Source organism: Equus przewalskii, chromosome 22, assembly GCF_037783145.1.
Source record: "Equus przewalskii isolate Varuska chromosome 22, EquPr2, whole genome shotgun sequence".
In the NCBI taxonomy this organism is placed as follows: Eukaryota; Metazoa; Chordata; class Mammalia; order Perissodactyla; family Equidae; genus Equus; species Equus przewalskii.
Genome location: NC_091852.1, coordinates 4,027,243 through 4,154,788, shown reverse-complemented (window position 1 = coordinate 4,154,788; position 127,546 = coordinate 4,027,243). Strand labels below are relative to the sequence as shown.

General features: G+C 38.2%; 1 protein-coding gene across 4 annotated transcripts; it reads left to right on the top strand.

Moving 5' to 3' along the window:
• Window positions 1-27,281: 27,281 nt before the first annotated feature.
• NAA35 (N-alpha-acetyltransferase 35, NatC auxiliary subunit) lies at window positions 27,282-123,968 on the top strand. 4 transcript variants are annotated; one of them, XM_070590380.1, is made up of 23 exons: window positions 27,282-27,683; window positions 28,362-28,490; window positions 38,246-38,279; window positions 41,981-42,095; window positions 43,233-43,307; window positions 45,220-45,387; window positions 67,595-67,661; window positions 67,742-67,785; window positions 69,187-69,237; window positions 69,882-69,965; window positions 70,826-70,940; window positions 92,073-92,251; window positions 98,049-98,108; window positions 102,454-102,560; window positions 111,563-111,629; window positions 112,989-113,087; window positions 113,755-113,933; window positions 116,944-117,080; window positions 117,936-118,003; window positions 119,155-119,295; window positions 119,703-119,825; window positions 122,608-122,688; window positions 123,565-123,968. In XM_070590380.1, the coding sequence occupies exons 2-23, from the start codon at window positions 28,367-28,369 to the stop codon at window positions 123,622-123,624; spliced, it is 2,178 nt and encodes a 725-aa protein (XP_070446481.1). In that variant the 5' UTR covers window positions 27,282-27,683; window positions 28,362-28,366; the 3' UTR covers window positions 123,625-123,968. The 4 variants fall into 4 exon arrangements, with proteins under 4 accessions (XP_070446481.1, XP_070446479.1, XP_070446482.1 ...); XM_070590378.1 differs by having other exon boundaries at window positions 27,288-27,552; XM_070590381.1 differs by having other exon boundaries at window positions 27,303-27,548.
• Window positions 123,969-127,546: the final 3,578 nt, after the last annotated feature.

Sequence of the window (127,546 nt, the reverse complement as noted above, 5' to 3'; positions counted from 1 at the left end):
ATATCTGCTCCACATTGACCCCTTTATATTCAATCTATTTGAGGTTCTTTGGGCTTCTTGGATGCAGATGTCTATTTCCTTCCCCAGTTTTGGGAAGTTTTCAGGCATTATTTCTTTAAATAAGCTCTCTGTCCCCTTTTCCCTCCCTCTCTTCTACTTCTGGGACTCCCATAATGTATATATTGCTTTGTTTGATGGTGTCCCTATATCCTGTAGGTTTTCTTCACTCTTTTTCATTGCTTTTCCTTTTTCTTCTCAAACTGGATAATTTCAAATGGCTTATCTTTGAGTTTGCTTATTCCTTTTTCTGCTTGATGGAGTCTGTTGTTGAAGCTCTCTGTTGCATTTTTCCTTTCATTCATTGTATTCTTTAGCTCCCAAATTTCTATTTGGTTCTTTTTTTTTGTGATTTCAATCTCTTTGTTAAACTTCTTGTTGTTGTTTTGTTCATATATTGTTTTCCTGATTTTGTTGAGTTGTCTATCTGTGTTCTCTTGTAGCTCACTGAACTTCTCTAAAACAATTATTTTTAAATTCTCTGTCAGGTAATTCATAGATCTCCATTTCTTTGGGGTCAGTTACTGAAAATTTGCTGTGTTCCTTTGTGTCATGTTTCACTGACTTTTTGCATTCCTTGTAGCCTTGTGTTTCTGTCTGCACACTTGAAGAAGCAGCCACCTCTTCCAGACTTTATAGACTGGTGTCAGTAAGAAAAGACCTTCAGCTGTGGGTGAGCACAAGGGTGCCAGCTGGGTGGGGTGTGTGGTGGTGCTGCAACTAGTGCCACATCTGGGGACATGCAGTGATGCCCATTCTGGGGATATGTTCTGAGTTCCAGTGGGTTCATGGTGCCACTGGGTCTGGTGGTTGTGTGGCAGTTCCAGATCTGGAGTGAGCGAGTGTACCTGTGGTGGCAACAGGGCTGTAGGGAGGGCACAATGGGGCCACTTTGGGGGGCAGGGTTCATTGGCATGGGCTCCTGGCAGCTCCAGCAGCTAAGATCTCCATTGGCTAAGACTGTGGAGGTCCTCAGTAGTGAAAGTTGTGGGGATCCAAAGTGGCAGTGTGGGCTGCTGGGGTCCTTTTGCTCGCCTTTTACCCTTTGGAGGAACTCACAGTGTAGGGGATTCCTCTTGGCACTGAGCTGTGCTGGCCTAGAAATTGGGGGGAATGATGCAGGTAAAATGATTCCTACCTTTTCTGTGTGGCCATCCTTGGTTTTGTGTTCAACTGGGTTGCTATAGCTTCTTAATTGTAATCGGGAGCTTTCCCACAGCTATTTTCCTCCATGGATAGTTGTTAAATTGTTTCTTGTTTTTTTTTTGGCAGGGGGACAAGGGCTGGGACCTCCTAGTATGCCATTTTGCTGACATCACTCTCTTTCTTTCTTGACATCCACTCTCTCTTTAAATGTATTCAGAGGGCAGGTGCTTTCCTTGCTTCTACTTGAAAATGTAGGCATTCTCATGAAATTTCTCTTACTTTTAGGAAACAAAAAGATGAAAGATATAAGTAAAAAGATAAAATAGAAGGATGAAACCTTCCAAGATCAGCTGTTTTTATTAGCCTGTTTCCTTTTGAGTGAACGCAGACCTGGTAGGCCAGCTCTTTGCTAAGCTGCTGAAAGAGTGGAGAGAATGAGCTTCTAGGGCATGCAAATTTGCATCTTCTGAGCAATCTGCTTAGGGATCCTTTGTCCTGACAAACCGGAAGTGCAGGCCCATCCCAAAGCAGTTTACCTCTCCTTGCCTCTTAGCATTGGAGCAGTTAGTAAATTTCTTCCTGCCTTTAAACTTTTCCACTGGTCAGACACCAAGCCACTGTGTCTCCCTGGCTATGTCAGATGATATAAAACTCTCTAAGCAGTCCTGCTGAAGCCCCCCCTCTATTTTTTTTTTAAGACTTTATTTTTTTCCTTTTTTTCCCCAAAGCCCCCCGGTACATAGTTGTATATTCTTCGTTGTGGGTCCTTCTAGTTGTGGCATGTGGGACGCCGCCTCAGCATGGTTTGATGAGCAGTGCCATGTCCACGCCCAGGATTCGAACCAACGAAACACTGGGCTGCCTGCAGCAGAGTGTGTGAACCTAACCGCTCAGCCACGGGGCCAGCCCCTGAAGCCCCCCTCTCTTAACTAAGGGGAAGAAGGAGGCATTCCCTACACCTACATTCTGGGGATAGGAGTTACAGAATAACTCTCCCCAAAGAAACTTTCCTAACAAACTTTCTTTTGACCTTTTATAGCATTAATTATTTTTGACACCTATTTAGAAATTCTTACATAGTGGAGTCTTTGAATTTTTTTTTCTTCATAGCAGCTGAGCCTGGAAGAGTCATGAAGACTTTAACAGTGGTTCTCAATGTTGGCTGGACATTAGAATCACTAGAGAAGACTTTAAACATCCCTGTGCCCTGGCTACACCCTGACCAATTAAATCAGAATCTCTGGAGGCGAGATCTAATCATCAGTAGTTTTTCAGGCTCTCTAGGTGATTCCAATGTGCAGTCAAGGCTGAGAATTGCTTCTGTAGAAATAAAGGCTTTGAAAGGGAAAACAGAATTGCTTTTGGTGATTAAACATAATTTCCACCAGCTTCCACTCTTGATCATGGATTTACTCAGTTCATCTAGTGCCTAACTTTTAATAGCAGACAATCCGACTCCATTTCATGTTGCAGTTGCTGCATGAGAGTAGGCTGCAGTCAGTGGGGTTTCTGGGAGTTGCCCAGAGTACATATTTTGCTTTCTTTCAATCATTTCTGTTTCCTTTTGTCTGCTAAGTTTTGTCTCTGAATTTTCAAGATGTGCTTTCCACCTCTTGGTTTGGGGAAACTTTATACTCCTATCTGAAACAGTGCTTTGGTTTCCTCATCCACTGCCTGTTGTGGGTATCAGTGAGCGCACCACAGCCGCATGTGAGTGACTCCTGGTCCTATTGCTTGACTGATTCTTGAGAATCCCACCAATGACTGTGAGCTCTCGCTTACCCTTTCCCATACCCCACCTCAAGGGCCAAGATTTCAACATCTACTATGTGCCAGGCATTGTTCAAAATAAATTCTTTATATTCCATGGCTTCCCTATATGATCTTATTTAATCTTCTCAATCATGCTATGAAGTGGGTACTATTATTATCATCTTTGCATTATGATGAGAATTTTCTCCATAATAAATTTCAAGTTGATAAGAGATGAAAAAAGTTCTGTAGGTATCTTTTTTGCTCCTGCAAGACAATGAGCTTGTTGAAAACAGATTATGTTCCTTCTTCTCTAAGTAGCTACTGTAGGGTGTTGAACATACTGGGCGCTTATTAAAGGTGTAACTGCTTGAGGCATAGATCCTGCTGTTTAGTGCAGCGCTGAGGTGTGGTATGAAGACCAGTAACAAAGTATTACCTGGGCGCTTGTTAGAAATGCAAAATCATGGGCCTCACCCTAGACCTACTGAGTCAGGATCTGGGGAAGAAGGGGCAGGACTGTGCATGTTAACAAGCTCCCCCAGGTAATTCTGATAGACTTTCAGATTTGAAAAGCTCTGCTTCAGTGGCTCTCAGTCCAGTAGACTAATGTGGAAAAACTCACTTAAAAACAAATGTTCACAGTTTAATCGGCCAAAAGTCATAGTAATATCTCATTAGAATAAAAGAGGTGCTAGTTCATCTTACACTGTTGACTTTCTTGTTCTTTCCTGCCCCGCGCTTCATCATCCTTTCCTTCTTTTCACTTGTGTGCTGTTCAGAAATCCAAGTAGGAGTCAATTGATGTTTTGTTTGTTTGTGTGAGACTAAGAGAGCCCACAGATGGGGATAGGAAACTGATCCTCCTGCCTAATGAGCTGGACGAGAAGCGAACATTGGTTTGAGTGGCTGTCTGTCAGGATAGCTCCATTGAAGCAGAGTATGCTTTATCAGTAGGAAGCTCCCCCAAGATTGGCATCAGCCTCACTGGGAAGGCTTGTTAAAACAGATTGCTGAGCCCCATCCCCAGTGTTTAATTGAGTAGGTCAGGGGTGGGGCCTGAGAACCTGTGTTTCTAACAAGTTTCCAGGTGAGGCTGTGGCTCCTTATCTAAGGACTACACTTTGAGGACCACTGACTACACAAAGTAATAGATAATAGAGGCAGGAGCTTGGACTGGAGAGCTGGAGAGAGCACCCCCAAAGGAGAAATGCTTAAACTTACAAATATTTACAGCAATTGCTTTTCTTCTGGGTTTGTGTTTTATTATACCACACGGGTGTTTTTTTCCTGATAGCTTCTGCCCCCGGCCTCCTGTAAATCTATTTCTGATCCCTACTTTAGAAAGTAATCAGACTTCGGCTGACTGTGGCTTACTCTGAAAAGAACTGAGCTTCTAAAAGAGTGGGTATCATTTCCAGATAGTAGGAGTTTGAGAAAAGTGAGCATGCAGAGAGAAGCTTCTATTTAACAAGTGGAGCTTAACATTTACAGTCAAACAGGTAAGTTCCAATGACACAGATGGATGATGTAGAGAGGGAAAAAACATACACAAAACTGTAAGAACTAAAGCAAAGTAGAAAAAAGAATCATTATCTAGGAATGAGGTGGAATAATGGTGAAGATTCTTAAGTAGGCCTAATGTTTTCAGTAAATAGAATATTTAAGACTATGGTAACTCAGTAATATTGAAGTAGAAATGTCGAGTGAACATTCTGTAGGCCAGAGGGAGAACTCCTTTCTTGTCCTACCTATTGCTGTTTTCCCCCATTTTAATGACTCAGGTGCTTGGGGGGGAAACAGAACTGGTTGTAGCAGCTCTTGAAGCCATTACTATAAATGACTTAGAAACACGCAGTTATGGAAGTCAGTAACACAGCAATTTGTGAACTTCTCATTCCTTCTCAAGTGCCAAGAAACTAAGCTGTGGACAACCAGACAGCTGTCCCAAAGTCTCCTTATCCCCACTCCCGAGTGCCCTTTTGTGCTTCCTGCAGAAGCAGCAGATGCGGCTTCTTAAGATCAAACAGCACCATGATGGTTAACTTGATGTGTCAGCTTGGCCACAGGTTGCCCAGACATTCGGTCAAACGTTCCGTCTGTGTTGGTGAGGGTGTTTCTGGATAACATTAACATCTGAATCGGTAGACTGAGTAAAGCAGATTGCCTTCCCAAAGGTGGGTGGGCCTCATCCAATCAGTTGAAGGCCTGAATGGATCAAAAAGGCTGACCCTCTGAGTAAGGGGAAACTCCTCCTGCCTGCCTGCCTGCCTTCTAGCTGGAATATCAGTTTTCTCCTGCCTTCAGACTCTAACTAAAATATCGGCTCTTCCTGAATCTCAAGCCTGCTGGAACTACGCCATTGGCTCTCCTGGGTCTCCAGCTTGCCAGTTGCAGATGTCAGGACTGTTAGCCTCTACAATGGCACGAGCCATTTCCTTACAACTAACATACATGTAACACACACACATCCCTACACCTACATCCTGCTGGTTCTGTTTCTCTGGAGAACCTGACTAGTACAACCACAGATAGTCCCAACCACAGCATAGACTGGCCATAGAAGGCTTTTCTGGAGGCACCTGGTGTGGAGACCAGCAAGAAGAAGGGGCTTTGAGCCCAGTGATTCCTGAGGATGAACTGGGCTTGGCACAAAAAGCTGAGGCTTGTCATCAGTATATTAATGCTCATCTAGCTCAATCCCCACTTTGGGCTGGACCTAGTCTAGATCAGCTAAGTTTATAGCAGAGTTCAATGGTTTGGTTCCTCTCCTTGCATTTTTGCCAGTTTTCTCTAGAGCAGTGGGTCTCAAGCGTGGCTGCAGATTAGAATCACCCGGAGGGTTCCTGGAACTCTCATTACCCTGACCATACTGCACACCAAGAAAAACAGAATCCCTCAAGGGGAAGCTTGGATATCAATATTTAAAGCCCGCTGGGTGATTCCAGTGTGCAGGCAAGGTTGAACCCCTGAGTTCAGAACATCCCTAATTTTCCAGACCTCAAATATTATCTAAATTACAGTTGTGAGTCCCAATATTCCTTTGGTTGTGGGCTACGTACCTACCTGACAAACTGCGTTCAGAAAAGCAGTAAATGTTTAATAACTGATTCTTCTCCATGACGGACAGCTGTGTCAATCTGTAAGTTAAAGCTTACAGACATCTTGATGATGCCTCACTAAATTCTCAACTTAAATCGGAAAGATAGGTCGTATTTTATGACCCCCTCCAAGATGGTAAAACTGAGGCCTGGGGATGTTGTAACTTACTGAAGTTCATAGAGCTAGTAAATGGTGAATCCAGAATTAGAATGTGGGTGATGGTGGATCCAAATTCCTCCATCTTTTTGTATCGTTAGATCTTTCCGTCTTTTCCTGCTTATTCTGAAGCCTTTCCTGGGAGTGGGGGAGATGATCTCACTTATTCTTGTGGCTTCAGGGACCTAGAAAGAATGACCTCATTTCACATTTGATCAACCTAAAAAGTAGATGGTTTTGCAGATGATGAACTTGAGGTTTAGCCAGGAAAAGGAACTTTACTACTTAGATATTTAGCTAGTAAGTGGCAGAGCAAGAAGTCAAGCCCAGCTTCATATAGCCCTAATGACCATGCCATCTCTACCCTCACCCTGTGGATGACCCAAAATCTACATTTCTGGCTCTCCTGACTTTTCCCTGGAGATCCTAATCTCTTAAGGACTCGCCTCTAGACCGCCTGAGAGCGTCAGCCCACACAGACTAATAACCTGGTGGGCTGTCCTAGCACATAACCCTTCGACTTAATTTCTGTGTTGATCTTTCTTTGTTTTCTACAGCCAGGTTTGGTACTAATCTTAGATGAGGTGCCCTATAGTGGGCCACATTAGCTTGGTTTCTGCAGATGGTAGCTCTATCCTAAGACCATGGCTGACGTACACGGAATTGCATCCACGTGCTACTTGAAGAGTTTGGTGGGACCCCTCTGGAGTTAGTTGTTGTGAATACCAAAGTAGGTAGCTAAGCTATAGTGACCCGTGTTATGAGTTTGACCAGAAAGTAGATCCCTGTCTTTACCTGCTCGGTGGCCTTATAAGAATCCTGATGTACCCGACTGGCAGAGAAACCAGCTAATCGGAAGACGCTCTCTGACCGCTGTCCGAGGTCAGACATGCCTCTCTGGGTCATAGTGCAGTCTGCTTGCATTGGTGGCTAGTCATATGGATATGCTCTAGCCTGCCAGGATGGGAGGGAGCAGAGGCGCTAGCTAGGGGCAACTCTACTTCTCTAACTATTTTCTCTCTAACTGTCTAACAACTCTGCACTCTGACTTCTCCAGGAGTTGTATAGATGAACACCCTCCTCCCTACTTATGTGACCTATGACATTCTCTGGGGGTATTACACCATTTCATCTACCAAGAGCCAATCCAGGGGCTCAGATAGTAACTCCAGGGTGAGAAGTCATAATGGGTGATTATGCTCTGCTGGGAAGCCCAGTCCGCAGGAGTTCTGTGCTCTGGGGGTTCAGGTGGAGTCATGAAGAAATGCTCATCTTCCGAAGTTGCCCATTCTTCACCACCTAATCAGTTTAAAGTCAACATATAGCTAATTTGCTGGAATTTGTGAGATACTATTTCTAGCAGCTCTGCCTCTGGGCCTTGTGGGTGGCCAGAAATCTCTCCAGCGGTACCAGGCTGACCAAAAAATAATGCTGTCTTCCAGGAAGCATGGCTTCTACTTCGCGGAGAATGACTATTCCAGGAATTTGAGCTCTGACCTAGAATATTTCTTGCCTCTCTGAGCTGGAATCTCAAGTCCTCTGAGAGTTTACTTAAAACAAAAAGTTTTATTAATATGTACTTGACATACTATAAATTTCACTCATTTTAAGAGTATACTTTGATGATTTTTAGAAAACTTAAGTGATGGAATCACCACCATAATCCAATTTTAGAACATTCTCACCACCCTTAAAAAGTCTCTTGTGACCATTTGCAGTCACTCGCCATTCCCACTCCCAACAACCCCAAACTCTTTTTAAAAAACAGCTTTATTGAGCGATAACTCACGTACCATAAAATTCACTCATTTAAAGTGTATAGTTCAATAGGTCTTAGTATATTCAGAGCAACCATCACCACAGCCAATTTTAGAACATTTCATTACCTCAGAAAGAAACCTGGTACCCCTTAGCCATCACCCGCCGACCCTCTATCTCCCCCAGCCCTAGGCAGCCACCAATCTACTTCTTGTCTCTGTAGATTTGTCTATTCTGGATATTTAATTTAAATGAAACTATACAATATGTGGTCCTTCGTGCCTGGCTTCCTTCGCTCGGCCTATTTGTGTTGCAGCAGGCTCCGTACTTCGTTTCTCTTTACTGCCGAGTAATATTTCACTGTGTGGATATACCACTTTGTATTTATCCCTTCATCAACTCATGGACATTTGGGTTGTTTCTACTTTTCGGCTATTATGAATAACGCTGCTATAAATACTCGTGTTCACATTTTTGTGTGGACATGTTTTCATTTCTCTTAGGTACGTTCCTAGGAATGGAATAGCTGAGTCACATGGTCACTCTATGTTGAGCCTTTTGAGGAAGTGCTAGACTGTTCCCAGAGCAGATGCACCACTTTTCCTCCCCATCAGCAATGTGTGAGGGTTCCGATTCCTCCAGAACCTCGTCAACGCTTGTTATTATCAATCTCTTTTATTGGCACGAAGTGGTATTTCGCTGTGGTTTTGATTTGCATTTTCCTGATGGCTAATGATGTTGAGTATCTTTTCACGTGCTCATTGGCCATTTGTGTTTCTTATTTGAAGAACTGTCTGTCCAGATCCTTTACCCATTTTTAAATTGAATTGTCTTTTTATTATTGAGTTGTAATAGTTTTTCATATGCAAGTCCTATTTCGGATATATGACTGACAAAATTTTTCTTCCCTTCTTCGGGTCACCTTTTTCCTTTCCTCGACGCTTCCCCCGCTGTGGTGGCCCTTTCCTTGACTCTGGCTCATGTTGTAGTTAGTTGTTAACATGTGACTCTTCCCCTTGAACTCAGAAGCTAATTAAGGACCACACCGTACTTCAGTACACCCTCAGACACCTACATTATTCTTTGCACGTATATGGTATATTTGGGATTTGAGGCCTAAATTCTAGGTCCTATTACCTGAAATATTTCAAATAACATCACTGAAGCCAGAGATTTTGTTTTCCAAGTAAAGACAACCCAGCTGCTTCGTATCTGGATAAAATAAATAAGCGAACACAGGTAAGTCTATCCATTGACAATTGTTCCCTTTAACAAGGAAAAGTAGCATTTCTATATCAGTCAACAATTTATAAATAAAAAGTCAAAGTTCGCAAAATTCATTTGTATGGCAGTTATTTGTACTGCTGGACATATTTTCGCCTAGTACCGACATGATAACAGTGGTTCAGTTTACTATTCTGGGACCCAAAGCCAATTGAATTTTTGAAGAAGCTTAATGCCAAGAGTATGCTAAGTACATCACAGGCCAAAAAAGCCCCTCATAATCTGGACTGGCCTGGGATTTGAAGCATTGTTCATGATGTTACTTCTGTGGGAAAGTGTGTCATAGCATTGGACAGCAGGATAAACTCACATCTCCTTTCTGTGTAAATCCTATATTATAGACCCAGTGACCTCTGGTCAGCAAGCCTGAAGTTAAAAGAGGACTTGGGGGTATAAGGAGCATTTCTCACAAACCCCAGTGGAGACTAGTTATTCCTAAAGATGGAATACGTGAACTTGAGTTTGGGATCTTATCCAAACGCCAGTCTGGGAAACGGTGACCATTTGAATGTTATAGACAATCGAAATGATGGTCATGACGATTATGCAGTTACATGGGCACATGTTTATAGTAGAAAAATGTAGGATCCAGTGTGTTAAACAGTACCCTCTCACACACACATGCCCAACAAAGGAAAACAACAAAACTTCTGGCAGAAGGAAAAAACTAGAAACAAAGAGACCAAAATGCTAACAATAATTGTGTTTGGATGGAATTAGTTTTTCCTGCTTTTCTTTCTTCTCGATTACCTCCAATTCGCTTAGATTTATTTTTAGAATAAAACACAAGAATAATTTATCTTACTGAGTTGTAATTTCTGTGAGAGCAAGGATCTTATTTGTCTTGTACACTGAGATATCGCCGCTGCATAGAACAGTACCTAGTACAAAAAAAGATGCTTAGTAAATATTTGTTGAGTTATGTAAGTAATCAATAAAAAAAGGGTTGGAACTGAAAAACAGGCTTTGGAAGGCAGCAATGGACTTGATAATAAAAGAGGCAACTTTTCTTCTTTATGATTTTCTCATATGGAATAAAGAGAGGCCAGCAGCATGTAAAGATTCAAAGAATCATGTAGCTTTTAGAGGTCTATGTCATAGAGAAAGAGTCCATAAAATGAATGCAGTCTACCATTAACAGAACAAGGATGTGCAGAAATGAAAGTTCTATACAAAAATCCTTGGAATAGGCATTTCATATCTTGCCCAGTCTACTTTAATTTCTAGAAAGGATTGGGGTGGCCCAGTGGTATAGTGGTTAAGTTCACGATGCTCTGCTTCGGTGCCCTGGGGTTCATGGGTTCGGATCCCAGGCGTGGACCTATGGCACCACTCAACAAGCCATGTTATGGTGGCATCCCATATACAAAATAGAGGAAGGTTGGCACAGATGTTAGCTCAGAGCCAAGCTTACTCACCAAAAAAATAAAAAATAATTTCCGGAAAGGATGGCAAATGATGAAAGAAGAGTGATGCTGCAGATACCTTGCAGACCATTTGTAACTTTCTCCGTTTCATTGTAACGTGTGTGTGTAGAAGGATGTATCTCATAGCTTGGATTCTTGTAGAACCTGGAAGTTATGATCCATCTTCAAATTCTGTAGATATCCCAACACTCACGTACTAACATTACCTTATAATGTTAGCTCTGAATTTCGTGTACTGGTATATCTGAAGCAACCCTCATTCCTGAATGTCCCTAAGGAGAAAAAGGCTAGAGCAGCACTGGAAAAGTCACTAATCATAGTCTGTAACAGACGATCTTTTTTCCCCTACACACTCGCCAGTATATTTTATCTGGATTACTTTCAAATTATTTTGGTAATCATTCTGTGAGAAAGAGTGTTAGAATAGATCTCATTTTGCATTCTTTTTTAGCTATGGCATTCCAGTTTTGAATGAATCATAGTCTTAACTTCACGTTATATATCCCCACTTAATAACACCAATGAACACAAATCCCGTTTGTTTGTACTCAAACATTTAAAAATAACTGACATAGAAAGATGAAATATACCATTCTATAAATAACAAAATTCTCTTCATGATTTTTTACATTTCTTTGAGTTGCCTGAACTTTTCCTTAACTTTGACAGAGTTCTCTGAGGACTTCAGATATTTAGGGACTATGCAAGTTAAAGCAGCATTTCATGTTACTTTTCTAAGAGGTAAACATGATCATTTATAGCATCTAAAAAGTCACGTCTAAAGGATAAAGAGAGAAATTTATAAGATCATGTCTCATGCAAGCATCTATAGTTTTGGTTCAATTTAGTTTAGCAAAAAAGTGGTTTTACATCTTATCTCAGAGCTGAGAATCAAAAGAGCCTTGAAACAAATCATCAAATATCTGAAAGGCTGCTTTTTAGGCAACTGAAATGATTTTTTTCATCTTCGCTGAGTACTTGTAGAGAAGCTGAAGCATGAGTGCCTTAATAGTTTTATAAAGTCAAGTCACTGAAACGGATTTTCGAAGAGATGGGAGAATAAAATCAAGACCTTTTTCCTTAAAGATGTTTAAAAATGGGATAAGCAGCCATGAATCTGAGTATGACAAAAGCGAATACTCGAACTTCACTTTCAATACTAAATAGCCTCCTAGACCATGTAGTCAAGTGGTACTGAATAACCAAAATATCAGAAAATTGGGGAAAAAGAACTATGATACATAATTTTACAATTCACTTATCTCTCTGATTCTCCTAACGCTGTAAGTGAAGTAAAGTCATTGTTGTATGAATGAGGACACTGGAATTTAGCACATTAGGGAGACTTGCTCAAGATCCCTTAGCCAGCCTTCCTGTTTGATATGGAGGACAAGACAAAGGCATTAATGTCCACAAAACGAAAGTGAAAAGGCACACACTCACAGGGGCTAAAGGAACAGGTGAAGAAAAGCAAACTATCTTTGAAGATAAGAAGCACACGCATGGCGGCACTGACTGAGCAGACCCAAGAAAGTTGGATCATGAGCCAGTGGAGGGGAAAGCCGAGAAACCACCCATTTGTACCACAGAAATACCCAGAAGGCCCAGAAACTGACAGAACCAGCTACCTCCAGAGGTGCAGGTTAGACTGAGGCTAAAGATGGGAATGTGTTTCAAAAGCACCGGGACCTGACATCTCCTCCCCAGTGCCATATGGCTGTGACTGCCTCTTCTCAATCCCTGCAGAAGATTGGAAGGGACAAGGGAGAGATTCTCTGGTGAGGGGCTAGCGTGGGGTAGGGAAGCGATGCTGGAACAGCTGAGAGATGGGGGTACCTTATGAAAAAGGGAGATTAAGTGGAAATGTTATAAAGGATGTTGAGATTCTCTCTCCCCCACCTCCCAGCCTTCTTCCTACGCTCCAAATGGCTGTTCAGCTGGCAGATTTTCGAAGCAAAGCTGCTAAGTTGCACAACTCTGGGGGAGCCTTTCATACATACAGTTTATGTGAATGACACCCCTGGAGTTGTGCAGTGCCCAGCTTGCATAGCCATACAGGAAGGCCCTATATCAGAAGCACCTTCTCTAAGAAATCAGACCAGCCCAAGACACAAGACCCAAAGGTAAAGATGTCAGAGATTCATCAGCTGAATGGCCCAGCTAAGTGAAGCCAACACTTGACAAGCCTCTATGGGGAGCACAGAGCAGATCTATTCTTTGAAATCTGATGCTTCAATATGAGCTTCTAGCCGGAATCACCAGACTGGAGAAGTCTCTAGTATGAAAGACACAGACTGAAATAATTAGAAAAAAAACTTAGAGGAAATAAAGTATGCAGGGAAAAGAGAAAATTAACATTAATGTTATCAGAGATATGAGAACATGATGCATACGCGTATTCTGTTACAGTGAGAAACATTCCAAGAAGAAAAAAGACTTCTTGGAAATTAAAGATTGTGATAGCAAAAAATGAAAACTTGATAGAAAGTTTGGAGGAGAAAGCTGAAAAACCCTCTCAGTAAATAAAGCAAAAACTTTAAATAAAGAAAATAATTTTTTTTTTAAATTAAAGGACCAGTTCAGGAAATCTGACACCTGAATAGTATTATTTCTAGAAGTTGAGGATAGAGGAAAAAGGGGAGGATACAATGAAATACAATTTAAGGAAATTCCCTACAACTGAAAGATGTGTATTTTCCCATTCAAAGGGTTCACTTAACGCCCAGCAAAAACAGAAGAAAATAGGCTATGCTTTAGCACATCAGCGTGAAATTTCAGTGTTGTAGGATCTTATCTGATTACTAGCCAATAAAGTTAAAAAAAATAATAAATTGATGACCCCTCAACATTTTAAACACTCTGAAATAAACTTGGATCAAGGAGGCATTTAAAAGAGATGAAGTCCAGAAATCAATGGAAAAAGGAATATGCTATAAACAAAACCTACAGGAGGAAATTTTATCGGCGGCACTGACTGAGCAGACCCAAGAAAGTTGGATCATGAGCCAGTGGTGGGGAAAGCCGAGAAACCACCCATTTGTACCACAGAAATACCCAGAATTATTCTCAATGTCCTGATTATTAAAGACAATCAATGAAAATTAAAGGAACCAACTACTCATCTCATGAAATTAGGAAAGGACTACCAAAAGACCCTGAGAAGGCATTAATGAGGATAAAATAAGAAATTAATTAGAAAACAAACAAGAAAGACACAAAAAAAGCTGGTTTTAGGGGGAAAAAAACAGAAATGGAAGAAATTGCATAAGTTAGACAAACTTCTTACAAGCCTGATAATGCAAAAAATTGACAAGATCAGAAATCACAAAGGAGAAATAACCACAGAGATGAGCGAGATTTAAAAGAATCCTGAGTGGAAAAATGCTTGTGTGTCTGAGTGTTCTACAATAATTTTTATTAATGTCAAAGATATTCATAATCCATTTTTAAATTAAAAAATAAAATACAAAACTATGTAGAGTGAGAACCCACTTTTAATAAACAAAAGAAAATAAAAGCATATACATGGATGGAAAAATGAATGAACAGTATGAACAAAGGTCATCTCTCAGCCTGGGATTATGGGTGATTTTTATATTTTGTCTTACATGCATGGGTAATTTTTTATATTGGTTTTACAACAAGAAACATACCTAGTGATTATTGTAGTAATATTTTGATAAACACCTAAAAAGAATTTAGGTCACTGAACAGTAACTCTTTAGTGTAACATTTAAAGAAAGACAATTTAAAATCCCCAATTTACTTTGCAGTTTCCACACCAACGTGTTTTATTTTGTAGCAACATACTCTTTGCAATGTTTCTTCTTACTCATATTTCTGGGACTACGGTAATACAGCAGAATAAAAATCATTTTTTCCTTCAATCAGATAAAGCCATTAGGGACAGACACTTGGCCCTTTCTTTCTTTCTTTCCTTCCTTCCTTCCTTCCTTCTTTCTTTCTTTCCCTGCTTTTTTCTCCCCAAATCCCCCCACTACATAGTTGTATATTTTAGCTGTGGTCCCTCTAGCTGTGGCATATGGGATGCCGCCTCAATGTGGCCTAATGAGTGGTGCCATGTCGGCGCCCAGGATCCAAACCAGCGAAACCCTGGGCCGCCGAAGTGGAGCACGTGAACTTAACCACTCGGCCACGGGGCCAGCCCTTAAATTCTTTCTTAAAGAAAACTTTTATTATGAAAAAATTAAACATATACAGAAGTAGAGAGAATAGTATATTGAACTCTTATATCCATCACCATCTTAGGCGATTATCTACCTCTATACACTTACGCCCAACCCCACTGGATGATTTTGAAGGAAATATCAGGCATCATATCTTTCCACTTACAAATATTTCAGTATTAATCTCTTAAAAAAAATGAAGATTATTGTTTTTTAAAAAATATTACTACAGGGGCCGGCCCAGTGGCATGGTGGTTAGATTCACATGCTCTGCTTCAGGGGTCCGGGGTTTGCTGGTTTGGATCCCAGATGGACCTATGCACCACTTATCAAGCCATGCTGTGGCAGGCATCCCACGTAAAAAATAGAGGAAGATGGGGCCTGATTCCAAGATGGCGCCGTGAGTAGTCCTCTTTGTCTCTCGCCCTTCGAGTCTACAATTATTTGGACACTTATCGCTTGACAAAGGATATCCAGACAGCATCTCAGGACGTCTGAGACACCCACGCGACTATACATCGGAAGGCGGACGGACTTTCCTCCGGGAGGATGTGGAAATAGGTGAAAACTCTCCGACCCCGACGGGCAGCCTAGTACCCGCAAGCGGCTTTCTTCCAACGGACGCCCCCAGAGGATCCACACACATCTAGGGCAGGAGCGAGAACACAACAGAGGAGCGACGGTGGAAACAGGTGACCAGAACCCTACTTAAACCCCCCGCAATTACTCCTAAACGCAGAGGGAAACTTTGGAGTTGCACACCTGAGCCCGCGGGGAGAGTCTCTCCCCGCCATTGGCGGGGAGACCCGGCCTGGTGCTCGGGGCGCCCGGAGGGTCCCAGAGAGACGCCCGCCCCGGGGGACTAGGGATTGCCGGAGATCTCGGAGAGGACCGGGGCGGGGGAACTTTCAAAGGCGGGTCCGGCGACCCGGTGGGGAAGCGCCGGAGCTCCGCCAGGCAGCAGACAAAACTCTCTGTCTGCCGGTAGCAGAGGGGCCACGCTGAGCACTCAGGGCTCCCAGCAGAGGCCCGGAGAGAAGCCCAGAGGGCGGGGCGACCCCCAGCTGCCGTTGCCCGCCCCGGGGGACTAGGGATTGCCGGAGATCTCGGAGAGGACCGGGGCGGGGGAACTTTCAAAGGCCGGATCGGCGACCCGGAGGGGAAGCGCCGGAGCTCCGCCAGGCAGCAGACAAAACTCTCTGTCTGCCGGTAGCAGAGGGGCCACGCTGAGCACTCAGGGCTCCCGGCAGAGGCCCGGAGAGAAGCCCAGAGGGCGGGGCGACCCCCAGCTGCCGTTGCCCGCCCCGTGGGACTAGGGATTGTCGGAGATCTTGGAGAGGACCGGGGCGGGGGAACTTTCAAAGGCGGGTCCGGCGACCCGGTGGAGAAGCGCCGGAGCTCCGCCCGGGCAGCAGACAAAACTCTCTGTCTGCCATTAGCAGAGGGGCCACGCCCAGCATTCAGGGCTCCCGGCAGAGGCTCGGACAGAAGCCCAGAGGGCGGGGCGTCCCCCAGCTGCCGTTGCCCGCCCCGTGGGACTAGGGATTGCCGGAGATCTCGGAGAGGACCGGGGCGGGGGAACTTTCAAAGGCGGGTCCGGCGACCCGGAGGGGAAGCGCCGGAGCTCCGCCAGGCAGCAGACAAAACTCTCTGTCTGCCGGTAGCAGAGGGGCCACGCTGAGCATTCAGAGCTCCCGGCAGAGGCCCGGAGAGAAGCCCAGAGGGCGGGGCGACCCCCAGCTGCCGTTGCCCACCCGGTGAGGCTAGGGATTGCCGGAGATCTCGGAGAGGACTGGGGCTGGAGAGAGTTCCAGAGACCCAGCTTAGTAGCCTAGGGGGAAACCCTACAGGCTCACAGAAGCCTTAGGGAAAGCCTCTGCACAGCATCAGTAGAAGGCACCCAGCCGCCAGCCACAAGGCTGGAAGACCCCAGGGCAAAAGCAGCATAGCTAGGTGTACTAACCACAGACTGTAGAAGATGCCAATAGCTCTCCTGCGACCCATAGAGGACAAGTGAGATTTGGTGGGTGCCGACAGCAACCGAGCGACAAATAAAAGTGATCCCACCCCTGGCCACTGGAAAAGCCCATAACACCGTTGCAGACCCCAAGGAGAGAGCGCATCTAGGTGGGCAACAACAGTAGGCACCTGCAGCCTGAAGCCCCCCGTGACGGCCCCCACGGCAGAGGAGGGAATCCAAAGGGCCACTGTGGCTACGAAGAGGGGCCCAGGCCCAGTTAGCAACTACGGACAGGGTTCCTGGTTGGTGAAGTATAACAGCTGCTCCCCCCACCGCAGCAGCTGAAACAAGTGAAAGGAGCAACTAAACTCTATCTCCATGCGGAGGCACAAATCAACATCATCAAGCAATATGAAAAAATACATTAAATCTCCAGAACAGAAAGAAAGTAACAAATACACAGAAATCAATCCCAAAGAAAATGAGATATATAACCTAAATGATGATGACTTCAAAACAGCCATCATTAAAATACTCACTGAGTTAAGAGAGAATTCTGACCGACAACTCAACGAGTTCAGGAGCTATGTCACAAAAGAGTTTGATACGATAAAGAAGAACCAAACAGAAATACTGGAAATGAAGAACACAATAGAGGAGATTAAGAAAAATCTAGATGCTCTGAACAGTAGGGCCGATAATATGGAGGAAAGAATTAGCAATTTGGAAGATGGCAATATAGAATTGTTGCAGGCAGAGGAGGAGAGAGAAGCAAGACTTAAAAGAAATGAAGAAACTCTCCGAGAATTATCAGACACAATTAGGAGATGCAACGTAAGGATTATAGGTATACCAGAGGGAGAAGAGAAGGAGAAAGGGGCAGAAAACCTATTCAAAGAAATAATGGCTGAGAACTTCCCAAATCTGGTGAGGGAGATGGATCTTCAGGTGACAGAAGCCAATAGATCTCCAAACTTTATCAATGCAAGAAGACCAACTCCACGGCATATAGTAGTGAAGCTAGCAAAAGTCAACGACAAGGAGAAAATATTAAGGACAGCCAGGCAAAAGAAACTAACCTACAAAGGAACCCCCATCAGGCTATCAGCAGATTTCTCAGCAGAAACTTTACAGGCTAGAAGAGAGTGGAATGATATATTCAAAAATCTGAAGGACAAAAACCTACAGCCGAGAATTCTCTACCCAGCGAAAATAACCTTCAAATACGATGGAGAAATAAAAACTTTCCCAGATAAACAAAAATTAAGGGAGTTCATTGCCACAAAACCTCCTCTTCAGGAAATCCTCAGGAAAACCCTCATTCCTGAAAAATCCAAAAAAGGAAAGGGGCTACAAAACCAAGAGCAGAGGAGATAAGTAGAAGGACAACAACAGAGAGTAGCAGCTCTACATCAGAACAGATTAAACCATGGGACGAGAAACAAAGGAAACTGAAGAAAACCGGAAAACAAGACACAAAATGGTAGTGGTAGGCCCCCACGTCTCAATAATCACTCTAAATGTAAACGGATTGAACTCCCCAATCAAAAGACACAGAGTGGCAGGATGGATCAAAGAACAAGATCCAACAATATGCTGCCTCCAGGAAACACACCTCAGCCCCAAAGACAAACACAGACTCAGAGTGAAGGGATGGAGAACAATACTCCAAGCTAATAATGAACAAAAGAAAGCAGGTGTCGCTATACTAATATCAGACAAGGTAGATTTCAAAGCAAAACAGATAAAGAAAGACAAAGAGGGACAGTATATAATGATAAAAGGGACTCTCCACCAAGAAGACATAACACTTATAAATATATACGCACCCAACACAGGAGCACCAAAATTTGTAAAGCAACTCTTAATAGAACTAAAAGAAGACATCAACAACAATACAATAATAGTAGGGGACCTCAACACACCATTAACACCAATGGACAGAACATCCAGACAGAAAATCAACAAGGAAATAATAGAATTAAATGAAAAATTAGACCAGATGGACTTAATAGATATATATAGAACACTTCATCCAAAAACAGCAGGTTACACATTCTTCTCAAGTGCACATGGAACATTCTCAAGGATTGACCATATTTTGGGAACCAAAGCAAACATCAATAAATACAAGAGAGTTGAAATAATATCAAGCATCTTTTCTGATCATAACGCTATTAAACTAGAAATCAACTACAAGAAAAAAGCAGAGAAAGGTGCAAAAATGTGGAGACTAAACAACACGCTTCTCAACAAACAATGGATCATTGAAGAAATTAAAGAAGAAATCAAATATTATCTGGAGACAAATGAAAATGAGAACACGACATACCAAATCATTTGGGATGCAGCAAAAGCAGTCCTAAGAGGGAAATTCATCGCAATACAGGCTCACCTCACTAAACAAGAAAAAGCTCACGTAAGCAACCTCAAACGACACCTAACAGAACTAGAAAAAGAAGAACAAACAAGGCCCAGAGTCAGTAGAAGGAGGGAAATAATAAAAATAAGAGCAGAAATAAACGATATTGAAACAAAAAAGACAATAGAAAGGATCAATGAAACAAAGAGTTGGTTCTTCGAAAGAATTAACAAAATTGACAAACCCCTAGCCAGACTCACCAAGAAAAGAAGAGAGAAATCGCAAATTAATAAAATCAGGAATGACAGAGGAGAAATCACAACAGATACCAATGAAATACAAGAGATCATAAGAGAATACTATGAAAAACTATATGCCAACAAATTGAACAACCTGGAAGAAATGGACAAATTCCTAGACTCCTACAATCTCCCCAAACTGAATCAGGAAGAAATGGAGAATCTGAATAGACCAATCACAAGTAAGGAAATAGAAACGGTAATCAAAAACCTCCCCAAAAACAAGAGTCCAGGACCAGACGGCTTCTCTGGAGAATTCTACCAAACATTCAAAGAAGACTTAATACCTATTCTCCTCAAACTGTTCCAGAAAATTGAGAAAGATGGAGAACTCCCTAACACATTCTATGAAGCCAACATCACTCTGATCCCCAAACCTGACAAGGACAACACAAAGAAGGAGAACTACAGGCCGATATCACTGATGAACATAGATGCAAAAATCCTCAACAAAATTTTGGCAAACCGATTACAGCAATACATCAAAAAGATTATACACCATGATCAAGTGGGATTTATACCAGGGACACAGGGATGGTTCAACATCCGCAAGTCAATCAACGTGATACACTACATTAACAAAATGAAAACCAAAAACCACATGATCATCTCAATAGATGCAGAGAAAGCATTCGACAAGATCCAACACCCATTTATGATAAAAACCCTCAGTAAAATGGGTATAGAAGGAAAGTACCTCAACATAATAAAGGCCATATATGATAGACCCACAGCCAACATCATACTCAATGGACAAAAGCTGAAAGCCATCCCTCTGAGGACAGGAACAAGACAAGGGTGCCCACTTTCACCACTCCTATTCAACATAGTTCTGGAGGTGCTGGCCAGAGCAATTCGGCAGGAAAAAGAAATAAAAGGAATCCAAATAGGTAACGAAGAAGTAAAACTCTCGTTGTTTGCAGACGACATGATCTTATACATAGAAAACCCCAAAGAATCCACAGAAAAACTATTAGAAATAATCAACAACTACAGCAAAGTAGCAGGGTATAAAATTAACGTGCATAAATCAGTAGCATTTCTATACACTAACAATAAACTAACAGAAAAAGAACTCAAGAACTCTATCCCATTCACAATCGCAACGAAAAGAATAAAATACCTTGGGATAAACTTAACCAAGGAAGTGAAGGATCTATACAATGAAAACTACAAGACTTTCTTGAAAGAAATAGGCGATGACATAAAGAGATGGAAAGACATCCCTTGCACATGGATTGGAAGAATAAACATAGTTAAAATGTCCATACTACCTAAAGCAATATACAGATTCAATGCTATCCCAATCAGAATCCCAAGAACATTTTTCACAGAAATTGAACAAACAATCCTAAAATTCATATGGGGCAACAAAAGACCGCGAATTGCTAAAGCAATCCTGAGCAAGAAAAACAAAGCCGGCGGAATCACAATCCCCGATTTCAAAACATACTACAAAGCTACAGTGATCAAAACAGCATGGTACTGGTACAAAAACAGGTCCACAGATCAATGGAACAGAATTGAAAGCCCAGAGATAAAACCACACATCTATGGACAGCTAATCTTCGACAAAGGAGCAGAGGGCCTACAATGGAGAAAAGAAAGTCTCTTCAACAAATGGTGCTGGGAAAACTGGACAGCCACATGCAAAAGATTGAAAATTGACCATTCTTTTTCACCACACACCAAAATAAACTCAAAATGGATCAAAGACCTAAAGATTAGGCCTGAGACAATAAGTCTTTTGGAAGAGAATATAGGCAGTACACTCTTTGACATCAGTTTCAAAAGAATCTTTTCGGACACTGCAACTCCTCAGTTGAGGGAAACAATAGAAAGAATAAACAAATGGGACTTCATCAGACTAAAGAGCTTCTTCAAGGCAAGGGAAAACAGGATTGAAACAAAAAAACAGCTCACTAATTGGGAAAAAATATTTTCAAGCCACTTATCCGACAAAGGGTTAATCTCCATAATATACAAAGAACTCACACTGCTTAACAACAAAAAAACAAACAACCCGATCAAAAAATGGGCAGAGGACATGAACAGACATTTCTCAAAAGAAGATATGAATATGGCCAATAGACACATGAAAAGATGTTCATCATCGCTAATCATCAGGGAAATGCAAATCAAAACTACACTAAGATATCACCTTACCCCCGTTAGATTGGCAAAAACATCCAAAACCAAGAACGACAAATGTTGGAGAGGTTGTGGAGAAAGAGGAACCCTCATACACTGTTGGTGGGAATGCAAACTGGTACAGCCACTATGGAAAACAGTATGGAGATTTCTCAAAAAGTTAAAAATAGAAATACCCTATGACCCAGCCATCCCATTACTGGGTATCTATCCTAAGAACCTGATATCAGATATCTCAAGAGTCCGTTGCACCCCTATGTTCATTGCAGCATTATTTACAATAGCCAAGACGTGGAACCAGCCTACATGCCCAGAAACTAATGATTGGATAAAGAAGATGTGGTATATATACACAATGGAATACTACTCAGCCATAAAAAAAGACGAAATTGGCCCATTCACAACAATGTGGATGGACCTCGAGGGTATTATGTTAAGCGAAATAAGTCAGTCAGAGAAAGACGAACTCTACATGACTCCACTCATAGGTGGAAATTAGTATATTGAGAAGGAGATCTGATTGGTGGTTACCAGGGAAAAGGGGGGGTGGGGGGAGGGTACGGAGGGGGAAGTGGTGTACCCACAACATGACTAACAAAAATGTACAACTGAAATCTCACAAGGTTGTAATCTATCATAACATTAATAAAAAAAAAAAAAAATAGAGGAAGATGGGTATGGATGTTACCTCAGAGCCAACCTTCTCAGCAAAAAGAGGAGGATTGGTGGCAGATGTTAGCTCAGTGCTAAACTTCTCCCCCCAAAAACATTACTACAATAGCATTGTATTACGTAAAAAATGTAATTTCTTCAAAAAAATATTTTTTTTAAAGATTGGCCCTGAGCTAACAACTGTTGCCAAACTTTTTTTCCCTTCTTCTTTTCCCCAAAGCCCCCCAGTCCATAGTTGTATATTCTACTTGTAGGTCTCTCTGGTTCTGCTATGTGGGACATCACCACAGCGTGGCTTGATGAGCAGTGCTAGGTCCACACCCAGGATCCGAACCAGTGAAACTCTGGGCTGCTGAAGCAGAGTGAGTGAACTTAACCACTTGGCCATGGGCCGGCCTCTAAAAAATTTAATTTCTTAAGCTAGACTGAGAAAGACAAACACCAGATGATTTCACTCATATGTGGAACATAAACAAACACCCGGACAAAGAAAATAGCTCACTGGTTACCAGGGGAAGGGGGTTGGGGGTGGGCACAGAAGGTGAAGGGGAGCACTTGTGTGGTGACAGTCAAGAAATAATGTACAACTGAAATCTCACAATGATGTGAACTATTATGAACTCAATTAAAAAATTTAATTTCTTAGTATCAAATATCCAGTCTTTTGTATTTTGAGGCAAATACGCTAAATAGTTTCAAATTGTTTACAGTGTATTTAAATTAGGATCTAAAGTTTATCTAATTCATAAGTTTTTACAGTATTTCTTTATTCTTTCAATTTGTTTTCCAATTTATTAATTTCATATTTTATCTGAATTGGTTGATACATCTGCTACACTCACTTCCCTTTTGACAGAAGTTTAAGAGTTTCAATATCTATGCATTAGACAACTCACTAATGGAACCTAAGAAATCTACCTATGTAGTTAATATTATTTTAGTAAAAAATTTCTTTGATAGGTCCCAGGAAACTATTTAAAAATCATTTGGAAAGAGGAATTTTGAAAAGACTTTTGTGTATGTGTGTGAGGAAGATTGGCCCTGAGCTAACATCGGTTGCCAATGTTCCTCTTTTTGCTTGAGGAAGATTGTTGCTGAGCTAACATCTGTGCCACTCTTCCTCTACTTCATATGGGATGCCATCACAGTGTGGCTTGATGAGCAGCGCTAGGTCCTTGCCAGGGATCCAAGCCAGTGAACCCCAGGTCTCCGAAGCAGAGCTCGTGAACTTAACCACTACACCACCAGACTGGCCCCAAGGAATTTTGAAAAGACTTTTTACAAAGAAAATAAGAATATTGAAAGTTATGTATGAGTGTTATTAAAGGGACAATTGGGAGTGAACATCTGAATCTCTCAGATTCAGTGAACCACTCTCCTGGTTTTTCTCCTGCTTCGGTCTTTATTCTCAGAGTCCTTTACTGGGTCCTCTTCCTCTACCTGATCTCTAAATATTGGGGTTCCTCAGGACTCAACTTTGAGCCCACTTCCCTCTTGACACCACCTTCTTATGAGATATCAATAATTCCCATGGCTCTAAATGACATCTTGTTGATAAGTTTACCAAAAACTTCTTTCACATAGCAAATACAAAAGCAACCAAAAACGAAGTAAAAAGACAATGACACTCTGGCTTAAAAAACTGCAACTTTAATCACAAAGAGTTAAAACTTAGAGTTTCTTAAAAGTAGAAGAGAAAATAACCAATAATCCTACAGAAAAATGGGCTAGAGATGAAAGCGGACAGCTCATAGAGAAAAGATGGAAATTGCCCTTAAAAATATGAAAAGATTTTCTACCTCACTCATGATAATAGAATGCAAATTAAAACTACACTGAGATACCTTTGTTCTCACTTAGCAGTTGGGCAAAATTCCGAAGTTTGACCACGGACTGTACTGATGAGTCTGCGGGGAAGTAAGCATTCTCATTGGTTGCTGGTGGAAATAACAAACAGAACGAACTTGATAGATGGGAATTTGGCAATACCGAAATTGCACATGCATGTATAGTTAGACCCTAAATTCTGCTTAGAGGAATTTAGCCCAAAGATAAACTGGCAAAATTATGAAAAAGCATATGCACACAGCTATGCATGATAGATAGCATTATCTCAAATAGTAAAACCCTGGAAACAACTGAAACTTCCATCAACGGAGTAAATTATGGTACATTCATTCACTCAGTGACGTAGGGTGACTATCTTTTTAGAGAGTCAATCCAGGACACAACCATATTAGGAAAAAAAGACAATAAATATACATATGTGTTAGTACTTTAACATAAAATTATGAAAATAGATGTTTGAAATTACCCATTCTGTCTTTAATTTTGTTACTTAAGTGCTATTATTTAAACAAAGCAATAGGACTAGTTAGCAATGGCAATTAGCAGTTTGATAGTAGGAACAACTAAATATGTGGGGAAAATGTAACAATATATTTACAATGTTGATACATTATAAACATACAGAGGATACTTATACATTATCCTCTAATGCAGAAGTTTAACATTTTTATAAGTCTTTATTGGATTACTATGCTCTTAAACTACATAATGTAAGACTTTTAAAAAGGAGGAACTAAATACAATAGGACTAACTCAACTGATATTACCTATACTTAAGAAAAAATAACCCCACCATGTTTCTTTCTGTCACATGACATTGTAGGATATTTTCACTCTATCTCCTTTTCTGAAGGCATTTCTGTGAACTGCCTGAAGCTTTAGGACATCCTTAATTTCTTTGATGTAGTGGTAAAATTGAATACAGTCAAATGTAAAATTCACTTTGGCTGGCAGCTCTGCTTTTGTCAAACCCATGTTACACTGGTTCCTGGTGTGAGTACAATATGATGACATCAAGCTAACTTTCCTCTCAACACAAGTGTTTAAGCATGGAAAACTTAGAATTTTAGGAGTCAAGACTTAAACTCATTGGAATTGGTTTCTGGCTCTCCAAAAACACCCATCTACTCTGTGTCTATAGGCATGTTTAGGTAGACCAATTATTTGTCAGTTATTTCCTTTGCATTCGTTTATTCGTCACGTAGTCTATCTAATGTCTAAAATGTCCATCACTTTGCAGAACTATGAAGCATATAGGATGCCATCATAAATTAAACCTCTCTTTCTCAGGGAAAATGGTTTTTAATTTAAAGTAGAGAAGTAATTAGAACTTGTGAAAGTGAATTTGAATTTCAAATAAATTACAATTTTAAGAAAGAAATTACGAAAATCCTGTTTCACTTGGCTGCCTTGTTCTGGTGTTTTTTTTGATTCCGAAGTAGTCATTTCAAAAATTGGTGTTTTGTGTGTGTGTGTCTGTGTGTTTGCTGTATCAGTTTCTGTCACAATCTACACGTAATACTGCATAACTCAGATGCAGTCAATTAATCTTTTTTCTAGATTTCTTAATGGCCTCTGCAAATATCATTAAATGGTTTTGGAGAAACAATATAAATTTGTTTTACTGTAATTCTTTTGTACATTCTCATTTTCGATGTATTTAGTCAGTACCTACTATACGCCAACCACTGCTCTAAATGCTGGGGATACAGCTTTGATCAAAATAGGAAAAGATCCTGCCCTTAGGAAACATTATTCTGTAAAAGACATAAAGATTTATTTTTTAAAAATCAACTTTATTGAGATTTGATTTGCAGAAAAGAAAATGCACACGTTGTAAGCATATATTTCAACGGATTTTTACAAATGTATTCATCCATTTAACTACTACCACCAATCAAGATACAGCACATTCCCATCACCTCAAACCACCCAGCCCCGTGCCACTTAATCCTTCCTTGACCCAGGGGAAGTCACTGCTCTGTTTTCTGTCACTGTAGATGAGTCTACTTTTAGAGTTTCATAGAAATGGAATCATACTCTTTTGCCTCTGATTTCCTTTGCTCAACATAATGTTTTTGAGATCCATATTTCTGTAGTCAAGTAGTTCATCCCTGTTTGTTGATAATTCCTATCCATTACATTGTGTGGACACACCACGAGTGGTTCATCCATTCACCAGTTGATGAGCCTTTGGGTTGTGACCAGTTTTTGATTATTAAAAATAAAGCTATGACGGGGACTGGCTCAGTGGCATAACGGTTCAGTTCACTTTCAGCGGCCAGGTGCGCAGGCCCAGTCTGGGGTGGACCTAAGACGCTTGTCAAGCCAGGCTGTGGCTACGACCCACATAAAATAGAGGAAGACGGGCACAGATGTTGGCTCAGGGACAATCTTCCTCAAGCAAAAGGAGGAACACTGGTACAGATGTTAGCTCAGGGATAATCTCACAAAATAAATAAAGCTATGAAAATGAATTTACAAGCTTTTGTATGGATACGTATTTTCATTCCTAGGCAAATACCCAGGAGTGGAATTGCTGGATCATATAGGTATATGACTAACTTTCTAAGAAAAAAATTGTTTACCAAAGTGGTGCACCACCAGCAACCTAGGAGAGGTCCTGTGGCTCCACATCCTCAACACTCGGTATGGCCTTCGGCATTTTGGCCATCTGAGTACGTAGTGGTAAAGACGCATCTCTTACCCGGGCCCATCTATTTACGCAACGCCGCTTTAAAAGTGATCATTTTATTAAGTTTTAAGGAAAATCTAAAACATGTCACAGTATGAAAGAAAATGGATGGCTTGACGCTGCAGATATTTTGTCTGTTTTCCCTCGCGAAGCCCCCGGGCGCCGTCTAGGAAACATACACCCGGCGTCAGCTGGGCAGCGCGAGCTCGGCGGGGCGCTGAGCCGGGCTCCTCATTCCCGGCGGTACCGGCGGGGCTACGCGCACGCCCAGCGCTTCCTTCCGCCTGCGCGTCACCTTTCCAAGAATCTCCCAGAGAGCCGCGCGGGGCGGGGCGGGCTCTGCGGCCCCCGGCCCCGCCCCTTACCGGGACCAGCCCATCAGCCGGGACTGGGCCGGCGGCCGAGAGACTGAGGTAGCTTCCGGTCTCGCGATTGGCTCTAATCCCGCGAGGAGAGAAGGCGGCCGCCGTCGGCCAAACGGCTGCGGTGGCGAGGGAGGGGGTGTGGCCGGGGGGGGCGCAAAGTCCCCTGGAGTGAGGGCGAGGGGGCGGGGTCGCGCGCATCGGGTTTACGCATGCGCGCACGCGGCCGGTCGGGCAGGGCTGAGAGGGGAGGGGGCGGCGGCGGCTGAGGCGGCGTCGTTATTTCCGCGGCCGGGACGGTGCGTGTCGGCGCGGGTGGCCACGGGAGAAGTAGGTAGGGACGGCCCGTGCGGAGCCATTGAGCCTCCCTCCCTCTGGTGTCCGAGAGCCGCAGCCTCCCGCGCGCGTGGCGGACCTGGGGACGCCAGGTCACCCTGCGGCCCCGGCCCTCCCGCCGCGCCTCAGGTATTCGCTGTGGGCTCCCGGTGCCCGCCGCCCGCCGAGGCCCCGGCCTGCCCGGTGTCAGCGCGGCGGCGACGCGGCGCCGGCTTGCCCGCCCGCCGGCCCGCGCGGCGGCAGCCCTGTCCTTGCGAACGCGCCCTGCGGGGCCAAGCCGGGCCGGGCTGAGCCGGGTGGGGCGGGCGCGGGGCAGGGCCCCGCCTCAGGTGCTCCCCCGGCCCGGTCCCCGCCGGCGAGGCTTGCCGGGGTCCTGCTGGCCCCGGAGGGGTCGGCCCCGCGAGCTCCCGGCAGGCGAGGGACCGCCCGGCCTGGAGCGGTGGCCGCACGGGGTCCTGGGCCCCGAGAGGGCCCTGCACAGTGGCTTGGGCATTTGTGGCCGGTGCTGAAAGTTGGAACCCCTGGAGTGGGTTGGGTTTGGGCCGGTGTGGGATGGCTTGTGAGTTTTCTGGTTAGATAGTCGGAAGGCAAACTCTGAGCGCTGGCTATCCGTAAAGGAGCAGCAGTCGTGCTAGTTAGTGCGAGATTTAATTAGGGTGATTTTTCCCAGTCCCGGCCTCAAACTCAGAAGAGCTCTCCTTAAACAGCTTCGGAAGACTTTCATCTGCTGCTTAAACCCACACACATGGTTTGCGAATGCTCGTGCCCTGAGAGCTACATCCTTTTACACCAATGTTAATTTTATAGGCATAATGGTTATGAAAGCTTCTGTAGAAGATGATGATTCGGGATGGGAGCTCAGTATACCAGAGAAAATGGAAAAAGGCAGTACAAGCTGGGTGGACATAACCCAAGATTTTGAAGAAGCTTGTCGAGGTGAGTTTGAATTTTTGGATTAGAAGTTCAGAATCTGGGAAAGAGTAAAGTAAACTCTCGAGTATGATTTCTAAACTATGTCAATAAATGAAAAGAAATAAACAGGTAAGTGTGGTTTGTTAACCGCGCTTACTCATTCTCTACCCTCTAATTTTAACTTTCATTTAAAGCCAGTATATGTTTGATATAGCATTAAATACAGATGTTGAGGCAGTTTCTTCTGTTAAAATTTTCTAACTTCAAGGAACAGGTTAGAGAGTACAAAGCAATAATTTCAAACTGTGGAGACATGGATTCTGTCGCCCTAAAGAAGGTAGTAGTACAGTCGAGTTGAGGTTTGAAAATGATCAGATCAGGGTCATTCCCTGCTTAAGATCCTCGGGTGGCTGCCTGTTGCCTGTAGAATAAAATCCAGACTCCTGCCCCATGACCTGCATGGCCTGGTGCTTGCCTACCACTTAGACTTCCTTCTGGTACCACTGCCCCCCGAGGCTCACTGTGAGTCACAGGGTCCTTCTTGTCTCGTTAAACACACTGAGGAGCTTCCCCTCTGGGCCTTTGCATGTTTTGTTTTCTCAGTCTTAAATTGCTTTGCTCCCAGGTCTTCACATAGCTGGCTCTTTCCTGACCACTTAAATATTACCTCCCCAGTGAGGACTTCTCAAAGCAGCCGGTCTAAGCAGGTTGACCCCTCATTCTCTTCTATCCAACTCCACTTCAGTTGAATCACCCTGTTTTATTTTCTTTGTAGCACTTATCTCTCAGAAGCCGTCATTTTCAATTACTTCTTGTTTATTGTCAGTCTCACCCACTGGAATGTAAGCTCAGTGAGTGCAGAGATCTTGTCTGTAACCCTAGCACACAGAACATTGCCTGACACATAGTTCAAGAAATGATTGGAGAAATGCACGTTTGTTGTTTGAGGGGAAATAGCCTTAGAGAGGGAGAGATTGAAGATAAAGAGAAAGGAACAAATGATAGAGCCTGAACTTTAAGAGATGATGAGATTAAAAACATGATAGAGAAGTTAACTTGGGGAAAAAGAATACCCACATACTGAGACCGGAGGAACTGAGGTTAGGGTGGTGAAGATACAGATGTATTTCGTTCCTTTCCTTTTTTTTTTTTTTTTAACTGGTGTATTTCTAAGTGGATGGGGAGAAATGGTGGAGGGATTCACACCTTGATGGCTTCTATTTTCTTGGTGTACAAGAAGGTTAGGACTTAATGATGGTGAGGTTGGATTGTTTAGAATAGTGCTCTTAAGGAGAGGAATAAAGACTTGGAACAGCTGCAGGTGGAAAGGGAGCCAGCTGAGTATAAGCAAAATGATAAATCATGTGCCTACCCTTTGTTCTGAAAATGTCCAGTTATAGTATGCCTAAGTGAGATAGTGGAAAGAACATTAGACTGGAAGTTGGGTGACTGCCTGTATATGTCTGTCTAAGGGAGAGAGAAAGAAGTGTAAGTTACAGTGTAGTTTTTGTGCTCAGAGATCTTAGACTGTTAAGTGGATCATACCTAGCATCTTGCACTGATTTAAGTGACCTATGTTAGAGGGTTGTCATGAACCTAAGTGGGAAAGGTTTTAGGATGTATATATGGCTCGAGTTGGGCCTTAAAGGAGTAGTTGAGTTTCTAGAAGTGAGTGTGAGGGCATTATTCTGGACTAAGATGAACCATTAGAGCCACAATTTAGTGAGAGTTTTATGTTTGAGGAACAATGAGTAATTCTGCTACTTCATGGAAAGAACCTTGAATACAAGAAATGGTTTTAATCTCTGCTTCAGTGTGGATTGAGAGGGAGTGGCATTCATTTTGTTGCCAACATCAAACTGTCCTATTAACTCTTCCATAATTAGGTCTTGCACCATCTCACGTGGCACAAATGTAAGGTATACTTCTTGAAACTAAAAAGTTGATATAGAATTAATCTTCCTTTACATGTAGGTTTAAGTCTAAAGGCTATTGGCAGCTCTTGAGCTTGTGGTATTAATAATTTGTCTTCCCTTCTTGAAATAATCAGATTCGTAACCTTAATTATAGTTTAGACTTCTGTCCCAGCAGTTTTCTGAAAACTAAATTTAAAACAGATATTATTACATTCTTGTCTATGTTGCAGTGGTTTCTTCTCTTTGATAACAGTGTGACGGCATTTGGCTAGACTTCGGTGATTTTTTTTTTTTTTGGTATCTTGAAACAGTCTGCATACTGCTGACAGTGTTCTTCACGTACATTTCTACTTAGACTTTTAGCGACTCTTCAAAGTCCTCTGGATCAAATTCTAATTTTCATCATTTCTTTCCTGTTAGACAGATGGCACACATTTCCTATAACCAACATTGAGGCTTTTGTTTTTTTTCTTTTCTAAATTATTTTCTAGGGCAGTGGTGTTCATCACTGTTATTTTGCCTGGTAGGTAATATATCATTTTTCTAAGTAGGACTTCTGAATGTCACTTCTCTAGGAAACTTTGCCTAATTTAAACCATCTCATTTTGCTGCCTGTAAAAAGTCTCAGATCTTCATACTCCATTTGGTTGTGTATATTGAGGTGCTTTCTGAATTACAAACCCACAACTTAGAAATTTCGCTTAAACATAAATGATCATAAAATATACACTGCTCCTTCTTCTGTCTACCAGATTCCCTGCTTCCACACACTGCATAGCCAGTAACCTCTCCTGCGGTGATGACATCATCATGTCTATAGTGCAGAGGTAATCCAAGGTTGGTTCTTGTTACTTCCATTCTTTTTAAGCTCTAGTCTAGGAGGATATGGGCCCATCCTCTCATCCCATTTTCTTCTCTCTTTGTTGGCTTAGTTTATTCTTTCTTGGTTAGTCTTTATCACAGTTACCTTGTTTAAGGCCCCCTTATCCATCCAGTTTCTTCAGCTCTTGCCCAGTACTTTTGGGGAACTCCTTTTATTGCTTTCTCTTCTCTTTTTTAAAATCTGGGATGCTTAAGCTTCTTGTTTTTCTTCCTTTCTCTTTTATCTTATCTCACCCAGAACATTTATAGGTGCTGAATATATACTTGTTTTAACGATAAATGAATATTCTAAAGGTGTGTTTTTATTTATTTTTATTTTATTTTGTTACTGAGGAAGATTAGCCCTTATTCAACATCTCTTGCCAATCTTTCTCTTTTTTGCTTGAGGAAGATTAGCTCTGAGCTAACATCTGTGCCAGACTTTCTCCACTTTATATGTGCTTCGCCGCCACAGCATGGCATAGGTGCGCCTCTGGTATCTGACCCTGTGAACCCGAGCTGCCGGAGTGGAGTGCGCCGAACTTAACCATCACACCGTGGGGCTGGCCGCTAAGGCTGTGTTTTTAAAAACTAGGGAATATCTGGATCTTAGACTGCGGAAGTTTAGAGAGCCACTACATTATATTAAATGTTGTCATTTTGGGTGATTGTTAGGAACAAGTGTAATTATGAACATAAGCTTGAGCACTGAAATTGTGGCAATACTTGATTATAATGTTATCTGTCATCCAGTTGGTCTGGAATATGTTTCTGTAATCTTTTTAAAAGATTATCTTTGAACTGATTACACCGCATTTAGCAATTGGCTATAGAAGATGTATAGATTCTTGATAAAATGTTCATGATCTTACCTCTCCTCCCCCGAATCCACAAACCCCAGTTCGAGAATCGTTGTTCTAGGAATTTGCTGTTTATTAGCACTTTATTCTAAGAGGAAAAAGATTGACAGAAATTGTCCTGGTGAAAGATCTGGGCAACCTGTAAAACATCTTTTTAATTGATTTTGGTTTTGGAAACAAAAGTTATATTTTCCTTCTTCCATAGTGTCAATATTTTCAATGGTGGGGCATGGATGGAGTAGGCTGTACTGGTAACTGTGGATCATTTTAATCTGGTTCTCCATCAGGAGTGATTTTGCCCCTCGAGGAACATTTGCCAATGTCTTGAGACATGTTTGGTTGTTGCTGTGCAAATGGGAGGTCAGAGTGCTACTGCCTTCTGATGGGTACCCATCAAGGATGCTGTTAACTGTTCTGTGTACAGGGTAGTACCCCCACACGAAAATAGTTATTCTGCCCAAAATGTGAGTAATGCTGCTTAGTTCACTCCATTTAGATTACTTTCGAGAATGTTCAGCTATCATTTAACTTCTCTGACCCTGGATTCTTCAGGAAAGGAACATAGGGATATTGGATTTCTTAACACTTGTGGCAACTAGTATTAACACAGAGCAAGCAGTGGGAAGGGAATGGGACCTTTGATGCACTTTGAGGGCTCTTGCATTGTTGAATGCATCTTATCAGATTTTCCCCTTAATCTTGCATTGTGTATCCTGCTTTGTGTTAGGAGCTTTGGTCATTAGAGAAGGTGTCCTCAGAAGTCACCACTTTCCCCCTTTTAGCTGGTTATTTTGGTATTCATGATTCTAGATAGCATGCTTTTATCGTTACTTCTTGATTCTCCCCACTCCCAATTTTGGCATTATGTAACTATGGATGTCTTTCCCATGTAGTTGTATCTGCACTATGGATATGCAGATATTATTCATAGCTTAGCCAAAGAGTAACACTGTTTTTACTTTTCCCTTCCTCCACAGTTCTTCTGCTTTATGCAAAAAATTTTTACCCGAAATCTGTATACAGTCCTGTCTCTCTTAACAATGGGTATACATTCTGAGAAGCGTGTCGATAGGCAATTTTGTTGCTGTGCAAACATTATAGCATGTCTTTGCACAAACCTAGATGGTATAGCTTACTGCACACCTAGGTTCTATGGTACTAATCTTATGGGACCACTGTCGTATTTGGGTCTGTTGTTGACTGAAATGTCGTTGTGCAGTACATGAGTGTACTTTAATTCTACCCTAGACTCTTCACCAGTTGTCTAAATCTCCTTAAGACATTCAGACACATCAGACATTCTGTTTTCATCTCTGAAGAAATTTCTTCTCGAGTGTCTTACTTTGCTCCAGTCTGGACTTCTTGCCTTTTGTACCTCATATGATCCTGAGATTTTCCTTCATTATCAGCCTGGGGGTTCTTACTTTTTCCCCTTGTTTTGATGGGGCATCTTTATTCTATTCCTGAGTAAAGTGCATGGGAGATGTAATTTTTTGAGGCTCTGGATGTCTGAAAATGTTTTTATTCTATCCCCCTACTTAATTGATAGTATGTCTGGATACCTTTGAGAATTTTGAGGGCATTGCCTGTTGATTTGTTGCTCTGATACTGCTATTGAGAGGTCTGGTGACATTCTGATTCCTGAGCTTTCACATGTAACTTTTTAGGATCTTCTGTTTGTCCTGTATCCAGAACTTTCACCATGGTTTGCCTTGTTGACAACTCCGAAGCCCTTCACTTTGTCGTCTTCACTTCTGGGAAACTTTCTTGAATTACTCTATTTCTTCTTTGTTTTTTCTGTACTCTGCTATGGAGTATCTCCTTTTTGAATCTTGAACCTCTTAGGCTGATCCTCTAGTTTTTCTCTTATCTTTTCTTGCCTGTTCTCTATTTCTTTGTCTTTTTCTCAGTGCTCTGGACTGAATGTTGGTGTCCCCTAAAATCATTTATTGAAACCTGATGCCCAATGTGATGGTATTAAGAGCTGGTGCCTTTGGGAGGTGCTTAGGCTGTGAGAGTGGAGCCCACATGAATGGGTTTAGTGCTCCTATAAAAGAGACCCCGCCGAGCTCCCTAGTGCCTTCCACCATGTGAAGTCACAGCAAAAAGATGAGCATCTAGGAAGTGGGGCCTCACCAGACACCTAATTTGCTGGTGCCTTGATCTTGGACTTTCTAGTCTCCAAAACTGAGAAATAAGTTTGTTGTTTATAGGCCACCCAGCTTAGGGTATTTTGTTATGGCAGCCCAAATAGACTCAGACTCTCGACTTTATCTTCCTCACTTTCTCCTGAATTTTTCTTTTCTGCTGTAATGTTTTTAATTTTTCAATTTTTTTCACTGATTGTTCATTTTTTTTTCTTCCATAAAGTGTCCTGTTTTTTTTTTTTTTTTTTGAAGATTTTATTTTTCCTTTTTCTCCCCAAAGCCCCCTGGTACATAGTTGTATACTTTTAGTTGTGGGTCCTTCTAGTTGTGGCATGTGGGATGCCGCTTCAGCGTGGCCTGACGAGCTGTGCCATGTCCACACCCAGGATCTGAACTGGAGAAACCCTGGGCCGCCGAAGCGGAGTGCAAACTTAACCTATTTTATAAGGATAATAATAGTTCTTTTGAATTTTTGTTTCCCTACATAATGTCTTTGCTCCAACTTGCTTTTGTAGTTTGTTTCCTTTGCTTTCTGTCTTTCATATTGGGGAATTACTTCAGATAGCTAAGAATCCTTTGTTGTCTAAGGGTGGGAGACCAATAAGCCAATTGGAAGCTCTGAACTTTTGAGTGGGACTCACGGTCGTGTGATTTTACTTGGCTTTTGTATTGGGGAACCTCAGATGTCAGTTATTTAGCTCTTAGCTCTTTCTGTAGAGAAAATTGGTCTAACCTCCTTCCTTGAGGTTGAAGATCTGACTTGACTGCCTGTGATTTAACAGTTAAGTGGGGGAAGAGGTCAGAGGGTCTCACATACTCACTTAATACCCCCTCTTTCCAGTACTCCAGCCTTCAAATAACCTTATGTCCCTGGAAACTTTGTTTTGCCCTCTTCAAAGAAAGTCTTCAGTATTTTCCAGGGTGAAGGAGGGGCAGTTACCCTGGTCTGTAAATTAGAGCAGGGCTCTGGGCTGACTGACCGCTCAGTCCTCCGTTTTAGCTCTGCTTTATCCTCACTTTCAGTGGTAAGTGATAAATCAGGTTGATTTTTGCCTTTCTCCACTGCTGGCTTTAGGATTCAGTTTTCTTGGGTTTGCTAGCAAACTACTTGTCTTTCTGTTTCCAAGTTTTCCCAGCTTTGTTGTATTATCTCTGTGCTAATTTTTCCTTTTCTTTGGGGTTTATACCTTTCTTTAAAAAAAAATTTCTCTAGTTGTTTCAGGGAGATTTCAGGAAGGAATTAAAAGTAGTTGCAGTGTTCGATTGGCCACTTTTACCCAGGAGTAAATTTTAATGAATCAGTTTAAGTATGACTATTACAATGATACTAGATTTTGGCTATATTGTAGATTCAGTAGGGCTGTAAAAGCTGGGGAATGTAACCATCATTTGCAATATTTGTAGAAATCTGTTCAAAGATCTGTAACACCAGTTTACAAATGATCTCATTTATAAGATGGTAAAATCTCTTTGCATTGCTGCATAGTTCTGTGTTTTCCTCTGTGCAGTTGGATTACATTGCTTCAGGAGAACGATCATATCCTTCAAGTGCTTACCTAAACCCCAGCCACAAGTTATGATTCATTGTTTATTTCCAAGGCAAAAGGAAGGATGTCCTGAGTAAGATATCATGAAATTCTGTAACTCATAAAATTAAGTTAAATTCTTTCTCACAGCAGATCTGTTCATGCTTTATATGAGAATGAGGATAAAATTAAAAGATGGTGTAGTGTCAAGATCGTCACAGAAATATTGAATCATCAACTTTTCCTCTTATCTGTTTTTTCACTTTGCTATATACTATTGCATCTACTTAAGCGTTAACTTAAAAGCAGAAGTAACTTTATCATTATGTTAACTTAGTTCAGTGGTTTGGTGTTGTGATCCTTGGGATCCCTAAGATGATTGCACAGGTTATGTGAGGTCAAAACTTTTTCGTGGTGATATTAAGATGTTAACTTGCCTTTTTGATTCTCATTCTCTTATTAGTGTACAATGGAGTTTTCCAGAGACTACATGATGTGTAATGATGTCCGTGCTCTGACTGCTAATGATAAATGTAAAATATTATCCTTATTCATTGAATGTCCTGTGGATATTCTGCTTTGATACTATACTGAAACTTGACAGTTGGTAGTTTCTTAAAGATTAGTTGTAATGTGGAACCTGAAGCCATATTATGTTCTGTTACATTAAAATCCATTGTTCTGTCTTGAACTCTGAGTGGATCTTTTATTCTTGCCTAATATTGTAACATGCATTACCATTTGCAAGATATTGGTTTACTGAGTTAAGCAGATCTTCAAAATGTTGATAACACTTCATTATGCAATATTAAAAAGCACATTTTTAACATCACCACCAATATCATCAGAAAAGTCTTTTTTAAGTGTTAGGAAACTGTTACACTCACAGTAGAAGATAAATGTTTTCCAAAATTCTAATTTTTGCTTAAATGTTCAAATTTTATCATTGGCAGCAAGCATAGTCAGTTGTTTTTCTTAAAATGACAAACTCAGTTCCTTTTTGAGAAAATGCCATATTCTCAGATCTGAATAACTTTAGTTCGTCAATTGTTCTTTCAAGTAAAAATAATGTTCTGTGGTAACTGTGCAAGTGCTTTTCCTTGAGACAGCCTCCTACTTTGCTGTGCAATGGAAGTATTTATGTATACTTCCCATTTTGTCAAATAGAATATTAAAAAGATACATACTCAAAGGTTGAGATTTAATAACATTAATCAGGGCTGGCACTAGGGTGAAGTGAGTGAGGTACTGAACATGAGTACCTCATGAAATTTTGTACCATAGATGGCTCACTTGCTATATCCAGGTCCTGGCCCTGAGATTAATAATTTTTACCCCTTCATCAAAGACTTCTTACATGAAATTTAAAAAATATTTTTGTCTTTTTTAACTGCAAGTGCACGGAAGTGAAAAATACGCTATTTAGCTTGCCTCCACTGTCTTCATTGGTGCTGAAGCTACAGCAGTTTTGCCCACGATTGATTTTTTTCCATCTTTACACCATTGCTTTTGCATCATCAGTGCAAATGTCAACACAGTGAAAAAGACAAAGAACATTTTAATATTATTATGAAAGTAATTTTAACGTCACAGACTCCTGGGTTCCTAGACCGTCTTTGAGAATTGCTGTATGTTCTATTATGCTTTTCTGTGGTATTTTGATACATGCTTCTCATTGATTTTTCTGTTTTGGTACATGGAACTGTTAAAAATGTTATTTAGCATATTATTAACTAGTAAGATGGGTAAAATTCTGAAAACTTCTTACACCTTCCACTGGATTTGACCATCAATATTTAAGCTACTCAGATGTTACAGGAGTGGTTCCCGCCTTACCTGCACATTGAGTCACTTGGAGTGCTTTACAACCACAGCATAGCTCACACCCCTAGGGTTTAGGTGGTTTGGGGTACTGCTTGGATGTTGGGATTTTCAGAAGCTCCTCAGTTGATAGTAATATGCAGCCAAAGTGGAGGACTGCTTTATAGGGGGTGAACACTTTTTTGATTAGTTGTTTACTCAAGTGTTTTCTACATTATTTAAATAAAATGTAATTTTAAAAAGTGGTTTTGACACTGTTCCTGGGACAAAAAAGTTTAGATTATGATACCAAGTGGTTTAAAAACAACTTGAGAAAGAGCAATCAGTTCTATGAAAAAGTTTACTTAGGGGGAAACTTACTAGTGATTTTTTAAAAATCTGGTTGGTAATTCTGATTGGAATATTGTGGCCCATAATGGGTCACTTTTTAATTCTCAGAAGTTTAATTTATAGTTAGTATTTAAATGTTTACTGAGTAGAAGGCATTATATTAGTAATTGAGTAGAAATAATAAAACCATTTCTTAGAAAATGAATTCTAAAGTCATGCAAGCACATTTTTCAGGTACTAATGTTTTGTTTCATTTTTCTTAAAAGTTAAATAGAAATATGGTATTATTGAAAGGATTTTTCTCTTTGTTTCTTTTAGAATTAAAGTTGGGAGAACTGCTTCATGATAAGTTGTAAGTATTTGTGTCCTTTGAGATAATGTAATATTCGCTTCTGTTGCTTCTCATGTGCAGTAGTATTCCTTGAAGTCTGAGTAATTTTATATTTCAAAGCTATAAAAATAAAACTATAAATATATTTTTAACCTTAGTGAGCTGTATTAGGGCAGCTGACCCTGCTTGTAATAAGAAATGGTTGTATCTGGTGAAACTGTGAGTTACGGTCCTTTCCTTGAGAGTAGATGTACAGGATGTGGAATCTCTTAAAGAAAAGATGACAGTTGTGTGTCATATGTGATAGGCTGGTTGATGACCAGAGATAGTTGACTAAATGGCTGGGTGAAAGTAGATTGAGAATCTCTAGAAAGATTAAAATAAAGGGAAATGCTTGATTATATTTATATTTCCTTAGCGTCAATTCCCATACTTCTATGGCCAGGCTCAATTTTCAGGGTTAGAAATACGGAATTTTCAATTAGTAAGTGGACAAGATTGGACATTTGGGGAGGAGGGATAGACCCTGAAATTTAGTTCTTTTCAAACTCTAGTATATATCAGAATCATCTGAAGGACTTTTTAAAACACGCATTCCTGGGCCCCACCCCCAGAATTCCGTATTTCATATGTGTGGTGTGGGGCTGCTGAAGTTGTGTTTCTAGTAGGTTCCCAGGTGAGGTTGGTGCTGCTGATCCAGGGACCATACTTTGAGAACCACTCTAGGTCATCTTGATGACGCAGGCAGTTATAGGACGGATATAATGAAACCAAACCACAAGCAGCTAATGCAGGAAAGAACGTGGCTCCTGGCTATGGAACAAGAGATGAGAGAGGAACAACTAGAGAGACCTCAGCCTCTTCATTTCCCCAAGGTTTTAGGCTCTGCTGGGGAACATAATTGCCAGCAGCCTACCCTGACCATCTATTAAAATAGTATCTTTCCAATCCATATCTCCGTTAGCTGTCTTTGCTTTTCTCCCTAGCATGTACAATCGTCTAACATACTATATAATTTACTTATCTTTGTTGTTTGTCTGTTTTCTTCCACTAGAATGTAAGCTCCTTAGGCAGGCAAATTTGTTTTGCTCACTCATATACCTCAAGTGCCTAGAGTAGTGCCTAGCATGTAGTAGGCACAAAGTGTTGAATGAATGAAATAGCTCACTTAATACTACTATCGTTTCTGTAGCAGTTTTACTAATTAGGTAAATACCTCATTAGTTCAAGGTTTTGATTGTGTCGTTAAAAACTTCTTTTTAGTTGTTTAAGTAATACATGGATACTTTGTTTCTAACAAATTCAAACATCAGAGTTGAAGCAAAAACTTCCCATGACACCATCCTCTCTACACAATCCCTACTCTATGCCCAGAGATGATAACTGTTAGAAGTTATCATCAGATTGTTGCCATGTCCTTTTGGACCTATAAAAAAATACATTTACATACATCAATAAAATCTGTAAAAAGAGTTAATTGTAAATGGGAATATACAGTATGTGTTACTCTGCAAATCCCTTTCCCATTCACTATATCTTGGAGATCTTTCCATGTTACTATGTGTAGCTCTACGTTGGCCGTTTTAATGGTTGCTTTTATTTTAGAAAATGGCTGTACCATAATTTATTCTATGGTATCCCTGTTGATAGACATTTAGATTGCAACATTTTTTGGTACCATGGGAAAATTGAAGACGTTTAATTTATATAAGCCTGTTTGTACATATACACATGCAAATAATTTTTAAGATAGAAGCTTAGAAATCAAATGACTGGATTTTAATGGTTCAGCCAAATTTCCCTCAAAAAAAAGTCTGTATCAGTTTATATTCCCACTAGCAGTGTGTAAGAATACACTAAATATTTTTTAAAAAAATTTTTTTATGGCCGAAAAAACCCCTTGCATCATTTTGTGTTGTATCACCTGATTCCGTTTGAATTTGAGTCACTTTTCACTTTTTTATTAGTAGTTTCTATTTACTGTGCTGTGAATTGTCTATGTCCTTTGCCTGTTTTTCTTTGAATTATTTACCTTTTCTTATTTGTATGAGTTAGTTATATATTCTGGATATTAACTTTTTGAAAAAAATTACCCACGTTAAAAATATTTCCCCTAGATAATTATGAGTGTTTTACCTGACTGTGGTTTATCGTTGTATTAAATTTAAAATATTTACACAGTTGCATTTATCAGCTTTTTCCTTTATAGCTTTGTAAATTATTGCAGAGGTTTTTGTTTGCTTGTTTTAGGTTAAGAACTTAAATCTGCCTGGGGTTTATTTTTTAAAATTGTATGAGTCAAAAATTTTACTTTATCCAGATGGTTAGCCACTTGTCTCAACAGTATTTATTGATTAATCCACTGTTTCTCCACTACAGTAATGCGTCGCTTAACGATGGGGGTATGTTCTAAGAAATACATTGTTAGACGATGTTGTTGTTCAAACATCATAGCGTGTACTTAGACGAACCTCCATGGTGTGGCCTACTACACATCTAGGCTATATGGTACTAATCTTATGGGACCACCGTTGTATATGAGGTCTGTCATTGATTGAAACGTCATTATGTGGCTCATGCCTGTAATTTGAAATTTCACCTTTATTGTATGTAATTCCTACAGGAATATGGGTTTGGAGTGTTTTCTATTGGTCTGTATATTCTAGAATGCTTTTAATTATTACAGCTTCATAGTATCTTTGATATTTGCTGAATCTCTATTTTTATTGAAAAACTTCTCTTCCATTTTTGCGTATTTTCTCTCTTGGCTTGGCAAACTCTGAAAAATCCCGTTTGGGTTTTGGTTGGCGTTGTGTCAAATTTATGTATGAGAGTTGCCTTCAATAATGTCATCATATGATGGTATTGTCAGAGCATCTTGAATTCAACCGTTAAGAGATTTGAGGGATTACAGGGAAGAGTCTGTCTCCTTAAAGCTGCTTTTGATGTCTTGCTCCTACTTTTCTGAGAGAAATGATTTAGTATAACAAGATCTATGCCTTTATCTTCCTGGTAATCTAATGACTTAGACTAAGCAAAATATAAAATCAGTGGCTTGATGGCTCATCAGACTTTCTTTTTGGCTTTTCTTCTTCCTTTCCCATTTCTTGAGGCATATCTCAGTTAACGATACACTTACTAATCAGTCTACAGTGCATCATAACTATCTGCTTTTATGGCTAGTAAACCACAAATACCAGACGTGAATGTCAGGATTTCTGCATTATTTTTCGTTTTGTGATTGCCAGAACTTTGGGCACTGTAGACTGTAATGTGCCAGTTTATTGAACTTTCAAGATAAAAAGAAAATGAAAAAAATCTAAAAGTTACATTTGATAATGATTATTCCAAACATGACTTTCTAAATGTTAGTTAGAAAAAATTAAACAAGGCAAAGTGAAATCCATTAAGGATTAGTTGACCTTTTTCCCCAAAATTTCTAATGTGTAATCTTTTTGAAGGAAGCACAAAAAACATCTTTTCTTTTAATTCTTTTCTCCCCCACAGTCCATGTAAAATAATTTGAGTGACAAGTACATGGGAGAATTTTTATGTTAAAAGATTATTTAATTGAAATAGAAGTGCTAGCAAGTTGGGAAGACTAAATACATAGAATACTGTAGTTATTTAAAGTACTATAATAATTTTTATACCATTGTGGGAATCTGGGTATGCTTACTGGTTCAAAAACAATTTGTGGGGTCAAATTTTTTTATTTGCAGATTTGGTCTTTTTGAAGCCATGTCTGCCATTGAAATGATGGATCCAAAGATGGATGCTGGCATGATTGGAAACCAAGTTAATCGAAAAGTTCTCAATTTTGAACAAGCTATCAAGGTAGTCACCATTATTCTTTTTGTGTTTTCTTTTATTGTTTGTTATTTCGTGTGTTAAAACATTCTGATTCATAATGAAAATCAAACTTAGGGGGCTGGCCTGATGGTGTAGCGGTTAAGTTTGTACACTCAGTGGCCTGGGGTTCACCAGTTCGCATCCCAGGCACGGACCTACACACTAATTATCAAGTCATGCTGTGGCAGTCATCCCATGTATAAAATAAAGGAAGATGGGCACAGATATTAGCTCAGAGCCAGTCTTCCTCAGCAAAAAGAGGAGGATTGGCGGCAGATGTTAGCTCAGGGCTAATCTTCCTCAAAAAAAAAAACAAAAAAGAAGATCAAACTTAGTATATTAAAGTGTAATTTTCTTAAAAGCTTCTCAAGTATATAAACAAAAATTAGTTGTAACTTTTAATTATCTCTTTCTATTGAAATTTGGAAATTGTTTAAGGTCTTTATTAAAAGCTTGTTCTAAATTTGTGTGTGTATATTTTTTAAATTAATTTTTGAAAGCTTTTGAGTATTTATTCAAATACTAGGATAATTGGTTTAGGGATTAAATTTTTATGTATTAATATATTAAGTAAAATGCTTATGGCAATGAATTTGAAATTTACTCAATGAGAATTGATTTAGAAATTCCTTCATAGTGTCACAGAGTTTAATTTGGCATATTTTATGAAGAAAGATTTGCTAGATTAATGGATATTATAGACAAGATTTACAAGTAGTATAGTTAACCAACTTAAAATAAGTGTTTTTAAAAATGTTTAATTTTTCTTGGTAAGTAGTTTTGCTTCATTAAAATGATTCATATTTCTTAATGCTTAGACGTAATTTGAACTATGCTTTTGAAATACTTGTTGGTATAACTTTTCATTTCTTTATAAAGGCCTTTATTCTGTTTCTAATTAGAGAGGCTTTGATTTTTCTTATTGAAGACCTGTTTAAGTTATATTATTTTTAAGAAAACAGAGATAATTTGACATCTTAGTTTTATCAGATGATGAGGTACAGAGTTTTCTTAGAATTGCTATTCTTGAATATTTAATTTTTGAAAGCCAAAATGCTATTGTACATAATAACCATAAATTTTTAAAAACTTCTTATTTGTCATATTTCCCCTCCTTTTTAGGATGGCACCATTAAAATTAAAGACCTCACCTTGCCTGAATTGATAGGGATAATGGATACATGTTTTTGCTGTTTGGTAAGAGTTAAAATAACACTATTGATTAATTAAAAAACTATAACTTACCTGAATCTTTAAATTTAGAAGTATACCTACCCGTGTTGAGTATGTAATGCTTGGCCTACTAGTAAGCTGTGTACATAAGATTAGCAGGCCAAGTTATGCTTTAGGGAACAGCATTTTCTCTTCTCTTCTGGGTGATTTTAGGTTCTCATTTTCTGGGTGAAAGGGTATTTTCTTTTCAGTGAAGATAATAATGTAGCCATTACCCACAGTACTCTTTTTGTTCTCAAGGTTCTCAGGGAAACAAATCTGTAATTTGGAAGGTGCCTTAGATAAGCATGTAGTTGAAGCAAAGAGAATTTTGAATTGGCTACGGAGAGGTTCTTTTCCTAATCTAGGATAAATTGTAGGAAACTGGCCATCTTCTACTATGAGGAAAATTTTTTAGTGATTTATATATGCTGGATAGGTTGTCTTCGCTAGATAGCGTTGTTTAATTGTGGAAAAAATTCTCATTTGTACTGCCTTTTTTCTTTTGGGGGGAGAGGAGACTACTTTCTGTGCATCCCTTTCTTTTTATACTTGATGTTAAATCATCGTCTTTAGAAATATGTAAAATTTATTCATTTGTTCATCTAGTGAATATTGATTGTCAGTGTGTGAAGTACTTCTGTTAGGTGTTTTAAATATATATTTTTCACTTAGTTCTTGCATTAGTTCTATTAGATATCCGGTTTCATTTCATCTTATTTGACTAGGGTTACATTGCTAGGAAGGGGCATAGCCAGAATCCTAATCCTGATCCTCCTTCCTCCAAAGCAGTCCCTTTCCCTTGAAGATATCTTTATTACCCTCTAGCAGTCTACCATCCTAGTGGAATAGGATAAATGGAGGCAAGAGGGAGGAGTTTTGCCAAAGTTGAGGAACCATTCCTTGAGACTCTTGGGACTGTATCTAAGACTTTGGCCTTTGGTATAGGCAGATGTCTGGAAAGCCTCCCTTTTGCACACTGGTCATACAAAATACACAGCTTAATTATAGTAGTTTTTATGTGCATCTCTGATTTTATAATGCAGTAGCATGTCTCTTGATCTGTTGCAGAATTCTTGGACTTAGTGTAAAATATAACTATATAAACTTGGGCAAAATTATTTATACTTTCTGATTCTGTTTCTTTATATGTAAAAGGAGAAAAATACCACATTCCTCAAAGTCTTAGGAAAAAAATGAGATAAGATATGTGAAAATACCTAGCATAGCACTTGATATAATAGTTACTCAATTTTGACTGACGTTGGTATTTACAACATCTAGCACGTGGTACCTGGCCCATGGTAGCCACTCAGTAAAATAGTGTCGAATGATTATTTTTGTGTTTTAGAAAGAACCTCCTGGTTGGGAGTATTAAATTACAGATGGGGGAGGCAGGAAAACCATTGTATAGTTTCTTATAGTAATCTAGGTGAGATATGATGCTTTTGACTTGAGTTGGTAGTAGTGAGGATGAAAAAGAAGAGTTGAATGAGTGGCTAGGACCCAGTTATTTCTAAAATTGTGAATTCCCTAGTTTATGGGTTTTTATTGACTAAATGTTGAATTGATTGCTTTGGATGCAGTGTAAGGAGACACTCTAATTTCATTAGTCTCCAAATATATTGCAAACTGAATTATATATGAGAATGCTTCCCATATCTGTATCTTTCAGCTAATCATATTTATGGTATATGATTCTTGAAAGACTTTAGTCAATGAAAGTGAATTCTAACTCTTGTCATTTCTGACCTTCCCTTTAATCATCTTTTAAATCTTGTCATTAATCTTATTTTTGTTTGGGTCTGTGACACTGTGGCCTTTGACTGTTGGATCGATTTAGACTTTGCAGACTCTGTATCACCTTAAACATAATCATTCTTTTATTTCTTTGTAGATAACGTGGTTAGAAGGCCATTCCTTGGCACAGACGGTATTTACGTGCCTTTACATTCATAATCCAGACTTCATAGAAGATCCTGCCATGAAAGCTTTTGCTCTGGGAATCTTGAAAATCTGTGACATTGCAAGGGAAAAAGTAAATAAAGCTGCTGTTTTTGAAGAGGTAAGCTTTTGTAATAGAAGAATTCCTGAAGCTCGCTGACTACCTTATTGACTGTGATGTAACTAAATGGTTATGATACATATTTTTGTCAAGATGTATAGTTAAAACAGTTTTTAAAAGTGATGTTACTACTGTTTACAAATTTATTGGCAAAAGTAATCCAGTTCTCTCCAAGAAAGGGCTTTCATCTTAGTATGTGTTCTTTCTGTCAGTACCATCCCTTGAGTATCCGTTAGGTGCAGGGTAATTTGTTCTGGATATTGTGGGGATTCATAAAATAGAAGAGATAGTCTTTGCCCTCAAGTATCTTATGAATTATAACACAGAAATGCTTTACTCTCAGGCTTTTGATAAGAGAGAGCTAAGGAAAACAAAGATATGAAGAATATTTTAGGGTATAAACATTTTCCTGCAGTTAGTACTAAGTACCTCACCTGAGGAAGTGTTACAAGTTTTAGAAATAGAAGGATTTTTTTCTCTTCATAAAAAATAAAATTTCAAATGCTGATAATTTTAAGGGGAAATGTGACAGCATTTGAAGTTACTGATAAGTAATTATTTTTGTTTAATTCTTCCTTTTGTTGAAACTTAAGCTTTTTTTAACACTCTCGCTGATCCAAAATAAATGTCTTAGGTTCCAACAATGGTTCAGTGTATAGTTTGTAAAGTTTTTCTAAATTTATATTATATATCTGAGAATAATTAAATATATACCTAATATAGTTGTCTACAATTGTATGTATGTGAGTTTATGAAATACTGTCTAATAATTATACACGTTGTTTATTTAGCTATGTATTTGAATTGATATGAGTGTCATGGAAAATCTAGTCTATTTGGGTGTAATTTTTAAAAAGATTAGTTTGAGTTAATGAGAAGATAAATACAAATTGCTGAAAAATAAATTTTCAAAGTGTACTCAAAAGGACATCAGAAATTAGGCAAAGAAAGAATTAGTTTAACAGATAGCACTGGACCAGTTGGTTAGCATCCTTGAAAATTACTTTATCATCATTTTATATCTGCCTTGTTCTTTGGGCTGCTGTAACAGAATACCATAGATTGAGTACTTTATAAACAACAGAAATTTATTTTTCACACTTCTGGGGCCTAAGATATCCAAGATCAAGGCATTGGCAGCTTCGGTATCTGGTGAGGGCTGCTTTCTGGTTCATAGACAGCCGTCATGTCCTCACATGGCAGAAGGGGTGAGGGAGCTCTCTGGGGTCTCTTTTATAAGGGCACTAAGCTCATTTATACGGGCTCTGCCCTCATGACTTAACCCTCTCCCAAAAGCTCTGCCTCCAGATATCACATTGGGCGTTAAGACTTAACAGAGGAATTTTGGGGGGACACAAACATTCAGTCTATAACAACGTCAAAGTAAATTGCAGCTAGGTGAACTATTTTAAGTGTAAAAATGTTATTAAAAATCAGAAGATAGTTTACAGAAAATAAAATGGCCTTTAAACATAAGAAAAAATGCTTAACCTCACTTAGGAGAAATGCAGTTAAAACTGAGATACTATTTTCTACCCATTATTGGCAAAGATCAGAAATTTTTTGTAATACACCATGTTGGTGAGGGTAGGAAGCAGGCGCTCACATGCCGTGTATGTGTGTATGATGTGAACATTGTTTCCCTCTTTTTAATCTTTTTATTTGGAAATAATTTCAGATTAACAGCAGTTATAGTAACAGCACAAAGAACACCATATATCCCTCACCCAGATTCAGCTGTTGGGTGCCATTTGCTTTTTCACTTTCTCATGAATGTATGTGCATATATATGTATGTATGTATTTTTTTTCCTGAACCATTGTTGTATATTTTTTGACCTTCTCCCCACAGTCACCTCAGTGTGCGTCTCCCAAGAAAAGGGGCACTCGTACACAACTATAGCACAGTTATCAACTTCAGTAAATCTCTAATACCAGTCCACTATCCATGTTCCCTTTCTGTCAGATGGCCTTCTTAGCATTTTTTCCTCTACAGTATACGATCCAGTCTAGGAACATGTTTTGCATTTAGTTGCGTATGTCTTTAGTATCCTTTAATCTACAACGATTCCTCAGCCTTTTTTTGTCTCAATGATATTGCTGTTTTTGGAGAACACAGTCCTCTCCTGCTTTGCCTTTTTTAATGGAATATTTCTCACTTTGGGTTTGTTTTCTCTTTCCTCATGATTAGATTTAGATTATGCATTCCTGGCTGAAATATAACAGTGACGTTGTGTTATCCTGTGGTTTCACAACTGAGGCATACAGTGTCCCTGTATCTTGTCCCTCAATGGTGATGCTATTTTGATCAGTCTGTCAAGGTGTTTTCTGATTACTATATGGCTACTGTTTTTCCTTTGCATATAATAAGCAATCTGTAGGAAAACTCTTTAGAAATCATACATATATTCTGCTCATTAAAATCTTTACCTCTAGATTTAGCATCCATTGATATTGCTTGCTTGCACTAATCTTTACTATGGTGACTGCAAAACGATGGTTTTCTGACTGACTATAGCACTCCCTCCACATTTATTAGTCAGGATTCAGGGGTCCACTGTAAGCAAGACTCATACATTTTTATGGGATTGTAAATTCATACAGCTTTTTAAAAGAGCAATTTGGTAGTATCTGTCATAATTTAAAATGCTCATGTCCTTACCTCAGCAGTTTCACTTTTAGGAATTTATCCTACAAATTTATTTGTGTCTGTACACAAGGACTTTAATTGTAGTATTGTTTCTAGTAACTAAAGTCTGGAAACTACCTTAATGTCCATCAATAGAGACTTGTTAAATGATGCTACGTTCATACAGTCGAGTGTTGTGCACCCTTTACAAAGAAGGAGGTAGATTTATGTGTATGGATAAGATTAGTTCTTCAAAATAAAGTAAAATAAGTCAGGGGTAGAAAAGTATGTATAGCTTGCTACCATTGTTTTCTTTTTTTAAAAAGGGAAATAGGTAGTTAAATCTTGATACACAAGAAGATAACTCAGGTATTGAGGGTTGGGGTATATACCTCTTTGTACTGTTGAAATTTTTGTTATGTGCCTGTACTAGGTTGTTTTTAAATAAACTAAAATAATTTTTTATAATAGAAGTAATTATAATTGAAATTCTACATATTCTCTGGATGAAGGACTTATTAACAAATAGGAGAAATCCTAAAGGAAAGGACTAATAGGAAAAAGTTGATAGAAAAAATTTGGGGAAAATATAGATGACAAAGATAATCAATTTTTGTGTATTAAGCTCTCATTCAGGATAAAGAAAATATGTGTGTGCAGAGAGAGAGAGAGAATGGAGCCATAAAAAGAATGAAATCTTGCTATTTGCAACAACATGGTTGGACCTTAAGGGCATTGTATTAAGTGAAATAAGTCAGACAGAAAGCAAATACTGTATGATTTCACTTATGTGTGGAATCTAAAACAAAACAAAAACCAAGCTCATAGATAGAACAGATTTGTGGTTGTCAGAGTTGGGGGCTGGGGGTGGGCAGAATGGATGAAGGGAGTTAAAAATAGTTTAAAAACAGACTTTCAGTTATAAAATAAATAAGTCATGGGGATGTAATATACAGCATAATGACTAGTTAATAATACTATATTGCATATTTGGAAGTTGCTAAGAGAGTAAATTTTAGAAGTTCTCGTCATAAGAAAAAAATTCTGTAACTATGTATGGTGACAGGTGTTAACTAGACTTACTGTGGTGATCATTTTGCAATATATACCAATATCGAATCATTATATTATACACCAGAAACTAATATAATGTTTATCAATTATACCTCAATAAAAAAGAAAAGATCTCATTCAAATAAAGTATAACAACAAAGCTGAATGAATAACTGGGCAATAAATAAATAAAACAGCTAGTCAGGAAGGTTATCAGATGTATCATAACATTTTAAAAATTTTACCTCAATATAATCCAAAACGTAAAATTGATAATAATATATAAAAATAGATAAAAACAATAGTTTACTTTTCATCTACAAAAGTTTTTAGATGAGGTATTAGTAAGGATGCAGTAATTTGGCCCTGTGGTTTTCACTAGTGAGAGTGTGCATTAGCACAACTCCTTGGAAAACAGTTTAGCAGGATGTCCATCAGGAGTCTGATACCATTTAAACTAGCTATTTGACCTCTAGATCTCAGCCTTCAAGAAATGAATAGAAATGTGGATTCTTTATGCTCAAATACGTTACTCAGGGTTTTTAATAGTGAAAGTTGGCATCAACCATAATACCACCATCAGAGTTATGGCTGAAAAAATTATGGGTAATTTATTACACGTTTTAAAAAACTAATGAGTGTGTGATGATGACGGTGTTTAATACCATGGGAAAAATACATACTTTAAAGGGTTAAAAAAGCAGCACATAGTATAAACCATGTAAAAATAAAGAAAACTGGAAAGAAATGTAAACAACAGTTGACTCCTGGCCTGGGAAGGTTATTTTTTTCCTGTTTCCCTAAACTTTTCTAATACTCCAGATAAGTTTGTCTCAGTTTAATAATTAGGGAAAAATTGATTGCCTAGTGAAACTCCTTAAGAGACCTGGTAATGAATAAGTAAGAATGAACTATAATGATTTCTTTTTTTGAAATGAATACTTTGGAAGTTCTGATGTGCTGGTCTGCTTTGTTCTCAGATATGTCTGCTTTGTATTTACTCCTGAACTGGAGACACATTCAGCTGCCTGAAGGTGTTTCTTTCATAATACCTGCTCATATGTGCAAAATTCCCCCACAAAACCACCTTTCCTCTTGCCTTCTATATCTTGCGAAATGGTGTCTTCAGTGTTATCTTTGATTACAGCTTTTTTTTTAAAAACCCCCCACATCCAGATGATTTTAGTTTTGCCTTGCAAATGTCTTGAATGTGGGCACTGATTTTTCTTCTTTGGTTGTTTCTGCTTTAGTTCATACCTGTGTCAGCTGTAGGTTTAGGCTCCTGTGAGAGTTTCTCAACTCTTCTTTCTGGCCCAGTCTTTCCCTTTAGACCACCAGTGATCTTAAAAATAGGAAATCAGTTTTCTATTTGACAATTTTTTAGTAAAAGTAATAATACTTTTACGTAATATACGAAGTCAAATAGCCCATAAGACTTGTAATGAAAAATGGTAGTTCTCTGCTCTTTCCTTATCCATTCCATAATAATATTCAATTCTTTTAGCTTTTTCCTACTATTTATTTCCATATTTCTGGACAATAGGCTTGTATTCCAATTTTTGGATTTAAGGATTTAAGAATTTTTAACTGTGGTATGTCAGCACATTTTTAGCATATATTTAGCATTCAAACATTACCCCTTCCTCTACCCCAAATAGTATTTGTTGGTTAAATCATTATTCAGTGCTGACACTATTGCGATTGTATAAATATTGACAGATGAGCCAAAGTAGTATATGCTTACATTTCCTTTCTCATGCAGATTTTTATTTTTCTTGGTGATAATAACTGCCTCTTTCTGGGTTGCTTAGTTTTCTGTGTACTACTTCTTAATTCTTCCCCTCCCATTCTTATGAAACACATTAGGTAATCTATCTGTTGTTTATGTAGTTTTTGAAATGCTCCTTTTTAAACTCTTTTGTTCTCCAGCTTCAGGCTGGATCAGTTGTCTTCTAGTCCCACTACACAGCTGTCATTCCAGGTTTCTCTTTACCATTCCTGGGAATTCCATTTCCTTCTCTTTTTTGTTAGATCTCTGGTTACCTGGATCTCATGCCTTTGTTGTTCTTAGTTTAGTACATTGCTTGGTGCAGCATCTCTGGTTCCATGGGGAGAAAGGAAGGGAATTTTTTTTTTTTGTGAGGAAGATTGGCCCTGAGCTAACGTCTGTAGGCAATCTTCCTCTGTCTTGTATGTGGAATGCCACCACAGCATGGCTTGATGAGCAGTGTGTAGATCCGCACCTGGGATCCAAACCTGTGAACCCCAGGCTGCCGAAGCGGAGCACACGAACTTTAACCACTACGCCATCAGGCTGGTCCCAGAAGGGAATTATTTTGAGACCTTGCATGTCTGAAAATATCTTCTCTACCCTCACACTTGATTGATAGTTTGGGTGTCATAGATTTCTAGGTTGGAAAACAGTTTTCCTTCAAATTTTGAAGGCATTGTTCCACTGATTTGTAATTCCAGTGTTACCATCTTGATCTTTTATGTGTGACCCATGTTTTCTCTTTGTAAGCTTTTAGGATTTCTCTTTTTAATGATCTTTCCTTCTACTTGGTTGTTTCAATCCTTTAATCTCAGTTTGGAGCAGCCTGTTCTCAGACCACCACGTCTTTTTCTACATTACTCATGTTCTGACTCCTATAGTTCCTTCACCCCTGCTTGGACTTCAGTTCATTCATCATCACCTTTTCACTATCGTTACCCTCTTGACCCTCTTTTCCTAATTTAAATACCATCTTCTTTCATCACAATTGCTTGCTTGCATACACTTCTAGCTCCCTTCCTCTCTCGCCTTGTTGTACCACAATTCTAGTTAAATCCAGCCCTTTCCTTACTCTACCGTTAAACCTGCACTTCTTAGTTTGACTGGAGAAAAACACATTCAGACTGATTTGTTCTATTTCAATGCATCATCACTAACTTCAAGTGGACTTTGTGCCCCCTGGCAATAGTTCATTCACCGTCACTCTTCTCAGACTGCCAGCACTTTCACCATCCTTACTTGAAGTAAATGACCTACTTTCGTATTGCACTGAGCAAGTAGAAGCAGTCTTCCCACCTACCTGCACATGTGCCCTGTATTCTGCTGCCCTTCTGTTATGTAGATGAAGTTTCTGTCCTCCTATCTAAGGGTGAGCCCTTCTGCTTGTGCATTAGATCCCATACCCTGTTCTATATTCAAAGATAATGCTCTAGCAGTTCTCCCCTCTGTTCCTTGCCTAATGAATTTGCCCCTTTACTAGATCATTTCCATACAAACGTGCTTTATCATCCTCTATCTTAAAAATGCCCTTCCTTGGCATAACGTTGTCCTGCAGCTTCTGTCCCATATCTCAATTCATTTTTTCAGCCAGAATCCTTGAGAGATATCCATACCCACTGTCTCTGGTTCTCTCTTCTTTTTTCTGTTGAATCCACTCTATTCAGGCCTGAGCTTGTGTTCCACCAAAACTGTATCATCATGGTCATTAGAGACCTCAGTGTTGCTAAACCTATTGGTTAATGTTTGGGCTTAAACTTGACCTGTCTGCAGATTTTGACGTGGTTGATCACTCCATCCTTGAAACAAATTATTTTCTTGGCTTTTAAGATGCTCTTCTTCCCCTGTTTCCTACCTCACTGGTTGCTTTTGTTTGTCATCTCATTCTCTACACCACCCCTGTCCAATAGAAATATAATGCAAGCCATGTACATAATGTAAAATGTTCTAATAACCATGAGTAAAATTAGTTTTAATAATATTTAGCCCCATATATCTAAAATAGTAATTCAAATATAATCAGTTTAAAAAATATTGAGATATTTTGCATTCTGTTTTTGTGCTAAGTATTCTAAATCTGGTATGTATTTTCCACTTAGAGCACATCTCAGTTTGAACTAGCCACATTTTAACTGGTCAGCAGTTCGGTGGCTAAGTGGTGGCCGTATTGGACAGCACAACTCTAAACAGTGGTGTGGCTCACGCTCAGTCTTCACACTTCTTCTCTGTCTGTGCTCACTGTCTTGATGGTCTTGTGCAGGTTCATATTCTTAAATTCTGTCTCTGCTAATGAACCCCAGATTTGTGTCCTCAGCCTAGACTGTTCCTTAAATCTCATGCTCATGTGTCCTGCTGCCTATTCTGCATTCTCCACTGGATGTCTGTGTTTCCAGAGTGGAGCTGCTGATTTTCCCCTTGCCTCCAACTTCTTCCTTCTGTAGTCTTCTCAGTCTTAGCAAATGGAACTCCATTCCTCTAGTTACACAGAACAGAAACCTTGGCGTCATCCTTAACTCTTCTCTTTCATTAATACCCCACATTTAAACCCTCAGGAAGTTCTCTGAACTGAAGGTTGGTGAACTACAGCCTGCAGGCCAGTGCAGCCTGCTGCCTGTGTTTTTTATGGACCTTGAGCTGAGAATGTATTTTATGTTTTAAATGGTTACATTTAAATAGTTAAGTAAGTACCTACACAGTATTCTCCGTTTTGCCACTTAGCCTGCAAAGCATAAAACGTATGTTATCTGGCCCTTTAAGAAAAAGTTTACCTATCTTTGTTTGATTAGCCTGTGCCAGGCATGGTGGCAGATGCTGGTACTTCACACCTGAGTGACGGGCATATCACTTTGCTGTGCAGGGTGAGGATGGGAGGGAAACTAAATGCTGCTTGCTTAGGCATCCAGCTTCTTCTTATAGCCCCACACCTCAGCCTTCGAAGATATCTGATACCTCTAATTCCTGAATATTTTCTTCTTCCTGGCTTTTCATTGGCATCAGTTTACCTTTTTTCACTCAAGTAAATCAGTTACCTTTTACTTTGCATCTTCTAAAAATTGCCGTATGTGTCTTTCTGTTGTCTTCCGTTCTCTTTGCCCTTTGGGGTTCAAACTTTTAACTCCTTTATTACCATTTAGTATGATTTCAAGACGTGCAGTGGAAATACCACTTTTAACCAGAAGTCCAGCATTTCTGCTGCCTACATGATAAAATTGAAAACCGTTAGAGTAACTGTTCATGAACTGGCTTTAACTTTATGCATCTTTTTTTTATTATTGAGTTGTATTTGACATACAACATTGTGTAAGTTTAAGGTGTACAACATATCAATATATTTCATACATGTTGTATTATGATTGCCATTATAGCATTTGCTAGCACCTCTATCATATCATGTAATTATCATTTCTTCTAATATTGGGAACAGTTAAAATCTAGTCTCTTAGCAAGTTTAATGCTTATAATACAGTTTTATTTTCTGTGATCATTGTACTGGGTGTTAGGTCTCTAGGATTTATTTATCTATTAGTTGTGAGTATGTACCCTTCATCATTCCCATTACCCAACACCCCAGCCGTTTTACTCTCTGCTTTTACAATTTTTTTTTAAGGTTCCGCATATAAGAGAGATCATATAATATTTGTCTTTCTCTGACTTATCTCACGTAGTATCCTCAAGGTCCACCCATGTTGTTGCAAATGGCAAAATTTCCTTTTCTCTCATGGCTGGAGAGTAGTCCATTGCATAAATATACCATATCTTCTTTATCCATTCATCCATTGATGGACACTTAGATTGTGTCTGTATCTTGCCTGTTATGAATAATGCTGCAATGAACATGGGGGTGCATGTGTCTCTTTGGTACCTGCTTTCATTTCCTTTAGATGGATACCCAGAAATGGGATTGCTAGGTCGTATGGTAGTTCTGTTTTTAATTTTTTGAGGACCCTCCATACTGTTTCCATAGTGGCTGAACTAGTTTACGATACTGCCAGGAGTACACAAGGGTTCCCTTTTCTCCATATCCCTGCCAGTGTTTGTTATCTCTTGTCTTGTATTTATTTTTTTTAGCGAGGAAGATTCACCCTAAGCTAACATCTGTGGCAGTCTTCCTCTGTTTCTTAGTGTTTGGGCCGCCAGTACAGCATGGCTGCTAACAGAGCAGTGTAGGTCTGGTGACGGAACCTGGGCCGCCAAAGTGGAGTGCGCAGAACTTAACCACTAGGCTATTGGGGCTGGCCCTCTCTTGTCTTCTTGATTGTCACCATTCTTACAGGTGTGAGGTGATACCTCATTGTGGTGTTTATTACCATCTTTTTTCTCCTCCTGGCATATTCTTGTCAACTGGTCCTGAATATGTTCTTCTCTTTCCTTATCCCATGCTTGTGCACAGGATGTTCCTTCTAGCTCTTACGCCTTTTCTCCCTACTTTTTTAGGGCAAAGTCCTACTTATCATTAAACTTGGATCCCACTCTCCTGGCTTGCTCAGACTTCAGTTTTCTTCTCTGCCCTTCCTTAGCACTTCTGTTATAACCACTGTCTCTGCATACTGCTTTCCATGGAACAGTCCTACTTGGCACCTTTTGTGCTGGTGTAATTAATAATGGCATCTGCTTTTACTCTCAATAGTATACCAGTTTGAATAATAATGGTATCGTCCACCCCTTCTCCTATCATTTTCCTTGAACGTGGATGTTATGTGTGGATGTACTGCTTCATTTTGTGAACATGAAGTGACAAACGTGGAACTCTAAGACAGTTTAAGAGCTTAGGATGGTGGAGCTGAAAGAAAGAGTACTTCTAATATTCCTGTTATTTGGCACGATGTAAGTCTGCATTGCTTAAGTTGCTGTAGTTGGATTTTTCTTTTACTTGCAGCCGAGCATATTTCTAATACAAAAATAAATGAAACTGTAAAAGTTCTGGTTTGCCTGACGAAGTAAACACTGTTATCCATTTGATGTGTGTCTTTCCAGATATTTTCTGTAATATATATACATGTATATTTTATTTTGACATGATAGAATTATGTAGACTGCAACTTTTTTCCAGGGACAATAGAAAATAGATTTGTGTATATTCCAACACATGTAGGTAGATCTACCTCATTGTTTTTATTGACTCCATAGCATTATGTTAAGAGTACAGGTTTTGAATAATAATTATTATTGTTTTCTCCTTTTTCTCCCCAAATCTCCCCAGTGCATAGTTGTATATTTTAGTTGTGGGTCCTTCTAATTGTGGCATGTGGGACACTGTCTCAGTGTGGCCTGATAAGCGGTGCCATGTCTGTGCCCAGGATTCGAACTGGCAAAACCCTGGGCCGCCGAAGTGGAGCGTGCGAACTTAACCACTCGGCCACAGGGCTGGCACCTGAATAATTATTTTGAATAAGTATTTCTGGCAAGAATCATCAAATGATGCTAAAACTAGTAGACAAAGTGTAATGAGACAGAAGATTTGTACTTAGCCTCAAAGTATCTTTCCACGAGATATTTATTAATTACAAAGGGAAAGATGATACATTTACAGTGGAGAAACTTGGCAGACAGCACCTGAGCCAAGTAGCCAGAATTAATATCACTAATAATGGGATAAGTTGACATCATATGCGTCCAGATACAATGCTCTAACAAGGACACAACATCACTTCTGTGGTATTCCTATCAAATATGATATACATTGAATTTAATCTTGGAAAAACATATGGCAAACCCGTACTGGGGGACATACACAAAATAACTTTGGCCTGTATTCCAAAATGTCAGGGTGTGAAACACAAGGACGAAGGAAGTGCTCCAGATTTAAAAGACAGGAATTTCCTGATTTGATAATTGTACTATGGTTATGTAAGAGAATGATTTTGTTTTTAGGAACTCACACTGAAGTATTTAGAAGTAAAGGGGCATCACAGTCTGTAACTTACTCTCAAACATTTCAGGAAAAACATAGAATTATAATGCAAATGTGGTAAAATGTTATCATTTGGGGAATATGGGTGAAAGGAATATGGGACTTCTCTTTACTATTTTTATAATCTGGAATTTTTTCAAAATAAAAGTAAAGTACAGCCTCTGGGGAATAAGACCACCTAAGTTTGTGTTCTGACTTTGTCACCAGCTTTGTGGGGTTTGGGAATTTAACCTTTTTATGCCTCAGGTTTCTCATTTATAAAATGTGGTTTCCAATAGTACACCCATCAGAGCATTATTGTGAGGGTTAACAAGGTTAGTACAAGTAGAATGTTTAGAACCGTGCCTGGCACACAGCAGGCACTTAATAATGTCAGCTATTAGTAGTGGTAGTATTCCATTGTATATACAGTCAATTACAAGCCACTTACAAATGGGCATTTAAATTATTTCAAGTCATAATCTGAATTATCTGTGGGTATGTTTTACCCTTACTTGTACCCTTACTGTGTTACCCAGTATCTGGTGTGTAGTCGGTAGTCAAATTTTGGTTGAATGAATCAGATCATTTTAGGAGCCCATGAAATCTTTATGCAGTGTTTTATCTGTGAGATGAATTTTTAAAGCAGTAATAAATTGTAACTGATACATTCTAATTGTTAAGTTTTAGAAGAGGCTAAAAAAAATTTTACTTTATTAGAATATTACATCAGTAATACTAGTACAATCAAGATTACTGCTTTGGTGAAATCGCATTCAATACTGATATTGGGTATTCTGTTACAGATATGATTGTAAATATTTGACTATTCAAAATTTCCTTACAGGGCTGCATTGTTTTAAATGCTATGTTTTGTAGAACACTAAAAATCTGTGATAAATTTCTGCAGTTATATTTTGGCAGTATTTGTAAAGACATTGTAAAGTACAGAAATGAGCTTTACCTGTCAAGACGTCTTATTTCTCTCACTGGATAATAGGTTTTATAATGGCATTGATTGTGTTTTACCATTTTATCCCTGGTGTCCAGCCCATACTATCCACCATAGGTGCTCAAAATATGGTTTAGGAATGAATGAATACATGAAGAAAATTGTTTCCCTACTAATCTGCTCACCTCCAAACTCTCTCTCTTTTTTTTTAAACATCTGTTGCCAGTCTTCTTTTTTGTTTTTTTTTCTTTCTTCTCCCCCAAAGCTCCCCAGTATGTAGTTGTATATTCTAGTTGTGAGTGCCTCTGGTTGTGGTTTGTGGGATGCCACCTCAGCATGGCTTGATGAGCGGTGCTGGGTCTGCGCCGAGGATCTGAACTGGAGAAACCCTGGGCTGCTGAAGAGGAGAGCGCGAACTTAACCACTCGGCCACAGGGCCGGCCCCCACCTCCAAAATCTTGATTTGAAGCGTACTACTCTTTGATGGCCATCAGTTACTTTCTGACTTGTTGACTCAAATTCCCGTGCTCCCACTATCCTTTGGTTCCACAGTGACTTTCAATTCATGGATGCTGCTGCTTTATTTTTCTCTGTTGCTTTCTCCGTGTCCTCATTTCCATGGTCCAGTGCTGAAATCACTCTTTGTCAAACACCCTTAACTCCTTTGCTCATCTCATCTCATCCCGTCCCACCATAGTGTCACTTATTTAGCAAAACTCCAAACACCTGCCTGCTCCTTGCTTGCATGCAAGCAGCAGGCAGCTGCTAGAGAAAACCCACATCTGTGTGTCTGTTTTCACTTTAATTTTAGGATTGCAAATCTCAGATGAGCACTCAACACTAGAGACAATCCTGTCCTACAGCGCTTCTGTAGTGAAGTTGCTTTTCTAGTCTCTAAGGTGACTTTTCCACATCTTTTACTTCTCAGACCTCTGGTGCCAACCCTGGTCATGTCAGCTTGCTTTCTACGTTAATGAAATGTTACATGCAATCAGATATAAATAGAAGTACTTCATCTCACTATCACAAGTGCTAGCTTCTGTTGGTATCCATGTAGTCTGCCTTCTGTCCTGTTAAAAATGAAAGTTTCCCTGTGGTAATCTAAGCTCAGCCCCTCTACTTGTCTTCTAGGTTTTGCCCCTCTTGCCTACTGCAGGTATTAACCCATTATTTGTATGCCATTACTAGTGTCTCCTTCCCTACTAGATTATCCATACTGGCATACAAATATGCTGTTTTTTCACTCAGTTTAAAACAAAACATCAATAATTCCCTTGATCCCAAGGCTCCTTATATTTACAGTCTCATTTCTCTGCTTCCCTATACAAAGAACTCCTTGAATGAGCTGTTAATATTTACTTATTTTACTTTCTTTTTCAGTCTCTTCTCACCCACTGCAATGGGACATTACTACACAGAAACTGGTCTCAACAAGGTCCTTAATGGTATCCACCCTGCTAAATCCAGTGTTCTCACTCCTCCCTCTCCACCCTGCAGCATCATTAGATCCAGTTGACCACTCATTGAAATACTTTCTTCTCATCTTGCTGATATGGCAATCTTTTGGATTTCTTCCCTTCCCCCCCCCCCCCCCCCCACTGGTTAGTCCATTACCTTTCTCCTCTAGATTCTGGAGTATTCCTGGGCTCCCTCTTTTCTCGATACCCTTTCCCTAGCTTGATTTGCTCTAGGTTTGTGTCTTTTAATACCAACTATATCGTGATGAAGCCCAAATTTATATCTCTAGTCCTGATTCCTCCCCTGACTTCTAGATTCAAGCAAATGCCTTCCTGAAAATCTTTACTTGGATGATTGAAGAATTTGCAAACTCAATATAACCAAAATTGCACTTCATTTCAGCCCTTAGACCTGCTCTTCCCAAAGTCTGCCCTATCTCAGTAAATGATATGATCATTTACCAGTTGCTCAGACTGAAAACCTAAAGATGATCTTTGCTTGTACAATTTACCTCATGCCCCATGCTCATTTCATCAGCATATCATGTTGGCTTTACCTTTTAAATATATCCTGATTTAAACAACTTCTTTTCACTTCCAGTTGCAACCTCAGTCAGCCCCTGCTTGGACTGTTGAATAGTGTCCACTATCTGGCCTCCTTGGTTTCACTTTGAGTTTTGTCCTCTTTAAGTCCACAAAGTTTCAAGAGTGATCTTTTAATGGAAACATCTATTTACGTAACTCCTCTGCTTCAGTCCTCCGATGACTTAGATTAAGTTCTTTTTACTGAGGCTTGTATTTATTACACAGACTTGTGATATTCTCCCAGATAAATGCTTTTCCTTAGACTCCTCTTGGCAGACTAACAGTTCACAGATAGCCCTTCAGGTGTTTTTCTGTTTTGTTTTCTCTTCACAATGTTGGACTACTTAATTTCTTTTTTAATTTGAGTTCATAGTAGTTTACATCATTGTGAAATTTCATTTGTACATTATTTCTTGTCTGTCACCACATAGGTGCTCCCCTCCACTCCCTGTGCCCACCCCTCTACCCTCTTCCCCTGGTAACCACTGAACTATTTCTTTGTCCATGTGCTTTTTTGTATTCCACGTATGAGTGAAATCATCTGGTGTTTGTCTTACTCAGCTAAGCGTAATTCCCTCCAGGTCTTTCCATGTTGTTGCAGATGGGATGAATTTGTCTTTTTTTCTGGCTGAGTAGTAGTCTGTTGTGTCTATATACCACATCTTCTTTATCTAATCACCAGTCGATGGGCACTTGGATAGTGTCCATGTCTTGGCTATTGTGAATAGTGCTGTGATGAACATAGGGGTACATGTGTTGCTTTGGATTGTTGATTTCAAGTTGTTTTGGGTAGATACCCAGTAGTGGGAGAGCTGGGTCATATGGTATTTCTGTTTTTAGTTTTTTGAGCAATCTCCATACTGTTTTCCATAGTTGCTGCACTAGTTTGCATTCCCCCCAGCAGTGTCTGAGGGTCTCCTTCTCTCCACACCCTTTCCAACATTTGTTATTTTTAGTCTTATTGATGATAGCAATTTTAAGAGGTGTAAGGTGGTATCTTAGTGTAGTTTTGATTTACATTTCCCTGATGATTAGTGATGCTGAACATCTTTTCATGTGTTTATTGACCATCTGTATATCTTCTTTGGAAAAATGTCTGTTCATATACTCTGCCCATTTTTTGATGGGCTGTTTCTTTTTTTCTTGTTCAGTTGTGTGAGTTCCTTATATGTTATGAAGCCTAACCCCTTATCAGATAGATGATTTTCTCGGGATTGCTTTAGCTATTCAGGGTCTTTGGTTGCCCCATATGAATTTTTGGATTCTTTGTTCTATTTCCATGAAGAATGTCCTTGGGATTCTGATTGGGTTTGCATTGAATCTGTAGATTGCTTTGGGTAGTATGGACATTTTGACTGTGTTCATTCTTCCAATCCATGTGCATGGAATCTCTTTTCATCTCTTTGTGTCGTCATCTATTTCTTTCAGTAACGTCTTAAGTTTTCATTGTAGAAGTCCTTCACCTCCTTGGTTAAATTTATTCCTAAGTGCTTTATTCTTTTTGTTGTGATTGTAAATGGAATTGTATTCTTGAGTTCTCTTTCTGTAAATTCGTTATTAGAGTACAGAAATGCAACTGATTTTTGTCAGTTGAATTTGTACCCCGCAACGTTACTGTAGTTGTTAATTATTTCTAATAGTTTCCCGATGTATTCTGTAGGGTTTTCTCTGTATAGGATCATGTCATCTGCAAAGAGTGAGTGTTTCGCTTCTTCACTCCCTATTTGGATTCCTTTTATTCCTTTCTGTTGCCTAACTGCTCTGGCCAAAACCTCCAGTACTGTGTTGAGTAAGAGTGGTGATAGTGGGCATCCTTGTCTTGTGCCTGTTCTCAGAGGGATGGTGTTCAGTTTTTCCCCATTGAGTATGATGTTGGCTGTGGGTTTGTCATATATGGCCTTTCTTATGTTGAGGTAGTTTCCTCCTGTCTCCATTTTGTTAAGCATTTTTATCGTAAATGGCTGTTAAATCTTGTCAAATGCTTTCTGTGTGTCTATAGAGATGATCATGTTTTTATTCCTGAATTTACTGATATGGTGTATCACATTGATTGATTTGCAGATATTGAACCCTCCCTGTGTCCCTGCAATAAATCGCACTTGATCATGATCTGTGATCTTTTTGATGTATTGCTGTATTCGGGTTGGCAATATTTTGTTGAGAATTTTTGCATCTATGTTCATCGGTGATATTGGCCTGTAGTTTTCATTTTTTGTGTTGTCCTTGTCATGCTTTGGTATCAGAGTGATGTTGGGCCTGTAGAATGTGTTAGGAAGTGTTCCATCTTCCCTAATTTTGTGGAATAGCTTGAGAAGGACAGGTATTAAATCCTCTCTGAAAGTTTGGTAGAATTCCCCAGGGAAGCCATTCTTTATCTAATCACCAGTCCTGGGCTTTTATTCTTTGGGATACTTTTGATTACTGTTTCAATCTCTTTACTTTATCTAATCACTGGTCCTGGGCTTTTATTCTTTGGGATACTTTTGATTACTGTTTCAATCTCTTTGCTTGTGGTTGGTCTATTCAGATTCTCTATTTCTTCTTGATTCAGCCGTGGGAGGTTGTAAGAGTCTAAGAATTTATCCATTTCTTCTAGATGGTCCATTTTGTTGGCATGTAGCTGTTCCTAGTATTCTCTTATATTCCTTTGTATTTCTGTGGTATCCATTGTTATTTCCCCTCTTTCATTTCTAATTTTATTTATCTGAACTTTCTCTCTTTTTTACTGTGTAAGACTGACGAGGGGTTGTCAATTTTATTTATTTTCTCAAAGAACCAGCTCTTTGTTTCATTGAGCCTTTCTTCTGCCTTTTTTGTTTCAATAGGATTAATTTTTGCTCTGATTTTTATTATTTCTCTCTTTCTGCTGACTTTGGGATTTATTTGTTCTTGTTTTTCTAATTCAGTTAGGTGTAGTTTGAGATTGCTTATTTGGGTTTTTCCTTGTTTGTTAAGGTGAGCCTGTATTGCGATGAATTTCCTTCTTAGGACCGCTTTTGCTGCATCCCATATGGGTTGGTATGGTATGTTTTCATTTTCGTTTGTCTCCAGATATTTTTTGATTTCTCCTTTAATTTCATTGATCCATTGGTTATTCAATAGTGTGTCTTTTAGTCTCCACATCTTTGTCCCTTTCTCAGCTTTTTTCTTGTAATTAATTTCTAGCTTTATAGCATTGTGAGCAGAAAAGATGCTTGTTATTATTTCAATCTTCTTAAATTTATGGAGCCTTGCCTTGTTTCCCAACATATGGTCTATTCTTGAGAATGTTCCATGTGCACTTGAGAAGAATGTGTATTTGGCTGTTTTTGGATGGAGTGTTCTGTATATGTCTATTAAGTCCAACTGGCCTAGCTTTTCATTTAATTCCACTGTTTCCTTGTTGATTTTCTGTCTGGATGATCTGTCCATTGATTTGCATGCAGTGTTGAGGTTGCCTACTAATATTGTGTTATTGTTAATATCTCCTCTTAGGTTTGTTAATATTTGCTTTATGTACTTTGGTGCTCCTGTGTTGGGTGCACAGATATTTACAAGTGTTATGTCTTCTTGGTGGAGTATATCTTGGATCATTATATACTGCCCCTCTTTATGTCTCTTTACCTGTCTTTATCTTGAAGTCTACTTTGTCTGATATAAGTATTGCGACACCTGCCTTCTTTTGTTTACCATTAGCTTTGAGTATCGTGTTCCATCCCTTCACTCTGAGCCTGTGCTTGTCATTGGAGCTGAGATGTGTTTCTTGGATGCAGCATATTGTTGGGTCTTGCTCATTAATCCATCTCGCCACTGTGTCTTTTGATTGGAGAATTCAATCCATTTACGTTTAGGGTGATTATCGATGTATGAGGGCTTAATGCTGCCATTTGATCACTCGTTTTCTGGTTCTCCTGCATTTCCTTTGTTTATCATCCTGTGTATTTCAGTCTACCAATTGAGGTTATGTAGTTTTTTATGTTGTGTTTCTTTGTATTCTTCTTATTTTTTATTTGTGTCTCTGTTCTGCTTTTTTGTTTAATGGTTACCCAGAGGTTTGTAATCAAGATCTTGTGGACAAGATAGTCCCTTTTGTGATGGCCTCTAATTTCCTTAGAGTAAACCAATTCAGTCCCTTACCTCTTCCCCTCCTAAGTTGTCTTTCCCACATCTTATTCCATCTTGTGTTGTGAATTTTGGTTAAAACGAGAAGATTATCTTTGTTCTTGGTGTTTTCTGTCTTTTTGCGTTTAATGCTATACTTGAGTATTTGCTGTTCTGCTCTGAGTCTGTCTACCTATGTAACTCCTTACTCCATGCTTTGTAACCGCCCGCCTCCCCCTTATTTTCCCTAGGTATGAGGGCCTTCTTGAGGATTTCTTGTAGGGGGGCTCTTGTGGCTACGAATTCCCTTAGCTTATGTTTGTCTGGGAAAGTTTTTATTTCTCCATCACATCTAAAGGATATTTTTGCTAGATAGAGTATTCTTGAATGAAAGTTTTTGTCCTTCAATTTTTTGTATATGTCATTGGAGTCTCTCCTAGCCTGTAAGGTTTCTGCAGAGAAATCTGCTGAAAGCCTGATGGGGTTACTTTGTAGGTTATTTTCTTCTGCCTTCCTGCCCTTAGTATTCTTTCTTTGTCATTCATTTTTGCCAGTTTCAGTACTATATGCCTTGCAATAGATCTTTTTACATTGGCCTATTTAGGAGATCTGGCAGCCTCTTCCATGTGCATTTCCTTCCCTAGGTTTGGGAAGTTCTCTTCTATTGTTTCTTTGAACACACTTTCTGCTCCATTCTCCTTCTCTTCTTCTTCTTGAATACCTATAATTCTTATGTTGCATTTCCTAATTGAGTCGGATATTTCTTGGAGACTTTCTTCATTTCTTTTTAGTCCTAGTTCTCTCTCCTCCTCTATCTGGAGCATTTCAACATGTCTGTCTTTGATTATGCTGATAGGCTCCTCTATGGTGTCTGCTCCAGCATTTAGGGAATCCATATTTTGTTTTATTTCTTCCATTGTGTCTTTCATCTCCAATATTTCTGATTGATTCTTCTTTATATTTTCAATCTATTTTGTGAAGTAGCTCCTGAACTTGTTGAATTGTTTCTAGGCGGTCTCTTTTACCTGGTTGAGTTTTTTGATGATAGCTGTTTTGAATTCTTTGTCATTTAGATTACATATTTCTACGTCCTTAGGACTGATTTCTGGGTACTTGTCATTTTCTCTCTGGTGTGGAGATCCTATATAGTGTTTGATATTGCTGTAAGGGGTGGCTCGATTCTTATGCATCCTGGTATTATTTGGTTGCAGTTACCACCTATCGCCACTGGGTGGGGGTCAAGAGCCACATATTCTCAGCCCTCTGCTTTCATCCAAAATCCCAGGGACTGGAGCTGTGCTGAGTGGGTGGCGGGAGGGACGTTTCCTCCGTCTGCTCTTCTGGAGTGTTGGCTTGATAAGGTCACCCCCTGTGTAAGCTTTCGCCCTGGTAGAAGGCTTCCCTCTAGGCTGCAAGGGCCCTTGGGAGTCCTTGAAGTTCCTGCGAACAGACGTCCCCTCCTTCATTCCTTCCCTCTAGGAGGCCCCCTTGGTCCTGCTCACAGTCTTTAGGAGAGGGAGGGAAGGTTTCTCTTACCCTGTTCCACCTCCTCTGAGGGGGGCTCCAGCCTCTCTGCCCTCCATTGTATGGCTGAGGGGATCTCTCTGACATTTTTTGTGTTGTGTTTGGAGTATGGATGTTTTTTTCATTATATATTGGAGGGGAGAGATTTCTGAGAGACCTCACTCTGCCAAGATGCTGACTCCTTAAGTCACTCCTGGACTACTTAATTTTTAAAAAAATTGATATCCTTTAAAAATCAGAAGATTTTAGATTAAATTAGGCTGTTCTGAAAAATTAGGAGACATTACCACACTAGCCCTGCATTCATTCACGGCTGCAATGGGATAAGTAGTGCTGACTTCTGTTAGATGACACATATGTTCTCCAATTTGCCAGTGCTCCCCACAGTATCTTGCAGCCTGCTCCTGCCCTAAAGTAAGTCATCATTCATTGAACAAACATTTTTTGAGCAATATTCTGTTCAAAATAGTGCCAAGCATTATTTTACGTCCTGGAGATAAAGCAGTGCATAAAACAAAGCCTTGATCTCATTCATTATATGTTCCTTGGGACAAATACATCTATAATGTAAGGTGGTGGTAAGCAGGGGAAGGGGATAGAAAGTGGTGGGGTGCTATTTTAGAGAGGAGTGCACAGGGAAAACCTCTATATGAGGAATTGACACCAGAACAGAGGCTGGAATGTAATAGGGATGGAGCTTTGTAAACTCTATTGTAGACAGTCATTTTGGGGAGGGGGTCAGCATGTACAAAGGTCCTGAGAAGAGAGTGTGTTTGATGTGTTTGAAGGACAAGGAAGGCCTGGGTGACTGCCAGTGCAGTGAATGGAGAAGAATGGTAGGTAGGAAATGAGGTTGGAGAAGGAGACCAGGGCCACGTGATGCAGGGCATTTCAGGCCATGGTGGGATCTGGGGTTTTGCTGTGAGGAAGGAAACTATTGAAAGGTTTTGAGTAGGAAGTGATGTGAAATGACTTATTTTAAAACAATCCCTTTGGCTTCTGGTGGTGAATAAATTATAGTAGGGACAAGTGTGGATGGAGTGGGGACTTGTCTGGAGGTGGTTATAGAAGTGAGAGATGGTGGTGACTTGAAATAGAGACATCTGTGAAAGGAGTGAGATGGGGTTAGATTAGAAAAGGACGATAGAGCCTATGGGGTTTTCTGATGGATTTGGTGATGGGATGTGGGAGAATGAGAGGACTTGAAGTGCAGGTTTTCAGCCTGAGTAACTGGATGGATTGAGGTGCCTTTTAGCAATGTGGTAAACACTAGGAAAGTTCCTTTCTAGCCATGTAAAATTTTAGTATCTTACTTGGTATCTGGGTAGAGGTAAAGTATAAACTTCACCTAGAGGATAAGCTTACAGCTCTGTAACACAATCTGAGATTTTTAACAGACCCAATCTTGTGAGTCATGTGATACCACCAAGTTCTTTGAGACCAGGAACACTGTTTGTTTTTCTCTCTGTTTGTAAGGTATAGTATGCTCACTGAAACTTCCATTAAGAATCCAGAAGTTTTTTTATAGTTCCAGTCACTGCTATAAATTCCTATTATCCCATTATATTAGGCTTCTGTATACATGTCTTGTAAGAATTATAATATGGTAGAAATACTCCTTTAATAGAGTTTCTGACTTCTTAATCAGATCAGCCAGATGATATTAAATTCATAGTCTTCAAAGTGAGTCCAGCAAACCACTTAATTTGTTAATGTCTCAGCAGTGTTTTAAATGATTTTCAGGGTAGGAATCCATGTATCAGTTAGTCTTTTCTTTACAATGAGCTGAAGGAGGAATGTGATTTTGCTATCACTTTGAGTAATTCTACTTGAGAAAGCTTGACCTTTGTAGCCTAATAGTGTGTAAACAGGGATTTAATAAATTTTAAAGTAAGAGTCTTATCAAATAGTAATTATTAGTGTATATTTACTGTTCACCTGTTACTGTAAGAATACTTTGTAAGTGGGAATTATTACTTTGTGATCTTATCATAAGCATTAGCCTTATTTTGCAAATGAACATATTAAATGCAAGTATATTTAAATTGCCTAAGAACAAGCAATTGAAGTTAAGGAAAGAGACAGCATTAGACTATGGTATTTTAAAGGATATACCTGTAAGGAAAGCTTGGATGTATGATAGCAATATTTAGACAAACAGGTTGACATTCCGTTACTGTTTTCTTATTAGCAAATAGTGATTTTGCAAGAGAAATATAATGAAAAGTTCTGCTACTATTCAAGGACCTAATTATTCCTTTTTTCTATAGGAAGATTTTCAATCAATGACTTATGGATTTAAAATGGCTAACAGTGTGACAGATCTTCGAGTTACAGGTAAAACTATTTATAAAGATAATTCACAAGTTTAACGTTTGGATTTGTTTCCTTTTTAAACTCATTGTCTCTCTTTCTAGGCATGCTAAAAGATGTGGAGGATGACATGCAAAGAAGAGTAAAGGTATATATTTTTTTCTCTTTTCTTTGGTATTGGATTTTTACTTTCTTCTAAATGTGAGGTTAACTTTAGCTAATTACAAATCGCTAGTGTAGGTAGGACCACCAACTTCCTTTATATATGCTGTGCCTTTTTTGTAATGAATTTTGAAGACTGCTGGAGGAGTTTCTGATGAATTAATGTCACTTTCAAGTATTGAAAATTTAACCCTTTTAATTTTTCACTTTTTTGCCAATGTTGTACAATTTTAACATGCTATTTTAAGAACAGCGTAATATTCTAGTTTTAAGTTCCTCAAGGGTAAGGACTATGTACATCGACTTTGTATCTTTAATAAAGCTAGTATAGTGTCTGCAACACAGTAGGAGAGCTTGGTAGATGCTATCATCCCAAATCTGGGGAGAGCCTTCTATGAGTGACATCCTTCAGCTAAATGATCCCAATGATTTGGTTCTTACATTTTACATTATTGTCTTATTTGATATTTACAATTATTCAGTGAATTAGGCAATTAAATGCACACAATGCCACACTTTTACATGTGGAAAATACAGCTCAAAGGAATTAAGTAATCTGTCGGAGTCTTAGTTAAGGGTAGCCACTAGTAAATCGCAGCTCCCAGGCTGGAGCCCAGATCTTCCTGTGGTAGTGCCCTAGATTTGTCAAAATAGTCAACTGTGTATTACTCTTGTATCAACAAGACATTTTTTGCATTTTAGTGTAGAATAGATCAGTATTTATCATGTGACTGTATGTTGTGATTTTGTAAAGGTTACTATTTTTTTCTAACAGTTAGTTTTGAAAGCATCAGGAATTTCAATTAATAGATCATTTTAAAAGAAAGAAGGTGGCCGGCCCCATGGCGTAATGGTTAAGTCTAGTGCACTCTGCTTTGGTGGCCTGGGTTTGGATCCTGGGCACAGACCTGTGCACCGCTCATCAAGCCATGGTATGGTGGCAACCCACATACAAAATAGAGGAAGATTGGCACTGATGTTAGCTCAGGGCAAATCTTCCTCAAGCAAAAAAGAGGAAGATTGGCAACAGGTGTTAGCTCAGAGCAAGTCTTCCTCACCAAAAAAAAAGACAGAAAGAAAGAAAAGAAAAGTACTGTGTGCCATGTGCTTTTACTTACATTATTTCATTGTTTTGCCTTTGCTGTTTTTAGTACCTTATTCTTTTGTGTGATCTTTATAATTTATATCAAAGTGAACTTTCTGTGTATAATATTAATAGGAGGAAAGTAAATACTAAATATGAGTTATTTTCCTGCTGAATAGTTTTCTTAAAAATAGTATCTTACATACACTCAATAAATTGATTTAGTGCTTTACCTTGTATATTTATCATTTAATGCCTCTACAGATTCGTATTTGTTTTAATTCCCTTTTTTTAAAATTTTAGAGTACTCGAAGTCGACAAGGAGAAGAAAGAGATCCAGAAGTTGAACTAGAAGTAATTGAACTTATTTTCTGGTAGATAATATCAGAGAAGTCTACCTCTTAATGTTGTAGTTTTATGAACTGCGTTATAATTTATGGAAGCCCTTTTTAAGGTATTTCTTTAAAAATTGGACATTGCAAGGGATTTTATTTCCCTTGTATTTATTTTGATAGAATGATAATACAGCTCTTTCAAATAAATGATTTCAAAGCTCTTCAGTATTCCTGAGGTAGGAAGAAAAAATGACTTTTTATAGATGATGCATCAAAGCTTGGCAAAACTCAAGAACTTGCACAGTATCAGAAGTTGCCAAACCTTTGTTGAGATCCTGAATTTTCTGACTCTGCTTAAAGCACCTTTTTATCAATTCTTTTTAAAATATTATTAATTAAATCAGTTTTTGAGATAATAGTGTAACTTTTGACTTAGGGAAAAGTCAGTCTTGTTGATGTAGAAACTTTATACTTCTGTTTTGGTAGAATAAGCTTTATTTTCTGCAGCTCATTTTCAGACATTTAAAAGACTATAAGTGAAGGTGTTTGTAATGTAGTAAGTGGTTAACATTGAGATTTAGGACTTAAAATACTATATTTTAAAATGAAATTCCTTTGACAAACTTTGCATCTTTTAACTTCTAGTCCTTTCTTATTTTTTAGCACCAACAATGTTTAGCAGTATTCAGCAGAGTGAAATTTACCCGAGTGTTACTGACAGTGCTTATAGCCTTTACTAAGAAAGAGGTAAGGGTATTTACTGTAATCTGTTTTAGTGTTTTTGTTTTGGATGGAATGCTTTATTGAAGTGGTTCTGAGCCTTTTCCGTTGAAATGCCCTGATCTCATATATACAGCACTTAGTGTGTGGTGTATTTACATCAGAGTATCCCTGATGGTTTCCTCAGAAAGTCACATACATTTTACATTGTGCTCCATAACATGCTCATGTCTGTTTGGAGATAAAAATAGTATTTTATATTACTTATTAGTGGATAAAATAATGGAAGCTGAAGTTGCTTGTAGGGTGTCATATTTTGTGAATTGAAAAGGAGAAAGTAAAAATGAGAATTTTAGCTAGATGGTTCTTTCGTTCAGTTAAATAATTGTTGAATTTGTGTAGAACCAAAAACAAGCACTAGATGGTGAATATTTTTTCTTTAGTTTGAATAAATTACAGACTAATTTGTAAATAGTTAGTAAGTGATCAGTAGAGATCCAGCCTTTATAATACTGATCTAATTTCTGTAATTCTACTTTTTTCCATTTTTTAGAAAAAGTTTCACCTTGATGAATGACATAGTAGAAATGTTGAAATTTCCCATTTTCCAGTTGACTGCATGTCTGGTTTTTTTTAACGTAAGATTAACAGAATAAACCAGAATGTTTCCTATTGTTTTTTTAATGACTCCTAAAAGATATAAATATGGGTAAGAAAGTAATTTCTGTCCTGACAGGATCTGGGCATCCTGTATTAAGTGAATAGTTTATGAAAACCAATGTCATTACAAGGATTTAATTTCATTATTGTTTATAGGATTTTCCTATTTAATGTATATCTTTCAGTGAAAGAATATGTAAGAATGTTTTTGGTGATTTATTTGCTAGACCAGTGCTGTTGCAGAAGCTCAAAAATTGATGGTTCAAGCAGCAGATCTTCTTTCTGCCATTCATAATTCTTTGCATCATGGCATCCAGGCCCAGAATGATACTACAAAAGGAGGTAATTGTCTGTTTTGCTCCTGCTCTTTTTTTGTTGTTTCCTATCCAGAGTATACGGTTTTCGGTTTATTCTAAAATTTCATTTAAGTTAGTCTATCTGGACCTTGGAATGTTTTGCTTCCTAGACTTATAGAGTGTTTTTATTCCCTTCTTTTTAAATTTATTCTAGACGAAGTACAATACTATAGAACTTAGCCATCTCTTGTATTTTATCGTTTGGGCTCTGAACATTTACTGTGTTTGGTGATCATGCTGTGATGTCAGCAGTACATCCTTTTTTAATCACCTCTCCCCTTTACTCCTTTGAGAGATCATCACCTCCATTACACGATTTTCCCCCGACTCCACCAGGCCTAGGATTCCTTCTGTGGCCTCATGGCGCTCCTATATGCCTCAGTTATAACATTTGTTCAGTATAGCATATTGTAGTTATTTACATATTTGTCTTTCCATGAGATTTTGAGTACGTTTAGGCCAGAGATTGTCTTCTTTGTATGTCTCTGTAGTGCATGTACGTTGTTGGCACTCAGTAGATTTTATTTATGAAATATGCCTTAAATAAAAAGAGCAGTGTACCTTTTTTCTAAAAGTTGCATCTGAGTTAACATTTTACATAATGTGTAGCAATTTTCGTTATCTTTAAAGCTAATTAAAATGAGATGATATTTATATTCTTTAAATTAGTTTTTCCCAATTGTTGGTCCTCTGACCAGGAGGCCGGTTTTTACTGATTCACATTCCTTTTCTTTTTCACCCCTCCCCTCCTCTTAGGGACAACAGTTGTGGTATTTCCCTTCCCACAAATTTTTTTCTTACTCAGACATTAGTTAGTGGAACAATCCAAAAGGTAGTCAATAGTATCGTAGTCTTTATGTTACTGAATTTATTAATTCATTAACATTTTCTCATTTTCCTCAGGAGAGGGAATGTATACATATAGGAGGTGACTGACTAAGTCTCATTCCTTAACCATGGGACATTAAAAAAGAAGGTTGTTAATGCATAGCAAGCTATCTAGTACATGTTTACAGAGAAGTATAACATATCTACAACTCGTCAATACTTTGAAATCCAGTGCAAGGATACTTTTATGAAACCGCTGTATAATATATTACTGCAGAGTAGTTGGTTTGTTGGGTTATGTATCAATGAGGTATTAATGATGCAAAACAAGAGTCTTCCAGCTGACTAGATTCCGATGCTCCTTTTTGCCATATCCTAACTACTGTGGGCTGTTCTGGTCTGTATCTCTGAGGATAAGAATTGCCATGGAGTCGTGAGTTGCCTCTCTGGTTTGTGGCTTCCTTATATTTCAGACGAATCAGTGCTAAAAAAAATTGCCTGTGTATATTTCCCACTATTTCTCTGCTTTTATAGTCTGCTCATGAGTAAGCTTCAGGAAGATGGTTTGCATAAAATTGGCTGGAGTAAACTTTTTAAAAAATAGAATCTTCTGACTAAGCAAATGGAGTTAAATTTAGGGAGTACTTTGTGCTTAGTTTTCTGTTTAATTCCTTTAAGCTGGCATAATTTAACTTTGTAATTATCCCTTAAGCATACAGCTTAACAGTTCCATAACAAGCAAATGCCTTCCCAATAATGTCTAGTTAAGAAGAATGATGATAAAGCAATAATGTAGATTAGTTTTGGTCTCAGATTACTCATTTTGCCTTATTAATATTATTGCAACTCCACCTAGTGACAGAATGGCTGTGTAAAGCTCAGAATCACTAAGCATTCATTTTGTCTTCTCATTGGAAAGATATATAATCAGTAGGACTTGAAAACAGTGGTGTAAAGGGAGGAATTAGGAAGAATCAGATTTGATCCAAGGATTGCTTGCTGATGGGTTTACTTAATGGGTGTGATGTCTTGAAGATGCAAAAGGCAGAGTAGTTTGGGGAGAGGAGGTGGTTAAGGCTTGGCTTAGATCTAATTAACGGGATCTTTTGATGTGGTGACATGGAGCAGTTCACTAGTAAAGTGAGTATTTTGCTCTTGAAAATGGATGGAAAAGCAGGTTTTGGAATCATTTTCATATAAGTGCTAATTGAAATAGAAGGAATGGATGTTATTACTCAGGGCTTGCTGGGTTCAGGACCTTGGGTTAGATGTTTGTTGAAGAAACAAGGGAAGAAGAGGATCTAATGAAGCAAATATCACTCTTTGTCTTTGCTTATGCTGTCTTCCTGCTCTGGAATTCTACGCTTCTTTTAATATGTCTGGAATTATAACCCATCCTTCAAAATGATGTTCAAGTCATCTCTTCCAGTGAGACTTTCCTGGTTCTGCTTGTCAAAGTTTCTCTCTCACTAATGTTCTTTCCTAGTTACTGTGGGTTGGGTTTTACACTTTAGGATTCAAGCATCTTTAACAGTTGCTAATGGAAATGAAAAATTTACTTAAACTAATGTTGCCTGAAATTGGTAGATATTTTTGAAGTCTATTTTCAAATCTGACATTCAATTTCAAGGGGACTTGTCATCCTTTTAAAATAAATTAAAAGAGGTCTGATTCAAATTGGTAGATTGAACACATGCGTTTACCTTCTGAAACCCCAGTGAAACAGTGAAGAAGTTTTTTGTTTGAACAGGCATGATCAATAAAGAGGGAAAAGACAAGGAAAGGAGATAACAATAACAGAATTTTAGAAGCAGGGAAACAGAAATACATTGACCTTCTGTCCCCAGATAACTGAATTCTATGCCACTGATAGAGAAAGTCGAGAGACAACTCACTTTGTCCTGTGGATCCCCTGAAGGCCTCCATCTTTAGTATACCAGATACCTCTGAAAATGAAGAAGAGAATTATGCTGATAACATGAAAACTGGTTGAAACTCTATTTAGAAGCAGTGGTTTTCTCCTGGATGACATTCTTGAACCCCAGAAAAGTAAAAGTTTATTCTCTGGAATAGGGGAACAGAATGGTGTGCATTATGGGGAAGTTAAGTGAAAATTTAAGTACTTATTATTGTGACCCAGTTCCTTCCCCTCATCCTCCCCTAACTCTTCGCCTCCCCCCACCCCCCAACTTTTAAAACAGTACAGCCTGGTTCTTGTACTCTGCTGAAAAGTTTGGAAGATTCTTCTTAGGGAGATTGGACAAGCCCAAGAGGTAGAGAAAAACAGCAGCAAAATTTAAATATATTGATATCAGCAGCTCCCCTGATAAAATAGCTTGGTTTAGAAAAGCCTAAGCTGTATTCACAGAGCTCTTAATGGCATTTTTTCTTCTCCAGTTTCAAATCTGAGTATATAGTCAAGGGTGCAAATCTATCCTGAAAAAAAAGAGCGAAACAGGCAAGCAAACCAAAACCTTAAAAAATGAGAAAAAAAGTGCATATGTAAAACAGAAATAAGATTTATACAAAAGGAAAAAAAGGATACAATCTTTGAGATTCAAAACATAAGAACAGAAATGATAAATAAGAAAATGTAGAACACAAAGTTGAGGAAATCTTAGAGAAAGTAGGGTAAAAAATGAAAAGATGGAAAATAAAGAGAAAAAAAGATACGAATATTGTAGGATCAGTCCAGAAGTTCTACTATCTAATAATGATAAACAATAAATAAGATAAATGAAGGATAAACTAATAAAAGTTGTTCCAGAAACAAAGATCAGAAAATAGAAGCAAAAAAAAAATCATTTAAGAAAATTTCCTGGAATCAAATGATACACATACTAAGATTGAAAGGGCCAATAAAGAGCTGTTGAGCACAACTAGGGTGAAAATAGACTTCTATCAAGGTATATCATCCTGAAATTTCAGAATAGTGGGGAAAAATAGAAGATCCTAAGAGATTTGAAAAAGACAAAGACAAGTTACATACACAGAATGTCATTAGACTTTTCAGTGCCAGCAGTGGAAGCTAGAAATCATTGGACCAAAGAACAGAGTTGAAGAAGTCAAACTCCCTAATTTCAAAACTTACTACAAAGCTACAGTAATTGAGACAGTGTGGGATGAGCATAAAGATATAGACATAGATCAGTGGAATAGAGTTAAGAATCCAAAAATGAACCTTCACATTTATGGTCAGTTGGTATTTGACAAGAGTGCTAAGACAATTCAGTGAGGAAAGAAAAGTGTTTTCAACAGGTGACGCTGAGACAACTGGATAGCCACATGTGAAAGAATAAAGTTGAACTACCCCTCCCGACCACCTCACATCATATACAGAAATCAACTCAAAATGGATCAATGGCCTAAATGTAAAAACTAAAAATGTAAAACTCTGAAAACATAGGCATACATTTTACGACTCAATAAAAAGAAAAATAAATTAAAAAATGGACGGGATCTGAATAGACATTTCCGTAAATAAGATATACAAATGACCAATAAGCACGTGAAAAGATGTTTTATCATCATTAACCATCAGGGAAATGCAAATCAAAATAAAAAGATACCATTTCCTGCCTATCAGATGGCTATAATCAAAAGACAGATAATAACAAGTGTTGGTGAGGATGTGGAGAAACTGGACTTTTATACACTCCTGGTGGGAATTTAAAATGATGCAACTGCTTTTGAAAATAATCTTGTAGTCTCTCAAAAGGTTAAACATGGAGTTTTATAACCCAGCAGTTCCAATCCTAGGTACATACCCAAAGGAAATGGAAACGTATGTCCACACAAAAAAGTTGTATGCTAATGCTCATAGCGACATTATTCATAATAGCTAAAAGGTAGAAACAACCCAAATGTCCATCAGCAGATGAATGGGTAAATAAAATGTATATCCATGCAAAGCAATAGTATTTGACAATTAAAAGAAGTGAAGTACGGATACTTGCTACTTGTGGACCAGTAGATGGACTTTGAAAACCTTAGGCTAAGTAGAAGAAGCCAGTCATAAAAGACCATATATTATATGATTTTTATTTATATAAAATGTCCAGAATAGATAAATCCATAGAAACAGAAAGTAGATTAGTGGTTGCCTAGTGCTAAAGGAGGGTAGGGAGGAGGAGAGTGCCTGCAAATGGATATGCAGTTTCTTCTTAGTGATAAAAACGTTGTATATTTGTGGTGGTGGTTTTACAACTCTATGACTATGTTAAGAAACTATTAAATTGTACACTTTAAATAGATGACATGATATGTTAATTATATTTCAATAGAGTTGTGATTAAAAGAAAATCAGTGGAGCAATGTTTTTAGAATTTGGGGGGAAAATGGTTTCTAATCTGGAATCCTCTTCCAAAACTGTAATTTAATTGAGAGGAAAGATAATTTCAAGTATTTAAAAATCTCCCAAATGTTTTTCAAGATCCAACTGGAATATGTGCTTTATTAAAATGAGAGAGTTAATCAAGAAAAAGAAAAGTGTGGAGGGGCTGGCCCTGTGGCCAAGTGGTTAAGCTCGCACGCTCTGCTTCGGTGGCCTAGGGTTTTGCCAGTTTGGATCCTGGGTGTGGACCTAGCACTGCTCATAAAGCCATGCTGATGCGATGTCCCACATGCCACAACTAGAAGGACCCACAACTGAAATATACAACTGTGTACTGGGGGCTTTGGGGAGAAGGAGGAAAGAAAAGAGAGTAACATCAATTGACATTTAAAAAAAAAGCAAAGCATGGAGTTTAGGGAATATGAGACTCCAGCATAAGAGGATAATGAAGGAAATCCCCAGACTGATGGTACAGCAAGATCACCAGATACTAGCTGAATACTGTACATGGAGGACAAGTCCAGACTGGAGACAGTCACAAAGCTCTAGGGGACATGATTCAAAGTAGATGCAAGACCTGTTGTCACCAATAATATTGATACAAGAGCTGTTCTGTTTATTCTGGTAAGAGGAGATTTAGAGAATTGGCAGAGGTTTTGGGGTTTAATTCAGTGTTAAGTACATAGAAAAAAGCAAACAAAAAGTGAGACAATAATTAACTTCAGAATATGTATGAAAGTAAAAGTTGTTTCCATGTTTGCAAAATTATTCATGACCCAGGTGTGAATATCTTTTACTTAATCATAATGGTGCAAATGCTGAGTGTTGATCATAACCAAAATTATGATCTAACTATATTGGAGGTGAGGGGACAGAAGTATATGTATGCATATAATCTATATGCACTTGTAAGTACTACTTCATATTTTAGCAGTTTACACGTATTTCTGACTTCCTCTTTTTGAAGATGGAGGATTAAGTCAGAGATAATGTGTGAAACTATTAATATAAAGTGGCATGATAAGCTTGTTATTTGGCGATATGGAGGTTAAATACCAAAAAAATATCTAAGGAGAAATGGAAGAGATTGCCTCTGGGAAGAGAGAAGTAATGGAACTGGGGGTAGAGGGTGGACAGAAGATTATTAGTTTTAATAAAAACCTTGTTCAGCTGTTTTATTCTTGAGCAGCATACATTTATGACTGAGTAAAAGAAAATAAAAATCAGTGTGAATTAAAAATAGATTAAAATATGATTTAGAATATGATGCTGTTATCATCTGGTAATATGATACCTTTAACCTCCTGAAGGCTGAACTTGGTGCTGAAGCATAAACTATGCTGCCTCAGCCCCGCTGGCTTCATTTGCCAGCTTGGCAGTGTATAAGAGAGATGGAAGCTGACTTCATTTTAAGATCATAACCCATTAGAGAGGCCTAGGCCATGATGTGCTAGTGCCAGGAACTTCAGATGTTTACTCTTTTAATTGAAACATTTTTCTTCTTAAAAAACAAAAGTACACACACACACATCCCTAAGTTTGTCTGTGTGTGTGTGTGTGTGTGTGTGTGTGTGTAATCTAGAGGACTTTAGGGTTTTAGGTGGTGCAGTAAAGATATCTCTGCTGTTCCTCCTGTCTACAACCAACTGAAAATTATAAGGATTATGAGAAACAGAATCCTCCCAACTTCTTAAAAAATAGGAAACCCTGTAACCCAAATGAAAATAGAGGGGCTGTCAAACACATTAACAGTAGGGCCCAGATGAGGGGGAACATTGAGAATGAATTCTAAGATTTTCTTGGTGTTAGCGTAAGTAGATCAGCAAAGCACAGTGTTCTCCAAAGTAGATGGTGTAACCTGAAGGACAAAACCAGGGATTCTTTTAGAGTAATAACTAAGAGTGGGATATGCAAGCTGGCTGTGAGAACCTACCTAATCAATATGCTAGAGATGCAGAGGAGGTGGGGCTTTTCCAGAAACCATATAAATATGCTACTCCTTTGTTACTTTTTGTTACTCTTTGTTACTCCTGTAAGACAGAGGAGATGCTCTGGATGTTAGCAGTCTAGCAACTGGTAATCTTTGTCAGTAAAGGAGATAGAAAGGTAACTTGTCTTACATGCTCATACAACACCGACAGGCCCATCATATGGGGCTTAACTGCAAGTCAGTCAGGCTTCCTGTTAGTAGAGGACTGTTCTAACACTTCGCCCGAATAATTGGCTCAGGAAGCACTCATTCAATGATGTAATAATCAAAAAAGAACTGTACGGTATTTATACACAAATAGTCCAGCAAGTTAATGAGCAAAAAACAAGAAAAACAAAAGGCAGATGAAAAACACAAATCAGAAACATATTTCTGCAGGATTTCAAAGAATTTATTGAAAAATAAAGTCTTGGGGCCAGCCTGGTGGCCCAGCGGTTAAATTTGCTCGCTCCGCTTTGGCATCTTGCGTTTTGCCGGTTTGGATCCTGGGTGCACACCTACGCACTGCTCATCATGCCATACTGTGGCAGGCGTCCTGCATATGAAGTAGAGGAAAATGGGTACAGATGTTAGCTCAGGGCCAATCTTCCTCAGCAAAAAGAGGATTGGCAGCAGCTGTTAGCTCAGGGCTAATCTTCCTCAAAAAAAATGAATAAAGTCTCTATAAAACAAGAGTACAAAGCAGAGATATTAGACTAATGGGAGAAATAATGAATAACAGAAAGAGAGTACACATGAGCAGGCAGAGTTAGGAAAGAAGAAGAGGAAAGTACTGAAAGTGAAGACTCATTGAAAATAGTAAAATGTATGCTAAGCATTGCAAGCAGAATGAGAGTGAAAAAAATAATTTGAAGCATTAGAAAATAACATCCAAACAAGACTCACTGTACTCATAATTGATGTCCCTTAAAAGGAGAACCACATAATGGAATAGGAGAAAAAGTTAAATATTCCTAGAAAGAAGCAAATACAATTAAATCTACAGATTTAATTGGAAGGCTGTAATGTGTCCTAGGGAAAATTGATAAAGAATTATTAATATTTAGAAGCATCCTAGTAAATTACTTTAGATAGGAACCAACAATGTTATGTGCAGGTTGGCTTCAGAGTTCTTCACATCAACATTCAAGACAGAAAGTACTGGAATAGTGTCTAAAAGTCCTCAGTTAAAGAAGTATGACCCAGGGGCTGGCCCCGTAGCTGAGTGGTTAAGTTTGCATGCTCTGCTTTGGCAGCCTGGGGTTTCACCGGTTCAGATCCCAGGTGCAGACATGGCACCACTCATCAAGCCATGCTGAGGTGGTGTCCCACAGCACAATTAGAAGAACCTACAATTAGAATATACAACTATGTGCGGTGGGGGCGGGGGGGGGGTCACTTTTGGGGGGAGGAGAAGAAGAAGGAGATAAAAAAAGGGAAGATTGGCAACAGATGTTAGTTCGGGTGCCAATCTTTAGGGAAAAAAAAAAAGAAATATGACCCAAGAATTTTATAGCCATCTCAACTATTTTTAAGTGATACTCAGACAAGTATTTTTAAATTTGCGAGGACACAGGAAATATTTTTCCTGGAGGGAAAAGATTGGAATCAAGGATGAAATTTAGCTTACTGAGACAGAAATGGAAAAGCTATGACAGAAAGGATAGGCAGTGAGCATTAAATTCATTTTATTATAGAACTACGGTTAAAACGGCTGTGGAAGTTGATTTTATTAAATATAATGTGACTTGTGTCACAAACCTTGACAATATAAAGTAGTCATGTAACAAAAGTCAGGAGGAAAAGAAGACTGATTTCTTTTATGTTGCCAGGGTCCAAAGATACTGGTTAGAGTCAATAAATCTATCATAGGTATATTTCAGCATATAAAGGTAACTGACGATGGAGATAACAGTTCAGATTTGGTGGGTAAAGAGATGGAGGGAGGTCTTTAACATTATCATTGTTTCTTCATGGGTAAGGAAATTAACTCTAGTGAAGCTAAAATCAAAAGCATTACAAAGGGACATATATATTTCGTATTAAGTGGGAACAAAACTAAGATATGGTACTTACTCTTCATACTTTCTATTCTTGGAAAAACTCAGTCCTAAAGCCGTGAAGTGGGCCTGAGCAAGATGGGCATTTTTACTGGAGCAGGTTGTTGGAGCCTGACCCAGGATTAGGACCATGTCCATGCAGGGCATAGGAGTGGCCTGACACAACATGTTGCAACCTTATGGGTAGGAAGGACATCATGGTTCCAGTGCAGTCCTCAGGACCTTTATCAAAGCCTGTGTGGCATGAGGATGCCTCTGCATATAATGGTAGTGGAGTGAGGGGGCATCTGTGAAGAGGTGGGCCTGGAACAAGATTTTGGGGCTAAGTAGCTTGAGGAGGGCATCATCATGAATGGGCAGCCTGGCTGGATTCATTACTTCCCAAGTGAGGTGAGAAGGGTATCTGCACAGCAGGGCAACTGAGGTTGGAGTGCCTGAGCCTAAGAAGGATGACCGTGTGGAAGCAACTTGGCACTCTGTGTCAAGAGCCTAAGTAGGGTGTGGAGAGTATGTCTATAGAAGGGCTGCTAGTGCAGAATTTTAGAGCCCAAAAGGCATTTGGGAGCCTAGGCAGGGTGAAGAGGGCATACTCATGTGAGTGTGGCCTGCCATGGGGTGCTAGAACCTGAGGCAGATTCATAGAGGCAGCTGTGTGCCTTTGGGCTGTGGGCTATGGAGACTATGCAAGGTAAGGAGGGGGCTTCTGTGTATTAGGGTGGTCTGGTGCAGGATTTCAGAGCCTAAGCATGTTGAAGAAGTTGACCCTGTGGAAAGTGCTGAGGTGCAGGTGTCAGATAACAAGTGGAGTGAAGAGGGCATCTCTACAGGAAGAAAGCCCAGCACAGAATGTCAGAGCCTAAGCAGCAAGAGGAGGAAGTCTGAATGGAAAGGTGGCCCTGTGTGGGGAGTTGCAGCCTAAACAGGTTGAGGAAGGGCATCTGTACAGAAAGGTGACCTGGCATAGGGTTTCAGAGCTTAGCCAGGGTGAGAAGGCATCTCTGTGGAAGAGTGGCCTGACATGGGGTGTTAGGAGCTCAGACAGAGTCCAGGGTTGTCGTGCCTTGCATGTCAGAACCTGAGTAAGGTGAGAGCACATACCGTATAGGGGAGGTGAGTGTCAGTGCTAGGAGATTGTAATGGGCAAAATCATAGCCCCAAATATATCAAGGTCCTGATTCTCAAAACCTATAAATGTTACTTTATTTGGAGAGAAGGTCTTTGCAGATATGATTAAGTAAGGATCTTTCAATGAGGAGATAATCTTGCATTATCTGGTTGGATTCTAAATATCATCCTCAGTGTCCTTAAAAGAGAGGCAGAGAGAGATTAGATATACATGCAGAAAAGGAGAAAGTCATGTGAAGACAGAGGTCGAGATTGGCATGATGTAGCTATAAGCCAAGAAATTCCAGCAGCACAAGAAGCTGAAAGAGGCAAGGAGCAGATTTCCCTTAGAGCCTTTGAATGGAGTGCTGCCCTGCTAACACCTTGATTTCAGCCCTTTGAAACTGATGTTGAACTTCTGGCCTCCAGAATTGTGAGAGAATAAATGTTTTCAAACACCCAATTCATGGGAATTTGGTACAGCAGCTATAGAAAGTAATACAAAGATTGATTACATATAGGAGAATTGATCATATATATAAATGTAATAAGAATTATGGTATGCCACATTTCTTAGAGTTGGGGAGCTGAGTTAAACTAATTTCTAGCAAAGGAGAAAACTAAATTGAACTCCTAGTTTTAGATTGAAATTATAGGTATAAATTCATAGTTTCTAATATAGATTGATAGAGATATAAATGTAGATGTAAATATGTATGTCCATATACGTACATATATATATTTTCTAGCTCTGTCATCTAGAGAACCTAGGAACAGTGATATCCCAGTAGCAGTGAGCACACCTAACATCCACATCTTGCTTCCTAAAGGCCATTGTCCACTAAAAGTAACTGAGGGTAGGAGTTGACCGAGTTGCTGACATAGGAGGCTCCTGAGCTCTCTTTCTCCCATGGACATGCTGAATATGGAACTACATACAGAGCACTCCCTCTAAAAGAAATCCAGAAACTAGCTGATGATCAACTCCTGTCTGTCGGACAAATGAGAAAATACCCACGTGAAAATGGAGAGGAAAGGCTGAGACACACTCTTGCCATAAACCCCAGTCCTGACACAGCACCATACAACCAAGAGAGAACCCCTGACTCCCAGCTTCTACCTGGGGAGCGAAGTGTTTGTTCCCTACGTCTAGCTCCTCCACTTTTAAGACCCCTTCTGGAGGGATGGGCTCCCAGAACACCTAGCTCTGAAAGCCAATAGGGCTTGTGTCCAAGAGACCCACAAGACTGAGCAAACAAAGAAGGAATTCTTAATTGGCACGCAAGTGCTTGCCATGGCTGTTCTCACAGGGTTTAGTGCAAAGGAAGCAGGCAAAATCGCCCATCTCTATCTCTCACTCTATCCCTAAAAGAAGTTCATATGTATGCTTTAAAACCTACTGCCTGAAGGCTCAGCACAGAGGGAGCAGGCAAAATTGCCTTTCTCCCAGTTGTTCCCTGAAATAAGTTTATTTGCATACTTTAAAAACTGCTTCCTGACTGCCAGACCTCCAGTTTAACAGGGACCTAGGGGCTCGCTGACGTCTTCAGAGACTGGGGAAGCCAGCAGGACACCTCTCCCATCTTCTCTCTCCAGCACACTCCCAATACTAAAACCCACTTTCCTGTATCTTCTGGGAAAGAATTTGTATACACATCTGGCACCTGAACTTTTTTTTTTAATTAATGTTATGATAGATTACAACCTTGTGAGATTTCAGTTGTACGTTATTGTTAGTCATGTTGTGGGTACACCACTTCCCCCTTTGTGCCCTCCCCCCACCCCCCCTTTTCCCTGGTAACCACCGATCAGATCTCCTTGTCAATATATTAACTTCCACCTATGAGTGGAGTCATATAGAGTTCGTCTTTCTCTGACTGGCTTATTTCGCTTAACATAATACCCTCGAGGTCCATCCACGTTGCTGCGAATGGCTGTCACCTGAACTTTTGTGGCTGCTGCTTGAGGGATGAGCCCCTGAATCACTTAGCTCTCATAGCCAGTGAGTCATGCATTCACAAGTACCACAGAGCTGTATCAAAGAAACAGTTGTTAATGGGTGTGGGAGCACCCTTCCCCCATGGCTCAATACCCAGGCCCAGCAGAGAGGGGTTAGGCAAAACACCCATCTCACAGTTTCTCCCTGGAACGGGCTTAACCACATACTTCCTCAAACTGCTTCCTGAGGCTCCACCTTCTAATCAGCCTGCATCTAGGAGCTGGGTGCAGTCCTCCTCTTGGGACACTCATGGGTCTTGGCATAACCTCAACCACTAGAAGCTGCTAAGAACAGAGAAGCTGGCTTGGGTAATCACAAAACTTTGAGAGACAACTAGGAGCTTGGGCTGGGCTGATTGATGAGGTTCATCTGCTACACCAGACCATTCTGTCAAGACTGGGAGACATGGCTGTTTTATCTACAGTGCAGAAACCAACACAGCCAAGGAAAATGAAGAAATGGAGAAATACATTCCAAACGAAATAACAGGATAAATATCCAGACACAGATCTTAGTGAAATGGAGATAAATGATTTACCTGATTGAGAGTTCAAAATAATGGTCATAAAAATATTCACTGGGGTCAGGAAGCAATGTATGAACCAAGTAAAATTTCAATAAGGAGGTAGAACATATAAAAAAGTACCAAACAGAATTTACAGAGCTGAAGAATACATACAGTAACTGTACTGAAAAATTCAATAGAGGGGTTCAACAGCAAACTAGATCAAGTGGAAGAAAAGATCAGCAAACTCGAAGACAGGACAGTGGAATTAAGCCAGTCAGAGGGTCAAAAAGAAAAAAAGTGAAAAAGAATGAAGATAGCATGTGCGATTTATGGGACACCATCAAGCACATATGCATTATGCATTATAGGGGTCCCAAAATAAGTGAGAGATACAGGGACAGAACGCATATGCAAAGAAACAATGGCTGAAAATTTCCTTATTCTGGTGAAAGAATCGGACCTCCAGATCCAGGAAGACCAGAGAGTTGCAAAGGTGAACCCACAGAGACCCACACCAAGACACATTACAATTAAATTGGAAAAAGTTAAAGACGAGGAGAGGATCTTAAAAGCAGTAAAAGAAAAATAACTTGTTACGTGTAAAAGAATCCCCCTGAGACTATCAGCAGGTTTTTTCAGCAGAAACCTTACAGGCCAGGAGGGAGAGGGATCATACATTTGAAGTGCTGCCAGGAAAAGAAATGCCAGCCAGGAATACTCTACCAGGCAAAGTTCTCCTTCAGAATTGAAGGAGAGAAAGAGTTTCCACACAAAAAAGCTGGAGGAATTTGTCACCACCAGACTGACCTCAGGAGAAATGTTAAAGGGAGTTCTTCAAACTGCAACCAAAAGATGCTAATTAGTAACAGGAAAACATACAAAAGTATAAATCTCACTGGTAAAGGTAAATATGTGGTTAATTCACAGTACTCTGATGTTCAATGGTGGTGGGTAAATCACTTATAACTCTAGTATGAAGGTTGAAAAAATATTAAAAATAACTATAACTACAATAATTTGTTAATGGATTTACAATGAGAAAAGATGCAAATTGTGACATCAAAAACATAAATGTAGATGAGGGGGAGCTTTGGTATGCATTTGAAGTTAAGTGATTATCAGCTCAAAATAGACTGTTATAAGATGTCTTATGCAAATTTCATCTTAACCACAAAGCAAAAGCCTATTAGTAGGTAATACAAAAGATAAAAAGAAAGGCATCAAAGCATAGCACTACAGAAAATCATCAAATAACAAAGGAAAAGAGCAAGAGAAGGAATAAAGGAACAAAGGAGTTAACAAAACAAGCAGAAAACATTTAGTAGCATAGCAGTGGTAATCCATACCTATCAATAATTAGTCTTTTCAAAAAAACTAGCTTTTAGTTTTGTTCTTTTCTGTTGTTTTTCTGGTCTCTATTTCATTTATTTCCACTCTGGTTTTTATTATTTCCATTCTGCTAATTTAGGCTTGATTTGTTTTTCTTCTTCTAGTTCCTTGAGGTGTAAAGTTAGGTTGTTTGAGATCTTTCTAATTTCATAATTTATGCATGTATCACTATAAACTTCCTTCTCAGAACTGCTTTTGCAGCATCCCATAGGTTTTGGCATGGTGTGTTTCCATTTTCATTTGTTTCAAGATTTTTTTGCTTTTTTTCTTTGAACCACTGGTTGTTCAGAGGTGTGTTATGTGTTACTTAGTTTTCACATATTTGTAGATTTTCCAGCTTTCCTCTTGTTGATTTCTAGTTTCATACCCTTGTGGTCAGAAAAGATAGTTGGTATGATTTCAGTCTTCTTAAATTTGCTATGATTTGTTTTGCTCCTATCATATATCTGTCTGCTTGAGAAGAATATGTATTCTGCTGCTGTTGGATGGAATACTTTGTGTATGTCTATTAGGTCCACCTAGTCTAACAAATAGTTTAATTCAAATGTTTTCTTACTGATTTTCTGTCTGGATGATCTATTGTGGAAAGTTGGATATTGAAGTCTTCTGCTGTTATCATATTACTGTCTTCAGATCTGTTAATAACTGCTATATATATTTAGATGCTCCTATGTTGGGTGCATAGTATTTACAATTGTTATATCCTCTTGAGGAATTGACCCCTTTATCATATATAATGACTTTTTTATACGTCTTTGGCTGAAAGTCTATTTTGTCTGATATAAGTGTAGCTACCCATGCTTTCTTTTGGTTCCATTTACATGCTTTTCCCAGCATTATTCACAATAGTCAAGGTATGAAACAACCTAAGTGTCCATCAACAGATGAATGAAGTAAATGGTCTTTATGTATATACGATGGAATATTATTCAGCCTTTAAAAAAGAAGGAAGTCCTGTAATTTGTGACAGCGTGTATGAACCTGGAGGGCATTATGCTGAGTGAAATAAGCTAAACAGAGAAAGAGAAATACTGCATAGTATCACTTATATATGGCATTTTAAAAAAAGTTGAACTCATAAAAACAGAGTCGAAAAGTGGTTGCTGGGGACTATGGGAAATAGGGAGAGGTTGGCAAAAGGGTGCAGACTTTCAGTAGTAAGATGAATGAGATCTGAGGATCCGATATATAACATGGTAGCTATAGTTGATAACACTGAATTGTATAACTGAAATTTACTGTTAGAATGGAACTTAAATGTTCTCACCAACAGGGGGAAATAAAAGGTAAATATATAAGGTGATGGATATGTGAACTACTTCACTAGGTGGAATCCAGTATACATATATTAAATCATCATGTTGTACACTTTAAATATCTTAGAATTTTATTGTCAATTATACTTCAGTGAATGTGGAAAAAAATATAAAAATGAAAGGAACTGGCGTATTGTAGAGAATTGGGTGATTCCAGGCCTAAGGCGGGAAAGAATAAGATGGGCCTAGAGCATCGTATTATTGCCAGAAGTAAATGTTCAAAGAATGATGAAAACATGTCAGTTGTATACAGAAAACAGCAGGAAGGGGCATTCACACAGGCCAGGTTGAGGACAACTTGAGCATCAAAGTAAATATTTTTAATAGATTATAACCTATTGAATAAAAGAGGAAGCCATGATTCCATACTGATATAAGTAAATGGATGGGTAAATTGAGTTTGATGATGTTTATTTAGGTATCCTTCCCTTGTCTCCCAAATGTTTATTAACTACAAAGGGAAAAGTAGTAACTATAGTGAAGAAGCCTGTCAGATGCCAGCTTAATCAAGTGATCAAAGTTAACATTATCAGTAGTAAGTCAACTCACTACTTTGCTGATAGGGTGCAGTGAGAAGACTAGAACATAGCACTGTGTCACGGTCCAAAGATACATAGTCGGAATCTGATCATGAAGAAGTAAGACAAATACACATTGAAGAGCAGTATACAGAATTACTGGCGTGTTAGTGTTCAAAGTTGTCAAAGTCACGGAGGCCAGGGAAAGACTGAAGTTTTGCTCCAGATTGAAGGACACCAAGAGACAATGACATTAAACGCAATTCATGATTCTGACGTGAATATGAAGAACATTATTGGAACAGTTTGTGAAACTTGAATGAGTTCTGAGAATCAGATGATACTAATCGGTCAGTATTAGTTTCCTAATTCTGATTTTTGTATTATTGTGAATATTGAAGACAGCATGTCTTTGTAGGCATAACACTCACCATATTTGAGAGTGATTCAGTATTGACTGCACTTACTATTTGCTTTGTATTGTATCTAAATTATATACTTCAGTAAAGTGAAAAAAAGGATATATGTAAATATGCACACATGGAAGAAAACTTGGAGTGGTTACTTCTCAAGAGATTAACCTTAGGGTAACCTGGGGGTCACAGGTGGGCAGGAAACTTCCTTTCATTGTATACCCTTTTGTTTTATTTGAGACTTTTATCATTTGCATGTATACCTCTTCAAAATTATACACCAAAAAAACTTCAAAATATGTAGATGTGCCTATAATATTACACCATAAGTTATTCAGACCAGTGATTAGGATAGAATGTTCTTCATTGAGGTCATGCCTTTTGAGTTTATCAGATGTGGTGTAATGCCTTTTTATAACTTTTTTGTGTGTGTGGTGAAATATACATAACATACAGTTTGCCATTTTACCCGTTTTTAAGTGTACAGTTCACGAGCATCAAGTACATTCACAGTGTCGTGCCGCTATCACCACTTTCCATCTACACAACTTTTCATCTTCCCAAACTAGAACCCTGTATTCATTAAAGAGTAATTCCCCCTCCCTCCAGCCCCTGGTAACCACTATGAATTTGACTATTCTCAGTTCCTTATATAAGTGAGATCATACAGTGTTTGTCCTTTTGTGTCTGGCTATGTCACAGTGTCTCTCTCTCGACTAAAACATTTCCAGTTCTCTAATTTTGGCATCTAATCAATTTTAGAATAACTTACTTTGCTAAATTAAATCAAAGCATGTTGTTATTATAAATCTTTTATCCAAGGACTTTGTGCTGTTTGTAATACTTTTCTGCTATTAATAATGTAGACCAGTTATCTAACAAGAATTTTAGTAACTAAAACACTCTAAATCAGTGTGCCATAATGTTTTGAAAATAGTAACTATGTTTTATTTTTAAAAGAGTGTTAGTGTGAAGGCAAAATCATCTTATTTGGCATTCTTGTACTAATACTCATTTTATATATGAAGTATTTTAACTGGAAAACCAAGAAAATTTTTCTATATATACAGACTTATAAAATCAGAAGATAGTTCAGAAGTTATCTTGTCTGATCTGTACCCAATTCAATTCAGGAAAAATTTATTGAACAAAGCACATGCTGGGTAGAAAGTGACATGAATTATGTTCTTTTCTGAGCTCATTTAGTAAGAACTATTCAGATTATTTTAATATAAGATGAGATAAATTGTGTGGTAGAGATATATATGAAGTATAGTAGGAAGATGTTAGAACAGTTTATTCTGGGAGGGGTTTGGGTTTGGTAAAGCTTCTTTTAACATTTCATAGTTCATGTTGCCATGAAACCAAAAACAAATCCCTGCCTGGCTTTTAGTCCCTCTCCTGCTCAACTCTATTCTGTGTCCTGAATGACTGCTTTGATCCCTTATTATAGCTCGGTTCTTAGGCTCATTTCTAGTCAGGCAAGTTATTTTGTCTTGTATAGGATGTTGGCAAAGTCTTGCGTGAGATTCAACAACAGCTGAGACTTAAAAATAGCTCCTAGGAACCACTTTAATCATTAACCATTGACAAGGACTATATTCAGAAAAATGTCAGGGGAAAATTTAAATGTTTGCAGAGAATGGAGAGGAGCATACAGATAACTTCTAACTTTTTGCATAGGGACTTTGTCCCCACATTATTTATATGCATCTATTTTTACTTTTGGAGTTTGGAGAAGATGTGACTTGGAAAATTAGAACTCCCTAAGGAAAAAAGAAAAGGAGCCATATTCTCTGTCCTCTGGGCCTTTGATGTGCTTGGAATACTTTGTTCTGACTAGTGTTCTGTCCTTTGACTAACTTCTCATCATTTAGATGTTTCCTTGGACTTCACTTCTTCCAGGAAGTCCTTCCTCTCATTTTTCCATTGATTAGATTCTCATTATTTTCTGAGATTATCCACACTGAATTATAGTTGCTTATTGTATTTGTCTAGACCAATGTTTCCCAACTGGGGCCTCCCAGGGACATTTGGCAATGTCTGGATCCATCTTTCTTTTTCACAATTGGGGGGTGCTACTGGCACCTAGTGGGTAGAGGTCAGGGATGCTGCTAAGCACCTTGTAGGGTGCAGGACAGCTGAATTACTTTCAGAAGTTAATGCTGTTTTATATTGTAATTTTAGGTTGTATAAAAATGAATGTGATACAGATATACTGTATTTGTTATTCATTTCCCATTAATATTTACTTCCTTCCATGGTATACAGATTTTCATGAGTGGCTATCTTCTGTTTATCTTCTTCTTGAGGTTTAAAGCCTAAAAGTATGTGTATTAATAATAAAAGAATATTCCTGGATATTAATTTTAGATGCGTATTAAAATGCTTTGAGGGAAAATAAGGGTAATGTACTATTTAAGTATCTGGATTCTGTGCATTTGTTATTAAAGCCCAAAGTGTATTCGTGTTGGTATGGTAAGTTTCTTAGAGCATTGTTGTTACTACTTTACCTTAGTTCTAAATGAAGTGTTATAAATCAGAAATTAAAACTATTTTATTATAGTGGTAGAAGTCTTTCATTTTATTTTGAACGTGCATATGTTGTCATTCAGCAAACATGTTACCAGTGCCTGTTATGTGCCAGGCATTTAGGTATTTGGCACACAAACCAGTTCATGCCTTCAAAAGAACTCAGAGAGCGGGACAAATGCTGCAGTCCCACACAGACAGTGTAGTAGTGTATATACAAAGTATTAGTGGAAGACTGAGGATGAGAGGGAATGAAGCTTATCAAGTCTCCCAGGCTAAGAACAAGGCGAGGGGTGGTGGGGTGGGGTAGGTTTTACAGGTGGAGAAGAGTTTGTGAATAAGTAAAGAGGCATAAAAGGATGTGATATTTGCAAGTCACTGTATAGCTTATGGTGCTTAGGGAATAGAGAGCATTAAAAGATGATTTTCAGAAAAAGGTACAACGATGACTCCTATACAGATATAATATGTGTTAAGGGTTTTGTTAAACTCGTTCAGTGAAATGGCCAGACATGAAAAGTTTTAAAATGCACAAATTTATATGGAGTAATGGAATGTTAAGATAAATTATAAGTGGAGGCAAAACTTTTTTCTGTAGAGTTGGGGGGAATCAGTTGAATCTCTACCAGACAGGACATAATTTGCATATCTGTTAGTTATCTACAATTTCTAGATTTGTAAAATAGCTCCTATAGAATCAATCTGACAATGCATAGTTTTCCATTGGAGTACAAAATTGTTTTCTATAGGAGTGGCAGGAAATTGTAAAGCACCTTCCAGTGCTCTCAGAGAATTTGTACTGGATATAATAGTCAACAAAATTTTGGGTTAGGGAGCGAGATCATGTTGTAGTAGAGATAAAACCATTCAAGTGGCGGTATTTAGGACTAATTTCGTGAGGGCAGCAGCCAGTGCAGGGAAGCTGGGCAGGCTTTACAGTGCAGTGAGGATGAAGAGGAGCACATTCAGCCGAATTAGGAAGTGGAGTGCTTGAGACTTCCGGACTGATCAAAGCAGGTGAGGAAGTGAGAAGAGACAAGGGAATTTCTGGCTTAAGCAATTGTAAGGACAGTGGGTCATTTTACTGAGAAAGGAAACATAAGAGGAGGAGCAATGTTTGGGGAAAGATAAAGGTGGTTTTGGGAGGTGTGCTTTTTGAGATGATGTGGAACACCAAGGTGGAAATGTCCATTACGTAGTTAGAAATCATAGATTTGGAACTCAGAAGAAGGATTGTGGGCTAAGGATTTTAGTCTGGAAACCATCAGCTGTATTGGGGTTTATATAAAAATAAGTAACTTTGAACTGGGAGAACTTCAATATGGAGAAGAGGAAGAGGGCCAAGAACCCTGGGGAACATCTTTATTTGCATGATTCTTTGGGACACTTATGGAATATGTTCTCAGGAGCATTGTTGTAATTTGGTTAAGTATCAGTCTTGTTTTTAATTGTTAACAATGATGTCTGCTCAGCTTTAATTTTCTCTTTCATTGGCATCTGAAATTATTTTTATTTATTCTTGGTTTCTAGCCTCTTTGACTCCAGGTAGAGAACTTTGAATCCAGAATTCTTAATCACTTCTCATTTTAGGGATATACTTCCTTGTTTTAGATTTTAAGTTGAGAAAGACTTAGTTTGGAACTTTGCACTAGTGTGAAAAGTGAGATCACCAAGGGACAGAGAATGGGAAGGAAGTACTCACCCTTGTGTCTCTTGTAATGTTATTTTCATTGTGAATTTCTCTTATTACATCTCAGTTCCAAATGCATTCCACACTCATAGTGGGGGTGAGGGGATGGGGATGGTTCTCTTGATGTTTTTGCATTATTATGTAGCTAAGTGTAAATTAGTTCTACAGTTCAATAATTGAAGGGAAGACAAGCCTACATTTGTGTTCCCTTTTTAACCTTTCTTCACAATCTCATAGTTAATGCAATTTTAGTACAATTTTAGGTTATTAAATCTGCTTATCTCTTTTTAAAAAATGTGTATATATAGATATATTAATTGTAAAATAAATTTAGAGAACATTGTAATTAGAATTGTGTTTGGAGATGCTTTTGAAACTGGCCTTTTTATTTTTGTATTTAGTGGTATTTGAGGTTTAAAATTCAGAGAAACATTGAAAATCCTATTTTTTTCTTTTTAGATCATCCAATTATGATGGGGTTTGAGCCCCTTGTTAACCAGAGACTACTTCCACCCACCTTCCCTCGATATGCAAAAATAATTAAAAGGGAAGAAATGGTCAACTATTTTGCAAGATTAATAGATAGAATAAAAACTGTCTGTGAGGTGGTCAATTTAACAAATTTACATTGTATTCTGGTAAGTACAAATGTCTATTATGGAATGTAACTTTGATTTAACCACAAAATATGTTATCCCTTTTTAGACACTGACTGTCCCAAGGGTAAATAATACTGGCTTACCTATTTCTGTGATAGCTGGAGGACTAAGTGGTGTATATGTATATTTTTTCCTGTTTAATCTTCATTAGGATTTTATACTATCCATTTTAGAGATGAAGAAACTAAAGTTTAAAGAGATTAGATAATTCACCCAAGTTTTACAAAGGGGAATTTGAACCTTGGATTCTGTCTTCAAAATCTTTTATATAAATGTGTATGTATGTGTGTGAGTGTGTTGTGTGTGTATAAACACATGTATGTGCATGCGTATAAATATTTTTTCATACAAAACTTGGATCATGGTGTTTGGTAACCTTTTTTTAACTATTAATCTCTATATCGTGAACATCTTCCTTTCACGTCAACAGATATAGTCATGCGTCACTTAACAATGGGGATACATTCTGAGAAATGTCTTCTTAGGGGATTTCATCTTTGTGCGAACATCATGTGTACTTACACAACCTAGATGGTATAGTCTACTACATACCTAGGCTATATATGGTGCTGATCTTAGGGGACTACTGTCGTATATGCAGTCCATCATTGACTGAAACGTTGTTATGCAGCACGTGACTGTACACATATTTCTACATTATTTACGTGGTATTTTATTATGCACATATACCACAGTTTTTTCAGTCTATTCACATTGAGTTACATTTAGGTAATTTTCAGTGTTTTACTCTTAGAAATAGTACTAAGATGAACGTATTTGTACGTAAATCTTAGTATCATGTACTTTCTTCCCCTTAAGATAAATTCCTAAACAATGAAGTTGCTGGGTAAAAGAGTTTGTACATTTTTAAGATGGCATATTTTGGATTAGTATTTTTTATGGGTTAAAATATAGAAAAACAAGGTTTATCTTGGGAATATTAAAACATTCAGACATAGAGTTTTGTTAGATGATGAGATTATAGTGACATATATAAGGTTAGTAGGAAGTTAGAAAATACACAGAGTAATACTGTTGTTATTCAGACATATGTACACTAATTTATTTTGCATGATTATGCATAGGTATGCATTTGAGTGTTGTTCTCCCTGCATGCTGAGGTACATAATTCCTAGCCTCAAGTCATTTCCTCTGTGAAATCTTCCTTGCTGGTTTCAAATTGCTGCTTTACCTGTGTTCTTGGAGATAACAAATTATGTAGTTTATAGTCCTAGAATTTAACAGTAACCTTGGGGATATAGTTGATGGTCAACAAAGATGTGTAGGGTTTTTTTATGCTCTTTCTTGTACTAACTTTATTTTCCTTTCCATTAATTCTTTGTTGTTAAAGCCCAACCTAAGTCTTCATTCCTTAGTGAAACTTTCACTGATTATGCCTTTATTACCTCCTTTTGTGTTTGCTTTCTTGTAGTTTATCCTTATTTTGTCATAGGAATCATGGAATCATAAAGGTAGAAAAAATGATAGACATAAGCCAGTTCATTTTGCAGTTTATTGGACAGCTAAACAAAATAAGTTTTAGAGGGCTTGTAACTAGATTACATGATTGGTTAGTGGCATGTCTGGATTGAATATTTTCTTACTCTTCTGCTACATCTACTTTTCTAATGTTTAATTGTTACATTGAAATGTATTTGTGTTCACCAGATTAATGATAGGATTTTAGAAAAGGAGGAGATCATTGTAAATTGAAATAATAAAGTATAATGCAACAGTTGGAATTTGATATTCTGGCAGAAGATTATGGATTGCCTTGTCAGGAGAATAAATGCATACTGACACACCATAATAGAGGGGATCTGGGGGTGCCAGGCCTGGACTGCTGGCATTAGACATGAAGAGGGGAAAGTAGGAGAAGAGTCCCGCGATCGCTGAAAAACTTGGGACAGAGGAATAGGTGGTAATAGTTGAGTAGTGTGGCAGAGGCCAAGAGTAGAGGAAAAGATTAAAATTAGGGAGGATAAGAGGCCAAATAGTCTGGTGGATCTGCTTAGGGACCCTGTTACTATTAGGATAAAGTGCCAGATTTTAGTGATTGCTTACATATCAATCAGATAAACATAAGCATCCCAATGAAAAACTGGGAAAAGACATGAGCACAACACATTTAAAAGAAGTAAACATGAAAAAGACTTAACCTTACTTAGTAAGTAAAGAAATGCAACTTATAGTAACTAGATTGAAAAGTATAGTAATATTTAATGTTGGTAAAAGGAAAGAGTTGTTCTCCTGTACTCCAGTGGCTCTCTCTCTCAAAAGTCTTAAAATCGTGTATGCTTGGACCTGGCAACTTCTCTTCTAGAGATTTAGTTAAAGAAAATAATCTGAGATGTGCGAAGATGCACTAAAAAAGTGGTCCTTGCATCATCCTTTGTCATTCTTAAAAAACTAGAAACTGTTTAAATACCCAGTGGTGACATCCATTCTTTGGTATGTTTAGAATATGTCTTACAGCCATTAATGAGCATGTTATAGAAAAACATTGGCATGGAGAAATGTTTATTATTGTCAAATTATGTTTAAAATATCCACCTATACCTTGTTGCACACAGAAAAGATCGTCAGAGATAGCCAAATTTAGTTTTAAAAAAGATTGGAATAACTGTTATACAATGATGAGCGAAAGTGTTTCATCCATATTTTCATGGGGTGTACAGTCTTGTTTGAGATCAAAATTGATCAAATAATCATAAACATGGTTATAGAATTACAAACTGAAGTAAGTGATAGGAAGGAAAGGAAGTAGAACATATAACTTACAATGAAGGAATTGACTTAGATGATCAAGGAAATCTTCCTTAAGGAAATGAAGGTAAAGCTAAGATCTGAAGGTTAGGTAGACATTCATTGGGACAGTAGAGGGCAATTCCAGATGAAGGAAGCTGAATGCTCCACTGGGTGATGGGAAAGAACATGATACATTTGGGAAACTAAAAGAAAAGTAGTAGAGTAGAGCATGCAGTGATGGGGATGGGGGATTTGGTAAGGCTAGAGAGGTAGGCAGTTCAGCAGGATCATTTAAGTCACATTAAGGATTTTGGTCTTTCTCATAGAGCAAAGGAAAACCATTAGAGTTTTATGCAAGATTAGTATGAGTGAAGCAATGACTTAATTGGATTAAGAATTCACTAAGATGTGGCTGCATTGTAGAGAAAAGATTTGAAGGGAACAGAGTAAACACAGGGAGACAAATTAAGAAATCATTATTATAGCCCAAGGGAGAGAGGATGGTAACTTGGACTAGAAGGTTGACAGGGAGATAATGAGGTAGGTAGTCAGAGTTAGAGCTATGTGTGAGCTAATAATGATTGAATATTGGGAATAAATTAAATATGGGGCATAAGAGAGCTCTCAGGAGGGTCTCCAGTTTTCTGACCTGCAAATCTAGGTGCAAATTTGGTGTTATTCATTGAAATGGGGAAATTCTCAAAGGGGATGTTTGGAGTCAAATGAGGGTCTTAATGAAGTAGAGTTTGAGATGGCTTTGAAATATTTAGAGATATTGAACAGGAATTGGCTGTGTGGATAGAGTTTGGAGGTCTGTGCTAGAGTTATAATTTTGGAATTATTTCAGTACAGATGGTAATTGAAGCATGAATATGGATAAAATTATGAGGGGAAAAAGTATATAGATTAAGAAAAGAAGATAGTCTAGAATTAAGCTTTGAGTCTACAGAACACACTGAGAGGTGACCAAAGAGGAGGAAACTCAGGAGTCAATTTAAAAGGTTTTTCAAGATGAAAGTCATGTCAGATACTGCTGAAAGGTCAAATGAAAGAGGTGAATAAGGTCCAACACAAATGTCTGTTGGATTTAGTGACAGGGGCCAGTGGTGATTAGAGCAAAGAGCCAAGCTAGTGTGTGTTTGAAGACAGTGGGAGTTGAGTAAGTAGAGACATTGGTGCCAGCCAACTCTTTAAAAAGTTTGGCTGAGAGGGCAGGAGTTGAGAGGGAAATGTGGCATCATGTGACAGTCTTTTCTTCTTTTCTTTTTAAAGATGGGAAAAACTTGACTGTTTAAATGGGAACAATCTAGTAGAGAGGGATAGCTTTAATATATAGGAGAGCTAAGGATGGATAATTGATAATGTGTAGTGTTCCTGAGAAAGCCAGAGGAATGGAGTCTTTAGTACATGTGGAGGACTTCCACTGTTAAAGTAAACAAGGAAAGGGTCTGGTACAGATGTGGGTACAGTTAGAGGTTTGGAGGCTGAAGTTGAGGCGTTTCCTGTTAGAAAGATGACTTTTATTTTCTTTGTAATGTGGAAAGGGAAGACATCTTTCTGGTGGAGAATATTCACTTTGAGGAGAGTGTGCAAGATGTAAAAGTTAATTGTGAAACAAGATAGTGAATTGACTAGAGAAACTTGGTAGGTTTTGACAGGGCACACATTTAAATTGAGTCACAAGTCTGGGGAGTAGGTATAGAAAGAAAAGCAGATAAGGCCTATCCATACTTAAAGTTTGAGATGAAAAAGAGCCAATAAAGGAGCTAGAATGAGTGATTGTAAAGATAGTAAATGTACCTGAAAAGTACAAGGTTTGTCTCCTAGAAGAGGAGAGAATTTAAAACATGGTGCATGGCTATTCAAAATGATGAAGAAAAGTCAGGAGTCATGAGATGACTACCAGAAGGGATAACACCTCAAGGAGATAAAGAAAACCTTTTTAAAAAATAAGTGAGACTTATGTGAGCATATTTTAATAGCCCTTGAAAAAATCTTTCCTCCCCCATTCCCCCCTCTCATCCCCACTCATGTCCCCACCACTTCATTTTACTCCCAGTCACCTTCCATTCATCTTCCCCTCTGCCACTTCCCCCCTCTCATTTTAGGGATGTTACATGATGAAAAGAGCAGTAACTTTCCAAGCCCAACAGTGATACTGCTTTTCTTGAACGGAGTTTGTTGGCAGATAGGTTCATCTTGAAGACCAGCTCGAAGTCTTTGATGAACACGGTGCTAAGGGGGATCTTTAGGCTACAATAGAGGGCTTAGTGGGGAAAAGTGCTGCCTGTAATTGTCTAGGATTATTTTTCACAGTGATAGTCATCTGGGCAACAACTGTCTGTTTCCAGGAGAGGAAGCTTATAGGTTTTATGTCTTTTATTCTCTGATTGCCAGCCTATAGCGATGGCATAGATGTTCTCATGCCCAGATAGCTGTCCTTACTCTACAAACCCAAATCCAAGTGTTAAAATACATACATTTTTACTTAGCTGTAAAATTTGTAAAATGCAGAAAAATATGAAGATGATAAATAAATATCCTATAATCTGTAGATGTTAACATTTCTGTGTATTTTCTTTTGTTCTATCTGTGTGTAAACCCATATGTAGTTTTCTAAGTATTTCTTTTGATTTTTGCCTAGAGTCAGGAACAGTTAGTAATATGAATGTAATTGGCCTAGTTATTTGATATTTATTTCTGTGAAGTAGGAAGTAAACCTCTTTCATTAATTATAAATTATTAATGATATATTATTTTTATGGCATACAAATTTAACATTGGTATCTACACACTACTATTATTGGTCAGTTCAGTAAAAAAGAAATTAGGCTCTAAAATTATCTATTATCCCATTGATACGATTAGACAGTTCTTGTAGAAATGATCTTTAGCTATTTGTCGTATTTTAACTCTCGTAGTGTATCATTTCCAGAAGGTCTAGCAAAAATTACACTCTATATGCAAACCTTTTCAGCTTTTATTTAATCTATTAATTACATTACTTTTTTCTCTGTGTATCTATTAGGATTTTTTCTGTGAATTTAGTGAACAATCGCCTTGTGTTCTTTCAAGATCTCTCTTACAAGTAAGTTCCACTTAGTATCAGAATACTTCTGTAAATATCAAATTATATGTCTTGACTTTGTTTTATTGATTGATGGAACAAAAGATTGATGCTTTTATTTTTTTGTTTGGGTTTTTAAAAAAATTTTTTTAATTTTTAATTTTTTTTTTTTTTGAGGAAGATTAGCCCTGAGCTAATATCCATCACCAATCCTCCTCTTTTTGCTGAGGAAGATAGGCCCTGAGCTGACATCCATGCCCATCTTCCTCTACTTTATATGCGGGATGCCTGCCACAGCATGGCTTGATAAGCAGTGCATAGGTCCGCGCCCGGGATTTGAACTGGCAAACCCTGGGCTGCCGAAGCAGAGTGCACAAACTTAACTGATGTGTCACTGGGCTGGCTCAAAGGAAGATGCTTTCAAATGATATTCCACAGTTAGTGTTATATTTTTTTAATAGAAGTATTTACTTAGAATGTTAGACATTCATCAAGATCATATTCTGGGCCATAAAACAATCTGTAATAATTTTAAAAGAATTGAAATCATGCAAATTATACTCTCGACTATTTCGGAATTAAACATAATCAATAACAGAAAGATATCTGGAAAATTCTCCAAATATTTGGAAATAAACACACGCTGAAGAGCCCATGGATCAAAGAGGAAGTCTTAAATTGGAATGAAAATGAAAATATATCAGAATCTGTGGGATACAATTAAAGCAGTGCTTAGAGAGAAATTTATGTTCATTAAGCATTCATATGAACATTGAATGTTTGTATGAAAAAAGATCTGAAATTAGTAATTTAAGAGTCTTCTTTAAAAAACCAGAAAAAGAAAGGCAAATTAAACTCAAAGCAAGCAAAAGGAAGGAAATAAAGATAAAAGCAGAAATCAGTAAAAGAGGAAACAGACTAAAAGTAGAGAAAATCAGTGCAACCAGAAGCTGGTTCTTTGAAAATAGCAATAAAATTAATGAACTTCTAACCAGACAGAATGGGGAAAAAGAGAAGATACAGATGAATGATATCAGGAATGAAGGAAAGGATATCACCACAGACCCTACACACGTTAAAAAGATTATACCGGAATATTATAAACAACTCTGTGTCCATAAATCAAAAACTTGAGACGAAATGGACCAGTTCCTTGAAAAACCCTACCGAAACTCACTCAAGAAGAATAGATAACTTGAATAATCCTGTGTCTGTTAAAGAAATTGAATTCTTAGTTAAAAACTTCCAACAAAGAAAACTCCAGGCCAATTCTACGGTCTGTTTCAAAAAATAGAAGCAGCAAGAATACTCATTGTATGAGGCCAGCATTAGCTCAGTATCAAAACCAAACATAGACATTACAAGTGTACAAAATTATAGCCCAATATTCCTTATGAACATAGGTACAAAAATCTTAAAGTATTTTCAGATCAAACCCAGGAATCTATTAGGAAAAAGATAATACATCAGGGTTTTGTCCCAGAAATGCAAGGCTGATTCAACATTTGAAAATCACTCATTGTAATTCATCATACCATCTAAAGTCTCAATAGATTCAGGAAAAGCATTTGACAAAATTCAGCATCCATTCATGATAATAAAAAAATCTGTCAGCAAAACTAGGAATAGAAGAAAACTTCCTTAACCTGATAAACAGCATGTACAAAAACCTACAGCTAATATCATACTTAAAGATGAAGATTAAATCCTTTCCTCCTCAGATTGGGAGAAAAGCAAGGATTTCCACTCTCATCACTCCACTTTTACTCAACATAGTACTAGAAATCTTACCCAGTGAAAAAGGCAGGAAAAAGGAAGAAAAGGCATATGGGTGAGAAAGAAAGAAATATTGTCTGTTTACAGACAACATGATTTTCTGTGTAGAGTGCCAAGGAATCTACAAAGAAGTTCCTAGACCTGATGGGTGAGCTTAACCAGATCGCAGGATATGAGGTCAAAAAGCAATTGTATTTCTATATATTTGCAGTGAACAATGGGAAATCAAAATTTTAAAAACAATATTATTTACAATAATATCAAAAAATGAAATCTATAAATCTAACACTTGTTTATAGGATCTGTGTGCTGAAAAACTACAAAGTGCTGATGACAGAAATCAAAGAAGACCTACATAAATAGAGATCTACCTCGTTTGAGGATTGAGAGAATTGATATTTTTAAGATGTCACTTGGCCCCCGAAGATAGATCTACAGATTCAAAGCAATCTCAATCAAAATCGTAGTAGGAATTTTTGTAGATGTCAGCAAGGCTGATTCTAAAATTTGTACGGAAAGGAAAAGGAATTAGAACAGCCAAAGCAATTTTTTTAAACAAGGTCAAAGTTGGGGTGCTCACACTGTCTGACTGGAAGACAGGTATAGTATTGGCAAAATAATGGACACATGGATCAGTGGAACTAAGGGGGAAGTCCAGAAAAGTCCTATTTCTTTAATTAGCCCTTTATTGTATAGCACTGGATTATATAGTCGTTTATTAATTGACTAATGTGGTCACTTAACTGATCAATATTTGATATGGTCAACTAACTTTTGACAAGGCACAAAGGCAAATCAATGGAGAAAAGGTAGTTGTCCCAACAACTGGTGCAAGAACAGTTGGAGAGACAAATGCAGTGCATATGACTCAGAATGCATTATCGACCTAAATATAAAATATGAACTATACAACTTTTGGAAGAAAGGATAGGAGAAAATCTTGGTGACTTTCGAGAAGGCAGAGACTTCTTAGGTATGACATCAAAAGTACAATCCATAAAAAATTGGTAAATTGGTAAATTTTTTTTCCTTTTTTTTTTTTTCCTCTTCCCAAAGCCCCAAAGCCCCCCGGTACATAGTTGTATGTTCTTCGTTGTGGGTCCTTGTAGTTGTGGCATGTGGGACGCTGCCTCAGTGTGGTTTGATGAGGAGTGCCATGTCCGCGCCCAGGATTCAAACCAACGAAACACTGGGCCGCCTGCAGCAGAGCACGCAAACTTAACCACTCGGCCACGGGGCCAGCCCTTGATAAATTTAAAATTAATTCTGGGGCTGGCCCCGTGGCCGAGTGGTTAAGTTCACGTGCTCCGCTGCAGGTGGCCCAAGGTTTTGCCTGTTCGGATCCTACGCTTGGACATGGCACCACTCATCAGGCCATGCTGAGGCGGTGTCCCACGTAGCACAACCAGAAGGATTTGCAGCTATAATATACAACTATGTAATGGGGGGCTTTGGGGAGAAGAAGAAGAAGAAGAAAAAAGCATTGGCAACAGATGTTAACTCAGGTGCCAATCTTTAAAAAAAAAAATTTAATTTTGTAGAAGACACTGTTAGGAAAAGAAAATGATACTGCAGAGTGGGAGAAAATATTTGCGAGTCATGTCTGACAAAGGGCTTGTATCTGGAACATATAAAGAATTCTGTAAACATAACAGTAAGAAAACAGACAATTATTTAAATGAGCAAAAAATCTGAAGATTTCCATATGAAATGATATTCAACATCATTAGTCTTAGGGAGATGCAAGTTAAAACCACAATGAAATATCACCTCCATCTTTAAGAATATCTTAAAAAAGAAAGACAAGAAAGAACTGACAATATCAAGTGCTGGTGAGGGTGCATTACTGGTGGAAATATGAAGTACTACAGCTACTTTGGAAAACAATTTGGCAGATTCTTAGAAAACTAAATCTACAAATCCCACTCCCACTTGTTAACCTAAGAGAAGTGGAATCTGATAGTCTCTTGGAAACTTGTATGCAGATGTTTATAGCTGTTTGGTTCATGTTCACCCAAAACTGGAAACAATCCAAATGTGTTAGGAAATCAAGTAAGGTGTAGTATAGTAAATATTAAAATACACTGAGGTTGTTAAGGGGAGAAAGTTAGATGTAAATTATCATTAAATAATAATGTATTATTCTTAAATTTAATAATTATTTTAAATATAATTTTTTACAATTTCAGAAAGATTGTGTTCTAAAGTGTTCATTAGAAATAAAGATGATTGACTAGCTTAATATTTATAGCCATTTAATATTTCGTAATTTTTGAAGCCGTTTCTTATAAATTGGCTCATTTGACATATTCAGTCATTCCGTTTGACTGGTTTGATATTACTACTCTTGAGAGATTTTTTCCTGCACGTATTTTTTTAGCCTGCGTCAGAATACACTTAAATAGGGATTAGTAAGTAGTACCCTTTGTGGAGGCAGTGGCTTATAAAAATTTTCCAGCTTTTAAGTTTTTTAGTCTCTTTTGTATTCTGTGGTATTTATAAGAAGTATGTTCATGTCACAGTAATGACAGCTATATGTACAATATGTCAAGATCGTGATAACGTACTAATATATAACATTTCTTTTAAGACCACTTTCCTAGTGGATAACAAAAAGGTCTTTGGAACCCATCTCATGCAAGACATGGTGAAAGATGCACTTCGGTCTTTTGTCAGTCCTCCGGTGCTCTCCCCAAAGTGAGTATCGTAAGACAGTTTATAGCGTGTGTGTTTCTTAAAAGCCCAGGTTCCCCATGCTCCTTCTTTATAGCCAAGGCATAAAAGCCGTTGGAATCAAGTCTCCATATAAACAAACAAAAAACCCAATCATGTTAAAATTAATTGACTGCTGCCGCATATTTTTTAGATTTAAACTAAGGTTTTCTGAGCTTGACATTAGGTCTGATATGAGAAGGAAAAGTTACAAGGAGTTATCAGACATTCGGTAAGTTGTATTGACCCTTATTGTGTCCAAAGCACTGTGTTAGGTAGACACTTTGGGAAATAAATATAGAAAACAAGGTAAAGTCTCTTCTCAATGATCCAAGTCTAGATAGAAATAGAAAATGCAGATAATTGATCCTTAAATTCGTTTTGGTAGAGGCACTGCCCCGCAAACATGCCATAAGAGGCTGGAAAGGATTTCATGCAGAAAGAATCATCATTTGAGTCTGCATTTTGGAAAATGAGCAGAGCTTTTCCAATGGGGAGGGAAGAAAGGAGTCATTATTTCTTAGGAAAGAAACTAGCATGTGTGAAGACATGAGTATATGAAATTATTTTCAGAATAGTTAGTGGTTCAGCATTCAGTTTGTTGAATAAATCATGCCACATCTCACATAAACCTCTGGTAGCTTCCTCTCTTAGGTTGGGTTCTCCACAAGCAAAGTCTGAGACAAAGATTCATCTAAATGTAATTTAGAAAGTGTTCCCAGGAAACACCAAACAGGGTTGTGAGTAAGTGGGACATGGGAAGGAGAAAGCCACGCAAACGTGTGCTCCGTGGAAAGTTCCTCTGCTTCAGTCCTGTCAGGGAGCTCTAGTTGTCCTAGTCAGGGACAAGGGAGCTTGAGAATTTACCCACACACCTGTCAGTTAAGGACTGCCCGTAGGAGGCTGTAAATTCCTAGGCATCCTCAGTGTTGGTTACATTTCCCTTCTCCTTCATGATAAAAGCGGAAGTCCTTATAATTGAGCCTACAAAGCCACATATGCTCTAGTCTAGACCCCTGTCCTGGTACCTCTATAACCTCATCTCTTACTGCTCTCCTCTCACCTACTCTGCTTCAGCCATAGTGGCCTCTTTGCTGTTCTTGGAACATACAGGTTCTGTCTCACCCTGTGGCCTTTACACAGGATTGGGGGCTAAGGGCATTTTCCTCAAAACTCCCCAGGGCTGACCCCCTTACTGCCTTCAAGTCTGTTTAACGTCACCTCAGTGAGGGTTACCCTGCTCAGTCTATTTGAAAAGTGTAAACTTTTCGCCCACCTCAGCCGACCCCCAACCAGCCAGCAGTCCGTTTCTCTCTCCTATAACAATTAGCTTCTTACATACTGTGTAATTTGCTTCTTCATTATGTCTCTGTATACTATGTAATTCTTCACTATATTTATTTTCTATTTCTCTCCCCTCTCCCACATTAGGATATGACCTCCATGAGGTCGAGGGCGCATAGTTTTGGCTACTTTGTTCACTGATGTAGTGTAGGTGCTAGAACATTGTCTGGCACACAGTAAATCTTTGTTGAATGAGTGAATAAACAGATGGAAGCTGGACGGTTAAAATCGTTTAAGATGAGACTCAAGAGAGTCTTGAATGCTTTGGTAAGGTTTGGTCTTTATTTTATGATCAGTGAGGAACTGCTCAAGTTTTTAGGAGGGAATTGGCATTGTAGAACGTGTGTTTGTTAATAGGATGCAAACTGGTAGTGATAATGGAGGCAAAGTGTTTAGTTAGGCTGATTCAGTAGTACCAGTGAGAGATGAGGAAGGATTCAACTCTGGGAATAGAAAAGAGAAACATTTTAGTAGTAAAATTAATAGGAAGTGACAACTGATTCAATAGGGGAAGGAAAGGGAAAAGAAGGTAACTAAGTTGCTTAAAAAAAAAACCCAGAAGCTGATTATATAAGTAATACATGGTCACACTTCAAATTTAAACAATGCAGAAAAATTGTGAAAGATAGTAAAAATCATCTGAAACCTTACCTTTGAGATAACTACATTTTGATGACAATCACCATAGATATCTTTGTATATAGGGATAATATATATGACTTTATATAAATGGGATCACATTAAACAGGCTCTTTTTGTTTTGAACTTTTAATTATTTTTTGTGGATTTCTTTTAAATTTAAAAATTTATTTTTTATTAAAAAAATTCTTTATCTTTTTTCCACTCAAAGATACATCATGACTTTGTCTTGAATTACCTGATGGAGATCTAATTAATTCTTTCTAATGGCTGCCAAATACAGTCCTGCGTCACTTAATGACAGAGATATGGTCTGAGAAATGTGTTGTTAGTCTTGTGCAAACATCAATAGAGTGTACTGAAGAGGAACAAAATTTACCACCCCAAAATGTGTCTCTGTAACATGAGGGTTATTTTAGGCTGATTGTTTTTTAAGAAACAAAGACTCAAAGTTGTTATTGTTACCTCCACCTTAACTGCCTAAAACAATAAAGGAAAAAACCTGTCTCAGGAAGCGAGCTATCACCTTGGCATAACATGACCAAGGTGGCAGACAGGGAGGAACCTTGAAAAGACTGTTGGGCCTCCCTCTGTGTTCTTCTGTTTCTGTGTGGCCAAACACTTGTTTTCCAACATTTGCTCCTTTTCACCTACCTGTGAGTTGCCTGCCTTCCCTTTAAAGTCCCTGACTCTCCCCACCCCCAGCATCTTTTGTCTTTGGCTGAGGATGATATTTAAAGTGAGGGCTTTGACAGTTTGGGCCGAGTCATTCGGTTTTTCTGGGTTTCTCCCATGTAAATGTGTTATTAAACTTTTGTTTTTCTCCTATCAGTCTGTCTCATGTCAATTTAATTCTTAGACTAGCCAGAAAAACCTAGAAGGGTAGAGTGAAATTTCTTCCTCCCCTACAGTACTCATACAAACCTAGATGGTAGAGTCTACTTCACTCCTAGGCCATATGGTACTGATCTTATGGGACCACTGTCATATGCGCAGTCTGTCATTGACTGAAATGTTATTATGCAGTACATGATTGTATTTCATAAGATGAGTGTATTCTACGGAGTAGTGTTACTGGATGGAGGGGCATGTCTAGTTTTAATTCTCATATTTCCAGGTTGCATTCTAAAAGATTATAATAATTTCTGTTTCTACTAGCAATGTAGGAGAGTATGCTTTCCCTGGCCCCTGACCAGCAGTAGGCGTTACTTTTAATTTTTTCCACTGTGTTGAGTTGAGTGGGAAGTGCTATCTCATTGTTATTTTAATTTGAGCACTTAATAGAATATTTATTGGACCTTTAGAAGTTTTTTTTTTTTTGAGGAAGATTAGCCCTGAGCTAACTGCTGCCAAACCTCCTCTTTTTGCTAAGGAAGACTGGCCCTGAGCTATCATCCATGCCCATCTTCCTCAACTTTATATATGGGACGCCTACCACACCATGGCTTGTCATGCGGTGCCATGTCTGCACCCAGGATCCGAACTGGTGAATCCCAGGCCACCAAAGCAGAACGTGCGCACTTAACCGCTGCACCACGGGGCTGGCCCCTAGAATTTTTGTGAATTGCTTATTTATATCCTTTGCCCATTGACTTTTATTAAGTGATTTACTTATTTTTTGAAAAATTTGTAAGAACTCCTTGTACATTGTGAGAGAGTAATCCTATCTGTGATGGGCATTGCACATATTTTTTTCCTTAATCTTTCTTTTACCACATTAAAATTTTTGCTTTCTATATAATAGTTTTTGCTGTTTTCTTTTTTTTTGTCCCGTATAACTTTTAGTTTTCTTGTTTGAGGTAAGTAATTTTCCCCAGCCCATGGATTGTGCCTTTAGTCATTTAAATCTTCTTCCAAAGATTTTTCTGGTTTTATTCTGTACATTTAAGATTTTAGTCCTTCTGAATTCTTTTCCTATAAATGGTATAAAGAGAGAAATTCAACTTGATTTCATTCTAGATAGATAGCTGGTTGTGTGGTCACCACTTATAGGATAAACTCATTTCCCGTTGGATTAAAAGGCCATCTTTATTTTACTTAAAAATTCCTTAGGTATTGGGATTTATTTCAGTTCCAATGGTAACATTTTTTTGTATTGTTGTCAAGGCTTTGTCTTAAGTTTTACTCTCTGTTAAGTCATGTCCTCCTGCACCATCCTTGTTCAGCATTTTCTTAACTCTTCTCTGGTTAGCCCCTTATCAGATTTGTGGCTTGCAAATATTTTCTCCCATTCCGTAGGTTGCCTTTTCATTTTATTGATGGTTTCTTTTGCTGAGGAGAAGCTTTTTAGTTTGATGTAGTCCCACTTGTATTTTTTTGTTTGTTTGCTTTTGGTGTCAAGTCCAAAAAATCATTGCCAACACCAGTGTCAGGGAGCTTGCTCCCTGTGTTTTATTCTGGGAATTGTATTGTTTCAAGTCTTAGGTTCAAGTCTTTAATCCATTTTGAGTTAATTTTTGTGTACGCTGTAAGATAAGGGTCCAGTTTCATTCTTTTACATGTGGCTGTCCAGGTTTTCCTACATCATTTATTGAAGAGACTATCCTTTCCCCTTTATTATTTTTTTTGTCTCCTTTGTTGAAAATTAATTGACCATATATGCATGGGTTTTTATCTGGGCTTTCTATTCTGTTCCATTGATCTATGTGTCTGTTTTTATGCCAGTACCATATTGTTTTGTATAGCTTTGTAGTATAGTTTGAAATCAGGAAATGTGATAACCCCTAGCTTTGTTCTTCTTTCTCAAAATTGCTTTGGCTATTGGAGGTCTTTTGTGGTTCCCTATAAATTTTAGGATTTTTTTTTTTCTATTTATCTGAGAAATGCTAATTGAATTTTGATAAGAGTTGAATTGAATCTGTAGATTGCTTTGGGTAGTATGGACATTTTAGCAGTATTCTTCCAGTTCATGAGCATGGAGTATCTTTCTGTTTATTTGTGTCTTCTTCAGTTTCTTTCGACAATGTCTCATAGTTTTCTGAGTACAGATCCTTCACCTTAGTTAAATTTATTTCTAGGTATTTTATTATTTTCGATGGTATTGTAAATAGGATTGTTAATTTCTCCTTCTAGTAATTCATTGTTAGTGTATAGAAATGCAATAGGTTTTTGTGTATTGATTTTGTATACTGCAACTTTACTGAATTTGTTTATTAGTTCTAACAGTTTTTTGGTGGAATCCTTAGGGTTTTCTAGACATAATATGTCATCTGCAAATAGAGACAATTAAAATTATTTTAAAATTTTTATGATTAAATATATTAAATATATTCAGATGTATAAGCTGACAGGCACCTGTACTACTATCCATTTCAAGCAAGATTTTTATTAATTAATTTCATTTTTGTAAATTCTCCTGCTAAGAGAATTAATGAAATTTTATAAATACTGAATATATATTAATAAGAATAAATTTTATTAACTCCCTTATTTAATAAATATAATAAATTAGTACTTGCTATGGCCAGGCACCTTTCTGAGTTCTAGAGAAGAGAAGGGCACATCTGTTGACAAAGAGCTTATCTTGCAATAGGAGAGACTAAACAGTAGACAAATACATAGTGTCAGGTCATGATAAGTACTACATAGAAAGAGAAAGTAGGATAAAGAGATTGATGGTTCTCTTAGTTGTGATAGTTATGGACAGCCTCTTGGAAGTGGTGACACTTGTGAGTGAACTGAGGGAGTGAGCCATGCAAAATCAGGGGGTGGAGCTTCCTGGCAGTCAACAACAACTGATAGGTCCCAGAGTAGGGCTGAGCTTAGGGATCAAGGAGCAGCTAATTATAACGAATTTCATTATTAGAGATCAATCTAAACCAGCAATTCTCAAAGTTTTTTGTCTTAGGGCCCTTTTACATTCTTAAAAGATATTAAGGACCCAAATAGCTTTTGTTTATATAGGTCCTATGTATTAATAACTACTATTTTAGAAATTAAAACAGTACTTTAAAAATATTTGTTCTTTAAAAAATAACAGTAAACCCATTACATTTTAACATAAATAACATTTTTATGGAAAATACCTGTATGTTTTTAAGAAAAATTAGTGAGCAAAGTGGCATTATTTTACATTTTTGCAGATCTCTTTCATGTCTGTCTTAATAGGTGACAGCTGGATTACTTTAACCTGCTTCTGCTTTCAGTCTCTTGTAATATTACATGCCATGTGGCCTCTGGAAATTCCAACTGTACACTTGTGAGAGAATGAGTGCAAAAAGCAAATAACACCTTAATATTATTATGAAAATAGTTTTGGCCTTATGTTCTTCCCTGAGAGTGTCTCAAGGAGACCCTCTCACCACCACCAGGAGAATGTAGGCCACATTTTGAGAACTACTGACTACAATTTCAAATCCTCCTCACCCATCCTTTCCTCTTAATCTGGTCCTAGAGATGACTACTACATTGCAGTTTATGTGTATCACTCTTGTGAATGCTAATACACTTTACCCAAATATGTGTGTCCATATACAATACATTAGTTTTTTTTAAATTTCACATAAATATTGTCACGTAGTATACATCCTTTTCCAACCTTTTTTCATTCAGCATTAGGATTTTGAAATTCACCAAGTTGATCCATGCAAACTTATTTTATTCATTAAAATCCACTGTAGTTTATTTTGCCGGTTTTCTGCAATTGGACATTTAAATTGTTTCTGATTTATTGCTGTTGAAATCAGTCGTGTAGTGAACATCTTTGAATTTATCTCCTTGTGCACACAGACTATATACTTAGAAATAGAATTCATTGCTGATCATAGGGCATGTGCGCCTTCAAGTTTAATAGTTTTGCCAAATTGCTTTCCAAAATAATTGAACCAGTTTGTATGCCAGCTAACAGTGTGTAAGGATTCCTGTTTATCCATAGTCTAGGCTTTGGCATTATCAGACTTTTTAATTTTTGATGGTCTGGTGTATGTGAAATAGCGTCTACATCCTCTTAGTTTGCATTTTGCCTTTTCTGTTTAACAATCCTCCTTCACCACTTAGATTACACATTGTCACTCATTATTATCCATTTAGATTTAACAACTGTTGGTCCTCATTATGTGCAGATTCTGTATTTGCAAATTTGCCTACTCGCTAAAGTGTATTTGTAACCCTCAGATCCCTTGCTCTGCTCTTGCTGTTTTTATGGATGTATGCAAAGCCACAAAAAATGTGAGATGCTCAACGCTGAGGTCACACAAGGCAACTCTCTGCCTTGTTGTTTCAGCCCTTGTACTAGAAACAACCCTATCCAGATGCCACGTTTTTGTGCTTTTTATTGGTGATTTTGTAGTTTAAAACAGCCTCTAACTGTAGAGATGGACTGTCTAGTGTTAGCACAAGAAGTGTTCCCTAGCACAGGGAGAATATGTGTGTTAGGTAAGCTTTATCGGGTGTGAGTTGAATGCTAATGAATCAACAATAGATATTATATATGGTGTCTCTAAACAGAAATACACATAAAACAAGGTTATGTATTGACCAGGTGATGGAAATGTTGTGACCAGAGGCTGACAGGAACCTAACCCTGTACTTTCCCCAGCTGCAGTTTCAGTGCTCACTAATTAAGTGTCCGTGGCAGCTTTCTGGAACAGAACTATCAAAAATACCGAAAATTGACTGTGTGTATAGCATAGGTCATTGCGTGGTATCCTGTAAATGTTACTCCACCGTTTTTAAAATTCCATGTTACAGATAACTGATTCTTCTTTTCCTTTGTAAGTGATTTGACACTTTCTCCTGGAGGATTTTAGAGTTTCTCCTTGTTTTAGGAGGTTAAGAGTTTTACAAGAATGTTCATGTGTGATTTTCAACTAGTCCTATCTGGAACTCTGTCATTAAAGCCTCAGGTCTTCCAAATCAGATCATTTTCCCTATATTCTTATTAGTTAATTGCCTCACTTTTGTCTTTTTTTTTGGTTGGTCCTTCTCCCTGTTCCTCATGACATTTATCTCTTATTTTTACTGTAAGAATATTCCTCCTTTTGCTCTTCAAGGCTACTAGTGAGCATTTCTCATCTGAATTTCTAAATTTGAAATCATAATTTTCAGATCCAGAAACGTTTTTTTTTATTATTGCTTTATTTTAGTCTCCTTAAGTAATTTTCTCACTTTGGAGTTAAAGTTGTAACAAACCTTCCAGTGCTTCTCTCTCACCACCATTTGTTCTGGGTGTTCCGCATTTTTTTCTCCTGGCTGCTGCATGCATTGTGACTCTCTCTTGCATGATCATGGCTCTGTGTGTCTCTGAGGCTCTGGTCAGATTGCTCAGTTACGGCAAACACTTAGGAGGAGCGTGTTGTCAGCTCCTGTCAGTGCTCCAGGAGGAAGTCTCTGCTGCTTCCCATCTCCTTAGGTGCAAAGGCTGCTGTCCTCCTGCCTCAAGGATAGAAAAAAAATCTTCCCATCCATTCAGCCCTTGTGTTTGCTCCAGGGCCGGGCAGGTAGATCCTCCCAGATTGCTTAGGAAGGCTTTACTCAAGAAGTAATCTGTTAACTGAGATAAGGAACACCACAGGGAAACCAGGTTGTGAGGATAGAAAATGAGGTGCCAGAGGGATGTATATGCGATGATTCTGGCCAGTGGTTGGGAATGTAGATACATCTTGAAAAAATTAGAATTCTCTTTAGTATTTTCTTTGTAATTACTATTATGTGTACAGACCACGAGGGTATCACTTATAGGAAAAATGATATTGGAATAGGGTCAGGAAAAAGTAGAGCTTTAGAATTTTCTTTCTCATTAATTTGATCTTATTGTATCCGACTCTAATTGTCCAAATAGAGAACGAAAGGAATTGGAAGTATAAGACATTTATTGTGTGAAAAACACAGTAATAGTGAAATATTTCGTAATCTAATGCTAGCACTCTTCAACTTAGTAATAATATATTTGGTTCCATTTTCTCTTTTTTCCGCCTTCCCTGTGTGTTGGTAGCACCTGCAGTAATCACTGCTTCTTTTGGTAGGCCAAATAGTTTGATTTTAATAACGTGAATATTGTCTTACAGATGCTGCCTATATAATAATCACCAGGCTAAGGACTGTATTGACTCCTTTGTTACTCACTGTGTTCGGGTAAGAACTACAATTTGGATCATTGTGATGGGTACTTTAAAAATGGTGGGCTGTAATTCCTTCAGTAGCATTAATTTGTTCTGTTTTTTCATCTAACATTTCTTATGATTTTCACTGAATATAGGAAATTTCTGTCTCCTCTTACACTCAAGTGGATAGCTTCATAATCTATAGTCTCCTAGCAAGTAGTTAGACACTGAGGAACCTTTTGATGAGCTCTCACTATAGCCCTCAGGGGCCACAGAAACAGGATAAGTTATGAACCCCCATCTGGGAAAACAGCAGTCATCACATTTTTTTGTAAACAGACCCCAAAACTTGACTTATTTTTGACCTTATAAACAAAGAATATGTGTAACACCCCCAAGCACTTAACTTTATACTAACTTCATGAACAGGATTGTAGTAAAATTAAAATTATTAATTGAGATGAGATCACAAACTTTGTTCAAATCACAAATAATTAAGAAAAAATACAAACCTTGTAGTGGATTAAATTAATTATAAATCATTCTTACTTAATTTTAAGTTCTTCATAGACAGCTCTTTGGGGTCTAATTCCAGTTAGTACATATATATTTAGAAGGCAACATGATATAGTGAAAGGAAAATCAATAAAAGACTAGATTTTATTTTTATCACTAGCATTTTATCATTATCAGGCATATCCCTTTACTTTTCTATAATCTTCCCAGTCTTTAAAAAGTGAAATGTTAGTACTACCTCTGTACCTCTTATAGCCTGGTTATTGATCAAATGAGATAGTATCTGTCAAAGTCTACAAATGTGAAACAGTATTATCCTTAAAGAATCTTAAAATTCTTCTTAAATCAGAGTATCTTATCATTCATGTCTGTTGTCTGATTAGTGTAATGTTATATTTTATATGTGAAATGTTATATTTTATGTGAGAATACTGTATAAGTAGAGTAGAAATAGAAGAACCTCAGTCAGAGTTTATAGGTATTTGCCATTATTAAGCCTTATAATTATTAGGCATTCTGGTATGTTTAAAGCAGCACAGAAATGTCAGCCATAAACACTGGCTTTTGGCTTGACATAAACAGAAAAGGAACTGTCCTCCTGAAATTGCAGAAAGATATCTAAAGACTGAAGGAAGATATTTTTGTCATGGAACCAAGTTTCATAATCAGCCACTTTCCTCTGGCTATTGATAAATTCTGGTGTTGAGTTCCTTAAAAAGAAATAACTATGTAAAAAAATATACATAGGCATGATTCTTATGTACACAGCAGTTTTTTTCCCCTTAAAACCAGATTTTGAAAACTTGTAATGTTAATTTTCTTTAGTATCAGGAAATTTCATATTGATGGTTAACAAACTGTATGTGTATTGCAGCCATTCTGTAGTCTTATTCAGATCCATGGACATAACAGGGCTCGACAGAGAGATAAGCTCGGTCATATTCTTGAAGAATTTGCCACCTTGCAGGATGAGGTAAGAGCCAACCGGTTGCCCTCCCTTCTAAAATTCAGCAATTCAGGTACCTTGACCAGATTTGTAAAAACATTTCTTTGGAACAATTTTTTGTTTCCTGACTAATTTCATTTCAATTCAAACAGTATTTCATTTCAATGACTATTTCATTTTTCAGTATTGTGAATTTCCTCTTCACTTAAAATGTGACGGTTACATAGACTAAAGAAAGGGTTTATGGAAAGAGAACAATAATCCAACCTGGGGAATATCTTAAATTATTTTTTTGATAATCAAGATAAGTTGTAATATGTGTAGAACTGTAGTTTTGTAGCAAGTTCACATTACAATAAAAATATAGTAATCTTAAAGTAATTTGTGAGCAGCAGCAGGATTAATTGATAATATGACTAAAGATTTGAAGTCAGTTGTTTGTGTTTTGGTCCTGTGAAATGGATGTCTTTTTGGTTTAGGGAGTTTCTAGGTCAATATTATCCATTATGGAATGAGAAGTTTGAATGTAAACCTACCAAAAATGCGCTTGTGTGAATGAATGAATTCTTGGATGTATGAATTCTTTAGCTGGTGAGATTTACGTTTTCTGGCGCTGTTTTTAGCTGTTTACTTTTTTATAATTCTCTCATTACCTTATAAAGAAAGTTAATGTTACGATATTTTATTGTGATAGGCTGAGAAGGTTGATGCAGCCCTTCACACTATGCTGCTGAAACAGGAACCCCAAAGGCAACATTTGGCCTGTTTAGGTACCTGGGTCCTTTACCATAACCTTCGAATTATGATACAGTATCTTCTAAGTGGCTTTGAATTGGAACTCTACAGCATGCACGAATACTATTACATATATTGGTAAGAGAACAATTTCAGTTAAAATTGGTGGTGGGTGGGATAGGTAAGGTCTGAGAGAGCATCTGGAAGGTAGAGCATAATTTCAGGGTACTTTTTCATTTAGTGTATTTTAACTTGAGTTGTGGGACAAGTGAAAAATATCTTGAAAATTAGAGTTAGTTCATCTTGAACATCTTTAAGTGCCATGACACTGTACAAATATATTTTTTCCAGCCATTTGAATATTTATTTAAAAATTAGTAATAAAAGTGGCTCCAAAGTAAATGGATTAATTGAAGAGCTTTTATCTGTTTCTAGGGAGAAAAAGTAACACGCGTTTTGCCGTGAATTCCATGACACTAGGCTCTAGCTGTGGAATGTACTTAACTGAATTAAAGTTCAAAATTTGGACCACATCTTTCTTCTGAGAAGAAAGTATGGCTAAGATTATCATGGGGAGCATATCTGTTGTAAACTGTGGCCCTGAGGATTTGTCTCAGGAGCTTTGAAGGGCTTGATAAGAGATGATCCTTAGCACAGTGGTTCTTTGCCTTCACTTGGAGATGAGATAAAGAAACCTAGTAATGGGGTACTTGAGAATATTTTAGGTTTGGAAAAGGTGTCACAGGCAGAAAGTAAAGAAAATTGAGAGCTAATGAATTCAGTTATCTTGACGACTCTTCTTAGTCTGGCAAAGTATGGTGGTATTTTAAATAATAATGACCTATTGTTGCCCATCACAAACAACTAAGTTTAGTATATTATGTTAGATCTTAATATAGTTCATCTTTTTAACTCATATTTAAATTACTTAACTTAGTAATTAAGATAGTGTGTCTTCCCTAGAGTCACTGCTGTGAAGGAAGGAAAGTAATGCTCTTCCATGCTGTTGACATGGTTTTGTTATCATGGCTGCTCTTAACAGATAGCTCTTGGCTATGAAAATTGAATTTGAGCATCAATTATAGTAATAGATAATATTATTTGATATATTCTCCAAAATTTATATAGATAACTCTTATCAACTGTGTTATTACAGCTACTTGAGATACATTTTATTATAACTCATAACAGAGACTCCTACACAAACCAGGCATTTTATAGGGGGACATGCTCAAGTTTGTTCTTTCATGGTGTGAGGCAGCTAATTGGAAGCTTTTTGTGCTCTTGATTTCTCAAGACATAATTTTTATATGCTTTTTGGCACAAAGAATTGGCAAATAATAATATTCAGAGAAATACTCCATTAGAAATTTAGAACTTAGAATTAGAAAATACTCCTGTGTACTTGAGAAGATTAATTTCTTTTCTTGTTAAGGAAAGAGATTTTAGTTCCATTTATAAGTGCCCTTGTGGTCTACTTTAATGTTAGTTTTAACTGCTTTTTAATTTCAAAATTACAGATTCGGCTTCTACATTCTCACAAGATAATCATTGTCGTTGTTCATGAATATGATCCCTAAAGCATGTGGACCCTTTTAAAATCAGCAGTAGAAAACAGTGATTCTTAAACTTTAGCATACATCGTAGTCTCTGGAAAGCACGTTAAGACACAGTGTAGTGGGCTCTGTCCGCAGAGTGCCTGCTTTACAAGGTCTAGGGGAGGACCTAATTATTTGCATTTCTAACTGGTTCTTTGGTGGCACTGCTGCTGGGCCAGAGATCCCAACTGAGGACCTGCTTGTGTAGAATATCAGCACGCTGACTCTTCTTAGATAGAATTGTGTATTAATTTTGATAAAGCACTTAATAAAAGCTCTTTGAGATATCTGATGTTTGAGAGGAAAGGCCTGAATCATGCCAGCGAGACCCTTTACTCATCTGTCCTTGAGTTAGGTAGTCTGAAGGTGGAAGGCAGCATTAGTTCCCTATAGAAATCCTCGTTGAGTTAAGATATAGGATAGATTACAGACCCTCAGATTTTGTAGTGTGATAGGGAAAAGAAATTCATTTGTATTCCATAAAAAGATACTATAATAAATGTTTTTCTTAAATTCATTGTCAAGAATTATTTTCCTGACAATGAATTTATATGAATGAAATTATAAATTATATAAAATGAAATTATATGCTTTTTTAAATAAAATAAAAATATATTTTCCAGTTTGCTTTTGCTTCCAGGAAGCATAGTGCTCAGTTTAGCTTTAAAATATACTACCTAAGTCACTCCAGGTGTGTCTTTTCACTAGTTTTTGTTTTGCTGTAAAATGTTCTTTTTTGTATGTGTTTTAGTATTGTAACCTGCCTTACAAGTTTTTGGAAAATTTTGGAAATAGCCATTATACACTCGAACTTGATCATAATAAAATTTCTTATAAATCTTTGATTTTTACCTAATGTTGTAGTGGTCCTTAATTTTATTTATTATGGATTATATTATAAAGTGTATATATTCATATCCTTGATTTGAACTGCTTTTCTAACTTAAGGGAATATAATTTTGTTTAAACTTCTGAAAAATTAGTATCTGGTGGAATAATCTGTTTCACATTTCATTTATTGAATCAAACGCAAGTAAATTACAAGCCTGCATGTTCTTCATTTTTTAGAATAATTTTGTATAATGCGTACGTTTTAAAATTTTTTCTGTATTTATTTACTTTCTTTTGTCATTAATAGGAAAATAAAATATTTACTTAATAGTTTTAGGTGAAATGTGTCCTGATCTATAGTAAAAACGGTTTAATGGGCATTCATTTGATTTACACAGCTATATGTGTGTATATAATTGTAATTATATATATGTATAATTATCAGGAAATCTTTTGAAAAGTTGTAAAATGCATATCATTGTAGGAAATAAGACAAATTTTTCAATATTGTATGGCAACAGTAAAGGGAAAGTTAGTCATTTGTAATGCTCGTTTCTTGTAAGATCTACTCTATCAACTATCTAATTGGATAATCTTGTTTAAAAAAAAAATCTTTTAAAGGATTATAAAAAATATCTCTTTGTTAGTACCAATACTTGTGTCTGTCAGGCTGTGTCATTTAGACGTCTGCCATTAACCAGGATTTCCTTTCCTTTAAGGTATCTCTCTGAATTCCTTTATGCATGGTTGATGTCGACATTAAGTCGTGCTGATGGCTCTCAAATGGCAGAGGAAAGGATAATGGAAGAACAGCAGAAAGGCCGGAGCAGTAAAAAAACAAAGAAAAAGAAGAAAGGTGCTGTGGATTATTTTTGTTTAATTTAAAAATGGATTAATTTAATTTAATTAATCGTGGATTATTTTTAAATTTAATCGTAGTGCACTTTAATTTCTACAGATAAGTAGATGGAGAGCTACCTGTGCATTGTAATGGGTGAATTAGTCATATTTTAATTCTCGCCCGTCTTCTCTTTAGAAAGTATAACGTGGAAACTGAATCCAGTATTAGTGATATGAGTCTTTTTGGTTCCTTTTCTTGCTTTTCTTTTTCTTCTTTGCTATTCCATGTATCAGAGGACCTTAGGGCAAGAAGTAGCTACATGGAGCAAGATAGGTTAAGGAACAAGACAGCAGGAGACCTTTGATCTTCTTTGGACAGGAGGCAGGTGGATCTGGAGTTGTGCTTCTAGTTGGCACAGAAAGATGCTCACAGAGCGCTTCGGCCCACCACCCAAGGCCGGAGGAGAAAGAAATGTTTCAAAGGGACTGCCTATCAATCACTCGGGGAAGGGTACAGATTTCCTATCACTACAAAATATTACTTTGTATTTCCTTCAGATTTCAACAGTTTGGGTGAGTCATTAAATGACAGGGTTTATGGGTTTCCTCTATAAGAAGTTGTTGCGGTGTGGTGAATTCAGAAGTTAAAATACTTAATACTAAAATTTTATGGTATTGGCTGTTTGGGAAACATAATTATTGTTTAGCTTTTCAGTTATATTTTATTATTTGTAGATTTTGTCCATAAAATTTAGCCTGTAGGAACAAACTATTTGAAATTTTAAGAAAGATCTTTTTAAATTGGATTTTCTCCTGCAGTAATTCAGGAGGAGGGAGAAAAGAGTATGGGTGATTTTCTTTGTAATTACAGTTCGCCCATTGAGCCGAGAGATCACAATGAGCCAGGCATATCAGAACATGTGTGCTGGAATGTTTAAAGTAAGTTGTTGAAAATGAAGTTCGTTCTGCTTTTTAACTGTTACTATTATATATTTTAATTAAAGTGTACTCTTGTGATTCTTTCCGGGTTCTAATTTCACCTTTGTTTTTACTAACCATTTGCTTGAAAATTACTTTTTTTCTGAGTCTAGTTGTTTTTATTAATTTATTTAACAAATACTTGAACCCTTGTGTGGATCTTTTATGGAGTACATTACAGGATACCAATTCTAATCAGATTTGATCGTCTCAAGTGCCTAGTTAATGACAGGCTAGGTGACATAGGTGTGACACAGGTTAATAAGAGAAGTGAGAGTTTACTTGTGACCCATGATCAGGAGAGGTTTCTTGGAAGCATTGGGGTTTGGCGTTTTTAGGAGTCTATTAGGAAGAGGGCGGGCGCCACAGTGAATGGCTTAAGCAAGAGCAGGCACTTTCTGGAGACACTGAGTGCTCACTCTTGAGTCGCACAGGCATTTCAAGAAATGGCTTGAGGCGCCTTATGTTAAAATAGGTAAAACAGAACATGGATTTCTGTTTGGAAAACAGTACCTATGCTTTTCTTAGAAAAATTATATGCTAGTTGTTTCTTCAGAAGCTTTTACTTGAAGGTTTCAAAGCTCTTGTAAAAGCACGAGGCATGGAAGAATGATGTGCGTGTAGTATAATGTCCCTGGGAAAAATAGTAATATGTTAAACACTAGAACTTGAAATTTTTTTGTATAAAAGATGGCATATATGGGGCCGGCCCCGTGTCCAAGTGGTTAAGTTCGAGTGCTCTGCTGCAGGCGGCCCAGTATTTTGTCAGTTTGAATCCTGGGCGTGGACATGGCACCACTCATCAAGCCACGCTGAGGTGGCGTCCCACATGCCACAACTAGAAGGACCCACAACTAAGAATATATAACTATGTACCGGGGGGCTTTGGGGAGAAGAAGGAAAACAATAAAATCTTAAAAAAAAAAAACCCAAAATGATGGCACATAACATAAAAGTGAATACTAAAGCCAGTTTTTCTCTTCCTATTTCTAATATCTGAGCTTTAAGTTGTTTTAGCTCTGTGTAAATAGTTGATTGTTTTCTATTCTGTATTAATGAGGATGTTACTTTTGCATATTGATAGATCTTTTTTCCTCATCGTTTTCCTTTAGACCATGGTAGCATTTGACATGGATGGCAAAGTACGAAAACCCAAGTTTGAGCTTGATAGTGAACAAGTTCGATATGAGCACAGGTTTGCTCCATTCAACAGTGTAATGACACCACCGCCAGTGCACTATCTACAGTTCAAGGTGAACTAGAGTTAAAAGTCATTGCAAAATAGTCTTAGAGCTTCTGAGAGGTGTGCCGTGTGTACCTAGCCATTTTGTTAAAGTAGTCAAGTCAGACTCACTGGACCAGACGAACAGGTGATGATAAAATAGCAATTTTAAATAGTGTGAAAATTATTTGGCTTTTTTGGATGCAGTCATCACATTAACTGTTATTTAAGTATGAGAATAATATGACGTAGCATACAAAGGTTAAGAATTGACTCTTACATAGGAAAAAATAGGGACATATGCTGAGTGTTTACAGACTTCAGTGTCTGTATATGGATGGATAGTGAGTGTAGAATTCTTTAATTAAAAAAGGTATTTTAGAGTTTTTTTCCATGTTAACCATGTTTTGGATAATAGTATTTCTGAACCCTTTTTAGGAAATGTCTGACCTCAATAAATACAGCCCTCCTCCTCAGTCTCCAGAACTGTATGTGGCAGCTAGTAAGCACTTTCAGCAGGCAAAAATGATACTGGAAAACATCCCAAACCCGGACCACGAGGTAAAACTGCAGTCACGGCATTTCCAGAGGAAGAGCTTGGCAAGACGCGCATGTCCTACTGCTGGATGACAGTTTAATTATAAAAATGAACTAAAAGGAAATAAAAATAGTATTCATAAGTGAAACCTGTCATGTTTCTGCCAAAGATTTCAAATGGCTTTGTTCATCTAGCTTTGTCAGACTTAAAATATTTGATGAAAGAAGTAACATAAATACTTCTTGGTGTAAATTCAGAAATCAATACAAAGAGAAATTAAGACTTAGAACCATATAATGAGTAGGAAGAATAAAAAAGGATGCAGATTGGGCCACACTTCAGAAATGTTAACATTTAAAATTTTTTATTTTAGTCTATAGTTTACTAGATTAAAATATAATTATATAAATCTTAAATCTGAAAGACCTGGTCAATTTGCACAGGAAGTAACAACCACCTTATTCCACTTGACCATTTAAAATAAAGGCTATTGTTTTTGAAGACTATTTTGAAATATCATTCTACAGAGCTTAGAACTTGCAAAATATTAATATTCAGGCTTTTGTTATTTTCACAATTTGCTATATACCTAATTGTATTGAAATGCATTTATTCTGTACATGAGAGTTACCTGTAACACAGAGACCATTTTGGGGGAGTCTATCTTGGTACAACCTCCATGGAAGAGTGGGTTAGCAATATTTGTCAAAAATCACAGATGCTTCGTTCGGCCCAGCAGCTCTCCTTCTTAGGATTTATCTTATGGATATATGTGTCCAGGTGGAAGTGAGGAGAGTGATGAATGTACAAGAGTATTCATTGCAGCAGAATTTCTAATAGCAAAAAAAATGAAGAAACTTTAGTATCCATCAACAGGAGACTGTTAAATAAATTATGATACACCATACAATAGAATACTACCCAGCCTTAAAAAGGACAAGGAAGGTTTATGTACTGTAATGGAATGTTCTTTAGGATAGAAGTTGTTTAATAAGCAAGGTACTAAACAGTGTGTATAGTCTGCTGCCATTTCAATTGGAGAAGGTGAGTATTTATTATAACATCTCCGGAAAGATATATAAGAATTAATAACAGTGTTTGCTTCTTGGGAGGGGAGCTGAGTGCCTTGTGGAACAGCTGTAGGAGACTATTTTAACCATATATAATCATGTAATAAAATAAAAGGGCAGAAGTCTAAAAATTAGAGGAAGATATGTATAATAAATAGCATATTTCTTTTAGGGGACTTCATTCATTTATTCAGCAAATATTTGTTGAGTGCCTAGTATCCATCCAGCGCTGTGGTAGGTTCCAGCAGTGGGAAAAAAATCCTTGCCCTCCTAGGGGCAGGGGATGGTGATGGGTTGCAGACAGTAAGTAAGTAAACAAATAAATAATAGCCTATCGGAGGATCATAAGTACTCTGAAGGAAAATCAAGCTACGAATGTGGATAGTGAATGCTCCAGGAGGTAGGCAGGTGGAGGGGATTAGGCATTTTTAAATAAAGCGGCCTTTGAGCAAATCCTGGAAGAGAGAAGCAGCAAGTCATGTGGCCATTCCAGGATGGAGCCTTGCAGGCAGAGGGATCCACATGTGTGAAGGTGCCAGGCAGGGGTGTGCCTGGAGTTTTTGAAGAACAGCCAAGGACTGACTGGTGTGCTGGAATGGGGTGCACAAGAGCGTGAGCTTGTTGGAGGGTTTTGAGAAGGGGAAAGACCCCATCTGATTTAAGTTCTAAAGGATCCTTCTGACCTCTGTGCTAGAAATATACTGTGGTGGGGCCAAGGGTGGAAGCAGGGGACTGTCAGTTAGTAGGCCATAGCAGTAACCCAGGTGAGAGATGGTGACAGTGGAGGGGGTCAGAAGGGATTGCATTCTCTATGTATTTTAAGGTCAAGCCAACAGGATTGATTGGTGGATTGGATGTGGGGTAAGAGGAGTGAAAGATGACTTCAAGGTTTTTGGCCTGAGCACCTGAATGGATTGAGTCATGTGAGGAACACTACAGGTGGACCAGGAGCAGCTGGGGAGGCAGGGCTGGGAAGGTCAAGAGCTCAGGTTTGGACATGCCTCTTGGATGCCCAAAAGGAGCTGTCGTCTAGCAGGTGGATGTGTGATCTGGAACTGAGGAGGAGCAGTTCCTGAACTTGTCTGTGTTTCTAGAGAGAGGTGAACAAGAAGGCAGCAGTGGGAACCTTTTTTCTTCAGGTTACCCATTACTCCCTCTGAAAAGAAATGCAATATTCCATTCCATTGTTTTTCATGTGTTCAAGTGAAGCCTTTTAGACAAGTGGTAGTCACAAGTAATAACAGTTAACACTTAAAGGACACTTACTACCTGACAAGTGTGGTTCTCAGCTCATAGTATATCTTAACTCATTTAATCCTCACAAAAAATCTTCGTGGGATAGGTAAACTTATCCACATTTTTACAGATGAAGAAACTGAGGAACAGAGAGGTTAGAGAACTTCCAGAGGTTTCTTAGTTAGTAAGTGGCAGAGCTGGAGTTTGAAAATGTGCAGCCTAACTCCAGAGTCCATGCCCCAGACACGTGCTGCCTGCTGTTCCCTTGCTTTAATGAAAGCAGGATTCAGCAGCCCTCCGTGTTTCCGAGTGCATGAAAACAGAGTTCTGTGTTACTGAAAGAAGTATGATGTTTGTTGATGTTTTTATTTTTAAATTGCCTTTATTTAATAAAATATCAACACTTCTGTTGTGCAAAGTTCCTATTAGTATCTATAATATAAAGACATTTTGATTATGAATTTTATGTTTTGATAGCTTCATGTTGCTCATTGTTTAGGTCAACAGAATTTTAAAGGTTGCCAAACCCAACTTTGTGGTTATGAAGTTATTGGCGGGAGGACACAAAAAGGAATCTAAGGTAAGTACAGTGTAGGGAAAATAATCGTATTAAATTGTTGTAAAACTCCCCCCCCCAACAAAATGCATAAATATTATTACAAAGGAAGTTAAACATTCATAAAAATCATACTAAAAGAGGTTCAGTGGCAGAAAATAAACTAGAGCTTGCCATTTTGCCTTGAAACTTAGAGATTTTGTTGACTTAAAATTTCTAAAGTCTACCCTTCCATTCCGTGTGTAAATTACTGAATAACTTGGAGTAAAAAAGACAATGTGTAAAGACAAATTTATGGGAGAGCTATTTAAAAAGTCATCTGCCTTTAGGAAAGTGAATGCTTCAGTGATTAAAGACTTGTTTTTAATGGTTCAGGAGATGGAAGATCTCTAAGCTCCCTTCGTAACGTTATGTCATCAGTGCTGTATCAGCATTCGGTGCAGAAGTTCGGCGTTCTGTTAAGAGGCCAACCGCTGAGGCCTTTTTGGGGATGTTTGCCCATTATACATACCTCTCTTGTCTCCTCCCATTGCTTTTCTGTTACTTTCTTATCTCCTGCTCTGCTTGACCAGTGCCTTTCTTTTCATTGCTCCATACTATCAGTGACCTTGGAACTAATAAATCTCCTGTAATTTAAATCCATTTTCCTTTGTTAACTGTTCTCTGAAGATAGAAAACAGCTAGTCAGCATGTTTTCTAATGGCCTCCATAAACCCAGGAATAAACTGATCATTTTTTTCCTTCCACCTTAGTTCCTAACTTTTTTGTCACTAAACCAATTTTTTAGAATCTCTTTTGTGCTGCCTTCTGAAAACCCCAGAAACTCTAAAATTAAAATAGTCTTTTGTTCATTGTCTGAATATTTTAATACATTAATTGACTTTCTGGTTTTCTTTACAGGTTCCTCCTGAATTTGATTTCTCTGCTCACAAATATTTTCCTGTTGTTAAACTTGTTTGAGAGAGACTGAAAAAGTGACCGTAGAGGGGCAGAGTCTCCTTTCAGAGTCTGCTCTTAGAGAATCCACCCGTCAGTCTCACCACATACCGTGAAGTGAAGTGGACTTCTCTGATGACCCATTATAAGGAATACTTTTAATTTGACAGCCTTATATGACGTGAATGAAAACTGCTGTTTTAAAGTGGTTTATTATGTTCCATGGGTGAAACTGGTCGTCTTGAATGCATTGATGAACGTTATGGTTTTATTACAGATTTAATCATAAATCATTTTTTATGAATGATTGAGTGAAAATAGTGTTTGTAAAGGTTAATAAATTTCTTGACAAAAAAGATTAAAAACAGTATTACTTTGTTGATACATGTTAAGAACTGAAGGTGTTTACTCTTAACATTTGAGTAGTTCAAACACGAATTAGCCTTCTTTAACACTTGTATGGTAGTTTGGCAAAATACATTTCAAAGAGATTTTTGGGGGGACCTCTAAAACTACATAGGGAGACTGAATTACATGGGGATTGTGATTTTATGTGTTGTGATATCTTAAATTATAGGAGTGTAGATGTTTTTAAAAAACATCCTTTAACTGTTACTTTTGGTACTTTTAAAAGATTACACATCATGTTTGCTAGTGACATTCAAAAGGTACGAATGTGTAGATTGTTAATTTTAGGGCTAGGTTTAAATTTGGCGGACTCCTTTTGTTTACTACTTCATATTCAGTTTAACCCATGAAACGTTTTCAGATGGGGTCTTCCCAGTCTCCTCTGGGTTTGGAAATTGACCTAAGTCCACCTGTACCTGCAAGGACCCAGTGCTAGAGGCCCCACCTGTCCTTTGCTGCTCATTCCTCTTCCTGTCTCTGCTCTTCTGTCTCTGGCTGCCGTGGCAGCTGTCCAAGCCTCTGGGGCCTTCCCTTTTGTCTTCCGTAGGGGCAAGACCATTAGCAGAATGGCGTAGACTGGCTTAAACTGACTTTTCCCTAAGACTAGCAGCAGTTTTGTATCTGGTCTATGGTACAAAGGGTCCTGAGCTTCAAATATCTTACCTCTGATTTGACACCTCTTTTGCAAAAGTGATATTGAAACTTTATTTCTGGAAATATTTTAAAGCAGGTAACCTGACAGAATCTTGCCTGCTGTAGCAGAGCCAACTGTCGAGTAGGAACTTTCCCAACCCCTCTCTTCTCAGCTAACGAAGTAGACTGGCTCCTCTCTTTCCCAAGAGTGGTAACTTCTGTCATCCAGAAACAGCCATTACACATCCTGAAATTTCAGAACCCACAAGTCTTGAAAGAAAAAAAAGTAGCCTGTACAATAGGAACTTAAAGTATGAAGAGATAAAAGTATACCTTTTGCTATCTATTTAATTTGAGAAGGAAAACAGCACTGTTTCTGGCTGGTAATTTCTGAAAGCTTTAAACAAAAAAGGCAAAGAAATGGTAGGAAATAGGCAATAGAAGAAAGAAAGAATCAAAAGAAAAAGCAGAGAGGATAACGGAGCAGCAAGATTTGGTCAACAGCCGAGAGCCTAAGTCAAGTTGGAAGAGGAACATGGATCAGTGCAGCGAGGGCCCCGCTCGGCGACGGCGCACGGCCAGTTAAGGGGGTGCTCCGGCGTTCTTAACCCACACGTCTGATTGCTCAGCTAGTGTACGTGAGAGCAGCTGAGCAGCCGTTCTGCCTAATTATAGAGCATCTAGGCTACTTTTTAGGACTAGGTCTTCTTGAGAGCAAAGTGTGTCCCTAAGTTAGTCCATTATCCACTGAAAAACAAAAGATTTGTTAGTGTATGTTAATGACAGAATCCTGTATTTTCGTTTCTGTAGCTTTAGTATTTTTTTAACAGTAGGTTTCTAATCAGAAAAGTAGAAAGTTGCCCTTTTTTAAAACTTTACTACTTTTGAGAACTCTTGTCATTCAAGGTAATAAGAAACGACGTGGGAAATAAGACCTCCCTCCTCACAGAGTACAACCTTGTGAAGAGTGCTGACAAGCAAGCAGGTAGTTATAATGCACTCGGGAAAATACAGTATGCTGGTCTAGGAGAATCACCTCACATAAAGATTCACAGAGACAGCATCTCTGAACTTCAAAGGCTAATGAAGAGGTATTGGCGGGTAAAGGGGTCCTAGGCAGAGAAACAGGACGTGCGCAGGCCTGGAGGTGAGGTGGTGGCTGGCTGATGAAAGTGTAGAGCAGAACAAGGGATTGGAGACAAGACTGAGAGGGGGGGAGGCCAGTCCTCCAGAACCTAGGAAGCCAGTTAATGAATTTGGACTCTAGTCTGATACTGGTGGATACTGAAAGAGGTTTAATGCAGGGAAATGACAAATCAGATCTGCTTGCCCAAGACGACTGGTTCCAAAGGGTGCCAGACTGGAGGCAGGGAATCTGGTTGGGAGGAAATGGTGTTCTTAATTAAGGTAGTGGCAGAGGGAGTGAGGAAAGTGGATGGAATCAAAAGATGTAAGAGGTACGAGACTGGGTAAATGGGTGAGTTTGTGGGAATCAGGGGTGATGATTCATTGGTTTTATGGCTGTGGCAGCTAGATGGATATGGTGCCATTTGCTTACATAAGCAAAACAGCGTAGGTTTAGGGATAAAGGTTGCTTTAGACGTTGAGATGTCTTTGGGACATCCTAGTGAAGATGGCAAGTAGTGTGGTCTGGAGCTGAAAGGTGCATTCATGGGTGGAGATGAACTGAGGTCTGAGTGGCTGCAGAGAAGTAAATTAAAGCCTTGTATGGGGGCTGCAATTGCTCAGGGATCATGTAGAAGAATGGCCTGAGATCCCAAGGAACACAGGATAGCCAAGTTCCAAGAGTGGGCCAGAGAATGGGGAGGCAGCAGATAGGCGATGAGACAGGCCAAGAGAAGTGAGCACTTAAAAATCATGCCATGCCACCCTTGGGCAAGTTTCTGTCTGTTTCACTGTTTTGCTTTCACAAGACTGACTACTCTAGCTAAGACATTATTTTAATCGTTGGTCAAAGAACACCAGAGACGAGAGTTCCTTTCTGGCTACCTCTGGGCACTGGAAAAGCCTGCAAAGGAGACTTAGCAGGAAAATAAACAGAATGCAGGGCACATCCAGCTAAAAGGCCAGTAAAATAAGGACCAAGACGGGCCCATTAGATTAGATTGGGCAAATAAAGATTGCTGCTAACAATGGTGAAGGCCCTTTCTGGAGGAGATGAGGCAGGAGTGGAAAAGTAAGTTGAGGTGTAGGGAGTGGGGTGAAGTAATGGAGACAGCTTGGGTGTGAAGAAGTGACTTCCCCACATTCATATTTGCCCCACTCTGTTCTTGGAGGAGCTGGCGTGATCATAAAGAAAGATCCACTGTTCTCTGGTCAGTGACACAGTCCTCACCCAGGAATGCCCGATTTGGCCCACTTCATTTCCACCGTCTCCCCTGGGCTTCTCAAGCTGTACCTGCGTTCCCTCCCCTGACTGCTAAGCCTCTTCTGGCCAATTTCTCCTCATCCTTCAGCTGAAACGTCACATCTCGGGCCAGGCCCCTTTTAGTTGTAATTTAAATAGTGTTTCTATCCTCCCAACTGGATTATAAACCTGCGAAAAGGGACTTCACCTTTCCGGGACCTGCTCAATGGGACGCGGATTTTTTAAGATGTAGAAGACATCCTGATGGCAACGAGCTACCCTAGGGAACACTGAATAGAAAAGGTAGAAGACCACAAGGGCCGGCAGGAAGGCTGCCTTGGCTGGGAGAGAACACAGGCCAGCTCGCAGTGCAGAGGCATTCGGAGGTGGCAAGTTGGGGTCTGGTGGCCCTTCCCCTAAACGGTTTCCTTCACCTGGTAAAACTGGTTGATTTCTGTTTATTTGCCCATCAACTTAAGCACAAGTTGGCATATCAAGTACCTCCAAATCCAAAGATCGTAGGGAACCAGAGCTGGT

Coding starts and splice junctions, on each gene's coding strand:
- NAA35 (XM_070590380.1), top strand. CDS start 28,367: ATGGTTATGAAAGCTTCTGTAGAAGATGATGATTCGGGATGGGAGCTC. Junction 92,252..98,048: donor CAAATTTACATTGTATTCTG/GTAAGTACAAAT, acceptor TGTATCTATTAG/GATTTTTTCTGTGAATTTAG. Junction 111,630..112,988: donor TTGTTACTCACTGTGTTCGG/GTAAGAACTACA, acceptor TGTGTATTGCAG/CCATTCTGTAGTCTTATTCA.